At 42.1% G+C, this 144,179-nt stretch overlaps 5 protein-coding genes and 1 pseudogene across 5 annotated transcripts; all 6 read right to left on the bottom strand.

The window, feature by feature from the left end:
• Positions 1-26,237: 26,237 nt before the first annotated feature.
• On the bottom strand, positions 26,238-33,940 carry LOC115146009 (prolyl hydroxylase EGLN3). The gene is made up of 5 exons (XM_029687746.2): positions 33,138-33,940; positions 28,429-28,548; positions 27,844-27,980; positions 27,663-27,736; positions 26,238-27,487 (listed from the first exon to the last, which is right to left on the bottom strand). Exons 1-5 carry the CDS (start codon positions 33,501-33,503, stop codon positions 27,453-27,455), a joined length of 732 nt encoding a protein of 243 aa, XP_029543606.1. The 5' UTR covers positions 33,504-33,940; the 3' UTR covers positions 26,238-27,452.
• Positions 33,941-50,282: 16,342 nt separating this feature from the next.
• LOC115146008 (E2F-associated phosphoprotein-like) lies at positions 50,283-57,167 on the bottom strand. The gene is made up of 6 exons (XM_029687745.2): positions 56,962-57,167; positions 56,332-56,519; positions 54,644-54,754; positions 54,386-54,503; positions 52,262-52,387; positions 50,283-52,105 (listed from the first exon to the last, which is right to left on the bottom strand). Exons 1-6 carry the CDS (start codon positions 57,030-57,032, stop codon positions 51,799-51,801), a joined length of 921 nt encoding a protein of 306 aa, XP_029543605.1. The 5' UTR covers positions 57,033-57,167; the 3' UTR covers positions 50,283-51,798.
• Positions 57,168-57,368: 201 nt separating this feature from the next.
• Positions 57,369-77,240, bottom strand: LOC115146007 (sorting nexin-6-like). The gene is made up of 14 exons (XM_029687744.2): positions 77,172-77,240; positions 76,967-77,017; positions 69,087-69,191; positions 68,324-68,434; positions 67,911-68,032; positions 67,576-67,699; positions 61,571-61,666; positions 60,920-61,025; positions 59,964-60,039; positions 59,807-59,846; positions 59,508-59,594; positions 59,170-59,329; positions 58,730-58,815; positions 57,369-58,464 (listed from the first exon to the last, which is right to left on the bottom strand). Exons 1-14 carry the CDS (start codon positions 77,175-77,177, stop codon positions 58,411-58,413), a joined length of 1,224 nt encoding a protein of 407 aa, XP_029543604.1. The 5' UTR covers positions 77,178-77,240; the 3' UTR covers positions 57,369-58,410.
• A 3,611-nt stretch (positions 77,241-80,851) lies between these two features.
• On the bottom strand, positions 80,852-86,153 carry LOC115146006 (cofilin-2-like). Its single transcript, XM_029687743.2, has 4 exons — positions 86,012-86,153; positions 84,538-84,845; positions 84,296-84,372; positions 80,852-83,909 (listed from the first exon to the last, which is right to left on the bottom strand). The coding sequence occupies exons 1-4, from the start codon at positions 86,012-86,014 to the stop codon at positions 83,797-83,799; spliced, it is 501 nt and encodes a 166-aa protein (XP_029543603.1). The 5' UTR covers positions 86,015-86,153; the 3' UTR covers positions 80,852-83,796.
• Positions 86,154-86,387: 234 nt separating this feature from the next.
• baz1a (bromodomain adjacent to zinc finger domain, 1A) lies at positions 86,388-130,244 on the bottom strand. The gene is given in 27 exon segments (XM_029687741.2): positions 86,388-87,451; positions 87,630-87,717; positions 89,513-89,694; positions 91,822-92,183; positions 92,306-92,496; positions 101,332-101,579; positions 103,165-103,239; positions 103,704-103,870; positions 106,082-106,227; positions 109,291-109,463; positions 110,138-110,464; positions 110,467-110,718; positions 111,664-112,032; positions 112,155-112,379; positions 113,049-113,144; positions 113,334-113,480; positions 113,674-113,812; positions 116,786-116,881; positions 117,019-117,164; positions 118,925-118,994; positions 119,278-119,412; positions 119,582-119,669; positions 119,796-119,894; positions 120,071-120,211; positions 127,738-128,016; positions 129,660-129,811; positions 130,124-130,244. Coding segments are annotated over 26 exon segments (4,527 nt in total). The 5' UTR covers positions 129,773-129,811; positions 130,124-130,244; the 3' UTR covers positions 86,388-87,278.
• A 1,390-nt stretch (positions 130,245-131,634) lies between these two features.
• On the bottom strand, positions 131,635-137,718 carry LOC115146770 (uncharacterized; annotated as a pseudogene).
• Positions 137,719-144,179: the final 6,461 nt, after the last annotated feature.

The raw sequence follows: 144,179 nt of genomic DNA, 5'->3' as shown, positions 1-144,179 counted from the left end.
TTGGACATTCCTGCAGTCAACATGCCAGTTGCACGCTCCCTCATAACTTCTGTGGCATTGTGTGACAAAACTGCACATTTTAGAGTGGCCTTTTATTGTCTCAAGAAAATGTCATATTTTCGGGTTGTAGGTTATAATTAATGTTGATAGAAGGGTGATACCCATTCAGAGATCTTTTTTTCATTTGGAAAAAAAAGTCCATCCTCTGTCCTCTCTCCTCTGTAAACCTGAAACCAATAAGTGGACGGTCAAATGGTCGAGGAGTGTGTCAATTCGTTAGTAAGTACGAGGAATGTGTCAATTCGTTAGTAAGTACGAGGAGTGTGTAAATTCGTTAGTAAGTAAACGGAAAATGGTCCTCCCCTCCTCGATACCCTCCTTTTAGCGAGAAACCACAAGTGTATCCTACTGCAGAATAGTTTTGATATCTGCCACACCCCTTTGAATCAGCTGTTTTCTCTCTTATTTTGGGATCCACCCCTGTAAACTGATGCGCAAGCTTCTCATTTCATACAAGCTCATTTTCATCCTGTTCAATCTCCCTGCTGCCTCTCCTCGATTACCTTTGACCTTTTTCAAAAGAATGCGAGAGAGGACAGAGGACGCGGGAGTTGAGCAAATCTAATTGAGAACAGGCCACAGTGTCTATAAAATCCTCCAAATCCACCACTGGGTGGCACCAAATTCCAAAAATATAATCTAAGTATAGGGAGGGTAGTTACTTGCCCTTGGGAAAGACAGTATGTGCCCAATGGCCATGTATGTTGGCATATGCAGGTGCAAACCCAAGCTTACCCATCTGAGTACCCGAAACCTGCAAGTAATGTTTGGAATCAAACTCAAAATCATTGTGCATTAATCCCAACTCGAGGAGAGAGGGGATAGCCTCAGCCGGTCTAGGGTCTGGGTATTTTTAGAATACTTTTCTAACTGCTTTCAGGCCTAACTGTATCAATGTTGGCATACAATGAATCTTGTCATGTGAAGAGAAATTATAGATAAAATGTATCGGTCCTCGTCGTGAACATAACACAACAAGTTGTAAATTATAAATTCAACAATGAGCTGAATCAGTGGCTAACTGCAAGTGCTGCAAAGAAATCACTAGCCTGCTATTCAGTGGAGTGGGTGTGTGGTCCAAGTCTGTGTTTAAGGGTCTCTTTTCCAAGCTTAAAGGGATAAATATTCACATGCAACACCATGGGCCAGAAAAGGTTGAATTCAGCATGAGTGAATTAGTTATTTACATCTTTGTTAATTTACCGTAAAAACATTTTTATTCATTGTGGGGAAACTCTTTTGACGCAATGCAGGTGAGCACCACAGCTATTACCTCAGCTCAAGGACAGAGAAGAAGACAGCTGGCTGTTTCAACCCCGGGCTTTTTGTTAAAAGAGGTGAGCTTTGTTTTGCATTGTAGGCTAAGATAATGTTGGCACAAGCATGTTAAGACAACAACGGAGCTCTGATGGTTTGTTTAGCCTAAAAAGTTGAATACATTGTCCATGCTGTCAATCCAGCATGACTTCTGCAACCTTCAAAACAACTGGAAACTCGGAGCTGGGAAATCTCAGACTTCAGTGAGTTAAAAAACTTGCTCCAACAGACCTTGATGACAACATTTTCCCTCAAGAAGGACTGCCGCGCCATCTTCCTGTTCAAATGCACACTGCACAACAAGATGAGTCCAAAAATGTATTGCATACTGTTGCATAAATGATGTAATATGCCAGGGAGATATGTATACTGTAGCTAAGGAAGTAATAGTAAGCTGTTAGTAGCCCATGTGCCTGATGATAATTTGGTCCCTTTCCCCCTCATAACTTAGCCTACTGTTCTGACTTGGTGGTGCACATGTAGCCTATAAACTGTTTTAGAGAAATGTATTCATCGAATATTGTAAGAGCTTTCATTGTCTGCTTATATGCCCCCTTTATTTACAATGCATCCGGAAAGTATACAGACCCCTTGACTTTTTCCACATTTTGTTACATCGCAGCTTTATTAAAGAAAATGGATTGAAATGGATGACATTATTTCCTCATCAATCTACACACAATATCCCATAATGACGCAAAAACAGGTTTGTATCAATTTATTAAAAAATAATAATTTAAATCAAAGAAACTGAAGTATCACATTTGCATATGTATTCAGACCCTTTACTTAGTACTTTGTTGAAGCACCTTCGGCACTGATTACAGTCTTCTTGGGTATGACGCTACAAGCTTGGCACAGCTGTATTTGGGGAGTTCTCCTATAATTCTCTGCAGAACCTCTTAAGCTCTGTCAGGTTGGATGGGGAGCCACTCTGTCAGGTTGGATGGGGAGCCACTCTGTCAGGTTGGCTGGGCCACTCAAGGACTTTGAGAGACTTGTCCCGAAGACACGTTGTCTTGGCTGTGTGGTTAGGATCATTGTCCTATTGGAAGGTGAACCATCGCCCCACCTGGAGGTCCTGAGCGCTCTGGAGCAGGTTTTCATCAAGGATCTCTCTGTACTTTGCTCCGTTCATCTTTCCCTCAATCCTGACTGGTTTCCTAGTCCCTGCCGCTGAAAAAGATCCCCACAGCATGATGATGCCACCACCATGCTTCACAGTAGGGATGGTGCCAGGTTTCCTCAAGATGTGACGCTTGGCATTTAGGCCAAACAGTTCAATCTTGGTTTCATCAGACCAGAGAATCTTGTTTCTCATGGTCTGATTCCTTTAGGTGCCTTTTGTCAAACTCCTAGCAGGCTGTCATGTGCCTTTTACTGAGGAGTGGCTTCCGTCTGGCCACTCTACCATAAAGGCTTGATTGTTGGAGTGCTGCAGAGATGGTTGTCCTTCTGGAAGGTTCTATCATCTCCACAGAGGAACTCTGGAGCTCGGTAAAAGTGATCATTGAGTTCTTGGTCACCTCCCTGACCAAGGCCATCCCCCCCCGATTGCTCAGTTTGGCCGGGTGGCCAGCTCTACGAAGAATCTTGGTGGTTCCAAACTTCTTCCATTTACGAATGATGGAGGCCACTGTGTTCTTGGGAACTTCAATGCTGCAGAAATGCTTTGGTACACTTCCCCAGATCGGTGCCTTGACACAATCCTGTCTCTGAGCTCTACGGACATTTCCTTTGACCTCATGGCTTGGTTTTTGCTCTGACATGCACTGTTAACTGTGGCACCTTATATAGAAAGGTGTGTGCCTTTCCAAATCATGTCCAATCAATTGAATTTACCACAGGTGGACTCCGGGTTGGAGCGAGCGGTCGCATCTGCACTCGGTCCGCAGGTAGTATTACATTTCATTACATTTCATTTTAGTACAACGGTTTGATTTGTCTAATCTTAGCAATTTCTTCTTAGCTAGCTACATAGCCGTCTTTGTATCATAGATAATTGCGTAATTATCGTATTTCGTCGTCCTAACGCAGTCTACACTGCCCTGCAGCTAGCCAGCTAGCTAACGTCCACCGTTAGCTAGTCCACCGTCTATCAACTGAACGACTTGATTAGTGTAGTGTTAGCTAGCTACATAGTTGTCTTTGCTGTCTTCGTATCCAAGATAATTGTGTAGTTTAGAGTGTGTAGTTTTAGAGTGATTATCTTAATTTACCGAGGTTAGCTAGCCAGCCATTTGTCGTCCTTAACGTAGGAGACACTGCTAGCTAGCCAACAGCTAGCCAACGTCTACCGAACAGAACTTCCGCACTCAACAATCCGGTCGCATTTCGCTTCGTTCCACAGGTAGTATCACATTTTTCATTTCTTTTCATTACAGTACAACGGCTTGATTTGTTTGATCGTAGCTAGCTACATAGCTAGCTACATAGCCGTCTTTGTATCAAAGATAATTGTGTAGTCTTGAGCGATTTCCTAGGTTAGCTAGCCAGCTATTGTCGTTCTTTTAACGCAACGTAATGTAATCAACACTGCTAGCTAGCCAGCTAGCCCCGATTAGCAGCACAGTAGCACAGTAGAAACTATTACACTCAACGGAACGACTTGATTAGTGTAGTGTCAACAACGCAGACACTGCCAGCTAGCCTACATAGTCAACAACGCAGCCTCTGCCAGCTAGCCTACTTCAGCAGTACTGTATCATTTTAATCATTTTAGTCAATAAGATTCTTGCTACGTAAGCTTAACTTTCTGAACACTCGAGACGTGTGAGAATGACCACTTGGGAGAGATGAGGATCCCGGTGCCACCACCCCGCTGACCAGAAGCTCTCGGGGTGTGCGAGAACACGTGGGCAGACGAAGAGAGAGCAGTAGGAGTAGCAGTGTTGTCTGTGGTGATCCATTAAACCCCTACAACTCATCCAGAACGCCGCAGCCCGTCTGGTGTTCAACCTTCCCAAGTTCTCTCACGTCACCCCGCTCCTCCGCTCTCTCCACTGGCTTCCAGTTGAAGCTCGCATCCGCTACAAGACCATGGTGCTTGCCTACGGAGCTGTGAGGGGAACGGCACCTCAGTACCTCCAGGCTCTGATCAGGCCCTACACCCAAACAAGGGCACTGCGTTCATCCACCTCTGGCCTGCTCGCCTCCCTACCACTGAGGAAGTACAGTTCCCGCTCAGCCCAGTCAAAACTGTTCGCTGCTCTGGCCCCCCAATGGTGGAACAAACTCCCTCACGACGCCAGGACAGCGGAGTCAATCACCACCTTCCGGAGACACCTGAAACCCCACCTCTTTAAGGAATACCTAGGATAGGATAAAGTAATCCCTCTCACCCCCTTAAAAGATTTAGATGCACTACTGTTCCACTGGATATCATAAGGTGAATGCACCAATTTGTAAGTCGCTCTGGATAAGAGCGTCTGCTAAATGACTTAAATGTAAATGTAAATGTAAATCAAGTTGTAGAAACATCTTATTTTAAGGATGATCACCTGAGATCAATGTTGAGTCTCATAGCAAAGAGTCTGAATACTTATGTAAATAAGGTATTTCTGTTTTCTAAAAACCTGTTTTCGCTTTGTCATTATGGGGTATTGTGTGTAGATTGATAGGGCAAAAATATATTTAATCCATTTAGAATAAGGCTGTAACATAACAAATGTGGAAAAAGTGATGGGGTATACTTTTCAAATGCAATGTATCCTATGGTCCTGACTTGGTGTACAGGGAGAATACTGTAAGAATGGCCCATGTTCTGAATTCTGTAGCTGTATATTTCAAAAGTGCTAAATAGTTTTATTCACTATGTCCGTCCTAGCTCGCTCATTAATGTCTTAATAGAAATTATGGATTGCCTCTTATCCGCTCGTCGTCCCTTTATACCATAGTTTGTACATCTCAATTGTCAGTTGAAACCCCATTTGTTTAAGCAAGTCAGCCATATCAGTTATGTTTTTTCTAAAGGCAGTAAGTGAGGCTGATGATCTGTTTCGCTGCCAGACAAGGTTCCGCTGATAGCCAGGTGTAGCAGTGGTAAGGATCCACTCCAGTTGGGACAGCTTTGTATAGGCCCTAACTGTTTATGGGCACCGTTTGTCATCATTATAGTGCAATTAATGTATTGTTTAGTGTTGTGTAGAGGCTTTGTTGGCATTCATCTAAAAATATATCTACATTTTTTTGCCCCACCAAGATTTACATGCTAAAATCGCCACTGTCTACACCAATAGAGAAAGCATTGCTCCAGGGGTAACTCTAACTCTTTAAAATTAAGGGCCCAAGCCTTTCGTACGCACTTCTCATTAGTTGGTTTTCAGACTTACACTGCTGTTCAAAAGTTTGGGGTCACTTAGAGATGTCCTTGTTTTTGAAAGAAAAGCACATTTTTTGTCCATTAAAATAACATCGCATTGATCAGAAATACAGTGTAGACATCGTTGATGGTGTAAATGACTATTGTAGCTGGAAACGGCAGATTTTTCATGGAATATCTACATAGGCGTACAGAGGCCCATTATCAGCAACCATCACTCCTGTGTTCCAATGGCACATTGTGTTAGCTAATCCCAGTTTATCATTTTAAAAGGCTAACTGATCATTAGAAAACCCTTTTGCAATTATGTTAGCACAGCTGAAAACTGTTGTTTTTATTAAAGAAGCAATAAAACTGGCCTTCTTTAGAGTAGTTGAGTATCTGGAGCATCAGCATTTGTGGATTCGATTATAGGCTCAAAATGGCCAGAAACAAAGCTCGTCAGTCTATTCTTGTTCTGAGAAATGAAGGCTATTCCATGCGAGAAATTGCCAAGAAACTGAAGCTCTCGTACAACGCTGTGTACTACTCCCTTCACAGAACAGCACAAACTGGCTCTATCCAGAATAGAAATAGGAGTGGGAGGCCCCAACACACAACTGAGCAAGAGGACAAGTACATTAAAGGGTCTAGTTTGAGAAACAGACCCCTCACATGTCCTCAACTGGCAGCTTCATTAAATAGTACCCACAAAACACCAGTTTTGAGCAAGACCAACCCGAAGAGAACTGCTACGACTAACACATAATTGAAGGCCGAAACAACTACTCAAACAACGAAAAAATGGCTGCCGCAACCAGCCCTGCTGCAGAGTCAGAGGCCTTGTCTATGACCACGCTTGTAGCTGAGATAGCTAAACAAAGAAGTAGCCTAAAAGAGGATATGGTTCCTCTCATCAGCACTTCGCTGGCACCTCTCCAAACTTCCACTGACGCTTTTCGAGAAACAGTCAAAACTTTTGGGCGACGCCTCACTACACTAGAAGGTTTCTCCACTGACAACACAGAGTGGATTGCCGAGCTAGAGGCAGCTGTCTCACATATGAAAACGGCCAACACAGCTCTTACTTTCCAAGGTAGATTTGTTGGAGAATTATACCAGAAGGGAAAACATCCGGAACGTTGTCGTCATAGAGGGAATTGAGACTGGTGTCAAATTTGTCTCCGACATGCTGGTGGAAGTGATGGGTAACGGTGTCTTTGACAAGCCGCCGGAGCACGACTGAGCACACAGATCCCTCGCCCCCCAAACCAAACTCAGGGGAGCGGCCTAGGGCGATCATAGCGTGCTTTCATCCTTACTAAGACAAGGAAAGTGCAATGTGCAGGGCGAGGGAGCATCAACCAAAAATTCTGTGGCAAAGATATACAATTCTACCCAGACCTGAGTGCCAATCTTGTGAAGAAAATAGCTGAATTCAAGGACATCAAAACCTGTCTCTACAAAAAGGGGATAAAGTTACAGCTCCTATATCTTCATGTCTTTTATGAGGGAGATTTTTGAAACACTGGCCAAGGCTAAAGCATTCTTTGTCCGGCGCATAGAGTAAAGTTGATAGAGGAAGCGGCCTGGCTGGCTAGCCATGGTGGGAGGAATATGTGACTGGCTACTTTGCTAGCTGGCAACGGACTGATTTTCATGACATCCACTTGAATATTACTTTTCACATGAAAGCAATGTTGTTGTTTTTCTCATTCCGGGAGCACATCTTTATTTTATTTTGTTTTATTTGACTGAGATTAGTGGCAACGTTAGGTAATACATCACAATCAACTTGGCTGGATAGCGGGAGCTGGCTGGACACACTTGACGGTTTACTATCTGGCTGGCTAGCTAATGCCACATTTTTTAAAAATATATATATTTTTACATGGCAACAAGATGAATGCTTAACTCCAGGAGCACACAGGGATATCTGTATTACATCTATACTTGGCTGAGAAGATTTTCAGAACATTGGCCTGACTTGCTAGCTTAGCTAGCTACGCACATCAAAAACCAGAGTGCTCAAGCACTGACTGGGCTACTTGAATATGGATTTAGCTAAGCACTTCTCCACCATTACTAGCGGCTAGCTAGCTGAGATATAGCTTGACATTTGGACAACGAACTAGATAGCTACATTTAGAATCGACTGTAAGTAACATTGGCTGGCTGACTACCTTAGCTGGTACTAGTAACACATGTTAAATATCCAATGTGAGTTTGTTTTTGTTTGAACTAAGTTGGCATTAGCTAGTCATTTAACTTTACCTCTCTAAAGACTATTTGCTAATGCTACAATCTCAGGGTTTGACTCTGGTTACTTTCTTGTTTGCATTTGCTTTCATGTGACTGTAATGCCTCTGTTTGATACCGAGATACATTGACGTTGAAATATTTTGGCGTTTGTGAGGTGCGTTCCCTGCTGTAGTCTTGTGGTCATGCTGTGCCTGAGTATCATATTTACTCCCTGTGGTTGTGGACACAGTTGCGCGGTGAGGCTGCGGGAGCATGGCGTGGAGCACGCCCCTAACACAACCCATGGGCCGAAGTCTTGACCAACAAAAGCATATTATTTGGCTATTTGCGTTTGTTAAAGCCAATGGAGGATGTAACTGATTGACAGGGACACTGTTAATATTTGAGTTTAAACAATTTAAAACTGACGTTCTAAATAATTCTGTTAATAATTGAGAGCCCTCTTGTGTAGGCTAAGTTAGTAACAGATGGTTAATCGGGAGTTTGACCCTATTTGGGGAAGCCTTAGAGGCGAGCATAGGACAGTAAATCAGAACAGTAAGCTAAATTATGAGAGGGAAAGGGACCAAATTATTAGGGTGAGGCACATGGCCTACTAAAAGCTTACTACACAACATACACTTAGTATTACTTTCTTAGCTACAGTACACATATCTCCCTGGCATATTACATCATTTATGCAGCAGCATACAATACATTTTTGGACTCACCTTGTTGTGCGACGCTCACTTGAACAGGAACTTGGTCCTTCTTGAGGGCAAATTTGTCATTGTCTGGATTGATGGTGCTTTCAAGATAACTGGGAACTTGGAAAAAAACAAGGTCGAATCAGGACATCAGTCATCTTCAGTTCGGAGCTTCTAGGAAGAGGCTTGAGATCCTGACTTGGAATTCTGAGTTGGATGACCGTTCAAAACATATTTTCCCAGTCGGAGCTTGTTGAAGTATGAGATTTCCCAGTTCCGAGTTTCATTGACGGCATGGCCAATGTATTCAAGCTTTTAGGCTAATAGTAGCCTTAACAAACCGTTATAGCTCCGTTATGGTCTTTACATGCTTGCGCCAACATTATCTTAGCCTATATTGTTGAGCATTTGACACAAAAGTGCAAAACCCAACCCAAATAAATTTGATCAACATCAACCCCGGCCGCAGTGCTGACCTCCTTTGTCCTGCATTTTCCACGGTGTTGAAACGGCCAGCTGTCTTTTTCCCTGTCCTCGAGCTGACTTAATAACTGCGACACGCATTGGCGGGACATCAGAAAAGTTTCCCCTTTCAAACAGAGAGAGCACGTCCATACTGAATAAAAACGGGTTTACGGTAAATTAACAATGATGTAAACAACTCATTCACTCGTGTTGTATTCAACCTTTTCTGGCCCATGGTGTTGCATGTAAATGTTTATCGGTGGGACGGTTGAGCTAACATAGGCTAATGTGATTAGCATGAGGTTGTAAGTAACAAAACCAATTCCCAGGACATAGACATATCTGATATTGGCTGAAAGCTTAAATTCTTGTTAATCTAACTGCACTGTCCAATTTACAGTAGCTATTACGGTGAAAGAATACCGTGCTATTGTTTGAGGAGAGTGCACAGTTCTGAAATTGAAAATGTATTAATAAAGCAGTTAGGCACATTTGGGCAGACTTGATACAAACGTTTGAACAGAAACGCAATGGTTCATTGGATCAGTCTAAAACTTTGCACATAACTGATGTCATCTAGTGGCCAAAGTCTAAATTGCGCCTTGGCTGGCATAATACATTATGGCCTTTCTATTGCATTTCAAAGATGATGGTACAAAAAAAAAACGCATGTTTTTTTCTTTGTATTATATTTTACCAGATTTAATGTGTTATATTCTCCCACATTAATTTGACATTTAAAAAAAAATCAAACTTCATATTGTTTCCTTTCAAATGGTATCAAGAATATGCATATCCTTGCTTCAGGTCCTGAGCTACAGGCAGTTAGATTTGGACATGTCATTTTAGGCAAAAATGGGGGGGGGAAGCGGCATATCCTTTTTAAGCTTGGAAAGAGACCCTTAAACCCAGACTTGGATCACACACCCACTCCACTGAATAGCAGGCTAGTGATTGCTTTGCAACACTTGCAGCTAGCCACTGATTCCTTCCAAACCACTAATTTTTTAATTTGTGATTTCCAAATTGTTGTGTAATGTTTATGTCCAATGGCCGATGAGCACCCATATGTTTTATCTACAATTGATCTTCACATGACAAGGATTGAAAAGGATTTGCCAGTAGATTGTCAACTTGATTCATGATGATGACTGCTTGTCTAGCTTTCTAGCTAAGATTTTGAAATGATGTTGACATGATTAGTCCAGTCAAAGCTACAGTAGATACAGTATAACGTGATTTGACATAATTTTATCTGTGGCCAATAACCTTGAGCCTTCTTGGATGGGCACATTTAATGTAACTCCATGGCTGCACCCAAGGGGCTTGATTTTTTTTAGCTCTATCCGTAGATTTTCCATGAGTGACAGAACAATGAGCCAATCATGGCATAACTACAGAACATTACCAACCCCTACGCTCCGTATTTTCGTCTGGCTTCCCTACAACCGTAGAAAGCACTGAGCTACTGTAGGCTGAAACAGCATTTTGGTGCTGCCTTAATCATTTTTGTATGCGGTTTTATTAACTGAATTATATATTTTTTTACATTCTTTGCAAACTGATATGTGACACGTATTAATGCCAAAATAACATGCAAAACAGGCAAAAACAGTATGCAGTACCAGTCAAAAGTTCGGACACACTTACTCATTCAAGGGTTTTTCTTTATTTTTTACATTGTAGAATAATAGTGAAGACATCAAAACTATGAAATAACACATATGGAATCATATGTCTTCAGCAATCTACACACAATACACCATAATGACAAAGTCAAAACAGGTTTTTATACATTTTTGCAAATGTATTAAACCAAAAAACAGAAATACCCTATCTAACATACAGTGAGGGAAAAAAGTATTTGATCCCCTGCTGATTTTGTATGTTTGCCCACTGACAAAGAAATGATCCGTCTATAGTTTTAATGGTAGGTTTATTTGAACAGTGAGAGACAGAATAACAACAACAAAATCCAGAAAAACGCATGTCAAAAATGTTATAAATTGATTTGCAGTTTAATGAGGGAAATAAGTATTTGACCCCCTCTCAATCAGAAAGATTTCTGTCTCCCAAGTTGTCTTTTATACAGGTAACGAGTTGAGATTAGGAGCACACTCTTAAAGGGAGGGCTCCTAATCTCAGTTTGTTACCTGTATAAAAAGGCACCTGTCCACAGAAGCAATCAATCAATCAGATTCCAATCTCTCCACCATGGCCAAGACCAAAGAGCTCTCCAAGGATGTCAGGGACAAGATTGTAGACCTACACAAGGCTGGAATGGGCTACAAGACCATCGCCAAGCAGCTTGGTGAAAAGGTGACAACAGTTGGTGCAATTATTAGCAAATGGAAGAAACACAAAAGAACTGTCAATCAAAAAATTATAGACTGATAATTTCTTTGTCAGTGGGCAAACGCACAAAATCAGCAGGGGATCAAATACTTTTTTCCCTCACTGTAAGTATTCAGACCCTTTGCTTTGAGATTTGAAATTGAGCTCAGGTGCATCCTGTTCCCATTAATCATCCTTGAGATGTTTCTACAACTTGATTGGAGTCCACCTGTGTTAAATTCAATAGATTGGACATGATTTGGAAAGGCACACACCTGTCTATATAAGGTGCCACAGTTAACAGTGCATGTCAGAGCAAAAGCCAAGCCATGAGGTCAAGGGAATTGTCCGTAGAGCTCCAAGATCAGATTGTGTAGAGGCACAGATCTGGAGAAGGGTACCAAAAATGTCTACTGCATTGAAGCTCCCCAAGAACACAGTGGCCTCCTTCATTCATAAATGGAAGAAGTTTGGAATCACCAAGACTCTTCCTAGAGCTGGCCCCCAGGCCAAACTGAGCAATCGGAGGAGAAGGACCTTGGTCAGGGAGGTGACCAAGAACCCGATGGTCACTCTGACAGAGCTCTAGAGTTCCTCTGTGGAGATGGGAGAACCTTGCAGAAGGACAACCATCTCTGCAGCACTCCATCAATCAGGCCTTTATGGTAGAGTGGCCAGATGGAAGCCACTCCTCAGTAAAAGGCACATGACAGCCCGCTTGAAAGTCACCTAAAGACTTTCTCTGGTCTGATTGAACTCTTTGGCCTGAATGCCAAGCGTCACGTCTGGCACCATCCCTTCGAGGAAACATGGTGGTGGCAGCATCATCTGTGGGAATGTTTTTCAGCTGCAGGGACTGGGAGACTAGTCAGGATTGAGACAAAGATGAACGGAGCAAAGAACAGAGAGATCCTTGATGAAAACCTGCTCCAGAGCACTCAGGACCTCAGACTGGGGCGAAGGTTCACCTTCCAACAGTACAACGACACTAAGCATACAGCCAAGAAAGTGCAGGAGTGGCTTCGGGACAAGTCTTTGAATGTCCTTGAGTGGCCCAGCCAGAGCCCATACTTGAACCCGATCTAAAATCTCTTAGCTATGCAGCCATGCTCCCCATCCAACCTGAAAGAGCTTGAGAGGATCTGTACAGAAAAATGGGAGAAACTCTCCAAATACAGGTGTGCAAAGCTTGTAGCGTCATACCCAATAATACTTGAGGCTGTAATCGCAGCTAAAGGTGCTTCAGCAAAGTACCGAGTAAAGGGTCTGAATACTTATGTAAATGTGATATCAGTTTTTTATTTTTAATACATTTGCAAAACAATTTGAAGCACAGCGAAGAGCTGCTGGCAAACGCACGAAGTGCTGTTTGAATGAATGCTTACTAGCCTGCTGCTGCCTACCACCGCTCAGTCAGACTGCTCTATCAAATCATAGACTTAATTATAACATAATAACACACAGAAATACGAGCCTTAGGTCATTAATATGGTCAAATCCGGAAACTATCATTTAGAAAACAAAATGTTTATCTTTCAGTGAAATACGGAACCGTTCCGTATTTTATCTAACGGGTGGCATCCATAAGTCTAAATATTCCTGTTACATTGCACAACCTTTAATGTTATGTCATAATTATGTAAAATTCTGGCAAATTAGTTCGCAATGAGCCAGGCGGCCCAAACTGTTGCATATAACGTTACCCTGACTCTGCGTGCAATGAACGCAAGAGAAGTGACACAATTTCCCTAGTTCAATATCGCCTGGTAACCTGGATTTCTTTTAACTAAATATGTAGGTTTAAAAAAATGTACTTCTGTGTATTGATTTTAAGAAAGGCATTGATGTTTATGGTTAGGTACATTCGTGCAACGATTGTGCTTTTTTCGCAAATGCGCTTTTGTTAAATCATCCCCCATTTGGCGAAGTTACATGTCTTTGTTAGGAAGAAATAGTCTTCACACAGTTCGCAACGAGCCAGGCGGCCCAAACTGCTGCATATACCCTGACTCAAGAGAAGAATGCAAGAGAAGTGACACAATTTCCCTAGTTAAAAGAAATTCATGTTAGCAGGCAATATTAACTAAATATGTAGGTTTAAAAATATATACTTGTGTATTGATTTTAAGAAAGGTGTTGATGTTTTTTATTTTTATTTTACCTTTATTTTACTAGGCAAGTCAATTAAGAACAAATTCTTATTTTCAATGACGGCCTAGGAACAGTGGGTTAACTGCCTGTTCAGGGGCAGAACGACAGATTTGTACCTTGTCAGCTCGGGGATTTGAACTTGCAACCTTTCGGTTACTAGTCCAACGCAGGCTACCCTGCCGCCCCAAACCACCTAACCATGTTTATGGTTAGGTACACATTGGTGCAACGATGGTGCTTTTTTTGCGAATGCACTTATTAAATCACCCGTTTGGCGAGGAGGCTATGATTCAATGATAAATTAACTGGCACCACATCAATTACATGCAATGCAGGACAAGCTAGATAAATTAGTAATATCATCAACCATGTGTAGTTAACCAGTGATTATGTTAAGATTGATTGTTTTTTATAAGATACGTTTAATGCTAGCTAGCACCTTACCTTGGCTCCTTGCTGCACTATCATAACAGCTGGTCAGCCTGCCACGCAGTCTCCTCGTGGAGTGCAAATCGGCCATGATCGGTGTCCAAAAATGCCGATTACTGATTGTTATGAAAACTTGAAATCGGCTCTAATTAATCAGGCATTCCGATTAATCGGTCGACCTCTAGTATTCTGACCTTGACTTAATCTGTTGGCCAGCAAGTAGAAGGGTTTTCATTAGTTGAATTATATTTATTAAGCAAGCGCAAAGGAACCACAAACCTGTTATGCTCCTTCATAAGGTACGTCTGATGACCAACTACTGAGAAGTGCATAGGAAAGGTGTGTATAAGAAAGGCGTAATGTCCTAAGCCGGAATCGGGCCCATTGTTAAATTATAGGTCAGAATAGGCATAGAGAGAAAAGTGCACAAAACAGGAATAACATTTCATTTAGGCGTGCTTCCGTCTTCGTCGGGTCAGAATCGGGGCCTAAATTTGTTTACAAACTCAAAGGTGTCTGACATAATTCTGAGATTGGGATTTAGAAAGGAGTCAATATACTCTGCTTCTCAACATGACTCACTTCCACAATCTGAAACAATTGGTCGACTGGTGGGAACGTCAAGAGGGACCATCCGTATACTGTATTTTACTTAACAGATCAATCTTTCTGGCTCTGGGAGGGTCAGGACCATAAATATACATTTTTTGTTTAGAGGATATGTACTTTTCTTCATATAATTTCTCGGTATCCTTCTCTGGGTTTTCAGCTGTAAGGAATGTGGCAAAGGCATATAGGGGCCGATTCCGACTTAGAAATTAACGCCTTTCCTACACACTCTTTCCTCCTCATTTCTCAGTATTTGGTATTCAGACTAACCTTAATCAGTCGTTAGCTCTGCTGCTGAAAACTCTCCCACTTGCTGGCCGACAGATTTTCTCATGGAGTTTTCATCATTCAATATGGTTTTCAGTAAAGACATCTTCAGCCATACCTTTAAATACGGTGTACCTTTTAGTTTGAATTTTGGCGACAGACTCGAGAGAACGGGTTCAGAATGTTAGGGAACAATGAAAGAAAAATAAATACATGCATATTCATCGCTGTTACAGCACCAAAAATATTCCGATTTTGTAGATTATTTAGGTTTAGGAAAGTATTTATGAACCACAAAAACTAGTTTGGAGAGCCTTTACACACGAAAGAAAGAAAACGTTGGATTCATTCTGAAATGTGCCACATTCAGTTCTTCAACCCATGGTAATGTTGGAATATTAGTGTACATAGAATTGTAATAGGGAGGATAGTCTATTCGCCTATTCCCGGCATTAACCATCTCCATTAGTTCCTGCCAAGGCAGCAGCTACTCTTCCTGGGGTCCAGCAAAATTAAGGCAGTTTATACTATTTTTAAAAAAGATTTCCCAACACACTGTGTGCCCTCAGGCCCCTGCTCCACCACTACCACATATCTACAGTACAAAATCCATGTGTACGTGTGTGTATAGTGCGTGTGTTATCGTGCATGTGTCTGTGCCCATGTGTGTGTTGCCTCACAGTCCCTGCTGTTCCATAAGGTGTATTTGTATCTGGGTTTTTTTTGTCTAATTTTACTGCTGGCATGAGTTACTTGACGTGGAATAGAGTTCCATGTAGTCGTGGCTCTGTGTAGTGCTGTGCACCTCCCATAGTCTGTTCTGGACTTAGGTACTGTGAAGAGACCTCTTGTGGCATGTGGGGTATGCATGGCTGTCCGAGCTGTGCGCCAGTAGATCAAACAGACAGCTAGGTGCATTCAACATGTCATAAATACAAGTAGTGATGAAGTTAATCTCTCCTCTATTTTGAGCCAGGAGAGATTGCCATGCATATTATTAATATTAGCTCTCTGTGTACATCCTATTTTTGCCATTTTTGTGGCACCTGACCACACGACTGAACATTAGTCCAGGTTCGACAAAACTAGGGCCTGTAGGACCTGCCTTGTTGATAGAGTTGTTAAGAAGGTAGAAACTAGGGCCTGTAGGACCTGCCTTGTTGATAGTGCTGTTAAGAAGGTAGAAACTAGGGCCTGTAGGACCTGCCTTGTTGATAGTGCTGTTAAGAAGGTAGAAACTAGGGCCTGTAGGACCTGCCTTGTTGACAGTGCTGTTAAGAAGGTAGAGCAGCGCTTTACTATGGACAGACTTTTCCCCATCATAGCTACTGTTGTATCAAAATATTTTGACCATGACAGTTTACAATCCAGGGTTACTCCAAGCAGTTTAGTCACCTCAACTTGCTCAATTTCCAGATGATTTATTACAAGATTTTGTTCAGGTTTAGGGTTTAGTGAATGATTTGTCCCAAATACAATGCTTTTAGTTTTAGAAATATTTAGGACTAACTTATTCCTTGCCACCCACTCTGAAACTAACTGCAGCTCAACTGTGTGATGACACGGCTAAGTATTACACCATGTGTGAGGTTCAAACTGTTACGGCTTGGTCTGTGCTCCGCTCTATAACCATTTAATTAGCCTACATGTCTTTTTTTATATTATCAACTGTTACTAATGATCCTCAGCAACAACCACACGGCCGTGACAGCGTTTACAGGGGAAGCAAATGAAGGTAAACTAAACAATGTAATTAAATGGAATGATCATGTAGGCTATACCAACCGAAGGAGACTGACAGTAAATCGGCAATTGAATATGTGTGGTTATTAGGATTACTGAGGGTTGATACTGATAGTGTCTAATATTTAACGTGATAGAAATAGGAGACAGAGAAAGTCGGGGGTAGCCTATAATTGAGACATTCGAGAGTGCCCATCCCTGCAAATGAAAAGGCCGTGCAATTTAAATTCTGCATAATGGCACAGCATTTTATATACTTTACTGTGGGAAAGTTGATATGTTGATACGTTTCAGTTTGCTGCCATATGACTGGTTTCACATTTGTCTGTAGTGATTATGAGGTAAAATATAGCTTTAAAGGTCCTGCTCTTTCTCAAGACTCCTCCTCTTTCTCAATTTCCAAACAGCAGTGGACTGGTTTCACATTCGTTTCCAGGGATCATAAGGAAAAACCATCTAAAACTATTTCTATTTACAATTTCCTTTTCCAAACGGATTACTAATTTACCTAGCTCCTATCAATTTATAGATTTCAGCGCATGGAAAATTGTGTTATTTCTATCGGAAATAGACGTTTTTCCACTTGAAACCGACAGGTGCTATGTGTATTTACAATCCCGATCTCATTTATATAGGTTTTATCAATAGCTATCAATTTATAAATTACAGTGCATGGAGATTCTATCTGAAAAAATAAAGTTGATGCTTTTACCTCTTGGAACCGGCAGTTGTTTAGCACCATAACCCGTGGTGTAAAGTACTTAAGTAAAATACTTTTAAGTATTACTTAATACTTATCTGTACTTTTCCTTATTACTTATATTTTTGACTACTTTTACTTCACTACATTCCTGTCACGCCCTGATCAGTTTCACCTGTCCCTGTGATTGTCTCCACCCCCTCCAGGTGTCGCTTATTTTCCCCAGTGTATTTATCCCTGTGTTTGCTGTCTCTCTGTGCCAGTTTGTCTTGTATGTTTAGTCAAGTCAACCAGCGTGGTTTTCCTCAAACTCCTTTTCGACTCTCTTTTGCTAGTCCTCCTGGTTTTGACCACTGCCTGACCCTGGACTACTTTCCCACCTGCCTGATCATCCTGCCTGCGCTGACATTGAATCTGCCTGCCCTTCGGTACCTATTGACTCTGAACTGGTTTTTACTTTTTGCCTGTACACAACCATTCTCTTGCCTACCCATTTTGGATTAATAAACATGGTAAGACTCCAACCATATGCCTCCTGTGTCTGCATCTGGGTCTTGCCTTGTGCCTTGATACATTCCTTAAGAAAAGAATGTACTTTACTCTATACATTTTCCCTGTCACCCAAAAGTCCTTGATACATTTTGAATGCTTAGCAGGACTGGAAAATTGTCCAATTCACGCACTTATCAATTGAACATCCCTGGTAATCCCTACTGCCTCTGATCTGGGGGACTCACTAAACACAAATGCTTAGTTTATAAATTGTTTCAGTGTCCCCCTGGCCATCGATAGCTAAAACAAATACTAAAATTGTTCCGTCTGGTTGGATTAATAAGTAATATATTTAAAACCAAGTACTTTTGGGCCTCCCGGGTGGCGCAGTGGTTAAGGGCACTGTACTGCAGCGCCAGCTGTGCCATCAGAGACTCTGGGTTCGTGCTCTGTCGCGATCGGGAGGTCCGTGGGGCGACGCACAATTGGCCTAGTGTGCGCTAACCAAGGTTGCCAGGTACACGGTGTTTCCTCTGACACATTGGCTGGCTTCCAGGTTGGATGCGCGTTGTGTTAAGTATTGCGGCATGGTTGTGTATCGGAGGACGCGTGACTTTCAACCTTCGTTTCTCCCGAGCCCGTACGGGAGTTGTAGCAATGAGAATTGGGAAAAAATATATTTAGACTTTTACTGGGTGACTAACTTTTAATTGGGTCATTTTTTATTACGGTATCTTTACTTTTACTCAAGTATGACTATTGGGAACTTTTTTCCACCACTGACCACACACAATATTCCAAATGAAATCGTAGTGGAAATTTCCTGTATTACCGAATCACAAGAGAGCAAAACCCACACAAGTCCATCTTTAATTATATGAGCTCCATCACAACCCTGTGACTCTCAGATCAATTCAGTGTCTATAAAATAATTCTGAGAGTGCTTACACATTGCAACTGAGATCCTTTATAGCAAAGACACACCCCCCTAGTCGACATGACAAATAACAGATCTTAAGAACATTATACAGAGAAAGATTTTACTTGAGAGAGGAGTATCCCATCGCCAGACAGTATTTAGCTATAAATTATCGTTCAGTTTGGTCTCCTAAACTAAGCTTATCTCATTCTTGGTACAAAATAGTACCAAGACATTACCTCACCCAATGGTATATATCAATTGGCATTTTAGACACTCCCATCCCAAATACAACTCATCCTGGACAAGCTCACGGAGAGGAGAGTGAGCCTCTAGGTCAAGATAAGGGCAACCTCAGAGGGAACATAGAATGGTTCCAGACACTGCCATCCTCCTCTCCCCGATGGGAAAAGTAGGGAGTGACTGGCACAGACATTGTGAAGCCAAGAGATAATTGGTTCCCCCTCAATCGTCCCTTCACATGGTTTAAAAGATACGTTTACATATGAAGACAAGCTTGACCTCTCCCCTTTCCGTGGCCCAAGTAACTGAACCCTGAGAGAACCGAACTGCAAACGGCCAACACTATAGTACACCAAAATACATTCTAAATGACAAGTATCTCACAAGCATATTATGAAAATATAACATCTTATCTATGTTACCCAACTAATTCTGATTCTGCCACGACAGTCCACAGCTACAGTTGAAGTTTACATACTGTCACGACTATCTTCCTGGAAATGACTGGACCAAAGCTCAGCGTGATGAGCGTACATCTCTTTTTATTTGTAATAAATGTCGCCAACAAAACAAGGAAACGACCGTGAAGCTTAACTTGGGCAATCATGTCACTAACAAAGTCACCTACCCACAAATGCGAAAGGAAAAAAGGCTGCCTCCCAATCAGACTCCCGGACTGGGGACCATCGCTGGAGGCCCCCCGACTGGCCTGTGGAGCAGGCACAGGACTCACCAGGCTGGAGAGACTTACTGGAGGCCTGGTCCTTGGAGGAGGCACAGGATGAACCAGGCTGGGGAGACCTACTGGAGGCCTGGTCCTTGGAGGAGGCACAAGACTCCACCAATCTCCCCATGTGCCTGCTTCGATGACTTGCCTCCTCATACCGTCGCCCCTGCTCCTTTGCTGCCTTTAATTCCTCCTTTGGACGGCGATATTCCCCAGCCTGCCTCCAGGTTCCTTTACCATCCAGGATTTCCTCCCAAGTCCATGAGTCCAGAAAACGCTGGTCCTCCTTCCCATGCTGCTTGGTCTGTTTGTGATGGGTAGTTCTGTCACGACCATCTTCCTGGAAATGACTGGACCAAAGGGCAGCGTGGTTAGCGTACATTTTCCTTTATTTTTAAATGCCAACAAAACCAACAAACGCCAACAAAACAATAAACAAATATGACGCTTACTAGGGCTATACAGTCAGCTAAGTCAGCTACCCACAAAGTCAGCTACCCACAAATGCGAAAGGAAAAAAGGCTGCCTAAGTATGACTCCCAATCAGAGACAACGATAGACAGCTGCCTCTGATTGAGAACCACACCAGGCCAAACACAAAAAATAGAAAACATAGAAATAAAGAAACTAGAATGCCCACCCTAGTCACATCCTGGCCTAACCAACATAGAGAATAAAAGCCTCTCTATGGCCAGGGCGTGACACATACACTTAGGTTGGAGTCATTAAAACTTGTTTTTGACCACTCCACAATTTTTTGGTTAACAAACTATAGTTTTGGCAAGTCGGTTAGGACATCTACTTTGTACATGACACAAGTAATTTTTTCCAACAACTTGTTACAGACAGATTATTTCACTTATAATTCACTGTATCACAATTCCAGTGTGTCAGAAATGTACATACACTAAAATTACAGTGCCTTTAAACCGCTTGGAAAATAACAGAAAATTATTTCATGGCTTTAGAAGCTTCTGATAGAGTAATTGACATAATTTGAGTCAAACATTACTTGACATCATGGGAAAATCAAATGAAATCAGCCAAGACCTCAGAAAATAATTGTAAACCTCCACAAGTCTGGTTCATCCTTGGGAGCAATTTCCAAACGCCTGAAGGTACCACGTTCATCTGTACAAACAATAGTATGCAACTGTAAACACCATGGAACCACGCAGCCGTCATACCTGTACATCAAGGCTGAGAAATGTCTGTTCTTCCAACAGTCCGTCTCCTTCCTAGGGTACCGCATTTCCACTTCAGGGGTGGAGATGGAGAGTGACCGGATTTCAGCCGTGCGTAATTGGCCAACTCCCACCATGGTAAAGGAAGTGCAGCGGTTTCTAGGGTTTGCCAACTTCTACCGGAGGTTTATCCAGGGTTTTGGTCAGGTAGCAGTTCCCATTACCTCACTGCTGAAGGGGGGACCGGTGTGGCTGCAGAAAGCTCCCTGTGCTTTCTTTTCGAAGAAGCTCAGCCCAGTGGAGCGAAACTATGATGTGGGGGACCGGGAGCTGTTGGCTGTTGTCAAGGCTCTGAAGGCGTGGAGACATTGGCTTGAGGGGGCTAAACACCCTTTTCTCATCTGGACTGACCACCGCAATCTGGAGTACATCCGGGCACTGAGGAGACTGAAAGCCAGGCAAGGTGGGCCATGTTCTTTACCCATTTTGTTTTCACTCTGTCCTACAGACCAGGTTCCCAGAATGCTAAGGCAGACGCACTGTCCCGGATATATGACACCGAGGAGCTGTCCATGGATCACACTCCCATACTTCCGGCCTCCTGCCTGGTGGCACCGGGGGTGTGGGAGCTGGATGCAGACATCGAGTGGGCGTTACGCACAGAGCCCACTCCCCCCCCAGTGTCCAGCTGGGCGCCTGTACGTTTCGTCTGCTGTCCGCGACCGTTTGATCTATTGGGCCCACACGTCACCCTCCTCTGGTCATCCTGGCATCGGTCGGACGGTGCGTTGCCTTAGTGGGAAGTACTGGTGGTCCACCTTGGCCAAGGACGTGAGGGTTTATGTTTCCTCCTGTTTGGTGTGCGCCCAGTGCAAGGCTCCCAGGCACCTGCCCAGAGGGAAGTTACAACCCGACCCGTTCCACAACGGCCATTGTCGCACCTGTCGGTGGACTTCCTGATGGATCTTCCTCCCTCACAGGGCAACACCCCGATCCTGGTTGTTGTGGATCGGTTTTCTAAGTCCTGCCGTCTCCTTCCTTTGCCCAGTCTGCCTACAGCCATACAGACTGTGGAGGCCCTGTTCACTCACGTCTTCTGGCACTATGGGGTGCCTGTGGACATAGTCTCTGATCGGGGGCCCCAGTGCACGTCCAGGGTCTGGAGAGCATTCATGGAACATCTGGGGTTCTCGGTAAGCCTCACCTCAGGTTTTCACCCCAAGAGTAACGGGGGCAGGTGGAGAGAGTAAACCAGGATGTGGGTAGGTTTCTGCGGTCATATTGCCAGGCCCGACCGGGGGAGTGTGCGGTGTTCATCTCCTAGGCAGAGATGGCCCAAAACTCACTCCGCCACTCCTCCACTAACCTCTCCTCCTTCCAGTGCGTACTGGGGTATCTGGCACCTTGGTATCAGAGCCAGGTCGAAGCTCCTGTGGTGGACGAATGGTTCAGGCATGCGGAGGAGACATGGGAAGCTGCCCGTGTTCACCTTCAGCGGGTCGTGCTGCATCAGAAAGAGAGCGCATACCGTCGCTGCAGTGAGGCCCTGGTGTTCGCACCGGGGGACCAGGTCTGGCTCTCGACCAGAAACCTCTCCCTCCGCCTGTCCTGCTGGAAGCTGGGTCCGCGGTGTGTGTGGCCATTCACGACTTCCGCCAAAGTCGGTCCCTCTCCTTGTTCGGGCGGCGTTCGGCGGTTGACTTCACCGGCCTTCTAGCCATCGCCGATCCACTTTTAATTTTCCATTTGTTTTGTCTTTGTCTTGCACACCTGGTTTCAGTCCCCCAATTACTTATTCATTATTTAACCCTCTGTTCCCCCATGTTTGTTTGTGAGTAATTATTTGTATGAAATACGGTCCGTTATGTGGGCTTGCTTTATTGTATTGTATTTGTCTATGTTTGAGTAAATTATTTTTATTTATCTGCTGTCCTGAGCCTGATTCCTTTACACAAGCTACACACAGACCTCATTACAGTTCAATGTTCTCTACATACGGTATATAGTACTTTGTGGCTGCCTATATAGTCCCAAGCTCTCGATTTAATCACAGGTGGTATGGGTACTAAATGGATCTGGTCTAAACCCTACATTGGGGGTCGAGCTTTACATGGGGTCGAGTGAGGTGGGGTGTCTTCCAAGATTCCCAGTTCAAAGTCAACATTTTCCAATGAGCCGATGGCTGGAGCGCAAGGAGTTGTTAAGAGGCTAGGGCCAAGGCTAGAGTTAGAGTCAACATACTTGCTGCGACTATCTGGAGGGTTAGGGTTAGCATTAAGGGTCTGGAGTGAGCTAGTTTCCCCTGAGTGGTAAAAGCTATGATTAGGGTGAAGTGATGGCGCCGTAGGGGAAGATTTCTGTTTTATCGGCTCTTAACCAACCATGCTATTTTATTTGTTTTTTCATGTTGTTTGTAACTTGTTTTGTACATAATGTTGCTGCTACCGTCTCTTATGACCGAAAAGAGCTTCTGGACATCAGAACTACGATTGCTCACATCAAATTGGACAAGGAGTTCTTCTTCAATGAGACGGGAGATGGGAGGGATATAATACAGACACCCGACCAGGACTGTTATTCGCTGGAGAAGGAAACAGAGATTTCGCGGAAAGAGATCAGGGAGAATCAGGCGACGAATGGCTAATCTGCCCTTGCCTTCGGTCCTGCTAGCTAACATTCAATCGCTGTAAAATAAATGGAACAAACTGAAAGCACGTTTATCCTACCAACGGGACATTATAAACTGTAGTATCTTATGCTTCACGGAATCATGGCTGAACGACAACATTAGGAACATATAGCTGGCAGGTTATACACTCTATCGGCCTGACAGAACAGCAGCCTCTGGTAAGACACGGGGCGGGGGGCCTATGCATTTATGTAAACAACATCTGGTGCACGATATCTAAGGAGTCTCAAGCTATTGCTCACCTGAGGTAGAGTATCTCATGATAACCTGTAGACCACACTATCTACCTAGAGATTTTTCATCTGTATTTTTCATAGCTGTCTACATACCACCACAGGCCGATGCTGGCACTAAAACCACACTCAATGAGCTGTATACCGCCATAAGCAAACAGGAAAACTCTCATCCAGAGGCGGCGCTCCTAGTGGCCGGGGAGTTTAATGCAGGGAAACTTAAATCAGTTTTACCTAACTTCTATCAGCATGTTAAATGTGCAACCAGAGGGAAAAAAACTCTGGACCAAATTTCTCACCCTCCATTTGGTAAATCTGACCATAATTCTATCCTCCTGATTCCTGTTTACAAGCTAAAATTAAAGCAGGAGGCACCAGTGACTCGGCCTATAAAAAAGTGGTCAGATGAAGCAGATGCTAAACTATAGGACTGTTTTGCTTGCACAGACTAGAATATTTTCTGGGATTCTTCCGATGGCATTGAGGAGTACACCACATCAGCCATTGGCTTTATCAATAAGTGCATTGAGGCCGTCGTCCCCACAGTGATTGTACATACCCCAACCAGAAGCCATGGATTACAGGCAACATTCGCACTGAGCTAAAGGGTAGAGCTACCGCTTTCAAGTAGCGGGACTCTAACCCGGAAGCTTATGTGAAATCTTGCTATGCCCTCCGATGAACCATCAAACAGGCAAATCGTCAATACAGGACTAAGATCGAATCATACTACACCGGCTCCAACGCTCGTTGAATGTGGCAGGGTCTGCAAACTATTACAGACTACAAAGGGAAGCACAGCCAAGAGCTGACCAGTGACATGAGCCTACTAGACAAGCGAAATAACTTCTATGTTCGCTTCGAGGCAAGTAACACTGAAACATGCATGAGAGCATCAGCTGTTCCGGACGACTGTGTGATCACGCTCTCCGCAGCCGATGTGAGTAAGACCTTTAAACAGGCCGCAGGGCCAGACGGATTACCAGGACGTGTACTCCGAGCATGTGCTGACCAATTGGCAAGTGTCTTCACTGACATTTTCAACCTCTCCCTGTCTGAGTCTGTAATACCAACATGTTTCAAGCAGCCCACCATAGTCCCTGTGCCCAAGAACATTAAGGTATCCTGCCTAAATTAATACCGACCCATAGCACTCACGTCTGTAGACATGAAATGCTTTGAAAAGCTGGTCATGGCTCACATCAACACCATTATCCCATTAACCCACTCCAATTTGCATACCGCCCCAACAAATCCACAGATGATGCAATCTCCATTGCACTCCACACTGCCCTTTCACACCTGGACAAAAGGAACACCTATGTGAGAATGCTATTCATTGAATACAGCTCAGCGTTCAACATAGTGCACTCAAAGCTTATCACTAAGCTAAGGACCCTGGGACTAAACACCTCCCTCTACAACTGGATCCTGGACTTCCTGACGGGCCGCCCCCAGGTGGTAAGGGTAGGTAACAACACATCCGCAACACGGGGGCCCCTCAGGGGTGCGTGCTCAGTCCCCTCTTGTACTCTCTGTTCACTCATGACTGCATGGCCAGGCACGACTCCAACACCATCATTAAATTTGCTGATGGCATAAGTGGTAGGCCTGATCACCTACAACGATGAGACAGCCTATAGGTAGGAGGTCAGAGACCTGACTGTGTGGTGCAAGGACAACAACCTCTCCCTCAATGTGATCAAGACAAAGGAGATGATTGTGGACTAAAGGAAAAAAAGGACTGAGCACGCCCTTATTCTCATCGACGAGGCTGCAGTGGAGAAGGTTGAGAGCTTCAAGTTCCTTGGTGCACACCATGACAGTCGTGAAGAGGGCACGACAAAACCTATTCCCACTCAGGAGACTGAAAATATTTGGCATGGGTCCTCAGATCAGCTGCATCACTGCCTGGTATGGCAACTGCTCGGCCTCCGACCGCAAGGCACTACAGAGGATAGTGCGAACGGCAGTACATCACTGGAGCCAAGCTTCCTGCCATCCAGGACCTCTATACCAGGCGGTGTCAGAGGAAGGCCCTAAAAATTGTCAAAGACTCCAGCCACCTTAGTCAGACCGTTCTCTCTGCTACCACACGGTAAGTGGTACCGGAGTGCCACCAAGTCTAGGTCCAAGAGGCTTCTAAACAGCCTCTACCCCCAAGCCATAAGACTCCTGAACATCTAGTCAAATGGCTACCCAGACTATTCACATTGCCCCACCCCCCTCATCTCTTTAATTACTTGTTTCTTTTATTGCTGATTCTTATCTGTGGTTTTTGAAACTGCACTGTCAGTTAGGGGCTCGTAAAGTAAGCATTTCACCTGTTGTATTCAGGGCATGTGACTAATCAAATTTGACTTGAAAGCACCTTTTTTTCTAGGAGTGTAACCTTAAGAAACAAATATAGAACAAACAGTGACAATATTCAGGTGAAAAAATATTTTATTTTGTTTGAAACAAACATTTTACAAAACCACTTATTCACCATACTGTAGAATATATCAACCAGCATACAAGCCGATTTTCCGCACTAAAATAGTTTACAGCCAACAATACAGGTGCTGTATATCTGTGAAGCTTTGAAAGTTGCATCAATCATTGATTTCTTCTCACAAGGTGTATACAGAAGCTTCTCAAACAACCTGCAGTTATTGTCAAAGACATCTGTTCAGAGCGATCAATAATGACAGAAGTGCTGGGAGTCACTCATAACTACTCAACTAGTTATAACGATTGTTGACATGTAATAAATTCGTAAGGACTTGGATGATCTAAAACTCTGTCAAAAGGGCCTGTGGTCAAAAGTAGTGTACCACATAGGAAGTAGGTCACCGTTTGAGATGCACCCTTGAGTACTCCAGATGTTATTACCAACTTAAAACAAGATATACGATGTGACAATGTCTTTGAGCCACAACAGGTGTCCATTTTGGTTTTGTGCTTTTCAACATGACATTGTCAGCTCAATTAATCTTTATATGCACACATTTTAATTACAGCTTAGCCAAATTGTACAATAAAAACTTGTGTAACACATTTGATTTGATTTGCAACAAGAACCATAACTAATCTAGGGGGAGAATGCATTAGAACCGTGCCTGTAAAAGAAGTGGCCTATTTTAGAATGTTGGGCGTTGTCTAAAGCCTCTACAGTAGGTAAAAAAAAACATTTTGAAAATACAACAAGAAAACGTTAAAAAGTCCCACCCCCAAACATGTGATATCATTGAAAAGCCCAGAATGTCCTCTCAAAGTTACAACAGGACTTAACACGGTGGCATGTACGGCCTCAGAGATACGGATCAACAATTACTGTCCATTAGAGTGGACAAAAATTAATTGCTGGGTCTCAGGAGGATGAAGACATTTCAAGAAGTAGTACAGTGTTATTTGGGTTGATCCAGGACACTTGGGTTTTAAAACAGTAATGAGTACCCTGGTTATTGAAAGAGCAGCAAATAATTTAATAGAAAAAGTATGTACAAAGCCATCAAAGCACACATCTTTGTAGCTTTTAGAAGAGATACCAAAATCCAAACAGTGATTAGATCAAAGTGTGAAAACTCTCAGTCAGCACGAAGGATTTGGGATTCATTGTTCTATTGTGTCACACAAGATGGAGTCTCTAAAGGTCACAGTTCACAGGGTTCTTCTGTCCTGGTCCTGAGTGGAGGCTGAAACAGACAGATGAATGCCATTAATGATTAGGATACAGGTTGTAACCGAATGTCAGTACTATATAACTGCAATTTATTACTGCGCAGGAATAAGAGCAACTTAATGTAAAGCGTTAGCGGAGGTTTTTGTTTCAACACAGATGTACTTAATTGATCCAGTGGAGAAATGTACCTGTTAAGTCTCTGAACCGTCTCTTCGCCTCTGCTCTTTCTTCTGAATCAAAATACCACACTGTTACAGCATATCTGGAACAAAGCAACATTCTAAATGATTAATACATAATTACACTGCATCTTTATCACATTATTATTATACAGATTTTCATAACAACAGTGTGATGCATCATACAGACCTTGTTGCATATGACGGCAGCACCTCGTGTGGATTCCTTCTATCTGACCAGAAGAACAACAGTCTGTCAAACAGGGGCTCAACATCTGCAACGTAGGATTTGCCCTCAGGAAAAATCCTAAGAATTCCTCCATGCTCCTGCAACATAACAAATACATATTGTTGACTTCAGCTTCACAGAATAAGAAGTTAAGCTAGAAGAGGCTTGGTATGCATTTGACAAAGATCAGAAGCCAAAGGGGTTTTTCCAACAAGCGGTGGGCGTACTATTTTTATGGCAATATCTCACATTTTCATAGTCTAAAAATAAACCACGCTTAAATATAATGACCATCGTTCATTATGTTATAGCGGGAAATAAACAATGAGTGACTTTCTTGGAAATGTACCTGTAATTTAAAAGGATTGGCGTTGATTGCACCTAAATAATGTTATAATAGGTGACAATAAATATATGTAATAAGAATGTATACATGTAATAATGTTTAATATATATTCAATAAATATGTAAAAAAATATAATAATAATACTTGTGTAGTTAATTTAATGATTATGGAATGCATGTGTAATGAATCTACCACTCCACCTCTGCGTTCCAGTTCTTGTTCAGGTAGTAGATACAGGTGACACAGCGACCGTCAGCGTTGGGATTGTCCACATGCTTAACATATCCCGTCCCATTTCCTGGATAGCACGCCACCATCGCCTGAAATAGACAAACACAAAACATCAATTCTGAGTCCATTCCACATTATATTTAGTATACTCGCTAATAATCATTAGATAATATGTAACAAACAACAGACTGTAGTGTACCCAATTACAGAAGCCTTCGTGTGGGAAAGTATTTGTGTATTTTTCAGTGGCCTTGGAATATTCTAAGAATACAGAAATAGCTTCTGCATTTCAGAGACAAAAATAGAACAAGACCAGATTTATGGGTAAATACCTTGGTTGCAAAAAATTCCTGTAAGCATTGCGTGGAGAGGGTGCATTGTGGTTTCAGAAGGACTGGCCTACGTGCATTCAGTTAGCAGTCCAAGGAAACACAATTAACCAAACTCGTCATTTATCTTGTGATAAGAAAGCCAAGAAAAGCCATCAAAGCCATGCTAATGAAAACGCTTGTGGTCAAGGGGCCAAGAGTAGACACATTGGATCAGATAGGTTTGCTAGAGGCCCAGTCAAGACAACATTTTGTCAAATAATATTTGATTTTGGCAACTTGCGATATTTTGCATGTGTGATACAGTGCAGATGCAAAGGAACAGGATTGGATCCAAATATTTTGTTGAAACATGATCAGATAATGAGATTCCACAATATGTGGCAGGTAGCTTAGCGGTTAGAGCATTGGGCCAGTAACCGAAAGGTTGCTAGTTTGAATCCCCGAGGTAAAAAATAAATAAATCTGTCGATCTCTCCTTGAGGATGGAACTCAACCCTAACATTTCACCAAACACTTGTACAGAATGTGTGCAACAGGACAAATATAAGCAACTCCTATTTGACCTTGTGGTTGTACAGCCCTATTCCTTCAGCCTAACAAAACAGCTGTACCTTCCTAACCCTTAGGAAACAGGAGGTCCTGTTCGTGCCTATAGAGGTTTGACCTTCGACCCTCACATTACAGAAAAAGGTCACTGGACTCAGACTGCCTACACATTGAATTCAGCCACTGCGTTGCCTAATAAGTGACTTCCCTGAAGGTAGTGTGACAAGCACAGCGGTGGCTAAAAAAACTATGCATTTCCTTTCCAGTTGCTAGGATACAATGCAAAGGGACAAATCTGTGGTCTTATGTCAGGGAAAATTACATTTACAATTTAACAGCAACCTTTAGACATGCATCATATAAATCAAACTTTTCTCTCTCCTTTGATTACTGATCGATTGATGCATGCATACACCTACATAATAAATCTGCAATAAAATCACTCTTCAGAAGCAACATCACAAGGGCCTTATCTGGTCAAGTGATCCTTTAGTTCATTTGCACAGCATCATATCTCAGCACGTGCTGAGGAAAGGAGTATTATGACACACCCAGTGTTTACGGTCTACAGTCGGGGAACATATGCATGTACGCACAGTGTTGTCAAAGAACAGTGAAAACACGTGAAACAAGAGAGAAAGGAAGACAGCGAGGAAGGGGAAGTCCACACACAGAGCAAAGCTGGCAGGCTGCCAGGATGTTGAAGGTTTAATGACAGAGCTACGTGTGGAGCGTGAGCCAGCAGACTCCACATGTACTACTGCTAGGTCTACCTACCTCTCCCCCTCCCCCCGCTCTCTCACTCTATACATCCATTGACTTAGATCTGTAAAACCTTTGAGAGATAACGTCAGATTTTTTTTGTGCTCTTCTTCTTAATTTCAAATCAAGGTAAACAACAGCTAGCTTTTGTTGTTACTTTTTATAATCAGTCCATCTGATCAATGAGTTGTCTACATAAGGTTGGGAGCAGGATCCAGGCATGTGCAAAAGAGAGAAGGGCGTGGTGGGATGTAAAGTGTGTGTGTGTGTGTGTGTGTCCCAGCATCTATGCTGCAATAGTCTATGTGCTGGGGGGCTAGGGTCAGTCTGTCCTATCTGGTGTAATTATCTTGTATTATATGTGGGGTCATGTGTGAACTTAGAAATTAGAGGTAACATACCTCTCTCTGTGTCTGTCTGATTGGCTAGGTCCGCTACGCTATGAAACCACACACTACTGGCCGCAATTGATATGGTGAAAACAATGTGTGGGGAATCAGAGGCACAGACACTCACATTAATATCTTTATCAGATAACACGGTTAAACAAATAATGCATGATATTGCTAGAAATCAAGAGGAAACAGACTGAACACCTCAAACTCCCCAGCTTATGCTCTCCAAATGGACGTTAAGCTGTGAGGACCGAGATTGCCATGCATTGACTTTTGTTCGCTATACATGTCAGGGGATGCTATTCACAAGGACATATTGTTATTTCTCACAATTCCCAAGATTGAAACGGCCTAGTGAAACGGTTCAGTGTGTTCAGTGTGTTGCGTGGCTATATTGTCGAAAAACTGATTCCATATGGGATCGAACGGTGGGCTTTTGCACAGATGGGCTCCGTCATGGGGACGGTGTGTAGGCCAAAGGGACTAAAAGAGAATACCCTGCAGTCTCCCTCTGAGCATTAATGCCTGCGTTCAAAACAGCTGGAAACTCTGACATGGGAACTCTGAAATCTCCGACTTCTGACTTCAGTGCGTTCAATACAACTGGGAGCTCAGAAAGAAAAGAGCTCCGACTGGGAAAGATCGGTATGAACCGTCATCTAACTCAGAATTCCAACTTGGGAACTCAGGCCTCTTTCTGGAGCTCTGATTTTCCGACCTAAAGATCACTGACAGAAAAATAAGATATCAAATCACGACATCTTATTTTTCCAAGTTCCCAGTTGTCTTGAAAGCACCATAAAACTTATGGCAGGCTACCCTTCGCCAGCTCATATCTGTGTGAAACTGGATTCAGTACGCTCGTCTGCATTAAAACCAAATATCAATCCAGGTTGGGTGTGACAGCTGAGATGAGGTGCGCACTGTGGACCACGCCCCCTGACTGAGAAGCTTTGACGTGAGCTTTGATGAATCAAGCACACCCATCTCATTAGTGGTGGTGAGATAAGATCCATTATGTCAGACTAATTAGCAATTGACTGCCCCCACATTAAAAGTATGTGATTGTGAGTTGAGAAGACAATCAGAAACTGTTGGAATGTTTTTCAATTCACTGCCATAGCCCCAAATAAAAAAAACTATTTTCACATGGGTGGGGTTGCGAGAATTTTCAAATATCAAAATGGGGTCTTGGCCCAAATTGTTTTGCGAACTCTGTCTTGGAGACACACAATTATTATAAATGCATGAGGATAAAAAGGGGAGTAATAAATACACAAAATGGTGGTTATCCAAAGTTCACTGACATTTAAATCAAAGACAGTACAGTATGAAGAGGGGCTAAAACTGCTTCTCCAATAGAAATCCTCGATCACACTTGTAGGGGATGTCAGCTAAGCTCATGCGTAGTAGAAACACATCGGGTCGAATGGTCGTCTCATGCAGCACTGCGCAGGCCGTAAAAATCAAAAGGGCCTCCATCGATATAGTTATTTTTGTACTATTTTTTTTTTTTAAGTGTCAATTTGTCACTTTCACAAGTTTGGAGTAATAAGATGTTCATTGGCTCAAATCTAGGTTTTGCCTTTAGATTTAAAAAATGAATAACTAAGGAAGAATTTCTCAGTTCTCTCATTTACTTCTCAAAGCCAGGCCTGGCCTGTTTTATAAAAGTTCCTGGAAGTCTTGCGATGTTGTGCCTCTGAGTTTAGAAACTCTGATAACGTTCTAGCCAGCCAACTTCAGCTAACTCAGACACATCAAACATTCATTTTTGTCAAAAACAACTAATATATGTATAAAATATTTAATTAATTGTTATTTTAAAATGTAGATAACAGTTTTATAAAAGCAGCAAGACATAAGGTAGTGCTGTATCATTAATACAGTCACAGGTAAATGGGTTGACTGGCCCATCGCCTCCGGCCACACAACGCCATTTACCTGCGACTGTATTCGTGATACAGCACTACCTTATGTCTTGCTGCTTAATTATACCATGGCATTGTTGAATACCCGTTTCTGATTGGCTTGAAGGGCATTCTAGAGCGTGCATTATTTCCCTATAATGCATAGTAATATTCAAATGGTTATGAAGTTCATTCTTACATGTTCTTTGTTTGAGCCACTTTTGAAAGCAAAAGTCAAATTGAAAACATTATTGGGGTTGTTGAATTCGACTTTCATAATAACAAGCTATGAGGATGGTTTCTTAGCTAGCAAGTCTGGTCAATGGTTATGTCCAGAGCAACTAACGTTACTGTTGCTATCTAGTAAACTTGCTAACTAGCTACTTCAGTTGGTGTTAAACACATTTCTAGCAGCAAATGTGTTCAATCATAGCCGTGTTAAAAGTGGGATAGTCTCGGTGCTCCATGCGTTCTCTGTTAAACAAAGCAATTCGGACGAAGGTTAGTGCCACTCCGCTACTCGTCGTGGGACACACCTTCCACAGTGTGCATTATTTTCCATTTAATGCATAGCCCCTCGATGATTATCCCTTAAATATCGTTCAACATTCATAGCTCTAGATACAATATTAACATAATCAAATAAAATATAAGGACAAAGTGATCACATTTTTTTTCCACCTTCAAACCAAGGAAATACACGCAATTTATGCACAATTGTCGCACAACTTACCTTTGATCTTTCTCGAATAATACTTTTCCCAAGTCGGCCGATGCAATGAGAAACCAATTTATCGATTAAAGTAAGGAGGATGTTAATAGCCTCGCACCCCCTTTCAACTCCACTGACCCAGGCTATCTTATCACCCCGAATGTTCCTTTTGGAAATCCCACAACTCCGGTCAGGACCAGCTAGCTGTCCGTCCTGCAGAACTCCAGAGCTGTGCAGCTCTTTCACTTGGTCCAAAACGAAGTGTCCAACCAATTCTCCTAGGAAGTTATCCACGTAAAAGAATCCTTGGTCAAGTAGGGACGGGACAATCAGGTCCAGGGCTAACCGCTCCAAATCTGTGTCCAATGCATGTTGCAGAAGAGGCATAATCGCGATTTATGAAGAATTGAACTAAACTTCTAAAGTTATGTTACTGAAACTGCCACGATAGTGTCAGTGCGTTAGGCTCACTGATACATATGTTTCAGCCCTTCTCGCTCTGCAGAAACGAGTACAATATATTCAATATATTCTTAAGAGACGCAATTTCACAAGAGTTCTGTTCTGCAGCAAAGTGTAAAGAAGCAGCGAATGAGAGGCACCTGCATATAAATACGGAACGTGCTGGATGTGTTGTAGCATTAGAGGGGCGGAGGCAAGGACTTTCATTAATTGAAATAACTTTCTGCATAGTTCACGCTTTCAATTTGTCGTTTTCGTTAGGGATGATAAAATACAGATATTTATAAGTATTTTGGGGCTAATTGGCCTATGCAATTTACTTTAAAAATAATACATGTTTATTTCTGTGCAAGTGTGATGCCGCCATTGACGATTCCACCAGGCGCATGTAGCCCTCGAAGCCGCTTGATCGCTGCACTTTCTCTCCGCAGACAAAGATTTTTCTAACTAATCCAAGATAGACCACAGCCTGTAGCTTCCAAGATGAGCAAATTAAATCATAGCCGGCAGAACAAGCAAAGAGATGGCAGAGCCATGCACGAGCTAGCGAGATCCTATTGGCGAGTTCTAATTGCAATTTGCATATTTACGTTAGGGAACGCCTACTCTGTGAAGTGCGTGCAATAACTCAATTCGCCCTTGTACTCCTTTTAAACAACGCATTTAAAAAAAAACTTTGTCAAAGGGTAAAGTCTACAAAACTTTGTCCTGTTCCTAATAGATTCTAGTTTTGGGAACAGGAAAATGTATTGAGTGCAAATGTTGGGCTTCCTCTCATCACCATATATGGTAGTGGGTAGAAACGCCAAGAGGATGCTTCAGATTTATACATCCTGTGAAACATCAACATCTGACTGATTGTTCTAGCTGTGCTACAGAAGTTAAATTAACATGACCATAGATCATGAGCCAGGGGGGTCAGACGGGCTCACTCGGGTGGACGATGTCTCATGGTAACTTATTTAAATGTTTATGTCCCTAGAGTTGGAAAATGTGTGATAGCAGTGCAGCAATAGTAACTTTCTGTGTATAACTCTTCTTTCATCCCTCCATCCATAAAATGTTATATGACAAACAATATCAGTATACAACAAGTTATTGCTTACTTATGCCCTTTAATCAAATATCATTGGAAAGCTTAGATTCACAGCTATCCATTAGACACATTTTCAGAATGTTCAGGTCAACAGAATTCTGACCTCTAGGGTAGGCTACATATCAGAATAATCTGTATTAATTGCTTTAAAACGGACACCCTGATATATTTTAAACTTTGTTTGACAAGTGGTTCTAAAAGGTAATTAAATTAGCTTTCAAATTATATTTAATATAACCAACTTTGAAAGCACCAGCTACAAACATTGTTTAAAAATCTCAAATGTTGTGCCTTGACATTAGAATGTTGGAAGTTTAGCCATAGAATTCCATGTAATGGGGCAGCTATGTTTTTGGAATGTAACTTTGGTGATAGAGGCACCAATTTGCACACACACAGCTAGAACAGGGTTTTAAAAAGATTTGTAGATACAGGGCCATAACAGAATTCACGCATTAACCCCACAGAATACTTTTTCCAATATGGCCACCAAACAACTCAATAGGGTCTTATTGGACAATTTCACATTGTAATGGACTGTAGGCTACGGGCAAGTTTATAGTCCTCATAATGAAAACAGCTATTAGGATAACATTATATATCATTTTAATCGGCTCACATCCATGACTATTCACCTGTCCATTTGACATGTTTGAAGATTAATATTGCAATTATTGATCATACATCTTTAGAAATCAGAAAAAACTGGCTGCTTTTTTTGGCACATTCTTACCACAATTTGGTGATAATTTAACACCTGTATATATCTGGCTCATGTGGATGTGTATTCTACATTACTATGAACGTTTCAAGATATTTTGGGGCATGCTACAATTCAGAGCTGGGATGATAAACCAAAAATGACTGACTACAACATTGCCTTCCTCTAACCGAGGCATTTTGCTTATGTTGGTCATTTCCGGGTGATTTGGTCCCTTTTGTTCCTGGAGATTGTTCTAAAATCATTATTTGGTCAACAGTAACAGCCTATGCATTATGTTGATTCCTGCTATGAAAGTATCTGCATGTCCCTGTTTCGCTAACTGCTACTGACACTCTCTCTCTCCCCACTGTGTGCAAGGAGGAGGGAGAGATGCATTCTGAGAAGCACAAGCATGACCATTGCTCAAAATGCTATTGAGGGAAAAATACAGTTTTAAAAGCAAATACTGTCGTTCTAGTTACAGAGAGGAGAGTCACAGCTTTAAGTGAGTACAGTTGAAGTCGGAAGTTTATATACACTTAGGTTGGAGTCATTAAAACACGTTTTTCAACCACTTCACACATTTCTTGTTAGGACATCTACTTTGTGCATGACACAAGTAATTTTTCCAACAATTGTTTACAGACAAATTATTTCACTTATAATTCACTGTATCACAATTCCAGTGGGTCAGAAGTTTACATACACTAAGTTGACTGTCTTTTAAACAGTTTGGAAAATTCCAGAAAATGATGTCATGGCTTTCAAACCTTCTGATAGGCTAATTGACATAATTTGAGTCATTTGGAGGTGTACCTGTGGATGTATTTCAAGGTCTACCTTCAAACCCAGTGCCTCTTTATTGACATCATGGGAAAATCTAAAGAAATCAGCCAAGACCTCAGAATTTTTTTTGTAGACCTCCACAAGTCTGGTTCATCCTTGGGAGCAATTTCCAAATAGCTGAAGGTACCATGTTCAACTGTACAAACACCATGGGACCACACAGGCGTCATACCGCTCAGGAAGGAGATGCGTTCTGTCTCCTAGAGATGAATGTACTTTGGTGTCGAAAAGTGCAAATCAATCCCAGAACAACAGCAAAGGACCATGTGAAGATGCTGGAGGAAACGGGTACAAAAGTATCTATATCCACAGTAAAATGAGTCCTATATCGACATAACCTGAAAGGCCACTCAGCAAGGAAGAAGCCACTGCTCCAAAACCGCCATAAAAAAGCCAGACTACGGTTTGCAACTGCACATGGGGACAAAGATTGTACTTTTTTAGAGAAATGTCCTCTGGTCTGATGAAAAAAAAAATAGAACTATTTGGCCATAATGACCATCGTTATGTTTGGAGGAAAAAGGGGGAGGCTTGCATGCTGAAGAACACCATCCGAACCGTGAAGCACTGGGGTTGCAGCATCATGTTGTGGGGGTGCTTTGCTGCAAGAGGGACTGGTGCACTTCACAAAATAGATGTCATCATGGGGAAAGAAAATTATGTGGATATATTAAAGCAACATCCCAAGACATCAGTCAGGAAGTTAAAGCTTGGTTGCAAATGAGTCTTCCAAATGGACAATGGCCCAAGCATACTTCCAAAGTTGTGGCAAACTGGCTTAAAAGTCAAGGTATTGGACTGGCCATCAAAAAACCCTGACCTCAATCCTATAGAAAAATTGTGGGCAGAACTGAAAAGCGTGTACGAGCAAGGAGGCCCACAAACCTGACTCAGTTACACCAGCTCTGTCAGGAGGAATGGGCCAAAATTCACCCAACTTATTGTGGGAAGCTTGTGGAAGGCTACCTGAAACATTTGACCCAAGTTAAACAATTTAAAGGCAATGCTACCAAATACTAATTGAGTGTATGTAAACTTCTGACCCACTGGGACTGTGATGAAAGAAAGAAAAGCTGAAATAAATCATTCTCTCTACAATTATTCTGACATTTCAAATTCTTAAAATAAAGTGGTGATCCTAACTGACCTAAGACAGGGATTTTTTACTAGGATTAAATGTCAGGAACTGTGAAAAACTGTGTTTAAATGTATTTGGTTAAGGTGTATGTAAACCTCCGACTTCAACTATATATAATGTATTTCTCACCTCTTAATATTGAGTTCATGGCACCACTTTACAACCGGAGTAGTTGTAGCCTAGGCCCATCACTGGAATGTTTGTGTAGGACATTAGCTGACATTTACTGATACATTTACAAATTAGCCTACATGGCTATCTAGCAACAATATCATATTTGGAGTTAGCAATCTAGCTAAATGTTTTGAGTTTCCACTTCCTCAGGTGATGAATAGCCTATAGGCCAATATGCATAAAGGTGCCTGCAAATTCTCTGAAGAGTCACAAATACATCTGATAATTCTGGATCCTATTTTGACAGATTGCACATCAAAATATCAACCATACATTTCCTGGATATGATACAGTAGATTAAATAACTTACTTTTTTGAATCATAGGCTACCATCTCAGTTGTCTTACTTGGCACTGGAGAAAATGTGTCTAGAGCCCTGCCGCTAATGTAAGGTGGTCCATTCATTTTTTTTTTAATATCGAACAAAATAGTTACATTTATCGCAATATGACCATAACCCTGAGCTGCACACTTCACCCATCACCCACGACCTGAGCCTGAGAGTCTAGGGAGTACCATAAACCTGTCTCTCAAACTCTCTCTGACCTGCGTGACCTGCCGGACATCTGCCAAACCTCTTGACTATACAGGTCACCCAATACTTGCAGTCTCCCTCAGGCAGTGGCAGAGAGCAACATCTCTGTCTCTGCCCATCAACAACTGATCTCATTTATATCTCTGGACTTGTGGGATGGTGTGCATGCCCAAAAACCACTACCTTTCCAACTTTTATGGACTGCTTTATTCCCCTCTAACCAGGGGCGGTGTCAGTGGGTCAAAAACCAGTAAAATACGTTGAGCTGGGTTGCTCTCTTTCAACCTCCCCCAAAATTATTTATTGTAATTTGTTGCTGATTTATCTTTATCGCAATAAAATGGGTCAATTTATCGCAATATGCATTTTTGTCCATATCACCCATTTCTACTACAATGTGTTTCATACTGTATTAGCCATGCGAAATTGCCCAATATGGAGACCATATATGGGCATATGGATATATGGAGACCATATAATGGCATATATGTATCTACACATAAAACCCTGCTCTGGCTAGGTGTGCAATTTCCCAGGAAGTACAAAGAAATTCCAATTCTAATTCAATTAATTTTCAATACTTTTGAATACCGGAAAATTACGAAGTGGAATTTGGTTTACTTTCTGAATTGACTAGAATTTAAATGAAATTGACCTCCACAGTGGTTAGCACACTTGGGACACAACCACACCTGGGATTTGAACTCACCACAGGAGGTTGGTGGCACTTTAATTGGGGAGGACAGGCTCCTGGTAATGGCTAAAGTCCGGTTGATAATGCATCATAGATTATCCATTATATTGACCAGATACCCCAGTAGCCGCTCTAACAATGAAAATAAATGTCTTCAAAAATTAAAGTCTGTCGGGAGGAGGCAAGATCAGGTGGGATCATTCTAGCCAATGTTAGGGCAGCTTAAAGCTTTGAAGGCCAGACGTACATTGGGTTAGGGCCGAGTAGGGCCTGTTTTTTCACCAATAACTAGGTTACGGGTAGGGCTTATTGATCACAAATATTTTGAAGCTGAGCCATTTACTTGTGCTCTACTGCGCAGCTCAGTCATATCTGTCTATGATCATAACATGGTGTCAGAAGTGCTTCAACCTCGTCAAATATAAAACAGGAGAGATTATTTCACAGTTTGTGCACTCAGCACAAGTTTGTTGGAGTTTAAAGTGATGAAAAGTATAACAGCTCACTGCTTTCTCATGCCTTTTCATTGAGCAGAGCAGCCCAAGCAGAGCCATTGATATGAATACTCACCAATTCAGAGCTGCCATGACCAGAGTGCATGCAGAGCGAGCTCCCTGCACACAGGGAGTGAGTGACTGACAGAGGAGCAATTTATGGATTTACTAGTGGAGGAAGTGGTTTCGGGCAGGGCTGGGCTTTCATTTGGGCAGAAGCAATCGGGTCTGGATAGGGTAGGGACTGGATGTTGTGGGCATGTGTAGGGCTCGGGTTTAAAATTCATCCCAGTGAAGAGAAATTGTAGAAAATGGCAGAGTTTATTATTTTGTGGCTGTGGTAACTAGTGATGACCAGGCACAATTCCGGTATCAAGTGTTTTTTCTCAAAGTTGCAGGGATGTCACGTGTCCTACTTATATCAGTACACTCGTAACACAGGCATTTGATTTCCATAGGGGGGCAATTTCTTTCACCGGAATCATATGTTGGGCTCCCGAGTGGCTCAGCGGTCTAAAGCACTGCATCTCAGTGCTAGAGGCGTCACTACAGACACCCTGGTACAAATCCAGATTGTATCACAGCCAGCTGTGATTGGGAGTCCAATTGGGCAGTGCACAATTGGCTCAGTGTTGTCTGGGTTTGGCTGGTGTAGGCTGTCATTGTAAATAAGAATTTGTTCTTAACTGACTTGCCTACTGACTTGCCTAAAAATGTATATATCATGCAAATTTGTAACACAAAATGGATGATGGACATCCACAAATTAATATGTAACATATCATACTAATTTGCATTTCACAGATTTACATTTACTATGTTATGTTTACCCCTGAGTCCAGGTTGGCCTAATGTGCATGACTAAGAAAGTCCCAGCACAACCTTACAGGTTACAATCACATTTGAAGGCTCTGGCCAACAGTTGTGTCAGTGAAGCGTGTAGGTATGGATTCTGCTGAGAAGCAACAGAACAGGGTTGTGTTCAGTAGGACACCCCGTGGCAAAAGGTTTTGCAACAAAAACTGTGTTCCATTGAATAACAGTAACTGTGTTAAAAAAATGGGTTTCTTCTGCCTACTGAACATGACCTTACACGACCCAAGACAGGGATGTAATGTGAAGGGTGAACAGGTTTTTGTTTTACATCAGCCTCCCTCCCTGTCCCTCCCTCGCCAACAGCTGAACTGCTGCTTTAGCTCAGAGGGAGCTTCATTCTAATTGCAACACTGGCGGGCTGAGCACTCTCTTTACACTAGACCTGAGAGTTATAGTACAAACTCCATGTACCGTGCAGAGTGTGTACGTGAGAACATCCTCATCCCCCAAGTTTAAAAAGTAACCAGCTGCTATTTTCATTTGGAGCCTGTGTCAGTGTTGAATGTGGTCATTGGTTATTCATTATTTTAGCCACTCCCACCAACCTTTTGATTGATGGCTGAGTGGACAACACAATATGCTGTAGGCATAGAAGACAGAAACGAAATACTGTTATCTCATTGCCTTCAAATCATTTATGAGGAATTATCTTTCGCATAAACCAAATGACAGAGACACAGGTAAATGCTCAATGGAATCGTGAATGAATGCCATGAACTGTATTCATTCTCCTAACTTCACTAATTTCATACTCCAGACTTTTCTAGATGTACAGGAAATGACTAAACAAAAATTCCCCACACTAAATACAGATTTATTTTAGAGTATGTGTCCGCCGAAATGAGACTTCTGAAACATTAACGTTAAAAAGAAATAGTTTATGAGATTTAGGACTCAGAACACAGACATTTGGTCATTTTCGTTACATATATTACAGGGAAGAGAATATCACAGTAAGCTTCAGTAGTGCTCCCAAAATGTGGTTTTCCAGTCTGAGACTGCTCAGTTGCAAAACAAATATAACATTTTCGCTACCCAACATATCAACTCTCAAACTCTACAGATATGTATACAATCTCATACAATCTTATATACACATACGTGAGAAAATATGCCATCTGGGGCACAATTTCAGGAGAGAATAGATTTATAAAAAGGTACAGTTAATAATAAGGATATCTGTGCAATAGGAGAAAAAAAAACGTTACATTTGCTGGGCAAACCCGCAAGGCAACTCAGAAGACAACAATGGTTTAATGTCCTAGAACATCAGATGTGCCACTGCACTCCTCTCTGTACTCCCCTCACCCCCTTCTGTCCAAGAACACTGTTCATGATGACCAGCACAGAATAAATAGTGCCAGGGAATGGATTGAGATCCTCTCTCTCTCTCTCTCTCGGTCTGTCCTCCAGGTCCACATGACATCCATAGAATTGGAATGATCATTCATTATAATTCCATGGGGACAGCAGTCACAGGCGCACTCAGGCGTGGCTACGGCTTGTGTCATTGAACCATCTCAAAGTAATGTAGTATAGCCATGATGTGCTGAGGCATGAACACGTACGTAACCCGCGTTCACCGCCATCCCTGCCGCAGATATCAGGATGGAGTCTGAGAAACAAGTAAAGGAAACTGACCAATACTTATAACTATTATAGGCTAATCCTATGGAATGAATAGGACAAGCAGGCTACAGTTTAGCACATTCAAATAGAAGGTAAATGTTATTAAACATTATACCGTCTATTCACGAAGCAGTCTGCCTCCCGAGGGGATTTTGCCCATGCTCCGACGCTGGCCAAATGCTTTGTCTAAAACCCAAATACACCTCGGACGTGATACAGTTTTATAAACATTTGGAACGTCCTGCAGTCATTTTTGAAAATTTCCTGTTAAAAAGTGACATCCCAAGTAGCCTATAAATACAGTAAATTACACACACTAAAAGGTAGACAAATATGTTTGAGCCATATGTTTTGGGGGATTTTATGGCCCATAGATATTGCTGTAATTTTTTTGTCATTCAAATATCACATGAATACACATTAGATGAAAATTTGCTTTAAAACTGCAAAACTTTCTTTGCAGCCTATGGCAAAATGTTTAGAATTGCAGGAAATAAGCTTTAAGCCTGCTAAATTCTCTCCACCAATAAGAGGGGTGTGAACAATTTGTCATGAACAGTGCTTGCGCCCATAGAAGCAGATGTTGCTTGCTCGGTGGGGGGTTTCTGCTGCTCCAAATGAAATCAATAGTTGGTTATTTTGTTCATTAAACAGACAAGACACACCCCATCAGTCAACACCACAGGAGGTTGGTGGCCCCTTAATTGGGGAGGATGGGCTCATGGTAATATCTGGAGTGGAAATAGTGGAATGGTATCAAATACATCAAACACCTGGTGCATGCGCAGACCATCTGGCTGGTGTGTTTGCGGACATATTCAATCTCTCCCTATCCCAGTCTGCCGTCCCCACTTGCTTCAAAATGTCCAGGATTGTTCCTGTACCCAAAAAAGCTAAGATAACTGAACTAAATGACTATCGCCCAGTAGCACTCACGTCTGTCATCATGAAGTGCATTGAGAGGCTAGTTGAGGATCATATCACCTCTACCTTACCTGACACCCTAGACCCATTTCAATTTGCTTTCCGCCTCAATTTTCAATTTGCTTTCCACAGACAATGCAATCACCATCGCACTGCCCTATCCCATCTGGACAAGAGGAATATCTATGTAAGAATGCTGTTCATTAACTATAGCTCAGCATTCAACACCATATTACCCTCCAAGCTCATCATTAAGCTTGAGGCCCAGGGTCTGAACCCCACCCTGGGTCTGAACCCCGCCCTGGGTCTGATCCCCACCCGGGTCTGAACCCCGCCCTGTGCAACTGGGTCCTGGACCTCCTGAAACAACACCTCCACTTCGTTGATCCTCAACACTGGGGCCCCACAAGGATGCGTGCTCAGCCCCTTCCTGTACTCCCTGTTCACCTGTGACTGCATGGTCATGCACGCCTCCAACTCAATCATCAAGTTTGCAGACGACACAACAGTAGTAGGCCTGATTACCAACAATGAAGAGACAGCCTACAGGGAGGAAGTGAGGGCCCTGGGAGTGTGGTGCCTGGAAAATAACCTCTCACTCATCATCAACAAAACAAAGGATCTGATCGTGGACTTCAGGAAACAGCAGAGGGAGCACCCCTCTATCTATTTCGACGGGACCGCAATAGAGAAGGTGAAAAACCTCAAGGCACAACAGCGCCTCTTCAACATCAGGAGACTGAAGAAATTTGGCTTGGCACCTAAAACACTCACAAACTTTTACAGATGCACAATTGAGAGCATCCTGTTGGGCTGTATCACCGCCTGTAATGGCAACTGCACCGACCTCAACCACAGGGCTCTCCAGAGGGTGATGCGTTCTGCCAAACACATCACCGGGGGCAAACTACCTGCCCTCCAGGACACCTACAGCACCTGATGTCACAGGAAGGCCAAAAAGATCATCAAGGACAACAACCACCCAAGCCACTGCCTGTTCTCCCCCCTATCATCCAGAAGGCAAATTCAGTACAGGTGCATCAAATATGGGACAGAGAGACTGAAAAACAGCTTCTATCTAAAGGCCATCAGACTGTTAATTAGCCACCACTAGCACATTAGAGGCTGCTACCCTATATACATAGACTTGAAATCACTGGCCACTTTAATAATGTTTACATATTTTGCATTACTCCTCTCATGGTATCTTAGTCTATGCAGCTCTGACATTGCTCGTCCAAATATTTATATTTTCTTAATTCCAAATCAAATGTTCTTAATTCGCTACACACACAATAACATCTGCTGAACTCGTGTATGTGACCAATAACATTTGATTTGAAATACATGCTTGTACACAATGTGATTTTTTTTTTTTAAATCACTGCCCTGTAAACCCATTCTTATAAATTGGAGCTACTGTACATGATTGTCTGGGGCTGCTGTACAGAGAAGTCGGTCAGCTCACGGTCAGCTCCTCCAAGCTCATGTAATCTTTCTGGGGGTTTATCCCTAAGGCCCGGGTTCGAGCATTTGACAAGACGTTGACATTTCTGGGTATGTCTCGTCTGTAACATGATAATAATACAAATCTGTCAATCAACCAAATGTATTTCTTAAAACCCATTTTTGCATCAGCAGTTGTCACAAAGTGTTTTACAGATACCCAGTCTAAAAACCTAAGAACAATCAATGCATTTGCCGAAGCACAGCATCTAGGAAACACTCCCTAAATGCCATGAAACTAGGATTAAAATGAGAGAGGAACCATATTCCGAGGGCTGTGCAGAGTGCACATTTAAGAGTGCATGTGCCCCTTATTGTTATTCAAGATGTTCCGACCAGCAGGGTGGCTATAGAGTGGGCAAAAGTTCAACACTCAGGGGTCAATGTCATGTCATAGGTTCAGCGAGAGAGAGAAGATCTATTACATAAAGTTATGTAACACATTACAGTGGGAAGGTAAATAATGTGAACCCTTTAGAATTATCTGGATTTCTGCATAAAATTTGATCTGATCTTCATCTAAGTTACAACAATAGACAAATACAGTCTGCTTAAACTAATAATACGCAAACAATTATACGTTTTCATCTCTCTTTCATCTCTTTATTGATCACACTGTGTAAACATTCACAGTGCAGGTCGGGAAAAGTATGTGAACCCTTGGATTTAATAACAGGTTGACCCTCCTTTGGCAGCAATAACCTCAAACAAACGTTTTCTGTAGTTGCAGATCAGACTGGCACGACGGTCAGGAGGAATTTTGGACCATTCCTCTTTAGAAAACTGTTTCAGTTCCACAATATTCTTGGGATGTCTGGTGTGAACTGCTCTCGAGGTCATGCCACAGCATCTCAATCGGGTTGAGGTCAGGACTGACTGGGCCACTCCAGAAGGCGCATTTTCTTCTGTTCAAGCCATTCTCTTGATTTACATCTAAATAATGGGTTGTTTTCCTGATGCATCACCTAACTTCTGTTGAGCTTCAATTGGTGGACAGATACATTATCCTGCAAAATGTCTTGATAAACTTGGGAATTCATTTTTGCGTCGATGATAGCAAGCTGTTCAGGCCCTGAGGCAGCAAAGCCGCCCCAAACCATGACGCTACCTCCACCATAGTTTACAGTTGGGATGAGGTGTTGATGTTGGTGTGTTGTGCCTTTTTTTCTCCACATAGTGTTGTGTGTTCCTTCCAAACAACACAACTTTAGTTTCATCTGTCACAGAATATTTTGCCAGTAGCGCTGTGGAACATCCACATGCTCTTTTGCGAACTTCAGACATGCAGCAACGTTGGACAGCAGTGGCTTCTTCCATGGTGTCCTCCCATGAGCACCAATTTTGTGTAGTGTTTTACGTATAGTAGACTCGTCAACAAAGATGTTAGCATCTTCCAGAGATTTCTGTACGTCTGTAGCTGACACTCTAGGATTCTTCTTAACCTCATAGAGCATTCTGCGCTGTGCTCTTGCAGTCATCTTTGCAGGACGACCACTCCTAAGGAGAGTAGCAACAGTGCTAAACTTTCTCCATTTAGGGTGCCTTACAAAAGTATTCATCCCCGTTGGCGTTTTTCCTATTTAGTTGCATTGCAACCTGTAATTTAAATAGATTTTTATTTGGATTTCATGTAATGGACATACACAAAATAGTCCAAATTGATGAAGTGAAATGAAGAAAATAATAATAATTAATAATTTATTAAAAAAAATTAAATGGAAAAGTGGTGCGTGCATATGTATTCATCCCCGTTGCTATGAAGCCCCTAAATAAGATATGGTGCAACCAATTACCATCAGAAGTCATATAATTTGTTAAATAAAGTCCACCTGTGTGCAATCTAAGTGTCACATGTTCTGTCACATGATCTCAGTTGGGTTATAAAAAAATATCCGAAACTTTGAACATCTCACGGAGTACCATTAAATCCATTATTTAAAAAATGGAAGAAGTGGCCTCCCGGGTGGTGCAGTGGTCTAAGGCCACTCCACAGAGCTGGGCTTTACGTCCAGAAAAAAAGCAATTGCTTAAAGAAATGAATAAGCAAACATGTTTGGTGTTCGCCAAAAGGCATGTGGGAGACTACCCAAACATATGGAAGAAGGTACTCTGGTCAGATGAGACTAAAAGGAAAATCTGATCCATTTTTGGGGCACATGTTGACAAGGTGTTGGGGAATCGCTGGAGGGGAATATTGACCAGCTGAGCATCTCAGTGTACAGCTCAATAAACACAATAGGCGTTTTGTTATATTTCAGTCTTCTGTGATGTATTTAAAGTGTCATATTGGGATGCAAACTCAAAAATGAATACATTTAAACTATATCTGACATGTTAATGGTGTCTTCTTTTTTAAGTCCAAACCATGTGTGGTGTATACAGTTGAAGTCAGAAGTTTACATACACTTAGGTTGGAGTCATTAAAACTCGTTTTTCAACCACTCAACAAATGTGTTGTTAACAAACTATAGTTTTGGAAAGTCAGTTAGGACATCTACTTTGTGCATGACACAAGTCATTTTTCCAACAATTGTTTACAGACAGATTATTTCACTGTATCACAATTCCAGTGGGTCAGAAGTTTACATACACTAAGTTGACTGTGCCTTTTAACAGCTTGGAAAATTACAGAAAATTATGTCATGGCTTTAGAAGCCTCTGATAGGCTAATTGACATAATTTAAGTCAATTGGAGGTATACATTTGGATGTATTTCAAGGCCTACCTTCAAACTCATTACCTCTTTGCTTGACATCACAGGAAAATCAAAAGAAATCAGCCAAGACCTCAGAAAAACAATTGTCGACCTCCACAAGTCTGGTTCATCCTTGGGAGCAATTTCCAAATGCCTGCAGGTACCACGTTCATCTATACAAACAATAGTACTCAAGTATTAAAACCATGGGACCACTGGCATCCCCCGACATCCACTGGCATCCCAAAACCACCATAAAAAGGCCACACCCACTGGCATCCTCGACACCCACTGGCATCCCCGGACACCCACTGGCATCCCCCCGGACATCCACTGGCATCCCCCATCTGGACACCCACTGGCATCCCCCGACACCCACTGGCATCCCCCGGACACCCACTGGCATCCCCCGACATCCACTGGCATCCCCCGGACACCCACTGGCATCCCCGGACACCCACTGGCATCCCCGGACACCCAATGGCATCCCCCGGACACCCACTGGCATCCCCCGGACACCCACTGGCATCCCCCGGACACCCACTGGCATCCCCGGACATCCACTGGCATCCCCCCACTGGACACCCACTGGCATCCCCCGACATCCACTGGCATCCCCCGACATCCACTGGCATCCCCCCGGACGCCCCTCTGGGAACTATTTTTAAAAGGGTAAAGGTGAAACAGTTGTAAAGCAGTTGTTTCAAAGACACCTGGGGATACACTTGTGTACATATAGGTCCCTTGTGTGTAAGGGACCCCCTAGATTAGCAGCCTATTGACCATTAAATCTGGATAAACAAGGTGCATGAAAGACTTTCCACACCCAAACACGCACACACACACATCCCAAGAACCCAATGGCTCTTGTGTAGAGAGAGAGAGAGAGAAGCAAATCGGGGAGACAGACAGAGACAGAGATTTCATTAAAGGTAAATTACATTTTCTTTAAAACTACAGATACCCTGGTTTGAATCCAGGCTGTATCACAACTGGCCGTGATTTGAGTTCCATAGGGCGGTTCACTATTGGCCCCGCATCATCTGGGTTTGGCTGGTGTAGGCCGACATTGTAAATAAGAATTTGTTCTTAACTGACTTGCCTAGTTAAATAAAGGTTAAATGTACTTAAAAAATGTAAACCCATAGCTTGTAACTTGACACCACGCCTGCAACCAAGCCCCACACACTAACATGCAAGAGGAAAGATGGAGAGAGAGATTTATGTAATTGAAGGTAAATGCAAAATTCCTTCAAACCTTTTCATTTTCTTCTAAAACTTTAGTACAGACATTTAAACATACATATTACAATGATTACAGTTTATTAAAAGTTACTATGCAATATTTAACTATATCACATTTAAACAAATCTAAACCTTTATATAAATCATATATATTATTATTACACAATACTACACTTTAATACCCTATAAATGTTTGTATAATACTTTTTTGTAGGAAAGACTGTTCTTTTTCTAAATGTATTTTTGTTCGAAAATAATGCCTTGAGCTCGGCCCTCGTCTACTTGTAACACCCACAGCTTGACATCACCCCATGCTACCAGGCCCCACAAACACCCACCCAACGGGAAAGACTGTAATTCATTGAAGGTAAATAACATTTTCTTCAAAACCTTTAGTACAGACATTTAAACATCCATATTACAATGATTAAAGTTTACTATGCAATATTAAATAATAAACTATGACACTAATGTGTATTACTCAACCTTTATATAGACCATACATGTTATTATTACACATTACATGTTCATTTTGGTGAAAAAAAAAAGGGGGGTTAAAGTAGAATGAGCATTTTCCTCCTTTTCAGGGGCCTATCGTAACCTGACACCAACCCCATCAGTCTCCAAATCCCTGTCTTCAAGCGGTGAGGACATCAGACATCGTCTCGTCCATGCAGGCTCTCCATGGTCTCCTAGGCTTCGAATGTTCTATTTTTGGTGATAGATCAACCTTCTTGCCTTTAAACCCAAGTTTTGTCTTGATGACAGAAGGGACCATCTTCGTAAATGTTCACGATGGTAGAAAAATTGTTGCACTCATTTAATCATATCAAGCACTTTAAACCAATCTTGCCACCTGAAGCTAAAGACAGGCACAGAGTAGTGCAAGCATTTGAAAATACATACGAACTAACAGATTTGGTGGCATATGCGCTATTGAATTCAGAACAACCTAAAACTGTAACTTTGGAGTCTGGACTATACGCTACTGAAGAGATCAATATTGCCTTCACTCATATCAATCACACCATTAAAACAACCAGGTGCATCACAAAGAATGTCATCAATAGTTTTGTTATTGTGGCCCAGACATGAAGGACACAATACACCTGTTTTCTGTAGTTTTCTGTGGTTTATCTCTCTTGAGGCTTCTTCTCTGTCATAGTGTTCACAGGACAAGTCGAAGACTTACTTATAACTCAGGCAGACCTACCGGGAAATGACTTTTTCCTGTTCATTCTACAAGGGGTCACAAGATAACTACACAGCAGCGCCGTAAATTCACTACAACAATTCCCAACTTTTTCAAATGTTCAAACACATTTTCTTTTAAGTTCAACAAGGTCACTACACATCAATCACCAAGCCATTACTTTTTCTTTCAAACATGTGCTTTACTTCAAAGAAACAGCTGCACTATCAAGTTATATAAGCACACACTAAATGTCGTGAGAACATCCGGACAGGATGTAATAAACAGCCCAAACACAGGAACAACTCACTCACTTTTTGACAGCAACCATCTACTATAGTCTCTCTGACACCGTTAGCTAGTTAACATTAGCCTTTTACATCTAGCTACATATTGAACTTCCATCCTGTCAGGCCAGGTGCACAACAATGTATGAATGAATGGTTGGATCAGAATCGCCGTTATAATTATTGGCCAGTACGCATGATTAAGTGAAACCACAATTCCAAATCCTTATCTCCATCCATGGCTAATTTAGCTAGCTGGCTAGCTAGCCACCGGAGGACAACACAACAAGAGTTTTTCTGTCAATGACATATCCTCTCAAGGGGATTTGATAGGATTGACACCAAAATCCAAGGTGGTTTCCCTTTTTTTGGTGCGCCAGGACCATTCACAGTTGAGCTCGCTCAGTTCACCTCAATGCTGGTTGGCAAATTTGTTATACTTTTTATTTATTTTTTTAAATCAAGGGAGGCCAGATGCTCACTGGCTTTGCTTGCCTTCAATGCTACGGGTGGCAACAATGTCAGACAGCATCATATAGATGGCCTACAGATACAGAGGGGCGCTGTTTCGCACGCGCTGATGTTTTCGCCTGTGAGATACATTCAGCCTCGGGAATTAAAGGAAAATTATGAAACACATTATGAAAGATTATGAACATTATGAAAGATATTGTTTTATGTTTTGAATTTTTATTGGTACATTTTTTTGGGGAGCCTGGCTTCCCTTGGCATCCATGAATACACACCACTGCTAAAAAAGAAAAGAAAAAAAAGACACCACTGCTTATCAGGCCTATGAAAGGGATAAAATCATTCTTCAGTCATAATTGTTCAGTGTTGTGATCAACAGTAGCCTAATTTGATAGTCATATCTTCCTCACCTCATTTTGAACAGTTTCCAACTTACTTGAGTAGCCTAACATATCAAATCAGTCTACACCAATGACTGCAATAATCTTTGAAATCCATGAGATCGGAGTTCTAAAATTCTCAATAGTTGCGCATGCACACGTTTATGCCTGCAGGTGAGACAAATGCCGCATTCAAAACAACTGGGAACTCGGAAAAAACGAGCTACGACTGAAAATTTAAAAAAATGTTTGGAAAGGTCATCCAACTTGGCATCTTTCTAGAGCTCCCCCTTTACAACCTGATCACTGACATCGGGATTTGACCAAGTGGAAAACCCTGGCCTCATCTTTCAGACAAATTTTTATGTCGGATATTACCGAGTTGTCTTGAATGCACCAACAGTAGGCTACACTGTGACCACCTAAGCTAGTAGCTATAGCCTACTGTTATCGTTTCATAGTCTACTATTCAGCAATAAAATGTTAACCAACAAATAGGCTACTTGCTAACTATTCGAAATTACAAGGCAAGGGGTTGTAGTTAGTTATCTATCCGGCTAAAATACCTAGTAGCCTAGTTATTTTCAAACTATTCTGGAACCAAAAAGGATACTGAAGATGGTTCTCACCCAAGGCTTCAACATGTATAAAGCCGTTACGAGAATATACTGGTAACACAACCAGGATATTTTCTTCCAGATAACTTCAAAACGCCATAACTTGAAGTTGTATTTATTCTGTCTTTTTTGTGATTGCCGATTATTTCTTGGTAGATAAAGCGTTTATCAAAAGCAATCACTTTTGCATGTGAAATCACAGAATCGACTCTACCCTCAACATGCCAATTACATCCCTTTTGTTTTGAGCCAAATATCCCTGTGGGCTTCAAACAGGGCACCTAGCTCACATCCAGGAGGCAGCCCGGATCCAAAACGAATGCAAACAACCGTCAACCGGTGCAGATGAATCCCCCCAGTGATGTTTAACGGCTTTCTTTCTCAACCAATCTCGAATCACATGAAAAAGCGACGCTCAAAGGGCGGTTTCCACTTCCTGTCCCGACTCTAATCAGATTTACAAACGGTTATTGCGATCCGGAATCCTTGGTACGTCCATACCCTAACCAAAGACAGTACAGTGTGAAGATATACAAATCTTTGGTTCTACCTATAAAAAAAACAGAATAAATACCATAGGGGTAAACTTAATAAAATGTTGGAGGCCAATGCTTGTACATCAAATCTTTACATGATCTTTACACCCCTGTCTAATACCATAAAAAGATGTACATTCAGACACCAAAAGTCTTATCAGGGATATCGCAACAGTGCATCTTCAGCAGTGGCTGGCGAGGATGTTAAAAAAGTGGTAGACCTCGTCCTTATCGAGCACTGCCACCTCAGTGGAGCACTCCGTACATTGAACAGGATGGTAGATCTCCTCTCCGCCCATCCCCAACACTGCTCCTGAATCTGTGGCTTCCATTGTGGTTGACACTGTTGGCTCTGGTTGACGCCCTTTCCTCCTCTTTCTGCTCCTCAGATTCTTCTCATTGAGCGTTTTGTACCGTAAAATCTCCTCTTTGTTTACTGTACAATTCATGACAAACATGGCTCTGTATTGGGTCCTGTATTTGTCATGCCTGTAGACAAAAACAAACAAGAGGTCAATTGAGACAAATCCTTTCCAGAATCGTTCAACCTTTACAATTGTAGTGGGTGTAATGTTTGGCTGTGTAAAATGCTGTGAGTTCAGTTCAAGATGATATTCACAGCCAAATAAACTCTTTATTTCCTACCTTTGACAGTCGAGGCACAGCGTGGTCATGCATGCTGGGCAGTTAAGGACAGCATCGCTGCTTGGAAGCCCCTGGGACTGCCCTCTTCTGTTTCGTGAAGATTGCAATCTTCTCTTTTCGTTGTACCTGATCAAATAGGCAATAGGGGAACATAATTGACATACAGTGCATTCAGTATTCAGACCCCTTGACTTTTTCCACATTTTGTTAGGTTAGACATTCTAAAATTGATTAAACTGTTTTTTTTCACCAATCTACACACAATACCCCATAATGACAAAGCAAAAACAGTTTTGTATAAATTTTTGCAAATGTATAAAAAATGAAATGAAATGCACATTTACATAAGTATTTAGACCCAGCACTTTACTCAGTACTTTGTTGAAGTACCTTTGGCAGCGATTATAGCTTTGAGTCTTCTTGGATATGACGCTACAAGCTTGGCACAAGTGTATTTGGGAAGTTTCTCCCATTCTTCTCTGAAGATCCTCCCAAGCTCTGTAAGGTTGCTACACAGATATTTTCAGGTCCGTCCAGGGATGTTTAAGTCCAGGCTCTGGCTGGGCAACTCAAGGACATTCAGAAACTTGTCCCGAAGCCACTCCTGCGTTGTTTTGGCTGTGTGCCTAGGGTTGTTGTCCTGTTGGAAGGTGAACCGTTGCCTCAGTCGGAGGTCCTGAGCACTCTGGAGCAGGTTTTCATCAAGGATCTCTCTGTACTTTGCTCCGTTCATCTTTGCCTCGATCTTGACTAGTCTCCCAGTCCCTGCCGCTGAAAAACATCCCCACAGCATGCTGCCACCCCCATGCTTCACCGTAGGGATGGTGCCAGGTTTCCTCCAGACGTGACGCTTGGCATTCAGACCAAAGAGTTCAATCTTGGTTTCATCAGACAAGAGAATATTGTTTCTCATGGTCTGAGAGTCTTTAGGTGCCTTTTGGCAAACTCTAAGAGGCCTGTCATGTGCCTTTTACTGAGGAGTGACTTTCGTCTGACCACTCCACCATAAAGGCTTGATTGGTGGAGTGCTGCAGAGATGGTTGTCCTTCTGGAAGGTTCTCCCATCTCAACAGAGGAACTCTAGAGCTCTGTTTGAGTTTATTTTTTACAGGGACAGTGCACATTAATCAACGTTTCAGTAAAAGTGCCGGTTTTAGCCAGCCGGCTCATTTTCAACTGCAGTTATAGCATACAGACATAGCATACAGATAGAACAAAAAGCAACAAGACAAAAATCCATTAAAGCAACTAAGTGTTTCCACACCTCACAAGCTACAGACAACAGACATCATGGAAAGCAGCAATGTCAGAGTGACCATCAGGTTCTTGCTCACGTCCCTGACCAAGGTCCTTCTCCCCCGATTTCTCAGTTTGCCCAGCTCTAGGAAGAGTTTTGATGGTTCCAAACTTCTTCCATTCAAGAACAATGGAGGACACTGTTCTTGGGGACCTTCAACGCTGCCAAAATGTTTTGGTACCCTTCCCCAGATCTGTGCCTCAACAAATCCTGTCTCGGAGCTCTACAGACAATTCCTTCGATTTCATGGCTTGGTTTTTGCTCTGACATGCATTGTCAACTGTGGGACCTTATATTAACAGGTAAGTAAGTGCCTTTCCAAATCATGTCCAATCAATAGAATTTTCCACAGTTGGACTCCAATTAAGTTGTAGAAACATCAAGTAAAATCAATGGAAACAGTTCAATTTCGAGTCTCATAGCAAAGGGTCTGAATACTTACGTTAATAAGGTGTTTCTGTTTTTGGTTTTAATAAATCTGGTAAAATTTCTATGAACCTGTTTTCGTTTTTGTCATTATGGGGTATTGTGTGTAGATTGCTGAGGAAATTGTTTTATTTATTCAATTTTAGAATAAGGCTGTAACGTAACAAAATTTAGAAAAACTCAAGGGGTCTGAATACTTTCCGAAGGCACTGTATGTGGCTACAACCAACCCTACTCATGGACTAAAAAGCACGATCAATGCAAATTCTCCACTGAGCATGCTTTACTAATCTGTGTCCGAGAAACCGACCTTAAATATTTGGATATTCTTTCAAACTTCACCCTGTTATTACACACAAAAATACTTTTGTAACATTTTGTATGATGGATGCATCGCTTACCTCCTCCTCTTGGCGTCCACCCATGCCTGATCCCGGTCATCCTCATCCGGGTCGTACAGCAGTTCATCGTTGGTGGGGATGGATCGCTGTTTCCTGTGTCTCTGACCCGAGGAACTGCCTGCAGAAGAGGATCAAACAATTGTATCGCATCATCTGTACAACAATAGGACTCTGTCCTTTTAAGTCCAAGGTTAGGGCTTAATCTGTACCCTCAGAGTCTATGTTTGGTTTACAGATGAATTCTAGCTACACACTTACTTGGAGCAGTTTCCTCCTCGTCGGAATCAGAGTCAAAATAAACATTGTCATAAAGCTCTGGCTGTGGTAACCCAGGTGTTGCAGCATTGTCATTGGTACCCAAAGCCTCTCCTGGGATGGACAAATGGACACTGTTATTAACGAGTACAGCAGTACAATATTATTATTATTAATTAATTATTTTTGTGAATTTTACCCCTTTTTCTCCCCAATTTCGTGGGATCCAATTGTTTAGTAGCTACTATCTTGTCTCATCACTACAACTCCCGTATGGGCTCGGGAGAGACGAAGGTTGAAAGTCATGCGTCCTCCGAAACACAACCCAACCAAGCCGCACTGCTTCTTAACACAGCGCCATCCAATGTGTCGGAGGAAACACTGTGCACCTGGCAACCTTGGTTAGCGCGCATTGGATGGCGCTCGGCCCGCCACAGGAGTCGCTGGTGCGCGATGAGACAAGGATTTCCCTAGCGGCCAAACCCTCCCTAACCTGGACGACGCTAGGCCAATTGTGCGTCACCCCACGGACCTCCCGGGTCGAGGCCGGTTACGACAGAGCCTGGGCGCAAACCCAGAGTCTCTGGTGGCGCAGCTGGCGCTGAAGTACAGCGCCCTTAAACACTGCGCCACACGGGAGGCCCTAGCAGTACAATATTATTGATAGACAGGGGCGCAACTTTCACTGGGAAGGTTTTTGTCCCTCCCAGTTTTTGTCCCTCCCAGTTTTATCATTGCATTGTGATACAAAAACAGGCATTGGTGTGCTGTGCTTTAAGACCATGAGGGGGGCCTCAGCGCGGTAGGTTGTTTGGTGGTTTCAGCCGGTTTGATTTAGGAATGCGTGGACACCACAGTGTGCGCGAACAGAGGCAGCTATTGTCTGTGTGTGTGTGTTGTGCTCCCCCCCGAATTGTAAAAGCAAGCTGAGCAGAAACTGGCTACTCTTTATTTGACTGAATGAGCTGGAAAGGTAACTGCTCTTTGACTTAACAGAAAAATAGTTATTTATTCCCAGTGCTGAGCTAGTAGTGTAACTGACATGTAACATTAGCTAATGTTCCATCTCGAATCGACTGACGTTCTGTCTGAAGTGAATGAACTGACAGCCAGTTCAGCTCTAGCCTCTAGCAAATCTGTCAGGTAGCAGTATCTAACAGATGTTGTGTTTATGGAAATGTTCTGTAACCTTTGTTTCTTCCCGTTTCAACGGAAGTACATTAACTTGGCTCGTTTTCGCCAGTTGATGTACTGTTATGGCTGCCAAAAGTTGGCTAATGTTAGATATTATTTCCACCCCAATCATAGTCAGCATAGCAATGTAACATTATAGATCTGTCATGGTGCACTGTATCTATATAACACTATGCTCATGATATTTGTGCGTCTATAACTTTCTCACTCATCGTTATTCACGATTCATTCATGATTATCCATAATCTTGGTGGCATCCACATTCATGTAGAAGTATTTAGAAACATATTCTATTCTTATGTACAATACAAGTGACCCCCAAAGGGTCATAGATTGTGTAGAAATGCAGGAAATTAGCTTTAGATGCTCCCAGACCCCCGGCCAGTAATTGCAACTGAAGTGTTCTCTCTATTCACAACAGAACAACAGTGTGCATTGCTGCCGCCGCCAGCCAAAAAGACACAAAAAAACTATTGATGCTAGAAGAAAACTCCCACCTGCTGGTGCTGTAGGTGGCGCCCATTTGCACTCCATAGTCTTGATGGTGGTGCTGAGCTCTGCCTCCATCTCTTTCTCAAACTCATCCCCACTGGAGGACTCACTCTCCCCAGTCAAGTATTCTCGGATGAGCTTCCTCTTCTGATCCGGGGTCCCGTTCAAGAGCACATCCAGCTCATCCTCAGAGCTGGAAATACAGCAACAAATTAGGAGGGTCTTGATGTCATACAGTTTTCATATTGAACAGTCATTGGTCAGATCCTGTTTGAACAACACTCACAACTTTGCGCCCTAATAATAAAATACTTCTTTATAACAGGACTGGGTTCAATTACATTTAAATCCAGTCAATTGTTGAAATGGAATTGACCCCAACCCTGCTTCACAGTGCCCAAGTAACGTTAATATTGAACGTTATGGGCCTTCAAGCGAATCAAGCTATAGAATATGGAAACAATACTGTACCCAAACATTTAACATTGAAATCGGTTTGCATGTTACTGTTCGGCTACTAACGTTAAGTAGATAGCATCACCAGCAACCATGCTTGCATTGGACGACCCGCTTGCGTTCTTAGTGTGCTAGCTTGCCAAACGCTACCTAACGTCAAACCATGCAACCACAATTACCTGTCCTCAGCTCTTTCTTCATCACTTGGCTCCTCTATCTCATATGAATCATACTCTACTTGTCTGTTCATTTTGTATTTGATGAATTCTAGCTAGCAAATGAAGTTACGAGAACGGTCGAAGTAAAGGTAAACAAAGGTGGAAACTTTATAAAGCTTCGTCGCCAGGACCTTGTAGCTTACTTCCTGATATTTCACATTACTTCCGATTTACGCTTTTCAAAGTAAAAGTCCCAGGCGTTCAAAACTAGCAGGCAACTGTAGATTTGAGAAAAGGGGATTGCTCAAATACAGAGGCTTGTGTAAGTATTCACCCCCTTCCATTTATGAAATGTAGATCCCCCCCACACTGATCTACACAACATAATCCACACATTCAAGATGAAAGAAACAACCTAGTACAAGCAGTTTAAAAAGTGGCAATCGTATTTTTATTCAACCTTAATATGAACAGTCGAAATGGAGTTTAATATGATATTGAAGGTACTTTTCCATTGGCTTCCCCTGGCTTTTCTTCCATGTTTCTCGGAGTCATAAAAGATACAAAATTTAAAATGTTTACAACTAGATAGATGGACAAAAAATAGCCTAGTCAAAACATTTCATGAAATATGTTCAGGACGGTTCTAAGGTAAACAGTATAATTTATTATTAATATTTTCACAATCATTTTAATCATCATTATCAGTACAACCATTTGTTTCAGCATTTCTCCATCTAAATAAATGGAAGCTTTGGTCACAGAAGGAAAAAAACATTCATATACAGTGCACTTAAAAAAAAAAAAATGGGGAAAAACAAAAAACGTATTAATTTTTATTTTTATTTTTTATTTTTTAACAATACTTGATAGGCTTACTCTACATTAAGGCAAACATACTGAAGCATTACTTGTCTGTAATGGAAAAAAGAACATAGAACATAACTATGAAATTACTGAAAAACAAAAGTATTAGTAAAAATTTTAACAATCATTAGCAGTACAGTGAGAACTAATACAACATGTACAAGGCTTTTAGTGACAATACACTTCAATAATAGTATGAATGAAAAAGTAACTGAGCAGCATCACAGAAAAAAGTTTTACTGAAACTATTGGCCTCAAAGATTACACTAAGCAAAATAATAACAAATCATCAATCTGGACAGACATGACGTGATATAGATTGAGAGAAGATTCCCATGGAAAATATGATTGCTGTTAACAATGAAAAAGTTGACGTGATTTACCAAAGTTATAGGTTCTTGTGCTGTGTGGATATTGCAGGTATTCCACTGCGGCTTCCTCACGTTTTAGGGGGGTTGTGGGTGGAGTTCGGTGTCTCTGGTGATGACTACGAACAGACATCCTGAAAACAAACGGACCCCAGATATGCTCTCTCTTCCATCTTCTCAGTGAAGACCAGACCAAAGCGGGGAAAGCTCTGTACAGTGAACCTTCAGTAAAGACCTAAGTGTCTCCTTTGAGGACCCCGACACAGCTTTGCAATAATTGTAAATTACCCTGTGGAGAAGTAGCGAGAAAGAGGATTAGCCTAAACCTGGGGAAAAAAATCAGTTTTGGAAGTCTTAATTATTTTATTTAAAAAAAATGTAACTAGGCAAGTCAGTTAAAAACAAATTCTTATTTAAAATGACGGCCTACACCGGCCAAACCCGGAAGATACTGGGCCAATTGTGCGCCACCCTATGGGACTCCCAATCACGGCTGGTTGTGATACAGACTTGATAGAATCGCTAATAGACAACCATGTATAATAAAAAATGACCTTAGCATGTTTGAGTTCCAGTTCGGCAAGTTCCACCAAGTTCTTTCTGAAGGCTGCTACTCGTCTCGTCTTGAAGTCTAGAAGCTCTATTCCGGAATTGCAGAACATTATCAGGTTCACCCCTCTACATCCCTAATCTGGTTAAGCTTCTCTTACATGCAAAACTTGGGAGTCTGATATAATTTTCAACAGGGAGGGATACTTTTTGGAAAAGTATGAAATGCCTTGAATTATTAATACTGCTAAAAGGTCCAATGCAGCGGTTTTTATCTCAATATCAAATCATTTCAGGGTAACAATTAAGTACCTTACCGTGATGGTTTTAAATTTAAAATTGTAAAAAATAAACAAAAATAGCTTCTTAGCAAAGAGCAATTTCTCAAGCAATAATTTAGCCAGGAAAAAAATTAATATATATATAAAGAAAGTGGATAAAGTACCTTGCTTTGCGGACTCTGAGATTTTCTCAAACTTCTGACAGCACACCTGCTGGCTGGTCTCTGCCTGAAGCACATCTTTGTTCTTTGCCCTGGCTTTGTCCAGAGCTTTGTTTGCATTCTCGTAATCTACCAGGGCCCTCCCTCGCCTATACAATAGATCCTGAAGAACAGCAGATTCCATAGAGCACATTAATACTAACACCACAACACTGTCTGATGAAAATGGTCAGAGAATACCTCTGATAACTGACCAGGGTATCTGACCAGGGTATCTAACTGACCAGGGTATCTGATCATAATTGATTGATGATTAAGAAAAGCAGGGTCATGTTAGGTACCTTAGCAGCTTGTGACTCCCTGAGATAATACTTCAGTAAGTCGGCAAGTTTCAGGTCCTCATCTGCAGCCACTCGAGCCTCTATTTTCTGTAGAGGAAGGGACACCAGCAGAAACTTGTGAACTTTAGACAAGATCTACATTGTGACCAATCACCACCGGTCACCACAGGTCTAGTTTTTGGCTATAATGTATATAGTTATTGATCATAGCCTATGCTTCCGTGTTCATAGCTGGTACACAACAAATTGACAAAATTGCGTCATACATAGAACACAATAGTAAAGAGAAATCCTCGTACCCGTGTTTTCTCAAACAGCTCAGAGACTTTCAAGAAAAATCTGGAAAACAGTAAATTGCATTTGAGTTACTATAGTTTCTAGATTATATTTTTGAGTTATTGTAGATTGTTGGCAGCAGACAATGTATGGAGAGAAAAGGGGAAACTCTTTGCATACTTGCACACATCTGTGGAGTCCTGGGTTCCTAAAGTGTACAGTGTGGATGCGATTCTATTGATATCATCTGCAGCATCTTCAACAGAGGAACTCGCATTAGATCACATTACATTTCAAATAACAGCTCAACCCCCATACTCACACACACACAGATGGTCGGTCAATCATGTACAAAATATATCAATAAAATGCAAGCAAACATCTTTCAGAAAATAACCTACAATGATAAAACATCTGCAGCAGGACAATTTCAAATACGCAGGGAGTCACTTTTCAAACACAGTATCATTTTTTAATGCTGTGGAAATTAGGTTACATACATACATAGTAGTTCCTACACAAAGCTGCGGACATGACAGATGTATTGTCTGATTCTTGGGAATGACAGAGGACTAGATTTCTGAGGGGAATTTGTTTCCTGAAGCTGTCAAAGCAGGATTTAGGTGTGAAAAAACTAGCAGAACATTTTTTTTCTCAAAAGACTAAAAGGGAACCTCATGGCTCTTACCTACTAAGATATAAAAATGTGGACAAAAAATATGGCTACAAAAAACCCAGGTAATTCACAAGTTATTGTGCTCAGCCAAAACATTTTTTAGGAACATGACAAAGTTTAGAATTGAGTCGGCTGTCATCCCCAACATTTTAAGACCGACTGACCCAACTACAAATAACGAAACAACTTACCCATTTCCATATTTGTCAGCGAATTAATATGAAACAGAAAATAGACTTAAAATACAACGCACACCACAAGCACAAACAGGCTGATTTCCACAAACATTAAAACGTGATACCAAAGTGACCCACCAACAGTTCACAGCAAAAACGGCATTTCAATACTTTCAATTGGAATTACTCAAATCAATCTCATTCTCAATAACTGATTCAAATCCATTTATACAGCAGAAAGCTTACCTAGCACGTGGAGATTATGAGACCGTGAGGAGACTTACTTTTGTGAGACCTGATCATTCTATCAGATTTGGAGGAGGCATCTTTGACACGATTATGGTACTCTAAAAGGAATGTCTTCTCATGCTCAAAGAAATCATCTACATCCTGAAATCCAAAAGACAATTTTGTCAAACTTTATACACATACTAACTGTTAAAGACTAAATACAAATCTGAAGATACAGATTTTGACAACTGCATTTATTCAAAATGTGAGCACCATTCATGATGCTAAACAATGTTTTTCAACCAATGCGTAAGTCGCAAAATACTTATGTTGTGATTTCATTCAAATATAAAACTCAAAGCAAGTTCAATCCCCATTTACTTGGCTGAATGGATTTACATAGAAAAGAGTGGAGGGAATGGTTTACACAGAAAAGAGTGGAGGGAATGGTTTACATAGAAAAGAGTGGAGGGAATGGTTTACATAGAAAAGAGTGGAGGGAATGGTTTACACAGAAAAGAGTGGAGGGAATGGATTTACATAGAAAAGAGTGGAGGGAATGGATTTACATAGAAAAGAGTGGAGGGAATGGTTTACATAGAAAAGAGTGGAGGGAATGGTTTACACAGAAAAGAGTGGAGGGAATGGTTTACATAGAAAAGAGTGGAGGGAATGGTTTACACAGAAAAGCAAACCCAACTCACCTTCACCCCTGCCACTAACACACCGTCTGCTGACTTCACCACATTCTTGAAGAAATCTTCCATCTTCTCCCTCTTGTTTTTGCCTCGGACACTCAGCTGTGAACAAAAGAGGTCGAGTAAGGACAAACTGACAATGATAAAACTAAGACATGGTAAGGAAATGGCATATGTTTTCAGGCACATTCGACTAGCCTTTTGAGTTATCTAAAGTTAAAAGAAACGAGAGAGCGAGAGAGAGAGCTTGTCTAATAACATTTCCACAGCTACAATCGTCACCAAAATACAGTCAGGTTAAAAATGATTGGCACCCTTCATAAAGATGAGTAAAAAAGACTGTATTAAATCCCTTGCATGGATAACGGCACTGAGCCTTTTTCGAAAATGTTGTAAGATTAGAGTACATATTGGGAGGTAACTTAGACCATTCCTCCATACAGAATCTTTCCAGATCCTTGATATCCTTCTTCTGAGCGTATGGACTGCCCTCCTCAGTTCAAACCAATGTTTTCAATGGGATTCAAGTCCAGAGACAGATACACAATGCAAAATGTTGATTTGTGAATTTTGCTGTGTGTTTGGGGTTTTTGGCTTGCTGGAAGATCCATTTTCTGCCTACTAGCAGAGACAGACATATTTTTGGCTAAAATGTCCTGGTACTGGGTGTTCTCCAAACGGCTTCTATCTTCAAGGCCATCAGATTGTTAAATAGCCATCACTAGCCGGCTACCACCCGGTTGCTCAACCCTGCATCTTAGAGTCCTGCTTCCCTATATACATAGACATGGAATCACTGGTCACTTTAATAATAGAACACTAGTCACTTTAATAATGTTTACATACTGCTTTACTCATCTCTTATGTACAGTTGAAGTCGGAAGTTTACATACACCTTAGCCAAATACATTTAAACTCAGTTTCACAATTCTGACATTTAATACTAATAAAAATTCCCTGTCTTAGGTTAGTTAGGATCACCACTTTATTTTAAGAATGTGAAATGTCAGAATAATAGTAGAGAGATTTATTTAACCTTTTCTTTCATCACATTTCCAGTGGGTCAGAAGTTTACATACACTCAATTAGTATTTGGTAGCATTGCCTTTAAATTGTTGAACTTGGGTCAAACATTTCATGTAGCCTTCCACAAGCTTCCCACAATAAGTTGGGTGAATTTTGGCCCATTCCTCCTGACAGAGCTGGTGTAACTGAGTCAGGTTTGTAGGCTTCCTTGCTCACACACGCTTTTTCAGTTCTGCCACAAATTTTCTATGGGATTGAGGTCATGGCTTTGTGATGGCCACTCCAATACCTTTACTTCGTTGTCCTTAAGCCATGTTGCCACAACTTTAGAAGTATGCTTGGGTCATTGTCCATTTGGAAGACCCATTTGCGACGTTCCTGACTGATGTCTTGAGATGTTGCTTCAATATATCCACATAATTTTCCGTCTTCGTGATGCCATCTATTTTGTGAAGTGCACCAGTCCTCCTGCAGCAAAGCACCCCCACAACATGATGCTGCCACCCCCGTGTTTCACAGTTGGGATGGTGTTCTTCAGCTTGCAAGCATCCCCCTTTTTCCTCCAAACATAACAATGGTCATTATGGCCAAACAGTTCTATTTTTTTTTCCATCAGACTAGAGGACATTTCTCCAAAAAGTGCAATCTTTGTCCCCATGTGCAGCTGCAAACCGAAGTCTGTCTTTTTTAATGGTGGTTTTGGAGCAGTGGCTTTTTCCTTGCCGAGTGGCCTTTCAGGTTATGCCGATATAGGACTCGTTTTACTGTGGATATAGATACTTTTGTACCCGTTTCCTCCAGCATCTTCACAAGGTCCTTTGCTGTTGTTCTGGGATTGATTTGTACTTTTCGCACCCAAGCACATTCATCTCTAGGAGACAGAACGCATCTCCTTCCTGAGCGGTATGACAGCTGCGTGGTCCCATGGTGTTTATACTTGCGTACTATTGTTTGTACAGATGAACGTGGTACCTTCAGGTGTTTGGAAATTGCTCCCAAGGATGAACCAGACTTGTGGAGGTCTACAATTGTTTTTCTGAGGTCTTGGCTGATTTCTTTTGATTTTCCCATGATGTCAAGTAAAGAAACACTGAGTTTGAAGGTAGGCCTTGAAATACATCCACAGGTACACCTTCAATTGACTCAAATTATGTCAATTACCCGATCAGAAGCTTCTAAAGCCATTACATATTTTTCTGGAATTTTCCAATCTGTTTAAAGGCACAGTCAACTTAGTGTATGTAATCTTCTCACCCACTGGAACTGTGATACAGTAAATTATAAGTGAAGTGTTCTGTCTGTAACAAGTTGTTGGAAAAATTACTTGTGTCATGCACAAAATAGATGTCCTAACCGACTTGCCAAAACTATAGTTAGTTAACAAGACATTTGTGGAGTGGTTGAAACAACGAGTTTTAATGACTCCAACCTAAGTGTATGTAAACTTACGACTTCAACTGTATATACTGTATTCTATTCTACTATATTTTAGTCAATGCCACTCCGACATTGCCCGTCCTAATATTTATAAATTCCACTCCATTATTTTACTTTTAGATGTGTGTATTGTTGTGAACTGTTAAGATACTACTGCACTGTTGGAGCTAGGAACACAAGCATTTCGATACACCCGCAATACCATCCGCTAAATATGTGTATGCGACCAATAAAATTGGATTTGAATTAATGATGATGTCGTTGACCTTAAAAAGCGCTCCATGACCAGTGGAAGCAAAATAGCCCCATAAAATAAAAGATCCACCACCATATTGTGCAGTTGGTATGGATATAATCACTGGAAAATAAACTGGAGGAACTCCGTTCGAGATCATCCTACCAATGGGACATTAAAAACACGAATATGTTTCACCAAGTCGTGGATGAATGACGACACTGATAATATAGAGCTGGCTGGGTTTTCCGTGCATCAGCAGGGCAGAACAGCTAAGTCTGGTAATATAAGGGGTGGAGGTGTATGTCCATTTGTCAATAACACCTGGTGCGCGATGTCTAATATTAAAGAAGTCTCAAGGTATTGCACGCCTGAGGTAGTGTACCTCATGATAAACTGTAGACCACACTATCTACCAAGAGAGTTTTCACCTATATTATTTGTAGCCATCCCTTTTACACCAAACCGATGCTGGCACTGAGACCAAACTCAATGAGCTGTATGGCTTTAAGCAATCAAGAAAATGCTCATCCAGAAGCGGCGCTCCTAGTGGCCGGGGACTTCAATGCAGGTAAACTTTAATCCGTTCTACATCATTTCTACCAGCATGTCACATGTGCAATCAGAGAAAAAAAAAAAAACTCTAGACCACCTTTACTCCACACACGTATACAAAGCTCTCCCTCCATTTGGCAAATCTGACCATAATTCTATTCTCCTGATTCATGCTTACAAGCAAAAACTAAAGCAGGAAGTACCAGTGACCCGCTCAATACAGAAGTGGTCAGATGACGCGGATGCTACACTACAGGACTGTTTTGCAAGCACAGACTGGAATACGTTCTGGGATTCATCCTAAGGCATTGAGGAGTATACCACCTCAATCACCAGCTTTATCAATAAGTGCATCGATGAAGTCTTCCCCACAGTGACCGTGCGTACATCCAGCGGAACACTAATCCGGATGCTTTTAAGAAATCCTGCTATGCCCTCAAACAGGCAAAACGTCAATACAGGACTAAGATTGAATCCTATTACACGGGCTCTGATGCTTGTCAGATGTGACAGGGCTGGCAAACGATTATGGACTAGAAAGGGAAACCCAGCCGCGAGCTGCCCAGTGACGCGAGCCTACCAGATGAGCTAAATGCCTTTTATGTTCGCATCGAGGCAAGCAACACTGAAGCATGCATGAGCACCAGCTGTTCCAGACTACTGTGTGATCACTCTCTCCGATGTGAGCAAGACCTTTAAAACAGGTAACCATCACAAGGCCGCGGGGCCAGACGGATTACTAGGATGTGTACTCAGAGCATGCGCAGACCAACTGGCAAGTGTCTTCACTGACAAACTTTTCAATCTATCCCTGGCCGAGTCTGTAATACCTACATGTTTCAAGCAGACCACCATAGTCACTGTGCCCAAGAAAGTGAAGGTAACCGCCCCGTAGCACTCACATCGGTAGCCATGAAGTGCTTTGAAAGGCTGGTCATCAACACCCTCATCCAGGAAACTCTAGACCCACGCACATACCACCCCAACAGATCCATAGATGACGCAATCTCAATCGAACTCCACACTGCCCTTTCCCACCTGGACAAAAGGAACACCTACAGTACCAGCCAAAAGTTTGGACACGCCTACTCATTCTAGGGTTTTCTTATTTTTTTTTACATTGTAGAATAATAGTGAAGACATCGAAACTCCTTCAAGACGATTGGAAAAACATTCCAGGTGAAGCTGGTTGAGAGAATGCCAAGTGTGCAAAGCTGTCATCAAGGCAAAGGGTGCCTGCTTTGAAGAATCTCAAATATAAAATATATTTTGATTTGTTTAACACTTTTTTTGTTACTACATGATTCCATGTGTTATTTCATAGTTTTGATGTCTTCTCTATTATTCTACAATGTAGGAAAAAAAACTTGAATGAGTAGATGTGTCCAAACTTTAGACTGGTACTGTATGTGAGAATGCTTTTATTGACTACAGCTCAACATTCAACACCATAGTGCCCACAAGGTTCATCACTAAGCTAAGGATCCTGGGACAAAACACCTCCCTCTGAAACTGGATCCTGGACTTCCTGACAGGCTGCCCCTAGGTGGTAAGGGTAGGCAACAACACATCTGCCACGCTGATCCTCAACACTGGGGCCCCTTAGGGGTGCGTGCTTTGTCCCATCCTGTTCAAACACGACTGCGTGGCCAAGCACGACTCCAATACCATCAGTAAGTTTGCTGACAACACAACAGCTCACCACACAACAATCACCGACAACGATAAGACAGCCTATAGGGAGGTCAGACACCTGACAGTGTGGTGAGCAAGCCAAAGGAGCTAATTGTGGACTAGAGGAAAAGGAGGGCTGAACAGGCCCCCATTAACATCGACAAGGCTGTAGTGGAGCGGGTCGGGAGCTTCGAGTTCCTTGGTGTCCACATCACCAACAAACTATCATGGTCCAAACACACCAAGACAGTTGTGAAGTGGGCACGGCAACACCATTTCCCCCTCAGGAGACTGAAAAGATTTGGCATAGGTCCCCAGATCCTTAAAAAGTTCTACATCTGCACCATCAAGAGCATCCTGACCAGTTGCATCACCACCTGGTATGGCAACTGCTCGGCATCCGACCGTAAGGCGCTACACATGGTAGGGCGTACGGCCCAGTACATCACTGGGGCCAAGCTTCCTGTCATCCAGGACCTATATACTAGGCGGTGTCAGAGGAAGGCCAGAAAAATTGTCCAGTCACCCAAGTCATAGTTCTCTCTGCTACTGCATGGTAAGCGGTACCGAAGCTCCAAGTCTAGGTCCAAACAGCTTCTTAACAGCTTCTACCCCCAAGCCATAAGACTGCTGAACAATTAATGAAATGGCCACCGGACTATTTACATTGACACCCCCCCCACCCCTTGTTTTACACTGCTGCTACGTGCTGTTTATTATCTATGCATAGTCACCTTACCCCAGCACATTGACTCGGGACCGGTACCCCCTGTATATAGCCTCGTTATTGTTATTTTATTGTGTTACTTTTTATTTTAAAAATGTACTTTATTTATTAAGTAAATATTTTCTAAACTCATTTCACATTAAGGTTGTATTCGGCTCATGTGACAAATACAATTGAATTTGAATTGTATTAGTTTAAAATAACATAATTTCAAAAACATTGGAGCATACAATATAGCTCAGTATTTGTATTATTTATTTTAAACAGTCTTTTTGACTCATCTTTATCAAGGGAGACAATACTTTTGGACCTGACTGGAAATCTAAATCCTAAATTGGTAATCTCAACCCCACTTACGTCTTGGTTGTACTCTAAAAAGACATGGAAGTTCATGTCTTTCCTTAAGACAGGATGGGCAGCCACACGGCAAAGAAACACTTCATGCATCGCCACGGTCTTCTTGAAGATAGCCAAGTATTCGCTGAAACACAGATATAGCCAAGATATGAACCAATGGCATTCAGTGCATCCAAGTATCCCAACCAAACCACTATACTGAAACACAAAAACAATGTACGAGCAACGTGGGTCGTGTCAAGTAGGCACGGAAGGTTATAAAACACAGAGAGCATGAAATGAGGTTGTACTATCCTAACTTTTTGTTTTATGTGACCTAATGAACATGAACTCACGCTTCAAGTTCCTGTTTCATTTTGGTGAACTCTTCCTTGGTCATGGAACCTTCACCTTCCCCCAGTTTCTGTAACTTCTCTCTAGAGGCATCGAAGTCAGGTCTTGGTGGGGCAGGGGGAATCTACAATTCAACAAATCACAGTTAAATCAGCAGTTTCTTGGAAATGAACATCAAGCTAAGTTCATTACTCCATGACACCAGACAGTTTTAATGAGAAAGGGAAATGACAATGAATCATTTGTTTTCTAAAACCCTGAAGTTTATAAGCCAATCCTAAAAGCCAAAACAGCAATCTCCCAAATCGCACCCTATTCCCATATAGTGCACAACTTGTCAAAAGTAGTGCACTATATAGGTAATAGGGTGCCATTTGGGGGGGGCAGAGTACCCTGGATGGGGCTCAGTACTTACAATGTAGCCTGCATACTCCTCATTCTCCACGAAAGAGTCATGGAGCCAGATGAACTCCTCATGCTGCCTCACCACTGAAAACTCATTCTGCTTGAAGTTAGGAAGAGTGCTCTGGAAGGTAAACAAAATAATAGGAATCAGACGTCAATCATAGAACACATTATACTGAAAAACAGAGCCAAATACAGAATAGAGCATTTCTCTATGGCTCTTCAGAAAATATCTTTCTGCCAATTAGAATGTGCAGCTCAATTTATTTATTTTTTTAAATGGGAAAAAACTTAGATGATCTGGACACAATGATGATCACAACGATCATCTAAAGACAGTGACTAAACCCTTTGAATCATTAATGAATTCCTTCCTTCACAAGAGTCCTTGAAACATTATAAAAGCAGCCGTAAAAACAAATAAACCCATGACATGAGGTTACACTTTGATAGTGACAGGAAATGAATGACTATTTGAATTCTCTCTGCATAGAAAATGAAGTGGAGTGGAATGCCATCATGCAGTTTCTTAACCTTAGATCTTCATTTGCGTTCCGTTCCATGAAATCAACAAAGCTGATTTTGCATACACACTTATTTTCAGAAGACAACATGAATGTGGAGATAAGATGACTGCTGAGGAGGAACATAATTGCAAGTCATGTGACATGAGTCTCGATTCATACAGCCATAAAAATGCACATGATTGGCCTTTCATTTGCCAAGTGCCAGGGCAAACAGGAATAAATAGACAGGTAGCTAAACTCTCTTACCTTAGTATGGACAGTAAACTTAACCTTGTCCCGCTCACTCAACGCATCAGAAATGTCCACTTGAAGTGTTGCATCAGTTTGGAGGTCAACATTGACTGCCCTAGGCTGCAAAATATTGTAACAGATATTGTATTGTATTTAGTGATGAACAAATGACAAAATCACCATTCCCCAATAGCTGGCTCTGTCAAATAACATCTTGGCTAGTTTGATTAATCAGGCTGTAAAACAAAATTATTTGGTATATACAGCCTGACACGAATGCCTGCAAAATCATGCAAATATTCCTTACAAGCCAGAATGTTAAATAAACTTACTCTACGGGTTGTCTGTGCGCCTTGTGTGTAGATCGCTGCTCAACATTTTAGACAGAATATCCACAGGAAAGTATTGTTTACACAACTTTAGAGAGAGCCTGTAGGTATATGGTTCAGAATGCCAAATGAAACCAGGCAACGCTCATCACCTGGCCAATACCATCCCTATAGTGAAGCATGGTGGCGGCAGCATCATGCTGTGGAGATGTTTTTCAGAGGCAGGGACTGGGAGATTAGTCAAGGTCAAGATTACAGAGGGAAAGATCCTTGATGAAATCCTGCTCCAGAGCAGGGCGAAGGTTCACCTTCCAACAGGACAACGACCCTAAGCACACAGCCAAAACAACGCAGGAGTGGCTTCGGGACAAGTCTCAATGTCCTTGAGTGGCCCAGCCAGAGCCCAGACTTGAACCCGATTTAATGTCTCTGGAGAGACCTGAAAATAGCTGTGCAGCAATGCTCCCCATACAACCTGACAGAGCTTGAGACGATCTGCAGAGAAGAATGGGAGAAGCTCCCCAAATACAGGTGTGCCAAGCTCATACCCAAGAAGACTCGAGGCTGTAATCGCTGTCAAAGGTGATTTTACAAAGTACTGAGTAAAGGGTCTGAATACTTATGTAAATGTGATATTTCAAAAAACCTGTTTTTGCTTTGTCATTATGGGGTATTGTGTGTAGACTAGTGAGGTAAAAAAACGATTGAATCCATTTTAGAATAAGGCTGTAACGTAACTAAATGTGAAAAAGATCAAGGGATCTGAATACTTTCCAAATGCACTGTAAAAGGTAGAAATATGCAATATCTTTCTTATGCATATTTTGGTATTATTCTACACATGGGACTATTATTGTAATGAGCTCCGCCTCTAAACAAGACCATATTTGGTTGGTCCGGACCAGACCAAATCTGAAATAATAATCCATGGACGTACGGTGTTGGTCGGTGCTCAGTGGGTCAGGATACCTGTTACAGTAGATGGAAAGAGGGTTGGTGGTAGGTGCAGTTGGAGCAGGGAGAGGTGACATTAACGAGAGAGGGAGGGGTTGTCCAGAATGTTTTCACTGTCCTTCTTTGACCACCAGATTACGGAAAGAGAATGAAAGAAAAAACTTATGTGCTGAACATAACAGGATGCCAGTGGAAGGGAGGACAGCAGCAATTATTTTTCCATTGTAGCCAATTCAATTGCAGCAATTCCGTTCTGTTTAAATCACTTAATAATTCATGATCAAACGTGATATCAGTAAAAACACTAAATTGGTAGATCTAACTTGAATTGTTATTTCTGTGAACTTTCATTATCCTCCCTCATGAGGAAGAGAAATGAGAAAATATCTTAAAGATGTGGGTTTTGGTAACGGAATTACAAAGAAGAAGGCAATTTGTCTTACACTACTGTTCAAAGGTTTGGGGTCGCTTAGAAATGTCCTTGTTTTTTAAAGAAAAACACATTTTTTGTCCATTAAAACAACATCAAATTGATCAGAAATACAGTGTAGACATTGTTAATGTTGTAAATGACTTGTAGCTGGAAACGGCAGATTTTTCACAGAATATCTACATAGGCGTACAGAGGCCCATTATCAGCAACCATCACTCCTGTGTTCTAATGGCACATTGTGTTAGCTAATCCAAGTTTATCATTTTAAAAGGCTAATTGATCATTAGAAAACCCTTTTGCAATTATGTTAGCACAGCTGAAAACTGTTGTCCTGGTTAAAGAAGCAATAAAACTGGCCTTCTTTAGAAAAGTTGAGTATCTGGAGCATCAGCATTTGTGGGTTCGATTACAGGCTCAAAATGGCCAGGAACAAATAACTTTCTTCTGAACCTAGTCAGTCTATTCCTGTTCTGAGAAATGAAGGCTATTCCATGCAAGAAATTGCTGAAGATCTCGTACAACGCTGTGTACTACTCCCTTTACAGAACAGCGCAAACTGGCTCTAACCAGAATAGAAAGAGGAGTGGGAGGTCCCGGTGCACAACTGAGCAAGAGGACAAGTCCATTAGAGTGTCTAGTTTGAGAAACAGACGCCTCACAAGTACTCAACTTGCAGCTTCATTAAATAGTACCCGCAAAGTGAGTTGCAAAGAAAAAGCCATATCTCAGACTGGCCAATAAAAAGAAAAGATTAAAGATGGGCAAAATAACAGACACTGGACAGAGGAACTCTGCCTAGAAGGCCAGCAACCTGGAGTCAACTCTTCACCGTGTTTTAATTTTCTTTCAAAAACAAGGACATTTCTAAGTGACCCCAAACTATTGAACGGTAGTGTACATTAAGAAAAGTAATTATCCAAAACGAAATATAAGTGTTCATATTAGTAGGCAGGGGTCTTAAACGATATTAAAAACACAATCATGTTAAAGTTAAGACTTTCTGTTAGACGTTTTCTAAGACCCTTTCCAATCTGTTTGACCAGAAATCAAAGCCTTTGCTTATTCCTAATTTTTAGGATGGAAAATGTTTTACAGATTTATATATCTTAATATCTCAAAAATATAGTCTCTTGACTTTCATTTGACATCCTCCTATTAACTTAACATGTTGGAGATCACTTTTGTTTAGATGGAAATGACAATTTATATTGGATATTCGGTCTCCTCTTGTCAATAGCTATTGAACCAAGCAAGCCATGACAATATAAATATGCACTGAGTGTAGAAAACATTATGAACACCTACTCTTTCCATGACATAGACTGACCAGGCGAATCCAGGTGAAAGCTATGATCCCTTATTGATGTCACTTGTTAAATCCACTTAAATCAGTGTAGATGAAGGCGAGGAGACAGGTTAAAGAAGGATTTTTAAGCCTTGAGACATGGATTGTGTATGTGTGCCATTTAGAGGGTGAATGGGCAAGAAAATATTTAAGTGCCTTTGAACGGGTTATGGTGGTAGGTGCCAGATGCACTGGTTTGTGTCAAGAAATGTAACGCTGCTGGGTTTCTCACACTCAACAGATTCCTGTGTGTATCAAGAATGGACCACCACTCAAAGGTCATCCAGCCAACTTGACAACTGTGGAAAGCACTGGAGTCAACATGGGCCAGCATCCCTGTTTAACACTTTTGACACCTTGTAGAGTCCATGCCCTGACAACTTGAGGCTGTTCTTCCATATGAATAAGGTGTTCTTAATGATTTGTAGACTCCAAGACAGACCCCTTGACTTTTTCCACATTTTGTTAAGTTAAAGCCTTATTCTAAAATGGATTAAATATGCCATTTTCCTCAGCAATCTACACACAATACCCCATAATGACAAAGTGAAAACAGTTTTTTAGGAATTTTAGCAAATGTATTAAAAACAGAAATAGCTTATTTACACAAGTATCAGACCCTTTGCTGTGAGACTGTGAATTGAGTCCAGGTGTCCTGTTTCCATTGATCATCCTTGAGATGTTTCTACAACTTGATTGGAGTCCACCTGTGGTAAATTCAATTAATTGGACATGATTTGGAAAGGCCCACATCTGTTTATATAAGGTCCTACAGTTGACAGTGCATGTCAGAGCAAAAAGCAAGCCATGAGGTAAAAGGAATTGTTCGTAGAGGTCCGAGACAGGATTGTGTCGAGGCACAGATCTGGGGAAGGGTACCAAAAAATTTCTGCAGCATTGAAGTTCCCGAAAAACACAGTGGCCTCCATCATTCTTAAATTAAAGAAGTTTGGAACCACTAAGACTCTTCCTAGAGCTGGCCGCCTGGCCAAAATGAGCAATCGGAGGAGAAGGGCCTTGGTCAGGGATGTGACCAAGAAACTGATGGTCACTCTGACAGAGCTCTAGAGTTACTCTGTGGAGATGGGAGACACTTTCAGAAGGACAACCATCTCCGCACCACTCCACCAATCAGGCCTTTATGGTAGAGTGGCCAGACGGAAGCCACTCCTCAGTAAAAGGCACATGACAGCCCGCTTGGAGTTTGCCAAAAGAAACAAAGACTCTCAGGCCATGAAAAACAAGATTCTCTGATCTGATGAAACCAAGATTGCCCTCTTCGGCCAGAATGCCAAGTGTCACGTCTGGACGAAACCTGGCACAATCCCTACAGTGAAGCATGGTGGTGGCAGCATCATGCTGTGTGGATGTTTTTCAGCGGCAGGGACTGGGAGACTAGTCAGGATCGAGGCAAAGATGAACGGAGCAAAGTACAGGGGGTCCTGAGCACTCTGGAGCAGGTTCTCAGACTAGGGCGAAGGTTCACCTTCCAGCAGGACAACAACCCTACGCACAAAGCCAAGACAACACAGGAGTTGCTTCGGGACAAGTCTCTGGATGTCCTTGAGTGGCCCAGCCAGAGCCCGGACTTGAACCCGATCTAACATCTATGGAGAGACCTGAAAATAGCTGTGCAGCAACCCTCCCAATCCAACATGACAGAGCTTGTGAGGATCTGTAGAGATGAATGGGAGAAACTCCCCAAATACAGGTGTGCTGAGCTTGTAGCGTCATACCCAAGAAGACTCGATGCTGTAAATCGCTGCCAAAGGTGCTTCAACAAAGTACTGAGCAAAGGGTCTGAATACTTATGTAAATTAGTATTTCGTTTTGTATTTGTAGCTAACGGTAGCTAGCTATTCAAAAAAAATTGACGTCTGTTGTTAGCCACGGATGTCACCTGTCTAACAGCTGATCAGATCATGCAATAAGGAATTACTGCAGAATACCAATAATACAAATAGCTACCAAAGGTGCTTCAACAAAGTACGGAATACTTCCAGTACCAGTCAAAAGTTGACACACCTACTCATTCAAGGGTTTTTCTTTATTTTTACATTGTAGAATAATAGTGAAGACATCAAAACTATGAAATAACACATAGAATCATGTAGTAACCAAAATGTGTTAAATGAAAATATATTTATATTTTAGAATCTTCAAAGTAGCCACCCTTTGCCTTGATGACAGCTTTGTACACTCTTGGCATTCTCTCAACCAACTTCACCTGGAATGCTTGAGATCCCACATATGCTGAGCACTTGTTGGCTGCTTTTCCTTTACTCTGCGGTCCAACACATCCCAAACCATCTCAATTTGGTTGAGGTCAGGTGATTGTGGAGGCCAGGTCACTTGATGCAGCACTCCATCACTGTCCTTCTTGGTCAAATAGCCCTTACACAGCCTGGAGGTGTGTTGGGTTATTGTCCTGTTGAGAAACTAATGCTAGTCCCACTAAGCGCAAACCTTGATGGGATGGCGTATCGCCGCAGAATGATAATGAACTTATCCTCTGCAGCAGAGGTAACTCTGGGTCTTCCTTTCCTGTGGCGGTCCTCATGAAAGCCAGTTGACTGACCTTCATGTCTTAAAGTAATGATGGACTGTCGTTTCTCTTTGCTTTTTTGAGCTGTTCTTGCCATAATATAGACTTGGTCATTTACCAAATATACCTTCTGTATACCACACTTACCTTGTTACAACACAACTGGTTGGCTCAAACGCATTAAGGCACACCTTGTAATTGAAATGCATTCCAGGTGACTACCTCATGAAGCTAGTTGAGAGAATACCAAGAGTGTGCAAAGCTGTCAGAGGCAAAGGTTGGCTACTTTGAAGAAACTCAAATAAAAATCTATTTTGATTTGTTTAACACTTTTTTGGTTACTACATGATTCCATGTGTTATTTCATAGTTTTGATATCTTCACTGTTATTCTACAATGTAGAAAATAGTAAAAATAAAGAAAAACTCAATGAGTAGGTGTGTTCAAACTTTTGACTGGTACTGTATGTAAATGTGATATTTCAGTTTTGCATTTGTAATAAATGTTCAAACATTTTTTTTTTAACTATTATTGTTTTTTCATTATGGGGTATTGTGTGTAGATTGATGAGGGGGAAAACAATTCAATACATTTTTAGAATAAGCCTATAACGTAACAAAAAGTGGAAAAAGTCCAGGGGTCTGAATACTTTTCGAAGGCACTGTATATGAATTGGATTTCAATCTTACCTTAAAAAAAGGTATCGCTTGTTCTTCATCCTCCCCTGGTTAAGAACAAAAAATGTTCATGTCATGGCACGCTTGGGGCAATAGCTATTGACGAGAGAAAACCGAATATCCAATAAAACGAACTTTACCTCCGTGCCAAACCAAACCATATACCTACCGGCTCTCTACGGAGTTGGGTACACAATAGTTTATTCGTCTTAACTTTTGAGCAGCTGAAGGACAAACCGCACAGACAACCGGTAAGTTTCAATGTGATTTTATTCAACATTCTGGCTTATAAGGAACATTTACATGATTTTCTAGGCATTAGTGTCGAGCTGTATACAAATTAATTGTGTATTACAGCATGATTAATCAGACTATGTATTGGCTTACTAGCCAACTCAGAAGCTGTGCACGTCCTAACCCATTCATAGATGCTAACTACCTTTAGTGCCTATGGATGAAGGTATCTTCTTCCCGGGGACTTTTGTTAAGAGCCCCCGAGGCATGCTCTAAACATGAACACGTATCGCTTGCGGTATGGTTTTGGAAACATATCTTTCATATCAGCAAGAACTAATCATTTAAAAAAAATAAACGAAAAGTTCAATTACTACACACCTTTAATAGGGTTGGGATTAGTGTTCCCACACGGCCATATCTCCATGTTACAGCGCATGTTTAAGGAAAGACAAGCGGGAGCAGGCGACCACCTCTTCTAGTTAGCTATCTAGCATGCTCCGAACACCTGTGTGAAACGGAAGAAGGCCGCCAGAAACTTGTTGTAGCTGAAAAATACTGTCGGCTGCAACTGTGATAAAGCCGGCTAAAACAGTGTACACAGTTAGTGTAGATTTTGCATGTGTGAAAATACCATTATGGAAAAGATTGCAGTCAGTATAACGGCACTATGCTTCAATTAGTGCATCCAAAATACCACAGTTGACTGCACTTTCAAAACGGCAATATGTTTTGGTTAGGGTTTGATGTGATATGAAAGTAAAGGGCTTTATGTTTCTAGAACCGTATCGCAATTGATAATCGATTCACGTTTAGATGGAGTTTTTAGCTGTTTTGGCTGCCAGAGCCGGTCTACCTTTGAAAATAACATAAGGTGTGACACTAACAAAGTATGAGTAACTTTACATTATTGGGCTATGCACTTCCTAGCTTAGCTAGCAAGCTAGCCTGCAAAACAATAACAGAAATCTAATAAATGTGCATAGGTATATGGGTCTGTTACTAGTTAGCAATGGCAATATAGTTATTCATACAGTGAGCAGTTAAAATAAGCTTATGTTCATTGTTAACAAACGGTAACTAACGTTAGTTAGCTAGCTAATGGATTGTAACAGTTGCCAGCTAGCTGGCCAGCTAGTAGGAAGTCAACTGACTCCTGATGTGGTCAAGCTGGCTAGCTTAGCTAACAGTAGCTAGCTAATCAACAAATTTGACGTCTGTTAGCCACGGCTTTCACTTGTCTAACAGCTGATCAAATCGTGCAATAAGGAATTACTGCAGAATACAAATAATATAAATAGCTGATCGAACTGTTAAGATCAAAATACAAATAAAATAAATATTTTTTGTATTTTAAATCAAAGAAAAAAAAACTTACTCCTCTGTCCTCCTCGGAGAGGAAATCGGGACCATCGTCCAGCCCTTCTTGCTAGGTAAACAAAATACGGCGTCACAGGACATGCATTAGCTACATTAACTTTCAATGGGCAAATCATCGTTTATTGATGAATGTGTCAGCTGATTGCACATATAAAACAATGAGGTGCGCTAGCTAGCTAGAGTAAATTGTGTATAACACCTACCATCATGGCTGCTGCGGGTGGAATAGTGAGGAAGTCGTGTGACCGTGGGATCTGAGAAGGTGGAGCCAAAGTCAGTAAATAGTGTGGAGGAGCTTTCAATTCAAACTTTCAAGTGGGGCCAAGAGTAGTCACTTCACTAGTACTACTAGGCTCTTCCAAATATTTTTACTCTCACAATTTCATCCCAACACATTCACAAAACTATTAAAAAGGTTTAAACATTGTCTATACCCTTCATGGATAGATCCATCGAAGTGGGTTATTTGTCCTTTGGGGATTAGATTTGCATTTGCAGCACAAACCACCAGTTTGTGACCTTGGTTAACTCTCTGAATCTGTAGGTAAGGTATCATGTGATCTAGATGAGCCCATTGATTAAGAATCAACAGCAAAAGGCTTTCCATAATTATTTGAATTGCATTACTTTTTCCCTAATTCTCCTCCATTCAACCAGGTCGTCAGGTGTATTAAGAGGGTTTATTACATTTACATTTAAGTCATTTAGCAGACGCTCTTATCCAGAGCGACTTACAAATTGGTGCGTTCACCTTAAGACATCCAGTGGAACAGCCACTTTACAATAGTGCATCTAAATCTTTTAAGGGGGGTGAGAAGGATTACTTTATCCTATCCTAGGTATTCCTTATTGTAGTCTTTCGTCAGTATGGTACATTACCATAGCTCATATATATCAATTGACCTAATATACTGTACTGTATTTTGTAAAAATAGAATTGAATAGACATAAATCTTCTGGCTACTGATCTACCTCTCTACCTACCACCCCGCAGAATATGAACTGAACAATGTGTGTTGGTTAGAAACATCAATCTGACAGTCCAGAACAGCTGACCCCAAATTATATCAGTTCTGTTGTGTTTGTTATAGAAGAAGCTGGGTGTGGGAAGGGGGAAAACAGAATCAAAGAGCTATACTCTGTCTTAAGCGTAGGGGGAAAGAGGCTTGTACTGGACCCTGTCCACACACTTGAAGGCCGCGTTGAGACAATGAATTATCCGTGACCCAAGCCCTGCTCAGATAGTCCCTACCATTGTGTCGCTGAGTTGTCGTAGTGCTGCTGCAAATGTACATTGTCCCAGGGGTGTCAGCAGTCAATGTAAGTAACCTAATTTATGTTCCTCGAATTCCCTTGAATGCCTCTTTCAATCCAACATTCATATACTGACTATCTCTGAAACGCACTTATATAATACCTTTGATGATACACTGGTAGCAGTACATGGTTATACCATATCTAGAAGAGACAGGAATGCCAATGGAGGAAGTGTTTCTGTTTATATTCAGAGTCATAGAGTATCTCATACCAAATGCTGTTGAAGTAATATGGCTACAGGTTCAACTGCCTCACCTAAAGCCTATTCTTGTGGGAAGTTGCTATAGACTAACAATCAGTATCTGGATAATATGTGTGAAATGCTTCATAAGGTATCTGATATCAAGAGCAAGGTATATTTGTGGGTGACCAAAATATTGATTGGCTTTCATCAAGCTGTTCACTCAAGAAAAAGCTTCAAACTATAATCGGTGCCTGCAACCTGGTTCAGGTTATCAGTCAACCTGAACGCACCAATTTGTAAGTCGCTCTGGATAAGAGCGTCTGCTAAATGACTTAAATGTAAATGTATTTACGAACAGCACAGGAATGAAATAGAGGTCTACCGATTATGATTTTTAAACTCCGATACCGATTATTGGAGGACCAAAAAAGCCGATACCTATTAATTGGCCGATTTATTTGTAATAATGACAATAACAATACTGAATGAACACTTATTTTAACTTAATATAATACATCAATAAAATCAATTTAGCCTCAAATAAATAATGAAACATGTTCAAATTTGGTTTAAATAAAGCAAAAACAAAGTTTTGGAGAAGAAAGTAATAGTGCAATATGTGCAATGTAAGAAAGCTAACGTTGCAGTTCCTTGCTCAGAACATGAGAACATATGAAAGCTGGTGGTTCCTTTTAACATGAGTCTTCAATATTCCCAGGTAGGAAGTTTTAGGTTGTATTTATTATAGGACTATTTCCCTCTATAAAATTTGTATTTCATTAACCTTTGACTATTGGATGTTCTTATAGGCACTTTAGTATTGCCAGTGTAACAGTATAGCTTCCGTCCCTCTCCTCGCTCCTCCCTGGGATCGAACCAGCAACACAACGACAACAGCCACCATCGAAGCAGGTTACCCATGCAGAGCAAGGGGAACAACTACTAGAAGGCTCAGAGCGGGTGACGTTTGAAACGCTATTAGCGTGCGCTAACTAGCTAGCCATTTCACTTCGGTTACACCAGCCTCATCTCGGGAGTTGATAGGCTTGAAGTCATAAACAGCGCAATGCTTGACGCACAACGAAGAGCTGCTGGCAAAAGTCCCGAAAGTGCTGTTTGAATGAATATTTACGTGCCTGCTTCTGCAGGTAAAAGGTAAAATAATGTAGTTTTATTACATTTTTGCCTTATTTGTTTGGACTCAAGGATGATTGATGGGAATCCTTAATTAATAAATACAAAAACTCCTCGTATATCGTTGTGGTATGATCTTTGGTCTGTGTGCTGTTTACAATTGGATTTAAATACATAAAGCCTGGTTTATATATAACGAACACTAGACGGCACTAAACTCACACAATTATAATAATCTTTGATCAACAGTCTGTGTGCAAATGGTTTGGTGACGCCATGGTATTAACATGTAATAAACTACAAAAATATTTTTTCTTTCTTACCTTAAAAGTAATATTTTAAATATTCATTATATTAAAGGGGCAATCAGCAGTTTCTACATCCATTGATTCTTAAAGAAAATAACTTCTAAATGCCTCATCAGCTTAGTTTAACTGTCGTATTCCATCTGAGTCCAAAGTATGAGCTTGTTTTACTCCAATCGTTCAAAATAAAGTTAATGTAAACAAACACTGTTTAGCCTTAAAAAAAATATTAAACTATAATATGTATATCATGGATGGTTAGTCCTTGCATCCATAGCTCTATGAATTTGAGAGTGATTACATTTCTCCCGCCCCGTCCCTCAGCTTTTTACTTAAACAGTGGCGGGGAAACGCTTTGTTATTGTTTCAAGTGCTGATTGACCCTTTAACTTTCTGTGATGCGATGCAATTATACAAAACAACCCCAATGTAATATATTAAATCAATTCTAGACTTGAGTGTAACTTAATCACAGCATCAACATGGCTTGTTTTATTTTGCCATTTCAAATTGAGAAATATGTTTTGACATAGTGCAGAACTGTGACAACACTAATTGTTGCTTCATAACAGTTTGATCTCCACAACTAGTTTTATATTATTATTATTACTACTTTTTATTACTTGGTCATATTTAGATTTTGTCATCTGACTTTGATATTTGTCATTTAGATTGTACACATGTACTGCACTGTTAAGGAGAGCTTGCAAGTAAGCATGTCACTGTACTGTTTACACCTGCAAGATCCTTTGCAGGTGACAAATGCACTTTGATTTGATCCACACACCTAGATACTGTAGGCCCTTTCATCATTACATCCCTGATGTTGTTTGACTATAATGATGTATGACTGTATCATATGATGATAACTCTGAATGACAAGCTACATGCGCTGGCTGGCTGTGCTCATCTTGTTAGCATGGAGAATCTTGTGGAGAGCAAGGAGAGGTCACTTGTTTATTTTCATCTTTCTTGTCCAGACACATATTCTGAGTTGACATGAATAACAGGCACTTTGTTTAACATATGCATGAGGGTATAAGGGCTTACATGTACTGTAGGTGTCTACATGAAGTGCTCTGAGAGAGACCACATTCTAAATTCAACACAGTATCTTTCATAGAAACACAGTAGGGAAAAGTTCATGGAATTTTCCACTGAAGAGGAAAATAGTTATGATTTAATCTTTAATTGTCTCGTTGACAAATTTATTGGATATATTGATTAGACTATTTAAAACTATTTTTAGACTAGTTAAGACCAACATAAATGATATGCCTGAGCAAAGGATGCAGGGCTGGTTCCACCAGGCTATAGGATGCACTTGATGTGACAGTGTCTAGAAGATGAAAGTTCAACAACAAAAAAGTCACAAAGTATGAAAATTAATAACCTGTATTGACCTTCCTAATAATATCCTCATACATTTTTATTTTATCAATCGGCCCATCCACCACCCTCCCTCTTCGGAGGACAAAAGTAACTTCCTTACTCAATAGGCATGTTTGTGTGACTAGCCCGTATAAGATAAGTTATACAGCAGTAGCCTTCAGACCAGTTTCATAACATTATTAAATGTTTAGTCCTTTAGCAGACGCTCTAATCCAGAGCGACTTACAGAAGCAATTAGGGTTGCCTTGCTCAAGGGCATATGGACAGATTTAACCTAGTCGGCTCGGGGATTCAAACCGGCGACCTTTTGGTTTACTGGCCCAACGCTCTTAACCACTAGGTTACCTAACCATGACTAGTAGACTACAACGTTCTAGACACTGGGGACACCATTGGATAATACTTGTTGCTCACGAAGTTGTAGCATAGTCAGTCCAGACAGAGATACAATCAAGAGTTTGTTTGAAGTCTATTTGGTGTGACACCAACACCAACCTACACCATATATTTCAGCTGTCACAGGACTGGGCCATCTGTTGCGTTAGATACTTCCCATAAGCAGGGGTTTACAACATCTTATATTAATACACCAAGGATTTTTTCCCTATGTGATTTTTCCATCCCCTTCTTTCCTATTCTGTTCCTTCAGTGTGAAAAGCATTCTTGGTAGCGGGCGGCAAGCGTGTGTACTTTAACGTGCTACTCTTCTCCTCTACCAGGGCTTCCCTTTCGCTGCTCTTTGGAAGCTTGTCCAGTTTTGCCATTTGTGGACAACGATGACAAGACACAAAAGCATGTGTTGGCCATAAATAGCTCTGACCAGCAGAGGATTGCTCACTGCCTGCAGATCAAGTTCTCTACAGGCAGAAGGCAGCAGGCCTGGCCCCCAGCCCAGTTGCAGTAAAAGACGCACCACTCGCTCTTTCCTAGAAGCATTTGGCCCTGTTCAAATGAAGGGACAGGGGCAGACTGGCCTGGCTGTTCATTGAAACTTAGATGGAGAGTATAAAAAAGGTGCTTTGATTAATTTGGGAAACTGCAGTTCTCTAAGGTTGAAAGAGCATTACATAAAAATATGATTCAATCTATAAATATTTCAATGACATAAGTTGACAGTTCTCCTATTCACAATGACATACAGTATGATCGGAGGTTAGTAATGATTTGCTGTACTACAACAGAAATAGCCTTACTAGCTTGGCTTCACACACAACAGTGTAGAAATTAGATATAAGAAGCATCAAGGAAACCACCTTATTTCCATTTGGAGTTTCACACAGAAAATATAATGTATAGAGCTGAAATTATTCCCAATTATACACAATATATTTATACCAGAATGTTCCGTTAAGTTGTAGCTGCCCTCCTGAACAGAGCCCATTAGATTGTCACTCACTTACTGCATCTGGTTTAATTGAATAAAAAACTAACCAAGGCAATATAGCATAGCATATAGACCAGATCTTTCTATTTCCTGTTAGAGGAAATCATTATTATCTCTTTATTGCTTCTCAGGCCTCCTAATGAACAGATACACTCAGAGACAACCCAGAACAGAAGACACTTCTTTCTGTTATCTGCCACAAGGTTTTATTGCAAAGTGGCAACCTCCTCGCCTGATCTCAAAAACAATGTTCCACTTAATGCTCCAAATGCACATATTGCCATCTTTACTGATATATTTGAATTATTTTGTTTAGTGTTATAAAAAAAAACTGCAACCACAACCCCTCCTTTTTACGGTGGTGTACTGTACATTCAAATGAAAGTAAGGTGGCAATTGAACAGTCAAATACTCATCTGTTCTTGTCCATATGCATAACAGGAATGAAAACTGAGGTAACATCTCTAGTTGACATAAATATAGATATTCTTTATAGTTATTCGAAACTTTTTTGTCTCAACTTGTAGTGTATAAACAAAAAAGTGCTTTATATATGCATAGTCTATTACGTGTTTTGCCAGGTTGAATAACATATTGGATACGATAGAACACTTCAAATAAATACGTCAGTCATATGAAAAACCTAATTAGTGCAAAATACTTGCTTTTAGCTGTAACCTGGGCAGTGAATATGACTGTCAAGGCATTATAGAAAGCGTTCACATTTTCCTACTCTACTGAGCATTCACTGTTTAGGCGGCAAAGAATGCAAAAACAGTGCTAAACTTTTCGTTTTGGGAGTGTTATTAATCTCAGGTAGTGTGGTGCTGCTGTACATATTTGTTTGGCAAAACACCTGATGAGTGAACATTCCTCGAAGGTAAAAAAAAATAAAATAAAAAAAATACCAGGATTTTTTTTTTTTTTTTAAGTCAGCTGGCAAAATAACATGTAGGCTTTTGCATATGTTAATGAGATCTCCTTTGTGCGAAAAAAGATAATAAAACTGAACAAAATAAAAGCCTACAGCTATTCCTTTAGGACCAAATTATATAGACACAACTGCTAAGGTGAAAGCGTCTGGAATCCAGATGGCACGTAGTATTTTCCGTTTACAATGGTAACCCTTCGAGTGACACAACCACGTTTCCTCCCAACTTGTCTGCCAGGGTGGCGCGGTCCTGGATGTCGTCTAATCCGTTGACTTGCCATTCGTGTTTGATACCTGAAAGAAAGGGATGTATAGAGCTGATTGCCATCTATTTTATACTGTCACGTTGAATACTAACAAGGCCCTTTCAATCATTTGCAGAGGTGTCGGAGGGAATTTTGTTTGACACCACATTTTAAAAACTTTCTTTGGGGTTCAAATTGAATGGTGTTTTGAATAACTTCAATAGCTGCAGCCATGAAACTTTTATAGAACATAGATCGGGAAAGAAAAAAACTTATGTCGGTAAAAAAAACTTCTAAATTGTTCTAACAAGATAGTTAACTAGAAGTGAACCGTTTAGACTATGCAAATTCACCTGAACAAATTACTGAGCATGATCATACGATATCAGGTCAAACATACAGGAATAGCAGTTTGATATAGCCATTGTCACTCACCTGTGAACTTCTTTTTAATGGCATCTTTAGAGCTAGCATAGATCATCTTGCTTTTCAAGGGAGCACCCTCAGGTGCCCTGGAATGAGAGAAACAATTTAATAAGACTAACGTCCTTATTCCATACCACACTAATGAAAGTATCAGTTATTTTACCCAAAGTCAAAGACCGTGTTTCTCAAACATTTTTATACCTGGGGCCACCAAGCTATGGTTCTCCTTACATTACAACACCCAAACGTACCAAAATATAAATACCAGGTCTTCTTTCTTGGATTCTTTTGTTTCGTATGTGGCATCATATAAGCCGTATCTGCAATCGTTGAGAGGTAGAAGTTTGACGAAGCAGGCGTATGGGTCGTCCACAGACTCCCCAATGTCACCAACCAGAATCCACTTGCCCTCTTCCACAACAATCTTCTTCTTGTCATCGCTGAGGCAAAACAGCACAGCCTTTTTACGCTTTTTTACATCTTCGGTAGAGGATGACTTCCTGACTTTCATGTCATTGAAGACCTTGATGACTTCATCGTTGACAGTGACACCAGAGGCCTGCAGAAAGAGGGGGGAATGAAATGGCAGCCTTCAATATGGTTGTGCCCTGTTCAATAGCTAGTAAACACAGGGAACAATGCTGCTAAGACACTATAGTTATTATCATGTCCCTTTATTATGTGGACATTGAATCTAGACCCATAGCTAAACAGCATGGAAATGGGAAATGCTTTCCCTGGGGTCACTATTAGAAGGCATAAGAAACGCAAACATTTACACATACAGTATGTAGCTATAGAATTAGCTACCGATACGAGTGATGCAGACTGAATAACAAGTGACTGCAGCATTGATCATAACCTTCCTTTCCTTTGACACTCATTTACAATGAATCAACACTTTCACTCTGACACTACCTGCCAGCACACCTGCTGAGTCATTTTGCATGCCACATAGGCTACGTCAGCTGGCCAAAGTGTTCCATCAATAGCGATGACAATTCGAACAGGAATCCGTGGCAATTGGACATTCCAACACCGTGGTGTACTGGCTAACAACCCTCTATCAAAAAAGTAGTCGCTGACCACTGAGTGACCACCACCCTAGCAACTGTCAGAGAATAGGACCGGAAACTAGCTAGCACTGTGTCCAGCAACCTTTTGCATGTGTCAAGGACCACTGCAGCAAACTAGCTAGTATGGGAACAAGCGTGGAAATCCGCATGGGCGCGTTATTAGCTTGACCCGAGTGCAATCAAACGGCACAGGAGACCTGTAAGACCATTTCAAGTAATCTAGTCTATCATCTATAACCAGCTAGCTACAGAAGCTTATAGCGTAGAAAATGTGATTGCCAGCAGGATTGGTTTTAACGTTAGCGAGAAGCCAACTTGTCTTCATGAGCTGAAAGTTTAGCGATTACCGTTAGACAGAGGACTGCGCTATAATTAAATTAAAATGGCCGCCTTAGGCTGCAGGCCTTGCAGCAATCCTAAACTGGAACTGATTTTATAAATTTACAACGGTATATTATTTAACTTGAAACAAACTTCGTAGCTACAGCTAATCACTATGGAATGTCCAACTAAACCCAGCAATCAAACATTGGTATGCAAGCAAGCAACGTTTTTCGAAAACAGCCCAGTGTAACAAAGTTACAAAAAGTTCCATCTACACCGAACTAGAAACTACCTAACATCTAGCTAGAAAAGTAAAGCCGTTTACCATGATGTCCGATCGTCGGTCCTGTGTGATTTGCGATTATGTGGGTAAAATAGATATGGTAATGTTTGGACGAGCCGACCGGGTGTGTGGGACTGGGAGAGAGCGGGGGAGAAAGGTGGTGGTAAGGGGCGCGCCAGTATGAGCCACTGCACTTGCAGCGGGCGGGATCAGGAATGGGATAGGAGGAATTTATCCTATGACATACTGATGACAATAAAGCTAAGCAAGGACTTCCACTTCTACATTCAACTCAGGCATGCAGGCAGCGGCAAGTTATTTTCTAACCCTACTAAAAATGGACACCCACCCTAAAAACAATTACGCCTCACAATTATTTAGAGGACATTGGCAACAAAAGTGAGAGATGACCAAGAAATATTAAACAAAGTCTATTTATTTTTATATATAGGAAAATGTACACGATAGCAAATACAAAGCAAAGGTGACAGTTAGGGGGACAACACTCAGTATTTAGACCCTATCCCAAACAGTTTCTAAAGACTGAACTCAAAAACTAGGCCAATAATTCTTTACAAAAACATGTTCTATAGAAATATAAATAAAGTTATTGCATTCAAAACGAAATAAATAACCAATGAATGATAGGAAATAAGGGACATAAGAAATAATATCGGTTTCCAGTGTAGTGTTTCACTGAAAGATGGGAACCTGAAACAGTTGATGTAAAATATGTTCAATATTATGAAACTAAAATTAAACTGTCCATATTAAGTTCCAATACTTAATTCAGCTAAATCAACTGAAGTACAAAAAGTATGTGCACAAAAATAGTAGTCTAGGAATGCTGCCAATATACAAAATATAAATGCACTGTTGAAACCTGGTTTCAAACAACAATTTGTTTACCCTGAGTGAATACGATTAGAAAGGCTTTTTGAAATATTCAGTGCAAATACTTTCACAACGATATAGTTGTTCCTGCCTTATCTTGAGAGGGTATGATATTTACACTTCCAAAATGGTTTGGGAATGTTCAGACTTTACAATGCACGGTCATATTCACTAGAAACAAAAAGGAAAAAAACAGAACGAAACAGAGGGACTACCTGAATTATGACCGTGTGTATTTTCTGTCATTCAGGGCTCATCTGTAAAAGAGACATCGGTCTCAGCATGACTCCCTGATAAAATAAAGGTAAAAAACAAAAAAAAGTATACAAAAACAAACGTTGTTTTTGTCGCAAAATCAATTAAATTCTTGCAACGGTGTGCATGAATACGACCCAGTAGTTTCAGTCAGTCAGCTTTACATCCGGGGCCGCTTCTGTGGAGGAGTGGTCCGGTCTGCCAGCCCCAGATTAGAGACTTCTGAGTTGAAGAAGGCTTGGAGCCTTGCTCCTGCTTTAGCTTCATTCGTGTGCCGAGGGTTGTATTGTAAACAGTTGGCAAACATGAGCTCCACGTCCTCAATGTACTCCGCTGTGAGATAGGAGGCGGAAAAAGATGATCAGAAATAATTTCAAATCTGGTGTGCAGAACCATGAACGCATAAAACTCGTTTTTCATGCTGATAAAAAATGTAATCAATATACAAGGAAATGGTTCAAGTCTTAATTTGTGTTGGTTTAGGTAAAAGCAAAAAAAAAAATCAACTTACTAGCTGTTTTATATTCACAGTTGTTGACCTTTTCTCTGATAGTGCTCAGAGCTATGGGTCTTTTGATAATGTCGAAGTAGTCTGGAACCTGCAGAAGTGAGGACAGATAAATCAGAGGGTATACAAGTAACCGCACGACTAATCAAATAAACATTTATTTGTCACATGCCCGCAAACATAGAAAATGCACTGTAGTTAATTTGTGTGTGTGTCTTTTTTGCCTCAGTAGATCAACGTGAACTTTTTCTGTCCAAGTTACCAAAAGCATTTGGAGATTGATGTGCATTTGCTGCCCGTACAGTTAATTCCAGTGTCTACCTTCCAGTGGAAAATCTTGGCCACTGTGTGCACGCGCGTAGGCTACCTGCCTCTCCCGAAGCATAGTCTACTAGCCTACTACTGACATTAAACGCGATTCATTTTTAATTAAACAATGGATTAACTTTTTCAACACTAGTTAAGGATACTATAGTTATGTTTCACATAAGATGTATTAACTACAAAAAAGGTAAGACATGTTTAAAAGGTGTACTGTGTAGGAATCGCCCTGCCATTTCCTGGCTGATAAAATTCTAATTACAGTTTGTGACAAAACAAAAAAGTATAATGTAGAGTAATTGTACCATAACCAAAAATATTATTTTCTGCTGTTTGAAGCTGGTGTAGAAAACCGTGTCACCAAAAAAAAAAGTGTTTGCAGCTTTAGTTCTGGTACCGCTCTACACACACAAGCCTGTTAGCTTTCTAGTTTTGGTCCAACATTGAACCAACTCTAAAGACATTCAAAGTTCCTTCATAGAATTATACCTACGGAGGACCAGCTTCTATGGGCCTAGTTCAGATAATGCATGTCATAACAATAAGATGCCCAGTGCTTCAAAGCAGGCCTTCCTCAGCCCTCTCTCACTTTCTCCCCACCTGCTTTATTGTCAGTCACCTCTTCTGCCCCATACTAGCAGGTAAACTAACTTTTGCCCACTGCATAACAAAACTGCTCTATTCACAGTCCTTGGTGAAGTAATTTAATGTCAAGCTAAATGTGGTTTAAAAAGGAACTTCATAAACCATTACTTTATTTTGCTGGTTGGAAAAGTGGAATGAAAAAATAGAATATATATATGTTCCGAACGAAACGAATGGAAAATACATTTGGTTCCAACACCTGTTACATAGTAAGATCAATGCCAGCCAGCTAACTTCCAAAAATATAGTGAAATAACTAAATGTTTTTTAGGACCTTCCCTGATTTGAGGGCAAAAAAAAACAAAAACACAACACTTAAAAAAAATATAGATAAATTTGCGATTATTTATACAGATCTATAATGATACATAAATAAAAACATGAGGTAAGATGCCAGAAGACGCAACTGATGCATATGGGGATATTTTTTATTTCTCTCACATTCAGAAGCTGAGCTACGACCTATAGTCGAGGAGTCAAATAAATTGGACTTTGCTGAGGAAGTAGTCTTACACAATGTGTGACTCTCGCCATCAATTGAACTATTCACTTTTAGTAAAAGACAATATGAATCATTAAATTGAGGGGTCTTGATTTATTTTCCTTATCCATTACTACATATCATTGAATAGCCTACATATAAGATGTCATGATTCTTGTTAAACTACATAGAATTGTAGGAATTCAGTTTAAAAACAAAAAATTACAATGTGAAAAAAGGGGGGCCCTGGGAAAAAAGATGGGAAACCCTTGAGTTAGATAGTAGGCGTCCATAGTGAGGTAGCTAGTTGTATTCAAAGTGTATTCATAGGAGTGCTGCCTGTGTGTGTGTGTCTTTAAGTGCATGCGAGCATATGTGTTTCTCTCTGAGCCAGGCTGGAACAGAAAGAAATGTACCTTTAAAAAAAGTAATGTATTACCTGTATCCTGGACACGAGCTTCATGAAGGGCCAGCTGTCTTCATGTCTGACAAGCTCTACGGTCAGGTGCTCGCAGGCAGACAGTTCATGGACTCCCAGGTTCCTCCCTGAGCTGCGGCGACTGGACGAAGAACCTGAGACTGAGGGAGTCAGGACCAGCTTGGGCTTGGGGGAGACCTCTGCTGGAGGAACAGAGAAGATGTAGCCGATTGTGAATATCAAAGTGAACTGTCTGAGAAAAACAAAAAATGACTCAACTAGAAGGAAGTTGTGTAACTGAAGACACCTCCCTGAGGATTTTCAAGCCCTACAGAGCCTTCAGAAAGTATTCACACCCCTCAACTTTCACATTTTGTGTTAATCTCCATTTAACAAATTCAGGCTGTGTGTAAGCATAAGGCCAGGGAGGTTTTCCAACGCCTCGCAAAGAGCACCTATTGGTAGATTGGATAAGATAAAATAGCAGACATTGAGCATGGTGAAATTATTAGTTACACTTTGGACGGTGCATTAATACACCCAGTCACAATGATGCAGGTGTCCTTCCTAACTCCATTGCTGGAGAGGAGGCATTTCAGGGATTTCACCACAAGGCAAATGGTGACTTTAAAACAGTGTGTTTATTGGCTGTGATAGAAAAAAAAAAAAGACTACGTTGAACGTTCGAGTGGCCTAGTTACAGTTTTCATTTAAAATCGTCTGGAAGATCAATGGCGGCATAAATTGCTGTCTAGCAATTATCATCAACCAACTTGAAGAATTTCTTTAAGAATAATGGATATTATTAATAAATATTGTACAATCCAGGTGTGCAAAAAGCACTTAGACTTAACCAGAAAGACTCACAGTTATCGCTGCCAAATGTGATTCTAACATGTATTGACCCAGGGGTGTGAATTACGGTGATATATTGAATTAATTCAAATGTATGTTTTTGTGCGATATTCCAAATGCCTGTATCGGAATAATCAAGTTTTTAATTTTGTTTTTATGTCCGCTAGTTCGTATGTCTTTTTGGTCTTCTCATTTACACCAGATATCTGTATATAATGACAAGATGCGCATGTCTCTACCATAACAATGGGAGCCATTGTTCCAGAGGCGGGAAGGTAGGTGGACAAGCTTAGGGCCAAAATAAACCTATAGAAACACATTGGGATTTTGGCTAGTCAACTACTTCGCTTCTTGCTCTCCGTACACACAGTGATAGAGAAGTAAAACCTTTCTAACAAAAGCCTTTGTCTGAATTGCTCAAATTGCATGCAGCAGACACTACTAAAACAGGAGTATATTAATGAACATTGATTCTGGAAAATGTATGCTCAATTGGTGGTGCGCCACACTGTGGTACCACATACCGCTAGCATTTTAGCCAAAGACTTAAACTAGCTGTGTTTTATAAATGTGCAAAAAGCATAAAACAAATCTCATTCTGAGAAATAGAGTAGGCTGCTTGATTTAAACATCTAAACAAAGTGGACAGGCTAGCATGCTGTTCAAATAATTTATGACAGAAGGGTGTGTTCATTACAATTAAACTGTAAATAGCTAACAAATTGATCCAAGTTGGCTAAACATGAAATAAAGATTCCTATAAAGATTAGCTGGATATTCACTAGCACGTTGGCTTGTTCTTAAGAGACTGTTTATGAGACCTGTGTTCATTTTCTATGATGCCTGCTACAAGAAGTGAATGTGCATTATGCATGGTTCTGGTTAAATCTGTAACAAAAAGGACATTTTCATAGATATGAAAGCCTGATTGATCAGTGATTGCAAAAAAGCAGGTTAAACTATTTTGATAAAATAATTAGTTAGTCTTGACTGTGGAAGGCTTATTTATATTAAGCACAAGTATAATTTCACAAGCCCTGTATTCTTTACACTGCATTTCAATCAGAAATAATGTATCTGACCTTTAACTGTACAACAAAGCTTACTCTGAGAAAAAAAACTATAAAGTGAAAATCGACCGTAAGTAAAAAAAAATTTTTTAAAAAAAAAAAATCAATTAATATGATTTTTAGGCCACTTCGGCAGCCCCATTGTGAATACTTATGTAACAGATTTCTGAACTTCATTTTAATACATTTTGCAATTATTTCTAAAAACACATTCACTTAGTCAATGTGGGGTAATTTGTGTAGAGGTGAGACATTTTTTATATTTAATCAATTTGGAATGCAGGCTGTAAAACCACAAAATATGGAATAAGTCAAGGGGTATGAATACTTTCAGAAGGCACTTATATATGACAAAATTAACATTCAACACTTCTGTACAGCAACATTTCCCGGAACTGGTCTTACCGGAGATGGGTCTTCTACGGGAGTCTGCCTGAGAAGGAGATGGAGTAGGCTGGCTGCTTGACCTGCTGGAGGTACCGCTGGAGGCCAGTATCTCGTGACTGATCCGAGAGCTGACTCTGCTGCCTGGCCGTGGTGGGCGTCTGCCGTTGGAGACTGGGGTGGGCTTGTTGGAGATTGGGGTGGGCTTCTTCCCCGAGGACTTCGCGGAGGCTCCCTTCCCGGCTGAGAGGGCCTGTTTGGGGGTAGTGTGCTGGATCCGGGGAGTGGAATGACTTGAGCTGCTGGTGGTCCTGCTATTTGACCGACTGCCTTTGGTAGTAGGCACAGGAGGTTTCACAGCAGTCCGGCCCTTTTTAGTGACACTATAGGAGAAGAGGGAGGCTGAATTGAGGAAGGGAAACTTTGGATATATGAATACAATGTTTTGGTTTTAAGATGATAGTAAATTAACACAATTACAAGTATAGTGACGGTCAAAACACACCTCTTCTCTTCATCCTCGGTCTCCTCCTCTGATTCCTCTTCCTCCGATTCTTCTTCCACTTCATCCTCTGACGACTCCTCTTCCTCCACTTCTTCCTCAGAGTCGACAGAGGAGCGTTGGCGGGAGGTGAGGCGGTTGGCTCGCCGTTTGGGACGGCACTCTGGGCAGAACCAGTCCCCTTCTGGGACAGCCTGGACAAAACATGGATAGAGCAAGGGAGAGGTTTAGATAGTTTCATATCAGGACATATATTGACAATATATCGTATAGACAATGTCGCAATATTATTTTGGCGCTAGTTGGCTGTACCTGCACCAAAACTCAACTATTTTTACTTCATAGCTTGTTTTCCATCTTTTTAAATAGAGACAATTTGTTTGGCACTTATTTCCATGATGACTGACCAAAATGTAACGTTATGACTATTGTTGCCTTTCAGTCATTCAACTTCGGTAAAACATACTATGGGGAGCCGAACTCACGCGACTTCGGTTGAAGGCTCTACAATCACGCCTGACAAGGCCGATGAAACCCGTGCCTCACTGGAAGTGCCGCCTTCCACGGGCGAAAAGCGCTCGGCTTCATTCCTTAAATTAAAAGGCCCCTCTTCACCGAGCCCAGGAATGGGTGGTGCGGGACCTTGTTTCCCTCCTTCAGGGAACCGTAGTTATAGTCATAACATCACATTGTCTCTCAGTCAGTCAACTTCAGTACCATATTCTATGGGGAAATAATAGTCACCCCCCAAGCCAACCCCAATTGATATTAAATTAAACGGCCCATGGCAGACAACCCAGACCTGACCACGCGAGATGCGGGTATTGTGATTATGGAGCGCTGCCTTGTGACTTCCCCTGACCCAGCTGTAAGCACACTGTGCTTTACTGGGAGCAGTGACATTCAAGCGACAAAACCTCACAAAATTGTGCAGTGATGCTCAAAAATATATCCAATAGTCAACCCTTTAAACAACGACCATGACGTTGCCAGACCCATGGTGGAGTGGGCGCGTACACCGCTAGTTAACGTTTTCCTATATATGCCATCGAGATAGTTGCCACAATCCAGCTGGAGAGACACTGCTTAGAGAACGCCCTTCCACAAGCGGAGTACAGGAAGGGTGTACGGATAAGAGGTTCCCAATATTTTTGGCAGAGGCCAAAGCCATGAGCAGGTAGGTTTTGTTGTAGAGGATCTTCAGATCCACCGACTCCGGAGGCTCAAAGGGGGCCGCACAATGCTTCAAACCAGCGCCAAGTCCCATGTGGGCGCAATAGGTTTAGAGACAGGTTTGAGACCGCACACCTTTCAGGAACCGCACCGCCAGGAAGTGAGCGCCCGTGAGGTTCCGTCAATTCCCACATGACACTCAGACAGCAGTCATGTACACTTAAAGCAGAGAATGCTTGAAAAGCTCATGTAGAAACATAAGGATGCCCCTTATAAAGCACCGAAAAGGAACAAGTCCTTGATCTTGGCAAAAGTGGTCAAATGCAGGCCACTTATACCCATACAGTCCTCTCGTGGAGGGTGCCCTTGTAGATGGAATGGTAGCAATAATCTTCGGGTGTAAACCTCTAGCCCATAGGAACAAAATCTATGGCCTCGCTTGCCAATTCTGCCCGGGCGCCTGGGACAACAGGCGGGAGAGCATTAAACAAGGGCTGCCATGAGACTATGGCCTGCATGAAGCCCGGCCCCTTTACGGGCACAGGGGGCTCTGGCAATGGTTGATGTAGCATCCCATTGGCCAAACGTGGGGGAACTTGTCACAGTAGTGTTTTTGCGGAGGGTCAATCAGATATGTGCCACGGTAATAGCTAACTCGCCTCGGCAAATTAGCCAACCTGGATAGCATGCTTTGCGGCGCTCGTTTAGCTAGCCCGATCTCGCAAGTCAACGTAGGACCAGATCACCGAGGTGGGAACGGACCCTTCAACAAGTCTGGGAAGAGAAACAAGTTGTGCTTGACCGAGGCAGACAGGCGGCGGGGGTTACCCATCGAACCTGGCCGCTCCCGCTGTTCAAAAAGCCTCCCGTAGCTAAATAATTGAAGGAATGAATCTGAGCCTCACGCTTATCATCTGTGGAAGGCTTCCAACAAGAAGTGGATTTTATTGTCCTTGCCAGGCGTAATTGTAAGATCCTTCAACCGAGGTCTCGAGAGTGCAACTCCCCATAGCATGTTGTACCGAAGTTGACTGAGTTAAAGAGAACTTGTTTTCTCAAGGCTCGCTTGTCTCTCCGCACCAGACATTTGATGCTACTGTTCATTATCTATCCTGTTACCTAGTAATTTTATCCCTACCTACAGTGGGGAGAACAAGTATTTGATAACCTGCAAAATAGGCAGTGTTTCCTAACTTACAAAGCATGCAGAGGTCTGTAATTTCTATCATAGGCACACTTCAACTGTGAGAGACAGAAACTAAAACAAAAATCCAGAAAATCACATTGTATGATTTAAGTAATTAATTTGCATTTTATTGCATGACATCAGAAAAGCAGAGCTTAATATTTGGTACAGAAACCTTTTTTGCAATTGCAGAGATCATACGTTTCCTGTAGTTCTTGACCAGGTTTGCACACACTGCAGCAGGGATTTTGGCCCACTCCTCCATACAGACCTTCACCAGATCCTTCAGGTTTCGGGGCTGTCTCTGGGCAATACGGACTTTCAGCTCCCTCCAAAGATTTTCTATGGGGTTCAGGTCTGGAGACTGGCTAGGCTACTCTAGGACGTTGAGATGCTTCTTACAGAGCCACTCCTTAGTTGCTCTGGCTGTGTGTTTCGGGTCGTTGTCATGCTGGAAGACCCAGTCACGACCCATCTTCAATGCTCTTACTGAGAGGAGGAGGATGTTGGCCAAGATCTCACGATACATGGCCCCATCCATCCTCCCCTCAATACGGTGCAGTCGTCCTGTCCCCTTTGCAGAAAAGCATCCCCAAAGAATGATGTTTCCACCTACATGCTTCACGGTTGGGATGGTGCTCTTGGAGTTGTAACTCATCCATCTTCCTCCAAACACGGCGAGTGGAGTTTAGACCAAAAAGCTCTATTTTTGTCTCAGACCACATGACCTTCTCCCATTCCTCCTCTGGATCATCCAGATGGTCATTGGCAAACTTCAGACGGGCCTGGACATGCGCTGGCTGGAGCAGATGGACCTTGCGTGCGCTGCAAGATTTTAATCCATGACGGCGTAGTGTGTTAATGGTTTTCTTTGAGACTGTGGTCCCAGCTCTCTTCAGGTCATTGACCAGTTCCTGCCGTGTAGTTCTGGGCTGATCCCTCACCTTCCTCATGATCATTGATGCCCCACGAGGTGAGATCTTGCATGGAGCCCCAGACAGAGGGTGATTGACCGTCATCTTGAACTTCTTCCATTTTCTAATAATAACACCACAGACTGATGGAACTCCAGGGCAACGGAAAGCTACTTGACTGACTGCTCACTACACCAGAGGAGTGGACCTCCAGGGTAACAGAAAGCTACATGACTGACTGCTCACTACACCAGAGGAGTGGACCTCCAGGGTAACAGAAAGCTACATGACTGTGACTACTCACTACACCACAGAGGAGTGGGAGATGCGAAGTCCGGTGCTACAGACACGCCCCCTCTATGAGAGTGACAAATCTGGCGCAGGTACTGCTAGGAGCAGTAGCAGAGTGGAAGCTAGAGGCCCAATAGCAATAACCCAACCACCACAGATAATGCCAAGAACCAAGTAAATGCAGTGATAAGAGGCTGGGGCCACAGATAGCTTGCTTTGCACTTGTGATCAATTTAGCGTCTCAAAGGGGAATCTCAGGTAACCAGATGGACCGCCTCCTTGGGAGGATCAGGAAGGTGGTTTCCTTTTTCCACCGAAGCACAACAGCCACTCATGTGCTTAAGACCAAGAAAGAAATGTTACAGCTACCGACCCACAAGCTCATACACCATGTCACAACAACATGGAACTCCACTTATGACATGTTGGAGAGCTATCTTGAGCAGCAGGCAGCTGAATACTCTGCACTGACAGACAAGACCCTGAAAAAATTAAGACATCGTCACCTTGTCTGATGATAACGTGAAAAGTGACAGAGGAGGTCCTCCAGGTGCTCAAACGCCTCAACAGTTAAACAGTAAATTGCAAGATGGCGCCGACAGAGATGGTCGCTTCGAGTTCTTAGGAAACTGTGCAGTATTTTGTTTTTTTAATGTATTATTTCTTACATTGTTATCCCAGGAAATCTTAAGTCTTATTACATACAGCCCGGAAGAGCTATTGGATATAAGAGTAATGTTAACTTACCAACATTACGACCAGGAATATTACTTTCCCGAAGCGGATCCTCTGTTCGGACCAGCACCCAGAACAATGGAGCGGATCCCAGTAGGCGAACCAAAACCACGGCGCCGCAGGCGTGCACATCGCTCACCACTCCCGAGTATACTACTCGCCAATGTCCAGTCTCTTGACAACAAGGTAGACAAAATTCGGGCAAGGGTTGTCTTTCAGAGAGACATCAGCGATTGTAACACTGTTTCATGGAAACATGGCTCACACGGGATACGTTAGAGTCGGTACAGCCACTCGGTTTCTTCACACATTGCGCCAACAGAAACAAACATCTTTCTGGTAAGAAGAAGGGTGTATGCCTTATGATCAACGCATCGTGGTGTGATCATAACAGAGGAACTCAAGTCCTTTTGTTCACTTGAACTAGAATTCCGTACAATCAAATGCCGACCGCATTATCTACCAAGAGAATTCTCTTCGATTATAATCACAGCCGTGTATATCCCCCCCAAGCAAACACCGACCATCCTGAAAGAACTTCATTCGATTCTATGTAAACCATATATCCTGAGGCTGTTTTATTGTAGCTGGGGATTTTAACAAAGCTAATCTGAAAACAAGGCTCCCTAAATTTTATCAGCATATCGAATGTGCGACCTGGGCTGGCAGCATTCTGGATCATTGCTACTCTAACTTCTATGACGCATAGGGAAAAAAAAACCTTGCCCTCCATTCGGTAAATCTGACCACGACTCCATTTTGTTGCTCCCAGCCTAGACAGAAAGTAAAACAGGAAACGCCCTGCTTAGGTCGGTTCAACGCTTGTCCGACCAATCGGATTCCACGCTTCAAGATTGCTTCGATCACGTGGACTGAGAAATGTTCCGGAAAGCCTCAGACAACAACATTGATGTATACGCTGATTCGGTGAGCGAGTTTATTAGCAAGTACATCGGTGATGTTGTTCCCACGGTGACTATTATAACCTTTCCCAACCAGAAACCGTGGATTGATGGCAGCATTCGCGCAAAACTGAAAGCGCGAACCACTGATTTTAATCATGACAAGATGACCGGAAACATGACAATACAAACAGTGTAGCTATTCCCTCTGCAAGGCAATCAAACAAGCTAAGCGTCAGTATAGGGACAAAGTAGAGTCGCAATTCAACGGCTCAGACATGAGACGTATGTGGCAGGTTCTACAGTCAATCACGGATTACTCAAAGAAAACCAGCGCCGTCGAGGACACCGACGTCTTGCAGACCTGAGCTTATAACTTCAAATTATTTTTCAAAAAGATGTCTACATTGTTTGGGGAGAGGGTAGACCTCTTTGCAGTCACTATGCCCCCTGCCATGGATAACACCCTCTCGCTAGGAACTGAAGTGCCAGACAAATTAAACTTCTTTGCTCGCTTTGATGACAATACAGTGCCACTGACCAAAACCTGCGGGCTCTCCTCCTCTGTGGCCAATGTGAGTGAAACATTTAAACATGTTAACCCTCACAAGGCTGCCGGCCCATACAGAATCCCTAGCATGCGCAGACCAGCTGGCTGGTGTGTTTACGGACATATTCAATCAATCCCTATCCCAGTCTGCTGTTCCCACATGCTTCAGGAGGGCCACCATTGTTCCTGTTCCCAAAAAAGCTAAAGTAATTGTTACAGGAATTAAATTCCTCTATGTTTTAATACCCAATTAAAATTAAACACTGTCAATTCATAAGAATTTGTAAGGCTCTTATTTGTATAAAATGGACAGAGACCAGTCTTTAAAATCAACCAGCAGCGTTTATTCTCGAGAGTACTGCCCATTGATACATTTTACCACAGGTTATAAACTGAAAATGACGTCCACGTTTTCTAACTGTTCCCTCTCTTCTTGACACTGGTACAAAGGCTGTATAGTTCAAGCCTTCCCACATCGTCTATCCTAATTTAGATAATTTACGACCGAGCCAAGGTCTGCCTGTGTAGATAAGCCTTCTAGCCAGTCTGGCTATAAGTTCATTCATTTCTACCAAGGAACAGACAGTCATTGTTCTAATTCTTGATTATATTTACACACATTATATTCAGTACTAGGATTATAAAGAAAATTCATACATATTCAGTAATATAATAGTATTCTGATTAGTCAGTCCTGATTGAAATGTATACATAGTCATTATTGATAAAAATTCCATTAACAGTAACGGAGCTAAACGACTATCATCCCGTAGCCCTCACTTCCCTCATCATGAAGTGCTTTGAGAGACTAGTCAAAGATCATATCTTCTCCACCCTACCTGACACCCTAGACCCACCCCAATAGGTCCACAGACAGCGCAATCACACTGCCCTAACCCACCTGGACCCTGGGTCTCGACCCCTCCCCGTGCAACTGGGTCCTGGACTTCCTGACGGGCTGCCCCTAGGTGGTAAGGGTAGGAAACAACATCTCCACCCCGCTGATCCTCAACACTTGGGCGACACAAGGGTGTGTGCTCAGCCCCCTCCTGTACTCCCTGTTCCCCCACGACTGCGTGGCCATGCACGCCTCCAACTCAATCATCAAGTTAGCAGACGACACTACAGTGGTAGGCTTGATTACCAACAACGACGAGACAGCCTACAGGGAGGAGGTAAGGGCCCTCGGAGTGTGGTGTCAGGAAAATAACCTCACACTCAACGTCAACAAAACGAGATGATCGTGGACTTCAGGAAACAGCAGAGGGAGCACCCCCCTATCCACATCGATGGGACAGTAGTGGAGAGGGTAGTAAGTTTTAAGTTCCTCGACGTACACATCACAGACAAACTGAAATGGTCCACCCACACAGACAGCGTGGTGAAGGAGCAACAGCGCCTCTTCAACCTCAGGAGGCTGAAGAAATTTGTCTTGTCCCCGAATACAAACTTTTACAGATGCACAATCGAGAGTATCCAGGGGGCTGGATGGCAACTGGATGGCAACTGCTCCGCCCACAACCGTAAGGCTCTCCAGAGGGGAGTGAGGTCTGCACAACGCATCACCGGGGGCAAACTACCTGCCCTCCAGGACACCTACACCACCCGATGTAACAGGAAGGCCAAAAAGATCAAGGACAACAACCATACCGAGCCACTGCCTGTTCACCCCGCTATCATCCAGAAGGCAAGGTCAGTACAGGTGCATCAAAGATGGGACCGAGAGACTGAAAAACAGCTTATCTCAAGGCCATCAGACTGTTAAAAACAGCCATCACTAACATTGAGTGGCTACTGCCAACATACTGACTCAACTCTCTAGCCACTTAATATTAAAAATGGGATGTAATAAATGTATCACTAGTCATTTTAAACAATGCCACTTGATATGTTTACATACATATGAGATGAGTAATTTAGGGTATATACTGTACTCTATACCATCTACTGCATCTTGCCTATGCCGCACGGCCACCGCTCATCTATATATTTATATGTACATATTCTTATTCATTCCTTCACACTTGTGTGTGCAAGGTAGTTGTGAAATTGTTAGACATTACTGCACGGTCGGAACTAGAAGCACAAGCATTTCGCTACACTCGAATTAACATCTGCTAACCATGTGGAAGTGACCAATAAAATGTGATTTTGATCCTACCTCTGAAAACAAGGATTCTACAATCCATGGCCCCAAGTGAGGAAGACAGCACCATCACTTGAGATGTCAAGGCTGCCATTAGAGAGGACCTGAACACCAGATAACCCCCTAATTTACAGGACTACCTTCGTAGATCTACTGCACTGGATCCAAGGTTCCAAGTCCCTGTCTCACCTAGACCCTGCCCTACACCGGCAGACATACAGTGAGCTCACCTCTGAGATTGTGGCCACTGAAGTGAATTACTTAATAAATATCCTGATGTCTAATGTTAGTCTAAGCTATTGTTATTAGAATCATCCATTTTTTATTTGGAATAATGTTATTGCCACAATTCTAGTTCTACGAAATATGAAAATAAATAAGTTAGTTAGCCTTCCAATGCATTAAGACAAGTTAAAGTTATGAAGAGTATTTCCCAAATAGGCTATTCTAATAAAGTGTTTAATGTCCCAAAGTTGCAGCTTTCAAAATGGAACAATTGTGAAAGTCTTTCTATAGGCGATTCTCTAGCACAGCTTGATTTTGAATGACATTTCAGGCAACAAGTGAAATTAACTAAACAATATCGAAATGGAAAAATCTAATTAGAAAAAAATGACAATAAGTACACCTGAGCCAATCTTAAGAAATGTGTAGAGTAGGGCCCTTTCCATAGCTTATCATTAGCAATGTAGGCTTCAACCCACCTACAATATATAGCCTAGGCCAAATAAGAGAGAAAGATGCAAACCATTGAGTATTATCTAGTTCTGGGGACAGCAGAGTTGTATGCTCTGCAGCCGGCCCCGTCATAACTGTACAACCCATCACGCTACAGTCAGACACCAACCTCATTCATGCCACAGCTCCAACAGAGGTAAATGCTACAAAAAAAAATAAAAGGATCCAAAATATATTTAGCCATGAATCCCCTCGTCCTTCCTGTAGCATGCTAGTTCACACTAGCTGTCCATTTCAAATCATAATTTTTTTTTTAAAAGGCAGAACTGGTTGACCAATGGGGCGATACCATCGTATATCAAAATGCTTTATGGGTACCTAAGCACCATAGCACTAAGGTTGACGTCATCCAACCCTTTAGGCCATGTGTGAAGAAAAGCATCATCCAGCCTACCTTGAGTTTGGGGCGGACACAGTGGATGTGGTGTCCTCTGTCGCAACTGTCACACAGCAGCATGTTTTCTGCATCTCCCTTCCTGCGACAGACCTTACAACGGGCGTTGAGCAGAGACTTGGCCCAGATGACACTGCGCTCCAAGGTGGAGAGGTGGAGGAAGACCTGAGACAGGCTGGAACAGCCCAGCAGAGACTCCCTCCAACGCTCCTGGACAGTCTTCACCACCCGACCACTGTCACTACCTCCTGAGAGGCAGAAACATACAGTCAGACATATCATAGGATGGAGCAGTCCTCCATTCCTCACCATCATCTACAACACAAGTCAACAGTCTTCACCAACCCACCCCTGTCAAAGCCACCCGAGGGGAGACAAACATACTGTCAGAACAACAGCATGCAATTATACACCAACCCACACTGAGTGTACAAAACATTAGGAACACCGGCTCTTTCCATGACAGACTGTCCAGGTGAAAGCCATGATCCCTTATTGATGTCACTTGTTAAATCCTCTTCAAACTCAGTGAAGATGACAGGGAGGAGACAGGTAAAAAGAAGGATTTAAGCCTTTAGACAATTGACACATGGGTTGTGTACGTGCTCCATTCAGAAGGTGAATAAGCAAGACAAACGGAGTATGGTAGTAGATGCCAGGCACACCGGTTTGAGTGCGTCAAGAACTACAACGCTGCTGGGTTTTTTCATTTCCAACAGTTTCCCTTGTGTATCAAGAATGGTCCACCATCCACAGGAAGCATAAAAAAAATATATATACGTTTAACCTTTATTTAACTAGGCAAGTCAGTTAAAAACAAATTCTTATTTACAATGATGGCCTATACCAGCCAAACCCGGACGACGCTCAGCCAATTGTGAGCCGCCCTATGGGATAACCAATCACGGCCGGTTGTGATCGAGCCTGGATTGGAGTCAACATGGGCCAGCATCCCTGTGGAACGCTTTCGCCACCTTGTAGAGTCCATGCCCTGACAAATTTAGGCTTTTCTGAGGGCAAAATGGGATGCAACTCAATATTAGAAAGGTGTTCCTAATGTTTTGTACACAGTGTACATATTTTATTGTTATCTTATTTCAGATTGGTATCAAGATATTTTTTACAGTACCAAAAGTTGAAATACTCATTCAAGGTTTTCATTTTTACTATTTTCTACATTGTAGAATAGTGAAGACATCAAAACCATGAAATAACACACATGGAATCATACAGTAACCAAAAAACAAATATTTTATGTTTGAGATTCTGCAAAGTAGCCACCCTTTGCCTTGATTGCAGCTTTGCACTCTTGGCATTCTCTCAATCAGCTTCACCTGTAATGCTTTCCCTACAGTCTTCATGTCTAAAAGTAATGATGGACTGTTGTTTCTCTTTGCTTATTTGAGCTGTTCTTGCCATAATATGGACTTGGTCTTTTAAACAAATAGGGCTCTTCTGTATACCACCCCTACCTTGTCACAACACAACTGATTGGCTCAAACGCAGTAAAAGGTAAGACATTCCACAAATGGACTTTTAACCAGGCACACCTGTTAAATGAAATGCATTCCAGATGACTACCTCATGAAGCTAGTTTAGAGAATGCTAAGAGTATGCAAAGCTGTCAAGGCAAACGGTGGCAACTTTGAAGAACCTCAAATATATTTTGATTTGTTTAACACTTTTTTGGTTACCACGTGTTATTTCATAGTTTTGATATCATCACTATTACTCTACAATGTAGAAAATAGTAAAAATAAACCTTGGTACTGGGTGTGTATAGATATAATCCATAGTGCTGATTTTGCCTTCCTTGCTTGCCATCAGCCTTACCTTCACTGTTTTGATCCTCATCTTTCTTCTTGTCTCTCTTCTTTGCCTTCTGGTCCTTCTTAGAGTCTTCATCTCCTGTTGAGGGGACAACATAAGATGAGGCACTGGTTTGCCATGACCGTCCACAAGATACATTTGAACATCATATCATTAACAGCTCTAAACACTAAAATGTAATAAGCATGGACCTTTCTAATGACCAGTTTAGTGTGTGAAAAATACAGGTCTGAGCAGACATTAAATCACAGGTGGCACTTATTCCCTGCCAGTCTGGCAGTTACGGTCTGTTATGAGATGCTCTGATTAAAGGTTTCGGTGACCAAAAGTTTGACCTAAACAGCATTTTAATAGAGATTCTCAATTTACATTTTTGAATGCCTTAATCTGCAGCTCAAAGTTAATACAATGCACACTGTGTCCAAAATGGCACCCTATTCTCTATGGGCTCCGGTCAAAAGTAGTGCACTTTAAAGGGAATAGGGTGCAATAAGGACAATACCGCTTCTCTACAGAAAGTTCTGTGAGTTTTGCTGGCCTACCCAGTGGAGCCTTGAGGAACTTCCTCTCGATGCCCTGTTGGATGTGGGCCAGGGCCTGAGCCAGGTAGTGGACTGTGTTGTTGACCAGCTGAGGGGTACTGGGGCTGGAGGCAGCGTTCATACTCTCCCCCTTTAGCTCCTGTATCCTGAACAATGACACCTGTAAACTGGAACATGGAGCAGACAAAGAGACTGTGTTCAACTGTGGGTGTCCTCTGGGTGTCAACAAAGATCTTCCTCTGGGTGTCAAAGATACAGTGGGGATGAAATAATGAGTAAAGAAAATACAGAAAGCTATGTGGAATATGGAACTCTTATTGAACCAGCTGTTGCCATTTGAGGACATGAGCTTCTCTATTCAAACCATATGAAAAACAAGTTCAATATCAAATTTTTACTTGTCTGGTACCTATGCCTTTTCTTAATTAACTCACTGTAACCATATTTCTATCTAGCTAACCTGTTGGTCTCTCCCATCAGCTCCTGGAACCTGACCAACGAAATATTCAACCTGCACATGCTTTTTTACTGATCCTATGCTTTCTCGTCTCTGGGAGTCAATAAAATATATACACTACATGAAGAAAAGTACGTGGACACCTGCTCGTGGAACATCTCATTCCAAAATCATGGGCATTAATATGGAGTTGGTCTCCCCCTTTGCTGCTATAACAGCCTCCACTCTTCTGGGAAGGCTTTCCACTAGATTTCGGAACATTGGAAGCAAGTCCACGCAGCATTCAGTCACAAGAAATTAGTGAGGTTGGGCACTGATGTTGGGCGATTAGGCTGGCTCGCAGTCTGCTTTCCAATTCATCCCAAGGTGTTCGATGGGGTTGAGGTCAGGGCTTTGTGCAGGCCAGCAAGTTCTTCCACACCAATCTTGACAAACCATATCTCTATGGGCCTTGTGTTGTGCGTAGGGGAATTGTCATGCTGCAACAGGAAAGGTCCTTTCCTAAACTGTTGCCACAAAGTTGGAAGCACAGAATTGTCTATAATGTCATTGCATGCTGTAGCATTAAGATTTCCCTTCACAGGAACAAAGGAACCTAGCCCAAACCATGAAAAACAGCCCTGGGCAAGTATTCCTCCTCCAAAGTCTACAGTTGGCACTACGCATTGGGGCAAGTAGCGTTCTGCTGGCATCCGCCAAACCCAGATTAGTCCATATAACTGCCAGATTGTTAAGCGTGAGCCACAATAACAGCACTTACAGTTGACAGGGGCAGCTCTAGGAGGGCAGAAATTTGACTTGTTGGAAAGATGGAATCCTATGATGGTGCCACGTTGAAAGTCGTTGAGCTCAGTAAGACCATTCTACTGCCAGTGTTTGTCTATGGAGATTGCATGGCGGTGTGCTTGATTTTACACACCTTTCAGCAACAAGTGTGGCTAAAACTGCCAAATCCACCAATTTGAAGGGGTGTCCACATACTTTTTTTAATACAGTGCATTTGGATAGAATTCAGACACTTAGACCTTTTCTACATTGTGTTACCTTACAGCCTGTTAAATGTTTTTTCCCTCAATCTACACAATACCCCATAATGACAAAGCGAAAACCAGTTCAGACATTTTTGTTAATTTATTAAAAATAAAAAAACAAGCCTCCCAAGTGGTACATCGGTGTCACAACAGCCTGGTGTTCGATCCCAAGCTGTGTCACAACCGGCCAATCCCAAAGGGCGGCGCACAATTGGCACAGCATCGTCTGGGTTAGGGGAGGGTTTTGCCAGGGGGGCTTTAATTCGCTCATTGTGCTCTAGTGACTCATTGTGATGGGCCGGGAGCCTGCAGGCTGAATTCAGCAGTCAGTTGAACGGTGTTTGGTGCAGCTGGATTTCGGGATAAGCGAGCGGGTGTTAAGAAGCACGGCGGGTCATGTTTCGGGGGACGTATGTCTCAACCTTTGCCTCTCTTGTTGAGCCCGTTGGGGAGTTGCGACAAGATTGTAATCACGAAATTTGGAAGAAAAAGGGGGATAAAAAATATAAATACCTAATTTACGTAATTATTCAGACCCTTCACTATCAGACTCGACAGAGCTTGAGAGGATCTGCAGATAAGAATGGGAGAACCCCCTCCAACATAGGTGTGACAAGCTTGTTGCGTCATACCCAAGAAGACTCTAGGTTGTAATTGCTGCCCAAGGTGCATCAACAAAGTACTGAGTAAAGGGTCTGAATACTAATGCAAATGTGATATTTCAGTGCATTTATAAAATTGCAAAAATGTCTAAAAATCTTTTTTTGCTTTGTCATTATTGGGTATTGTGTATTATTGGGTATTTATTATATCTAGTTAACCTCTTGGTGCACAATTTGAGACAGTAGTACAAAATTCAGACCATAATGTGGTGGATGTACAGCATTTACCCGTCTTTTTTCACGTTAAAATTGATGTCCATTTTCTCCACGTCACCGTTCTCTCCTTTCCCAAAACCATTCTCCTTCAACTCGGGGCTCAGTAGTTCATAGTGGCCTTCCTCCAGTGCTTTCCTCCACTCACTCCTCTCCATCACCTACAATACATGACCAAACCAGAGATGTCATCAAATAGTCACCAATGTTCTCATTTCCTGAAAATTACATGTTCATTTCTCAAGTTTGGGAGGAAAATTGGAAAGCATTCAGATTCAATTCATAACTCTGCCTACCACTGTATATAAATCCCTCATAACAGCTCATTCATTTTGTCGTCAAATACCTAATCATTACTAACAATGAAGAACTGATTTTTTACTGCATCTCATATCAAATTTGGTGTAGACCTTACCGTGAAATGCTTACTTACAAGCCCTTAACCAACAATGCAGTCCAATAAAGTAAAAAATAATAAAAAGTAACAATAACGAGGCTATATACAAGAGGTACCGGTACCGAGTCAATGTGCAGGGGTACAGGTTAGTCGAGGTCATTTGTACATGTAGGTATGGGTAAAGTGACTATGGATAGATAATAAACAGCGAGTAGCAGCAGTGTAAATGTAAATAGTCCGGTGGCCATTTCATTAATTGTTCAGCAGTCTTCTGGCTTGGGGGTAGAAGCTGTTAAAAATGCCTTTGGTACCTAGATTATACACAGAGGGTTTTACAGTTCATTAAGAGGATAGGAAGAGGGCTCTCTGGCCAACAAAGCAGTAGCAGAGAGAACTAGGACTTGGGTGACTTGACAATTTTTCTGGCCTTCCTCTGACACACCAAAAATATATAAAAATATCTTAATTGGACCCTGAACAAGCTGGAGACTACATACCCGGGAGGCAGCATTCATTGTTATGGGGGACTTCAACAAAAGTATAAACGCAACATAAAACAATTACAAAAGTTACACTTCATATAAGGATATCAGTCAACTTAAATAAATTCATTAGAATTTAATCTATGGATTTCACATGACTGGGAAAAAGATATGCATCTGTTGGTCACAGATACCTTAAAACAAAATCGGCCTCAGGATCTCGTCATAGTATTTCTGTGCATTCAAATTACCATCGATAAAATGCAATTTTGTTGTTTGTCTGTAGCTTATGCATGCCCCTACCATTACCCCACCACCGCCATAGGGCACGCTCTTCACAACGTTGACATCAGCAAACAGCTCACCCACACAACACCATACATGTGGTCTGCAGTTGTGAGGTCAGATGGACATACTATCGAATTCTCTCAAGCGATGTTGAGGCTTATGGTAGAGAAATAATTAATATGCAATACTCTGACCAACAGCTCTGGTAGACATTCCGGCAGGCTCCCTCAAAACTTGAGACATCAGTGGCATTGTGTTAAGTGACAAATTGCACATTTTAGAGTGGCCTTTTATTCTCCCCAGCACAAGGTGCTTCCTTCCGGTTTGGCCCTGTCCGGGGGTGTCCTCGGATGGGGCCACAGTGTCTCCTGACCCCTCCTGTCTCAGCCTCCAGTATTTATGCTGCAGTAGTTTATGTGTCGGGGGGCTAGGGTCAGTTTGTTATATCTGGAGTACTTCTCCTGTCCTATTCGGTGTCCTGTGTGAATTTAAGTGTGCTCTCTCTAATTCTCTTTCTTTCTCTCGGAGGACCTGAGCCCTAGGACCATGCCTCAGGACTACCTGACATGATGACTCCTTGCTGTCCCCAGTCCACCTGGCCGTGCTGCTGCTCCAGTTTCAACTGTTCTGCCTTATTATTATTGGACCATGCTGGTCATTTATGAACATTTGAACATCTTGGCCATGTTCTGTTATAATCTCCACCCGGCACAGCCAGAAGAGGACTGGCCACCCCACATAGCCTGGTTCCTCTCTAGGTTTCTTCCTAGGTTTTTGCCTTTCTAGGGAGTTTTTCCTAGCCACCGTGCTTCTACACCTGCATTGCTTGCTGTTTGGGGTTTTAGGCTGGGTTTCTGTACAGCACTTTGAGATATCAGCTGATGTATGAAGGGCTATATAGAATTAATTTGATTCGAAGGTGCACCTGTGTAATGATCATGCTGTTTCATCAGCTTCTTGATATACCACACCAGTCAGGTGGATGGATTATCTTGGCAAAGGAGAAATGCTCACTAACAGGGATGTAAACAAATTTGTCCACAAAGAGAAAAATAATCTTTGTGTGTGTATGCAAGATTTCTGAGATCTTTTATTTCAGCTCATGAAACATGGGACCAACACTTCACGTTTATACACAAAAGTATGTGTTCACCCCTTCAAATTACTGGATTTGGTTATTTCAGCCACACCCGTTGCTTACAGGTGTAGAGAATAGAGCACAGCCATGCAATCTCCATAGACAAACATTGGCAGTAGAATGGCCTTACTGAAGAGGTCAGTAACTTTGAACGTAGAAGTACTGTTATTGTGAAGTGGAAACACCTAGGAGCAACAACGGCTCAGCCGCAAAGTGGTAGGCCACACAAGCTCAGAACAGAAACGCCAAGTTCTGAAATGCATAAAAGTGGTCTGTCATCTGTTGCAACACTCACTACCAAGTTCCAAACTGCCTGAAAACAACGTCAGTACAAGAACTGTTCATTGGGAGCTTCATGAAACGGGTTTCCATGGCAGAGCAGCCGCACACAAGCCTAATATCACCATGCGCAATGCCAAGCGTCGGCTGTAGTGGTGTAAAGCTTGCCTCAATTAGACTCTGGAGCAGTGGAAACGGGTTCTCTGGAGTGATGAATCACGCTTCACCGTCTGGCAGTCCGAAAGACAAATGTGGGTTTGGAGGATGCCAGGAGAACACTACCTGCCCAAACACATAGTGCCAACTGTAAAGTTTGGTGGAAGAGGAATAATGGTCTGGGGCTGTTTTTCATGGTTTGTGCTGGGCCCCTTAGTTCCAGTGAAGGGAAATCTTAACGCTACAGCATACATAGCCTGTTCTCCCTGCTTCCATCACTCAGACACAGCAGTAAAGGCGCATCATGGCTAAAAGGAACAGATTGACCAATAGCTTCTAACCCCAGACCATCAGCCTGCTGAATAGCCACCACAAGTTCAGTACCTGCCCCCCACCCCCCTGACATTTTCACCCCCTCAGACATCTACCCTGCCACCACCCTATTGGACATTTATCATGCCGAATAGCCACCACTACTCCTAACCTTGATTTGACCCAGTGTACCCTGGTAGATGCGGTCCTCTATATCTAGCAGCAGGTCTCTCAGCCTGTTGCCCATGAACTTCTCAGCAGGAGCCGCTGTGCCTTCTAGTAGAGCAGGGGCAGCCTTGGACCTGGCCGAGACCACTTTGCTACCAGCAGCCTCTGCTTTAATATCTGCAAACAAAAAAAACATATAGGCAAAACAGTGAATATACCAAACATACAGTAGGAACACTTGAATTGAAAACCATCACTCACTCATTCAGTCAATCAATCATTCAGTGATTCTCTGCTGAAGTGCAGTAAGGCAAGCCAGTGGACCTGAGTCCACATGGAGTCAGTGACAACTGGGCTGTGTTTACACAGGCAGCCCAATTCTGATATTTTTCCAACTAAAGCCTTGTTCACATTGGCAGTTTGAAGTGACTCAAATCCCAATTTCTTGCATATCCGATTCGAAACCGTTCTTTTGTCATTCAGTCTGAACAGCAAAAAGGACATGGAATCTGATATTTCAAGCTACATTTATAGTGGTTTAAAAATCAGATATACATCTGATTCCTGGGAACGCGACTGGCCTTGCTAGCTACTCTGTTGACAATTTGAGAAGAACATGGGGTAGCTAACTAGCTTACTAATTGCCAGAAAGCTAAACAGCTACCTAGCTATCTACTTGATCTTTCGCAGATCTGAATGGTCAAAAGAAACATTAGGGGGGGGGGGGGATATCAGAATTGGGCTGCCTGTGTAAACACAGCCTGTTGATAGAAAGAGATTGGCCATTTGGATCAAGTTGCTATAGCCAGAGGCCTCTCCTCTATAGTCTGGTGGACTGTAGTAGTCAGTACCTGTGCGGTGGTAGCGATCAGCTGCTGCAGCGGTACCGAGGAGCTGCGCAATACGTTCTTTCTCCTGCACCAGGGCCTCCTTCAAGCTGCTCTCCCTGTGGCCCCGTGGGTTCAGGGCCTCAAGCAGCATTTCCACCTCCTGGGGACTGCTGTAGAAGGCCCACCGGTTAGGACGGTTCACTGGGGGAGCAGAGCTGCTCTGGACAAGGGCTGGGAGGACAGGTTTGGAGACAGGGCCTGGGGTACAGCCTGTCTGGGAGAGGTCCTCTGGTTCTCTGGCCTTGTTCGGAGACTCCTCCATCCCCTCAGCCTTGGCTGGCTCCTGGGGGGTTCCAACATGTCCTCTGTCAGGCCGAAGTAGTCGTCCTCCACGAAGAGGGCTGGTGTGGAGGGGAAGAGCCAGTAGCGGCGGTAGAGGCGGTCGCGCCCCAGGGGGAGGATATAGGTGCAGGCTGCAGCCTTCTGAATCTTCTCCTGGAGCTCCTTCTCCCTCTGCTGCTGCTGAGCAAGCTCCTCTGGGCTCACCTCTTTAGGCTCGTCTTTAGGCTGCTTCTCCTTGGGATTACATTCTTTCTCTATGGCTGAAATCAAATGTCTATGTTAGAATGGCAATAATGAGACTAACCAAAGGGGAAAATAGTTTACAGCATTTAGACCTGGACCACAGAACTGTTTAACATTCCAGTTCCAAAACATTTGCATTAATTTTACTGTTCACCACAACAATTGATCGAGTCACACTACATGAAAGCCTTCTAGGATTGCTAGTAGAGGTTGATCGATTAATCGGAATGGCCGATTAATTAGGGCTTAATTAATGAACTAGGTAAGTCAGTTAAGAACACATTCTTATTTTCAATGACGGCCTAGGGGCAGAACGACAGATTTTCATCTTGTCAGCTCGGGGGATCCAGTCTTGCAACCATACAGTTAACTAGTCCAACGCAATAAAGACCTGCCTCTCTCTCTCGTTGCACTCCACAAGGAGGCTGCCTGTTACGCAAATGCTGTAAGCCAAGGTAAGTTGCTAGCTAGCATTAAACTTATAAAAAACAATCAATCATCACTAGTTAACTACACATGGTTGATAATATTACTAGATATTATCTAACGTGTCCTGCTTTGCATATAATCTGACTGAGCATACAAGCATCTCACTGAGTGGTGGTAGGCAGAAGCAGGCGCGTAAACATTCATTCAAACAGCACTTTTGTGCTAGCACATAGCACATATTGCACTTTTACGTTCTTCTCCAACACTGTTTTTGCATTATTTAAAACAAATTGAACATGTTTCATTATCTACTTGAGGCTAAATTGATTTTATTGATGTATTATATGATGTTAAAATAAGTGTTAATTCAGTTTTGTTGTAATTGTCATTATTACAAATACATTTAATTTTTTTTATTTTAAATTTTTGGTCCTCCAATAATCGGTATCGGCGTTGAAAAATCATAATCAGTCGACCTCTAATTGCTAGTAGTATGTACATCTAGGGTAAGAGGACTGAAGGCTATTACTTACGCTTCTTAGTCTTGCTGTTGGTTGTCTGCTCCTCTTCATCCTCGGTCTTCACTTCCCCATGGCTCTCAGTACTGGTGTTCATCTCTTCCGTCTTCATGTAGCCATTTCTTCCTTCGTCTTCCATCAGCTTCTCATGTTTGTCTTTCAGCTCTTTCAGTTTCATCTCCTGTTCTTTCAACTTCTCCTCCTTCCTCTTGCGGACTCTGAAGGCAGCCTCCTCCCTCTCTCTGCGGTGCTGCTCAGCCTTCAGTTCCCTGAGCTCCTGCTTGGCCTGTCTCTGCTCGTCAGCGCTGTCCTCTATGAAGTCCCTGGTAGACACCAGAGTCAGCAGCTTACCACACAACGCATGGAGGATCTTCAGCTTCTCACCTGGGACAGAACACCACAGATCCATTAAACTCATGCTACACTCAAGGCGTTAACCCTGTACGATCACTGCAGTGTTACCCAAAGTCATGTGGCTTCAATCGGTGTGTGTCTCTCAGTCTCACCTGGCAGCAGGTCATAGACAGCAGTGCAGGAAAGCCTCTTGATCAGAGCCGGGTTAGCCAGTCTCAGCTCAACACAGGGGTCGTCTGTAGAGCCGAAGCCTCCCTGTTTCTGGTAGCGGAACTTGGAGTTTGCGGAGTTACAGTCGGCCCCCGATGCCAGGATGTGCAGCCTCAGGATCTCGGACAGAGTACAGCTGTCCAGGTCCAACTGCTTCAGACTGCAGCCTACAGACACCGACAGAGTCATGCACTGTATAGTTATTGTTTATACTACTGTATATAGTTAAAGACTGCATCCTATGGAGACCCGAGTCATGTGCAGTAGAGCAGGGGTTCCCAAACGTCATCACTCGGGGCCCCCCCTCATAGCATTGGGGAACATCCTGCGCGTGCCATGTCTATTTCTATGGGAACAAACACGGTTCATAAACTGTTCACACCCCTCTTGTTGGTGGAGAGAATCTTGCAGGTTTCAAGCTTATTTTCATGCAATACATTTGCAATGTCTAATGTGTATTCACGTGATATTTGAGAATTAAAAATTACATTATCTATGGGCAAAAAAAAAATCTAAAACAGAGGCTGACATGGGCTAGTTGATCTGGACATTTCTGACAAGTTATAAATAGCTCTAAGACAAGAGGAACTGATACACTACCCAATTGAGAAATTGCACTTTCTGCATTCTACTATTACAACTTCCAAGAGTAAGTTTAAAGCCAGACAGTTATCGTTGTCCCCCCCCCCCGTACCGTCCCCTCATCTCCCCCCAGGGAGCGCCCCCCCATTTTGGGAGCCACTGCAGTAGAGTCAGGCTCTCAGTACAAAATAAAAAAAAATCAAATAGTTGTATATGAACATTGACTATATTAAAGACTGTTGTCCTTCTCTCACCTTGATGCAGCTGAGGCCAGGCAGCAGCCAGAGAAGCCACAGCACTGATGGCTGACTGGGTGGGGTCCGCATCATCATCCAGGGCCTCACTCAGATCTGCCAACAAGGAAGACGATTTACCTCAATGAAAACTAAGATTTCACCATGATGCTAAAAGTCAGTCAATCCTATATCCTGGATGAAATGTCACCATTGATAACATCCAAAGTCTATTTGGTGAACAATCACAATGGGTTTACTAGTTGATACTAAACAAGTGTTGTGGAGGTCCGTTTCTATCCCTACCTTTGGCGTCCGCCTCAGCCACCTGGTCGCGGGCCACCTCCTCCTGCTCCTCAGCCAGGGCCTGGAATATGGCCGACAGGAAGAAGAAGAGCAGCTCACACAGCGGCCCCTCAGGGTCCGACCCCACTAGGGCCTCCTCCAGCACCTCTGGAACACAGAGACAAGGGCCCCACAGTCAGAAAACTCTTCACACACGCCAACACCCACAACCAGACGGTCACTGTACCAGCGTACTTTCACACAAGCATTGACAAACTATACTCAAAAAGCAAACATGGGTGATAAAACTAAAAAGGTGCAGGACCGGTGACTAAAAATACGTTTTGCCAGTGTTTCTCACCGAGTGTGATGCCTTCTGGAAACTCATCCTTCAGGTCAAAGAGCTCTCCAAAAGCTTTGAGGAATTCCAGTACCATGAGGGCGTCGCCAAATAGCTCTGCATGCAGACGGGTCTTCACTGGGACTGGGGCTGGGAGATTCTAGACATGAAGCCATAAAGGAGAGTGAGTCAGGAGCCTAAATATTCTTTACATAACTAGTAATTCATTGAGAACAAGTCATTTAACAATAATGGTTATACCATTCAGTCAATCCCACATACCAATTTAGAGAACATTTAGGACAATGTTTCCCAAACTTGATCGTGTCCCAACCCCCTAATAACTAGCATGGTCCCAGACAATGTTCCCTCTAAGCAGTGTGCGTGCGCATAGCTCCTCAGGACTGTCATGCAGAATAAATATCGGCCCGCGCAGAAAAGCACGAGATTGATAGTGTTAACTAACGGGGGAAACCCAGTCTCTTTACTGTGGGAATTGTGATCAAATCGATGCAATATTAGCCACTTTTTATGCAACGTACAGTACTTAGTACGCAATACATTATTGTAGGCAGAACGAGTCAGAGCAGGATTCTATTGCAATGACATGCAAGACTCAGCCTGTACTCTACACAGACCGGTACGGCATAACCAATCAGAGCTGTAGTAGGCCTATATGCAAATAGACTATTGCCATTTGGTATTGGCATTTTATTAGGATCCCATTAGCTATTGCAAAAGCAGCAGCTACTCTTCCTGGGGTCCACACAAAACAGGTGTTGCTTTATCTGTTTTTTGAAACCAGGTTTGCTGTTTATTTGAGCAATATGAGATGGAAGGAAGCTCCATGCAAGAAGGGCTCTAAAAAAATACCTTACACCCTCTTGAATTGGTTCTGGATTTGGGGACTGTAAAAAAGACCCCTGGTGGAATGTAAGGTGGGATAAGTGTGTGTGTCAGAGCTGTGTGTAAGTTGCCTACGCAAACAATTTGGGATTGTCAACACATTGTTTCTTATAAAAAGTAGTGATGCAGTCACTCTCTCCTCAACTCTTAGCCAAGAGAGATTGGCATGTGTAGTATTTATATCAGCCCTCGGATTACAATGAAGAGCAAAACGTGCCGCTCTGTTCTGGGTCTGCTGCAGCTTAACTATGTCTTTCCTTGCAGCACTGGACCAAACGCCTGGACAATAATCAAGATTAGACTAAAGTAGAGCCTGCAGCAATTGTTTTTTGGAGCAGAGAAAAAAAGAAGCTGAGAATCTCTTTATTACAGCCAGATCTCTCAGTGAAGAGATGACTCTGGGATGCTGCCCTTCAAGGCAGAGTTGCAAAGAAAAAGCCATATCTCAGACTGGCCAATAAAAATAAAAGATTAAGATGGGCAAAAGGACACACACACTGGACAGAGGAACTCTGCCTAGAAGGCCAGCATCCCAGAGTGGCCTCTTCACTGTTGATGTTGAGACTGGTGTTTTGCAGATGTTATTTAATGAAGCTGCCAGTTGAGGACTTGTGAGGTGTCTGTTTCTCAAACTAGACTAATGTTGATGGTAGGCCACTGGTCCTCTTGCTCAGTTGTGCACCGGGGCCTCCCACTCTTTCTATTCTGGTTAGAGACAGTTTGAGCTGTTCTGTGAAGGGAGTAGTACACAGCGTTGTACGAGATCTTCAGCAATTTCTTGCATGGAATAGCCTTCATTTCTCAGAACAAGAATAGACTAACGAATTTCAGAAGAAAGGTCTTGTTTCTGGCCATTTTGAGCTTGAAATCAAACCCACAAATGCTGATGCTCCAGATACTCAACTAGTCTAAAGGCCAGTTTTATGGCTTCTTTAATCAGAACAATAATTTTCAGCTGTGCTAACAATTGCAAAAGGGTTTTCTAATGATCAATTAGCCTTTTAAAATTATAAACTTATTAGCTAACAAAGTGCCACTGGAACATAGGAGTGATGGTTGCTGATAATGGGCCTCTGTACGCCTATGTAGATATTCCATTAGAAATCAGCTGTTCCCAGCTACAATAGTCATTTACAACATTAACAATGTCTACACTGTATTTCTGATCATTGATGTTATTGTAAATGGAAAAAAATGTGCTTTTCTTAAAAAAAAAAAAAAACATTTCTAAGTGACCCCAAACTTTTGAACGGTAGTGCGCATTCAGCAGTCCATTAATCAATTGGTGTTTGTGGGTGTGCACGCTACGGGGATGAAGCTACGAACCCATACGTTTCTAACAAGCCATTTCAACTTGCGAGAGTAGTCATACGCGCACATTTGTTCATATCCTTTGCTAGTTAGTGACTTCTTAGCCCAGTTATATATGTTTTGTAGTCAGCAATGGGGGGAGAGATTGCTTCCAACAAGAGCACAAAACATGTACATTTCTAGCAGTCTTGGAAAAGCAAGTGAGGTTAAGAGTTTTTTTGTCTTAAAGGGGCAGTATTGTATTTTGAGACAGGCTTGAATAAGCCAAGTGACCAATATGCAAAGAGTAGCATAATTAGTCTGATTCTCTGTAATAATGCATTTTATTTTGTAAAGTAGTTTCATACATAAAACATTGTCACCTGCTTGTCTGAAGGACAAGTGGATAAACAGGTCAAGCTCTGCATGTTTTGTTCAAAAGTCTCATGGAATGTAGGCCTACATTGAACATCACACATTGACAGCTACTGTAGGCTGAATGATAGAACAGCTATTTCCATGTTAAAATGTTACGGGATGCATTTTCTAAATTGTTTTTTATGGTAGGCCACTGGTAGGCCTACATTACAATCAAATTGCCACAGTAGCCTACTGGACCACTGTCTGAAACTAACTTAAAACGGGTACAGCCTCAGTATTCACAGTAACGGCACGCTGGCAGTTGCACCAAAATCTGAATTTGCGCTCAGCAGAGCTGAAATTTGCTCAGTGCTGAAAAATTGAGGGAACATTGGTCCCAGGTGCGTTTGTGCTGTATAGCTAACTCATACTGCCGATATGAACTGGATATACAGCACAAACAGCTCTGGGCCCAGGAAAACAAAACTATTGTATTTAATAGAAAATGTAAACATGTTTCAACTATAGAGGATGAGGCCAAATAAAGACAAGCTAAGGATGTTCTGGGGCTGCTCACCTTCAGGTCTTCACACTCCAAGTCTTCTCTGGGTTTGCTCCATATCTTCAGTCGCTCTGCATATTGCTTCTTTTCCTCCTTCAGCTTCTCCCTCTCCTGCAATACAGTATAATGATATAGACAGTATAACCTATATTAAGTAAAATGAGACATAAGAAGTTGTATGGTGTACAAATCAAATGTAAATTAAACAATGAAATTGATCCAAAGAAAAGTTCCTCATAACAACTCACTTTTTCCTTCTCCACTTTCCTCCTCTGCTTCTCCTCTTCAAACATCTTCTTCATCTCTTCCCTCTTCTTTTCTTTGTCCTCCTTCTCTTTCTTTTTGGCTTCCAGATTATCTTCTTTCTCCCTCTTCAGCTTGGCCTTCTCAAGTGCTGAGCAAAATAGATATTGTTGTAACTAAAACATATGGATTTAAATGTGACTGTTCTGGACTATTCTGGATATATAGATACAGTGCATTCGGAAAGTATTCAGAACCCAGTATTCATTGTTACATTAGCCTTATTCTAAAACAGATTACATCTGTTTCACCCCTAATCAAGCTACACACAACACCCCAAAATGACAAAGCAAAAACAGGTTGATGTTTTTGTAAATGTATTAAAAAAATAAAAGGAAATATCACATTTACATAAGTATTCAGACCCTTTACTCAGTACTTTGTTGAAGCACCTTTGACAGCGACTACAGCCTCAAGTCTTCTTTGGTATGACGCTATAAGCTTAGCAAACATGTATTTGGGGAGTTTCTCCCATTCTTCTCTGCAGATCCTGTCAAGCTCTGTCAGGTTGGATGGGGAGTGTCGCTGCACAGCTATTTTCAGATCTCTCCAGAGATGTTCAAGTCTGGGCTCTGGCTGGGCCACTCAAGGACATTGAGACTTCTCAAAGCCACTCCTGCGTTGTTTTGGCTGTGTGCTTAGGGTCGTTGTCCTGTTGGAAGGTTAACCTTCACCCCAGTCTGAGGTCCTGAGTGCTCTCGAGCAGGTTTTCATCAAGGACCTCAAATTTGCTCCATTTATCTTTCCCTCGATGCTGACTAGTTTCCTAGTCCCTGTCGCTGAAAAACATCACCACAGCATGAGGCTACCACCACAATGCTTAACCGTAGGGATGGTGCCAGGTTACCTCCAGATGTGAAGCTTGGCATTCAGGCAAAATACTTCAATCTTGGTTTCATCAGACCAGAGAATATTGTTTCTCATTGTTTGAGAGTCCTTCAGGTACCTTTCAGTAAAATCCAAGCAGGCTTTCATGTGCCTTTTAATGAGGAGTGGCTTCCAGCTGGCCATTAGCATAAAGGCCTAATTGGTGGAGTGCTGCAGAGATGGTTGTCCTTCTGGAAGGTTCTCCCATCTCCACAGAGAAACACTGGAGCTCTGTCAGAGTGACCATCGGGTTCTTGGCCAAGGACCTTCTCCCCGATTGCTGAGTTTGGCTGAGCAGCCAGCTCTAGAAAGAGTCTTGGTGGTTCCAAACTTGTTCCATTTAAGAAAAATAGAGGCTACTGTGTTCTTGGGGACCCTTAATGCGGCAGAAATGTTTTGGTACCCTTCCCCAGATCTGTGCCGCGACACAAAACTGTCTCGGAGCTCTATGGACAATTCTTTCGACCTTGTGGCTTGGTTGTGCTTTGCCATGCACTGTCAACTGCGGGATCTTAAAAACACAGGTGTGCCTTTCCATATCATGTCGAATCAATTGAATTTACCACAGGTGGACTACAATCAAGTTGTAGAAACATCTCAATGATGATCAATAGAAACAGCATGCACCTGAGTTCAAGTTTGAGCAAAGGGTCTGAATACTTAAATAAGGTCTTTTTAAAAAGAAACATTAAATACATTACCAAAAATGTCTAAAAACCTGTCTTTGCTTTGTCATTATGGGTTATTGTGAGTAGATTGGTGAGGTGGAAAAATATTTAATACATTTTAGAACAAGGCTGTAACAAAATGTGGAAAAAGGCAAGGGGTCTGAATACTTTCCGAATGCACTCTACACATGGCAGCCAAATTGTGGGATCATACATACATATCTTGGGACAGTCTCATTAGAACTTACATGACAACTGTGCACCAGTTTTTGCACTTACATGCTAACTATTATCTACTATAATATACTGGACTCACCCGTAGCCATCTCCTCTTTCTGCTGCATCAGACGAAGCTTCTCTGCTGCTTTCAGTAAGTTGTATCCCATCTAAAGGAAATTATGAAAATGCTATTGAGTCTTGAGAAGCTTTACAAATCATAGAGGTCTTTACGAACAAGTCTACTGGAGAAAACCATTATGGAAGTCCAAAAATTATAACAGTTATCATTACAATGTAATAAAATGGTTATATCTTCACTGAGTAATGCTTGACAACAGTTCTACATATGGCATGTGTCCCAAACGCCACCCTATTCCCTATACGGTGCAGAACTTTTGACCAAGGCCTGCCCATAGGGCCATTTGGGATGAAGACATTGCCAATCCTCACCTCTCCAGGAGAAGAAACATTCTTGGGTTTGCCCCGCCCTTTAGGAGGGGGACTAAAGACAAACACAGGGGGCTCGTCAGGGAAGAACTGGGAGAAGTGCTGTTCTGACAACTTGTACTTAGAAACAGTTGATGCCTAAGGGTGAAACAAACAAGAAACAGTAAGCAACACTATAGAGAAAAATGACAGTTACTGGATTCAAATGAACGTGACAAGACAATCCTGTTTTCCACATTTTAAATGGTTTTTGCTTAAAAAGGAACACCAACTAGCATTTCATTAAAACTCTAGAGTTAAATCATACCTTGAGCACGATGACTCCATTCTGTGGTTCACAGTGCTGTTTGAGCAGCAACTTTAATCTGTCCCGTGAAAACGTGTTCTTCTTACGGCTAAAATAAGTGCGAAAGAGAGAAGGTATAAGGCTTAGTTATATTTAAAAAGAACGGGGGGATTGACTGTCGAATAACAACATATGCTGCTTGGCAGAAAGGCAAATGTATCGTCTCACGACTCACCTCATCTGACCAGCCTTTGTGAATATGGCCTCACTGCCTTCCTTGATGGGCTGCACTTTGTACTTGAACACAGAAGGGTTGACAGATTTCTTCTTCTTCCTTTAGACATAAGGGGAGAAGAGCCAAAAAGGTTTTTATCAAAGCCAAAATGGACATGGATAAAGACTGTGTGCATTCACAACGGCGCCCTAATCCCTACATAGTGCACTACTTTTGACCAGGGTTGGGGGTGACATTTCAGAGGCAGCTTTGAATTGCGAATCTTACGGACTGACCCATTGGCCTTTGATTTGGGGATATCCTCATCACTGTCACTGATGACTATGGAGTCCCCGTCCATCTTAAGTTTGGAGTGCCCATTGACCGGCTTGTTGGAATGGTGGGGAGACTGTACATCCAGGATTTCACACGGCTGCCTGTAGGAAAGATCCCAAACACATTTAATGGAATGAAAAACACTAGAGCCGAACCAATATGGGATTTGATAACAGCTTTTGGGGAGACAAAAGTCACTGATTACCAATATACAGCACATATGCAGACCCAGACTTATCCACAGTCTAATTCTAAAATAGATAGTTCCCCCCCCAATCTACACACAACACCCCACAATGACAAAGCAAAACCAGTTTGGAATTTAACATTTATTCAAAATATAACACTGATATACATTTACATAAGTATTCAGACCCTTCACTCAGTACTTCGTTGAAGCACCTTTGACAGCGATTACAGCCTCAAATCAAATTTTATTAGTCACATGCACCAAATACAACAGTGAAATGCTTACTTACAAGCCCCTAACCAACAATGCAGTTTTCAAAAATACAGATAAGAAGAGGTAAAAGTAACAAGTAATTAAGGAGCAGCAGTAAAATAACAATAGCGAGACTATATACAGTGGGGGTACCGATACAGTCAATGTGAGGGGAAACCGGTTATTTGAGGTAGTATGTACATGTAGGTAGAGTTATTACAGTGACTATGTATAGAATAAAAGAGAGAAGCAGTGGTGTAAAGAGGGGGTGAGGGGGCACTGCAAATAGTCTGGGTATCCATTTGACTAGATGTTCAGGAATCTTATGGCTTTGGGGTACTAGCTGTTTAGAAGTCTCTTGGACCTTGACTTAGCGCTACTGTAGCGCTTGCCGCGCGGTAGCAGAGAGAACACTATGGCTGGGGGCAGCTAGAGTCTTCGATAACTTTTAGAGCCTTCCTCTGAAATCGCCTGGTATAGAGGACCTGGATGGCAGGAAGCTTGGCCACAGTGATTACAGAGGGTCGTGCGAACAGTCCAGTACGAGTCTTGCGGTCGGAGGCCGAGCAGTTGCCATACCAGGCAGCGACGCAACCAGTTAGGATGCTCTCGATGGTGCAGCTGAAAAACCTTTTGAGGATCTGAGGACCCATGCCAAATCTTTTCAGTCTCCTGAGGGGGAAAGGTGTTTGAGGCCTCTTCACAACTGTCTTGGTGTGCTTGGACCATGTTAGTTTGTTGGTGATGTGGACACCAAGGAACTTGAAGCTCTCAACCTGCTCCACTGCAGCCCCGTCGATGAGAATGAGGCATGCTCAGTCCTCTTTTTCCTTTAGACCACAATCACCTCCTTTGTCTTGATCACCTCCTTTGTCTTGATCACGTTGAGGAAGAGGTTGTTGTCCTGGCACCACATGGTCAGGTCTCTGACCTCCCTACAGGCAGTCTTGTCATTGTCGGTGATCCGGCCTACCAATTGTGAAATCTGCAAAATTAATGGTGTTGGAGTCATGCAGACATGAGTGAACAGGGAGTACAGTAGGGGACTGATCACGCACCCCTGAGGGGCCCCTGCGTTGAGGATCAGTGTGGCGGATGTGTTGTTACCTACCCTTAACACCTGGGGGAAGCCCTTCAGGAAGTCCAGGATCCAGTTTTCATTGGGAGGTGTTAGGTCTCAGGGTCCTTAGCTTAGTGATGAGCTTAGAGGGCACTATGGTGTCGAACGCTGAGCTGTAGTCAATGAACAGCATTCTCATATAGGTGTTCCTTTTGTCCAGATGGGAAAGGGCAGTGTGGAGTGCAATGGAGATTGCATCATCTGTGGATCTGCTGGGGAGGCAAAAAAATTGGAGTAGGTCTAGGGTTTCTGGGATGATGATGTTGATGTGAGCCATGACCAGCCTTTCAAAGCACTTCATGGCTACAGACGTGAGTGCTACGTGTCGGTAGTCATTTAGGCAGGTTACATTAGTGTTCTTGGGCACAGGGACTATGGTGGTCTGCCTAAAACATGTTGGTATTACAAACTCGGACAGGATGAAAACATCAGTGAAGACACTTCCAGTTGTGTACTGCGAGCATGCCCTGACCGTCCTGGTAATCCGTCTGGCCCTGCGGCAGTGTGAATGCTGATGTCTTATTCACATCGGCTGCGGAGATCGTGATCACACAGTCGTCCGGAACAGCTGGTGCTCTCATGCATGTTTCAGTGTTATTTGCCTCAAAGCGAGCATAGAAGTAGTAATTAATGGCTTCTGTTTGGGGTATGTACATCCGGTCACTGTGGGGACGACGTCGTCAACGCACTTATTGATGAGGCCAATGACTGATTTGGTCTACTCCTCAAAGCCATTGGAGGAATCCCAGAACATATTCCAGTCTGTGCTTGCAAAACAGTCCAGTAGCTTAGCATCTGCTTCATCTGACCACTTTTTTATTGATCACTTGTTTCCTGCTTTAATTTTTTGCTTGTAAGCAGGAAGATAGAATTATGGTCAGACTTGACAAATTTAAGAGCTTTGTCTCTGTGTGTGGAGCATATGTGGTCTGGAGTTTTTTCCCCCTCTGGTTACACGCATAACATGCTAGAAATGAGGTAAAACAGATTTAAGTTTTCCTGCATTAAAGTCCCCATCTACTAGGAGCGCTGCCTCTGGGTGAGCGTTTTCTTGTTTGCTTATGGCGGAATACAGCTCATTCAATGCTGTCTTAGTGCCAGCCTCTGACTGTGGTGGTATGTAAACAGCTACGAAGAAAACAGATAAACTCTTAGCAGGTAGTGTGGTCTATAGTTTATCATGAGTTACTCTACCTCAGGCGAACAATAGCCTGAGACTTCCTTAGATATCGTGCATAAGCTGCTATTTACAAAAATACATAGAACACCACCCCTTGTGTTACCAGCAGGATAAAACAGCAGCGTCTGGTACATCGTATAACCAGCCAGCTGTATGTTGATATTGTCGTCATCCAGCCACAACTCCGTGAAGCATAAGATGTTAAGGTTTTTAGTGTCCCGATGGTAGTTCAATCTTCCGCATAACTTGTTTATTTTATTGTCCAAAGATTGCACATTTGCTAGCAGAATGGAGTGAAGTAGGAGTTTATTTGATCACCTGTGAATTCTCAGAAGGCAGCCAGACCTTCGGCCCCTCTTTCTCCGCAGATCACAGGGACCGGGGCTTGTTCCCGAGGAAGCAGCGTATCCTTCGCGTCAAAAATGAGGATTCTGCTAGTCCGTGGTGAGTAATTGCAGTCCTAATGTCTAGAAGTTATTTTCGGTCATAAGAGACGGTAGTGGCAACATCATGTACAAAATAAGTTTAATGCAAATAAGCCAACATAAAAAAATTAAGATCTGGGAGCAAGTAAAACATCTGCCATCTTCTCCGGCACCATTTTATTCAGTCTTTGCCCCAGTCTGAGGTTTTCATCTAGGATCTCTCTGAACTTTGCCCTGTTTATCTTTCCCTTAATCCTGACTAGTCTCCCAGTCTCTGAAAAACATCCCCACAGCATGATGCTGCCACCACCATGCGTCAACATAGGGGTGGTGCCAGGTTTCTTCCAGATGAGACACTTGGCATTCAGGCCAAAGAGTTCAATCTTGGTTTCATCGGACCAGAGAATCTGGTTTCTTTCGGTCTGATAGTCTTTTATGTGCCTTTAAGCAAACTTCAAGCGTGCTGAGGAGTGGCTTCCCTCCTAACAAGTCTACCATCAAGGCCTGATTGGTGGCATGCTGCAGAGATGAGAGAACCTTCCAGAAGAACAACCATCTCCACAGAGGAACTCTAGAGCTCTGACAGAGTGACCATCGGGATTCCCTGACCAAGGCCCTTCTCCCATGACTGCTCAGTTTGGCCAGATGGCCAGGTCTAGGAAGAGTCTTCGTGTTTCCAATCTTATTTCATTTAAGAATGATGGAGGCCACTGTGTTCTTTGGGACCTTCAATGCTGCAAAACATTTTTGGTACCCATCCCCAGATATGTGCCTTGACAATCCTGTCTGGGAGATCTACGGACATCTCCTATGCCCTCACGGCTTGGTTTTGCTCTGACATGCACGGTCAACTGTGGGACCTTATATAGACAGGTGCGTGCCTTTCCAAATCATGTCCAATCAATTGAATTCACAGGAGAACTAGAAACGTCTCAAGGATGATCAATGGAAACCGGATGCACCTGAAGTCTGAGTCTGATAGCAAAGGGTCTGAATACTTAGTTTTTTGCAAAAAATGTTTAACTTTGTCATTATGGGGTATTGTGTGTAGATTGACGATGAAAACTTTTAATCTAATCCATTTTAGAGTAAGGCTGTAACATAACAAAATGCAGAAAAACACAATAAATGTTTGTTTTGTTCGATAAAGTCCCTCTTTATATCCCAAAAACTCTTGTTGGCTCATTTTTTCAGTAATCCACTGGCTCAAAGGCGGTCAAAACATGCAGACGAATACATCGTAATAGTACCGGTAAAGTTCGTCGAAACATGTTAAACGATGTTTATAATTAATCTTCAGGTTGTCATCGTCTAAATAATTTAAGCGTATTCAATAGAAAGGGAAAACAACGAAGGGCACGCACTCGGTCACGCACGCAAACCAGTACTGCATTATTCTACAGTCCACTGACAGAAAGGTCTAATTCTTCAGAAAATAAGCCAGAAACAATATCTGAAACAATGTCTAAAGACTGTTGACATCTAGTGGAAGCCAGAGGAACTGCAATCTGGGTCATAACCCATTAGATACTCGAGGCATTCAATTGAAAACTACCCACATCAAGAAAATCCCACTTCCTGGATGGATTTTCCTCAGGTTTTCGCCTGCCATATCAGTTATGTTATACTCAGAGACATTATTTTAACAGTTTTGGAAAAGTTTGAGTGTTTTCTAACCAAATCTAACAATTATATGCATATCCTTGCTTCTGGGCCTGAGTAACAGGCAGTTTACTTTGGGCACGCTTCTCATCCAGACGTCGAAATACTGCCCCCAAGCCATAAGAAGTTATTAAGAACCAGTTCTTATTTTCAATGATGGCCTAGCAACAGAGGGTTAACTGCCTTGTTCAGGGACAGAACGACAGATTTTTACTTTGTCAGCTCGGGGATTCGATCTCGCAACCTTTCGGTTACTGGACCAACGCTCTAACCACTAGGCTACCATAGAAACACTATAGTAATCTCGCAAGGAGAGGTTGTTCAGAGATACTTTTGAGGAGATGGGGAAACGTCATTGGAATCGTATTAACACCCATTGTGTACGTTTCTAATGCATCGTCAATGGACCATGCAGTGCATTCTGGGCAACTCTGACAAGGAGAGCTCTTCTTCACAGAGTGTATGGGTGTCAATGGGGCACTAGCTCAAAAACACAACATTACCATGAATTTCATTAACAAGTACAACTTTACAAATATTTTCAGAAATGTCAGATAATTAGCTTGTTCTGTCATATTGTATAGCTCTGGAATCGCGACAGAGGAAAATGGCCAGGTTTTGACTCACCCACGACTTCAAGAAGAGATTGCATGACAATTACCGTAGCAACTGCATGACGCAACATGATAATGTGAACACGATTGGTCAACCGTCTGCGGCATTACACGGTCCTCCATTCATTTCCCAATGGGATTTCCATCTCTTCTCTCTGACTTGTGATCACAATGCACTGTCTGATATGACAAGCACACGCTAGCTGTTAATTACGAAAATGTTCTTACTTAAACCATAATGTAAATTACACGTACTCAATACAAAACATATCGGCTATACATTTCAACTGCAAATGGCATGCGCTGATGACAAAACATTAAAGAAATGCTCGCCGCACTGGTTTTAGTCACACTTTCCAATTTAGCTAATCTTCTCATCATGAATAAAACAAATGGCCCGAACGGTAATATCTGTGTCAACTAAATAAGCCCACTAACATAATACTGTTACTGTCTGGGCCTATTGTCTGTATGAAGGATGAGTCAATGTTGACTTTGGCGCCAGTCCAGGGTCACACATAAGTAGCACAGATTGCTTGCTAGCTAGCTACGCTAACTACCTTGCTGGCTAAATAGAGCCTAACTACGGTTATCTAGCCTGCTAACGTTAACCAATTGAGCATGTGTTGAGGACAGGGCTGCTTGCTTGAGCGTACTTTTGATGACTTACTTATTCAAATATAATGTCGCTGGCAAGCTGCTCACAGTCAAATCACTATGCCCACTGACTCTCACGTTGTGACTTACAGAATGAATGATGTTCAATGAGGAGCTCGTTGAGCACAGTCTTCAGGCAACCATTGACAAATGACAAATTAGCACACGTATTTGTTCATTCTATGTACATAATATTGGTGCTTTACCGGTGAAATAAAGCCCGATACAAATATTTCTGTTAGATTTATTATCGGCCGATAATAAATCTGTCAACCGATTTATCAGTGGGGCTAAAAAAAAATATATAATCCAATCTTGAATGAAATAAGTATAGTAACTGTACTTGTAACAATAATCATGGTATTAGAATTGAAAGAATAGTCATTGGTAGATGCCCAGACTTTAACAAGAGTATTTGTAACTTGAGACATGCCCTCACTAATACCTAATCCACTGGCCTAACTGAAAAACAAGGCCAGAAACACTGAACCTGCTTACAGGCATTTAACTTAAGCACATCAGGCTAAGCACACAAGTCAGAAACAACTGACAAGAGCATGTTGGCTGAGTAAATCCCTCAGAGCCCAGCCCAGTCAGAAGCCACATGGCAATTGTCCCTGCATGCGCCTGCTTCCCCTACGCCTTCTCCCTCCCTCCTCCCCTGCTGTGGGTCCATGTTTCTTCTAGTCTGGCTGGCTCTCTGCGCTGCCTACAGCCAAGCCGTGATGAGGTGATGTCTGGGACAACTCCTTGTGCTGGCTTAGCCAACCACAGCACTCGCCTTAACACCACGGTAGTGAGTGGGTGGAGCTATCTCCAAATAGCAAGGTCAGCTCACGATGGCTGACTGATCTCCTCTCAGAATACAGAAGAGGGCCCTTTATAGTGATTTAATCCATATGCTCAGTAGAGTCTATAACCTAACAGCCAAAGGATTACAGACTGGTGGTATGAGGGTTAATGGTTAGAGTTTTGGGATCCTTGCTAAATAAGCATGACCTGTGGGTATTGTACAGACAACGCTGGCAGATATGACTGAGGGACACAGAAGTCATTGGACCACACCCAGTCATCAGTTCTCCTCTGGTGCCCATCTCCAAACAGCTCATGGCCAACTCAACCATGTTGACAAAACAATGTATCTGTTTATTACAGAGCACACGATTCCACTGTCAAAGAGCTGGAATCTACTGTCACAAAGGTAATGCTAGTGAACATAAAACATTTAGTTAATACTCCTTCGGCTAAATAGGGAAATCATCAGTGGCTTGTAAGGAGAAACAGTAAAAGGCATTGAACACTTTCAAGAAGATGATTTAAAACCAAATGGAGAAAAGTGAAACTGATGACACTGGATGAGGTCATATGTGTAAAATAAAGTAAAACTGAAGATGCTAGGTGAGGTCATATGGATAAAACCAACAACACTTGTGATGAGGGTAGGTAAGATCATCAGAGTACAGTAAATTAAAGCTGATGATGTTGGGTGAGGTCAACACTTTACACATGGATAAATCAACACTTTACCTGGTACCGGAGCGGTTCACAACATCCACGATCTCCCCTGGAAAAAACCTCTCCCTGGCATAAGAATACACATCATCACAGATCTCGTGGAGCCGGGTACGGTATGTGAGTGCTGTGAGGTGCAGCAAGGGGACCACCAGGGCTGAGGGGAAGCTCTGCAGGCTACGACGGCCCCTCTTCTCACTCTCCAAGGCTTCCAGGTAGGTCAGGCCAGGCTTGCCTGTCACCGCACAGCTCCACACCAAGCTGTTGCACAAGATGGTCCTCTCAAAGAACTCACTGTGGGGAGACAGGGTGGTTCAGGTCATTGCATATTCCCTAATGTGTACTACTGTGGAGGCTGGTGGGAGGAGCTATAGGAGGACAGGCTCACTGTAATTGTATTAATGGAACAGAGTCAAACATGTGGTTTCCTTCAGTGCAATGTGTTTGATACCGTTCCATTGATTCCATTCCAGCCATTACAATGAGCCTGTCCTCTTATAGCTCCTCCCACCAGCCTCCACTGGTGTACTACTTTCAACCAGGGCCCTAATGTGTGACAGCATGAAATGAAAGTGTTCAGCAATTTTGCAAGTTTTCTGGACAGAGGCAAAATATTGTTGCCCACACAATCACTGGAGGCCAGGAAAACCCATGCTCCCCAGATCACTGTTGAAAACATTGTTGCATACAATTTATGCCTCGCTTATCTCTGTAATACTGTAAACTTGAGGCTTTTCCAAGGTCTCTGCACAAAGATAGGATCTTGAAAAACCTGAAGTTTCTTTAGTCATGTTGATAAATCTGTCACATGAGTAAAGACACCATACCTCAAAAATACTTTAAACAAAAACAAATATAAAATACTCCATCTTCTAAATAGTTTTTAAATAATAAACAAAACTAAGATGTCCATCACTGTACTAAATTTGCAATAAAAACCACCATGGCCAATATATGGATCTGGGTGCCATTGTTTACCTTTTTTTGTCTGAGTTTGTTATTCGTTGGTAAGTCAAAAATGTGTCGTCGTCAATGGGTAACAATTTGCCCCCCAAAATATTCACTAAAAACTATATAACACAGTTAGCATTTTGATTCCTAGTTAGCTAGCTACAATAAACAATCACACAACAATAGCCCCGACCACGTTTCTCACGCTAACTGAGACAGAAAAGTTGCGAGGAGCAGATTTGCTCTCATCCTTCGACTTATGTGAGAAGAGAACCGTCCCATAACTTTCAACAAGATTGGTTAACTACATCAACATGTTATTCGACAGATATTACAATACATTGTGGCAATAACAACCTGAACTCAAATTAAAGTCGACTCAAGTTTAATAGTTTGCAGCGCTAGCTTCCAGCCGGCTAGCAGGCCCAACTAAATACTTGGTTAGCTCGGCTGGTAGAGGTAACGTTAGCTACTCGCTTCAACACTAGTAGCCGCTTGGCTAGCTAGCTAACTAGCTAGCCAAGCGGCTACTAGTGTTGAAGCGAGTAGCTAACGTTACCTCTACCAGCCGAGCTAACCAAGTATTTAGTTGGGCCTGCTAGCCGGCTGAAGCTAGCGCTGCAAACTATTAAACTTGAGTCGACTTTAATTTGAGCTAGTTAGCTAGCTAACTAAATCATTGCTAACGTTACGCTTAATAAATAACCGAACCGGATATAAATTGCAGTTCTGACCCATTTCATCTGATGGCTAGTTGAGTAGGTGCCAGTCAGACAATACATTAAAGATATTCAAACTAGTTATTAATAGTATGTACTTTGTCGCGCTTCCAACATTGCAGTTGACTTTATAGCTAAGTAACGTTACCTAACGTTTGCTGTCACTTCGGTGTAACTTTTCTCACTCGAGTTGAGACAATATTTGATAGTGCTTTTCTATAATGATTCTGAAATTGTAATTAAGTTATTCGTTTGGACTTCACGTACTCATAAGTCCTGAAGATTTCATGCGTGACTTTGCAAAGGAATACTTCTTCATCTGGTTTTAGGTCCGCTGGGGACTTCTGTCTGACGAAAGGCTTTCTGTGGAGAAGCGGCATCTTTCTTTATCTTCGTCTTCTCTTGATCGGTCCTCTTGACTTTCAAAAAAAGAGGGTAAAAGGCCCGAAAGACTTATTACATAAAAGTTTTAACAGCAAACATAGCCAATAAACAAAGGGCAATGACCCGAATATTGTAAAAATTGACGACAATTTAAGAGGAACTCCAGCCTTTGTTAATGACACATGCTTCCCAGTCAGTCTCACACACAAAAGTGAAGCTATTCCAACCACATGAAAATGTGCTCAATGACTGACAATCTATTTCTGATATTATCAATAAAAACGCCGATGTTCAAACCACCGGATAACAATGTTGCAAACAAGAGGAAGAATCCAAGAGAGGTTTACCGGTTCAGTTGTGTATCGTTGAAACGATAATACGCGGGAGAAATATACAAAAAGTCCGCGGACTGCCCCACTTCTCCGGCGGACCGACACGGTGTTGACGACAAGTTTGATCAGCTCTAGTTGTTCACAGACAAGGAAGCGTTTGGGGTGGGGGTGGGGGGTGGCCTGAGTGAAGAATCTTTTATTGGTTGTTTGTCCCGTCACTCGCTTCATCACCACCAATCACGTTTATGTTCATTGAACATATTTTGTACAACTGAACTAGAGCATACATCATTTTTACAGATCTAAGTGAAAGTCATCATAATCAGTTCCAACATTATAGCAGATAAACAGAATATTGAGGGTTATTGAAGGCCTATATTCAAGGTGGTGTCGATTGCTTGTTTTGCACAACATGGTGACTGCATGATGCCTGTCTGATGTAGGTACAGAGCTTTATAACCAAGGTGCCAAATCCTCCAAAGTTGTTGTAATTACAATGGCCACAGAGTCCAAATTAACCACTATTAAATCGCTGCAAAAATAATGGGTTTCAGTGATTGAGAGGCAAGGCCATGCTGTTGGAAGGCAAAACAGAATTTCCTTACAGCTGGTGCCAGTTACTAGCCAATTTCTGCACAATTATGCTACCCTCCCATGAATTCACTGAATTGTAAAGTACATGACATTATCCCAGTGATAGTTTGGATAGCCTGTCACAGATCACTTGGTCATCTTGATAGATTGTTATTCCTTGAACATGATATGATAAGGCACAGTCCTATACGAAAGCGTATCTGCATTGCAGCAGAAAGTCAATTTCCAAGGGACAGAAAGTCTGAAGGGATGTTTGTTCTTCACTCGGGGGTCACAGATCCTATAAAGGTGTATCTCTTTGAATGCGTCCGGGCCACCGTCCTTCCCCAGATAGACGTGGTAATCCAGAGGTACTTTATCTACTCACTGGCTAAGGTTGATCCCTCCCTGAAGGACGAGCACAGGACAGCATTATAAGTGTGCATTATGCTTGACGTGACACATCATAGAAACATTACATTCTCAAAGTGTGGAAAACAGACAGCATACTGACTTAAGGTTTTTTATTAACCTTTATTTAACTAGGCAAGTCAGTAAAGAACAAATTCTTATTTTCAATCCCAGCCTAGGAACAAACAGTGGGTTAACTGCCTTGTTCAGGGGCAGAACGACGGATTTTTACCTTGTCAGCTCAGGGATTTGATCTTGCAACCTTTCAGTTACTAGTCCAACACTCTAACCACTAGGATACCTGCCGCCCCAACTAAGTAATGAAGTAACGAAAGTGCTTCCTGGAGGCTTGAAACTATAATCAATAGAGCACAAGTGGAGTACTTTCATGGTGGTCTGGGTCGTCACATTTTTTTTTTTTTATGAACTGAAAGAATGAGGGACTACTTAGACTTGTCCAATAAGAAACACTAATTTCTGTTATCAGTTGCAAACAATGTGCCCAAATGAATACACCCCGGGTAATGGTGTCCAATGTTTACCTACTTCATTTGATCATTGGGCTGTAGAAAGTACTCAAACACATTGTTCATGATGAGAAAATCTGAATTCTGTAACAGGGAATCCTGAGTCATGTTATTTGCATGGATGACCTGGGGAAATGTGAGACAAAGAGAGACACCTGTGGCACTTATATTCTTCAAAAATATAAGACAAAGATAAGTTCAAGAGACAAACTCAAATCAAATTGTATTTGTCAAATGCACAGAATACAACAGGTGTAGACCTCACAGTGAAATGCTTACTGAAAAGCCCTTAACCAACAATGTCGTTTTAAGAAAAAAAGTGTTAAGTATTTACTAAAATAAAAAATAATTTAAAAAAAAACGTTGTTGTTGAAAAATAACAAATAATTAAGGAGCAACAATAAAGTAACAGTTGCGAGGCAATATACAGGGGGTACTAATGATCACTTTATCTGTATTCGGTCACTGAAGCCATACTTCTCCACAGCCATATTTTGAAGCCTGATAAACTCTGCACTGATCTCTACCCCAACAAGCTGAGCTGCAGAGCTGTACAGGTACCCCTGAAGCACAAACAGATGACTGGAAGAGTAAATACTTTTGTGCCAAAGCATTCATGAAACTGATGTTCCTGCAATATTGTCCACCACTAGTCTCCCCAGTCACTGGTAGGACACGCTGGAACAGGAACTGGAGCTCCAGTATGGAAGAGTGAGAGATGAACTCAGAATAGAAACATCAAAAATAGACATTCATTTTGACACAATGCTGCTATATGAGGTTTATAACCTGACCCTCATCTTACACATATACTAATTATTGATAGGCCAGTGTAACTCAAGTAAGTACAATAGTTGGCCATGCAAGGCAACAAACCTGCCCATGGGAGCTGTTCTGTGAGAGCCACATTTCAGGCAGTGGTTATGGCTCATCTTGCCCTCCTCACAGAGTGTATCTACTGTCTCCTCGACATACAGGAAAGCATCCTCATGCAGTGTGGGTTGAGGGTTCTGCTGGGACTGAGTAATCAATTAATGATACACAGAATTAGGCCTATGTTTTGTTGAAGCCTTTAAGCAGGAAGTCATCCCGCTGTAGTTTGTTTTATTTGATTCCTCACTGAAAATAAAAAGGTATACACACCTTGCACCAAATACAAGAACCCCAGCTAGTAAATCTGGTGTAAAAGTGATTGTTGTATCATGAAAGCAATTACTGTTACACACCTTCTGAATAGCCAATGACTCCAAAAGAAGACTTATCCTGAGATCCTATGAAGTACTTTGAAGTATAACCTTTTGATTGTCAACCAACCCATCATCCACTTTATCTGCAAAAAAACAAAACAGAGTAGCTAAATTTATACAGTTGAGTCAATATTATCATACATGAACATGATCATTCAGTGCAGGTGTTTTGAGTCTCACCTGTTATGCTTAAAATAAAAATTAAATAGAATTCAGACTGTTTTTTAAGTATCTATATATCCTTGAGTAAATAAAGCTGCATACAAACATGGTCTCTTTCTTGAGTGAGTCAGCCTAGCTCAATGCTTTCAGTGTTGGAAGGGCAGCCAGCGAAAGCACAGAACATAGGCGTTGGTAATGTTCTCTAGTTGCACCGTGATTTGCTCAGTGTTTTGTCACTCATGGGGACACTACATCACCACAGAATCTACAGGGAGAGCCAGGCAGTTCAAGCCCCTTTGGGTTCTGCCATATATTTACAGCAGAAGTACCAATCAAAGAAGGCTCAAGGTCCATGGCATGATATTTTGATATCCATGTAAGTCTCTTTCGGACACGGTGACCTTTATCAATATATTCACCTGTATTTATCCCCCCCCCCTTCAAAAAAAATGAAACGCTAATTAGCTGGTAATGTGGCTATCATAAAGAACTACAAATGCCATGTTGATCTGGACGAGACTGCTGAATCAAGGCAAAGGTAAGAATCTCTGGATTAACGACAAAATGTTCGCTAAATATAGTAATTAATAAATTGGCAACATTTCTTTAAATTGACAATTCTGTGAACTGTCTTGTGCAATTTTTAAATTGACACAATACCTGTTAGCAAATGTGTCAGCAATATAGATGACGTGCTGGAGCTTGCAGGGATTTGCAGTTTTGTATGATATCTATTTTGATGTTAATTAGCATTTTGGAATCCGAATCCGTCGCGCCAGGGTAAGTTACACAAAACACAACAGACTCTATGACCTTGAGAGCCTTCTTGGACAGGCACTTCTGCTGTAATTCTATTTCTAAAATCTGTTTATAAAATATTCAATGGGAAAAATAAATGGTGGGAAAACCAATAGAACCATTTCCCTTTTTGACCGCTAGGATTTATGGTTATTATTATGACAGTTGGGCTCTACTGGCCACAGATAAAATATTGTCAAATCACGTTATGTCTACCATAGCTTTGATTGGACTGATCATGTCAACTTCATATGTTCAAAATCTTAAAATCAAAAGCTAGCTAGACAAGAAGTCATCACTACGAATCACGTTGTCGATCGACAGTAAAATCCTTTTCAATCCTTGCCATATGAAGAGAAATGATAGATAAATCATCTCGGGGGCTCATCTGCCATTGGACATAAACATTACACTACAAGTCGGAAATCGCTAATTCAACAATGAGTGGTATGGAAGGAATCATTGGCAAAGCGATCACTATTTTGCTCCCCCTACCTGCTATTAGATGGAGAGGGTTCGTGGTAATGACTGAAGCAGAATAAGTGGAATCAGAGTCTGGGTTTAAGCATTTAAAATATCTGTCTGAAAGGGTCTATTTTCCAGGCTTCAAAACATTCACACGCAACATCTTGGGCTGGAAAATGTATAATAGATTGGCCATGCTGTCAATCCAGCATGACTCCATCCAGAGAATGCCAGGCTTTGATGACATAGTTTGATGACAAAGTTTACCCACAAGAAGGACCGCTGGTCACTTGTTCAAGTGAGCACAACAACTGTGAGTCCAAAAATATTTATTTTATGCTGCTGCATAAATGCTGTAATATGCCAGGGATACTGTAGCTAAGAAAGTAATACTAAGTGTATGTTGTGTAGTAAGCTGTTAGTTGCCCATGTGTGTCACCCAGGGTTGCCAGATCTAGTTAAAATGTATAGCCCAGTGACCTCTCAAATCCTGCAACAAGGCCTGAAAAGTATGCCAAAATGTTTTTTTCAACCGCAAGAGAGGAGTTGACACATTTATCCATTAAAACCTTTTTCCATAACGTTATTGAGTGAATTATGAAGGAATATATTAACATAATTTGAGTGATGACAGAGGATCTCGAAATCTGCCAGAAACACTTTGACGAAATTTAAAAAACGAATGTTAGGCTATTTTCTGGCAACTGTGCCGTTATTATGTGCCAGACTACAAACCGTTATAAATGGCCAATTTGAGAGATTGACTAATTATTTCAATAGCCTTAGGCTACTGACAAAAATCTGGGTTTATAATCGCAATTCAACTTTGTCATGGTTTGCTGAGCTATAGTCTAAAGCCCCTGATAGGCCAACAATTCATTTCAGGGAAAAGTCCACAATGAAACTGAAATTCGCCTAAATTATACATTTGCTATAGAGCTGTGACCATGACCGCAATTGATAACGTCCAATTTAATTAACTAAACATGGATATTAATAATTGCCTAATAACACAAGTCTACAACAACAAACTGAAGTTAGCTATTTATTAAATATATTTGCCATATCCAGGAAGTGGCACAAATTGATTTGGGATTTGGAAAATGGGTTGGAAATAGGTGTCTCCACGACCAATCTGAATAGCCTTCCTACCTACAACTGGAACAAAGTTGTCACGATGTAAGCCGGTGCTGCCCTGTCTCCATGACTCAGCTGCCTGCTGCAGCGCTCTCTCAACCAGTGCTCAACACACATACACCCCTCCGGCCCTCCCCACAACTCACTCCCTGATAGTCAGCAGTAGCAGGTCACAGTGAAAAATATCCTGAACAAAAATATAAACGCAACATGCAACAATTGCAAAGATTTTACTGAGTTACAGTACATTAATTAGGCCCTAATCTATGGATTTCACATGACTGGGAATACAGATATGCATCTGTTGGTCACAGATACCTTAAAAATAATGGCCTCACAATGGTCCTCAGTATCCCATCACAGTATTTCTTTGCATTCAAATTTCCATCAATAAAAGAACTGTGTTCGTTGTCCGTGGGTTATGCCTGTCCATACCATAACCCCACCACCACCATGGGGCACTCTGTTCACAAAATTGACATCAGGAAACCGCTCGCCCACACAACGCCATACACGTGGTCTGCGGTTGTGAGGCCAGTTGGACGTACTGCCAAATTCTATAAAACGAAGTTGGTCGCTTATGGTAGAGAAATGAACATTAAATTCTCTGGCAACAGCTCTGGTGGAACATTCCTGCAGTCAGCATACCAATTACACACTCCCTCAAAACCTGAGACATTGTGGCATTGTGTTGTGTGACAAAACCCCACATTTTAGAGTGGCCTTTTATTGTCCCCGGCCCAAGGTGCAACTGTGTAATGATCAGACTGTTTAATCAGCTTCTTGATATGCCACAACTGTCAGGTGGATGGATTATCTTGGCAATAAGAGATGCTCACTAACAGGACTGTAAACAAATTTTGTTTACAAAATTTGAGAGAAATAAGCTTTCCGTGCGTATAGAACATTTCTGGGACTAACACTTTACATGTTGCGTTTATATTTTTGTTCAGAATACAGTTGAAGTCAGAAGTTAACATACACTTTAGCCAAAAACATGTAAACTCAGTTTCACAATTCCTGACATTTAATCCTAGTAAAAGTTCCCTGTTTTAGGTCAGTTAGGATCACCACTTTATTCTTAGAACGTGAAATGTCAGAATAATTGTAACAAAATTTGTCTTCATCTGACGAGGGGTATGACAGATCGGACCAATGTGCAGCGTGGTAAGTGTTCGTCATGTTAAATGAAAAGACACTGAACACGAAAACACAAAACAACAAAGTGAAAGACAGTTCTGTATGGTGAAGACACAGTAAACAATTACCCACAACTCAAGTGGGAAAAACAGGCTGCCTAAGTATGGTTCTCAATCAGAGACAAGGAACGACACCTGCCTCTGATTGAGAACCATACCAGGCCAAACACATAAATACTACATAGAAAAAAGAACATAGACTACCCACCCCAACTCACGCCCTGACCAAACTAACACAAAGACATAATAAAAGAACTAAGGTCAGAACGTGACAATAATAGCAGAGAGAATGATTTATTTCAGCTTTTATTTCTTTCATCACATTCCCAGTGGGTCAGAAGTTTGCATACACTCAATTAGTATTTAGTAGCTTGCCTTTACATTGTTTAACTTGGGTCAAATGTTTCAGTTAGCCTCCACAAGCTTCCCACAATAAGTTGGGTGAATCCTCCTGACAGAGCTGGTGTAACTGAGTCAGGTTTGTAGGCCTCCTTGCTCGCACATACTTTTTCAGTTCTTCCCACAAATTTTCTATGGGATTGAGGTCAGGGCTTTGTGATGGCCACTCCAATACCTTGACTTTGTTGTCCTTACGGCATTTTGCCAATACTGGGGAAGTATGCTTTGGGTCATTGTCCATTTGGAAGACCCATTTGCGACCAAGCTTTAACTGATGTCTTGAGATGTTGCTTCAATATAGCCACATAATTTTCCGTCCTCATGATGCCATCTATTTTGTGAAGTGCACCAGTCCTTCCTGCAGCAAAGCACACCCACAACATGATGCTGCCACCCCCATGCTTCACGGTTGGGATGGTGTTCTTCGGCTTGCAAGCCTCCCCCTTTTTCCTCCAAACACAACAATGGTCATTATTGACAAACAGTTCTATGTTTGTTTCATTAGACCAGAGGACATTTCTCCAAAAAGTACGATCTTTGTCCCCATGTGCAGTTGCAAACCATAGTCTGGCTTTTTTATGGCGGTTTTGAAGCAGTAGATTCTTCCTTGCTGAGCGGCCTTTCAGGTTATATTGATATAGGACTCATTTTACTGTGGATATAGATATTTTTGTACCTGTTTCCTCCAGCATCCTCACAACGTCCTTTGCTGTTGTTCTGGGATTGATTTGCACTTTTTGCACAAAAGTACAAAAAATCTCTAAGAGACAAAACGCGTCTCCTTCCTGAGCGGTATGACGGCTGTGTGGGTGCATGGTGTTTATACTTGCGTATTATTGTCTGTACAGATGAACGTGGTACCTTCAGTCGTTTGGAAATTGCTCCCAAGGATAAACCAGACTTGTGTAGTTCTACAATTTTTTTTCTGAGGTCTTGGCTGATTTCTTTTGATTTTCCTGTGATGTCAAGCAAAGAGGCACTGAGTTTGAAGGTAGGCCTTGAAATACATCCACAGGTACACCTCCAACGGACTCAAATGACGTTAGTTAGCCGATCAGAAACTTCAAAAGCCATGACATTTTCTGGAATTATCCAAGCTGTTTAAAGGCACAATCAACGTAGTGTATGTAAACTTCAGACCCACTTGAGTTGTGATATAGTGAATAAGTGAAATAATCTCTCTGTAAACAACTGTTGGAACAATTATTTGTGTCATGCACAAAGTAGATATCCTAACCGACTTGCCAAAACTATAGTTTGTAAACAAGAAATTTGTGAAGTGGTTGATAAACGAGTTTCAATGACTCCAACCTAAGTGTATGTAAACTTCTGACTTCAACTGTATATATATATATACACACACACAGAGTACCAATCAAAAGTTTGGACAGACCTACTCATTCAAGGGTTTCTCTTTATTTTTACTCATTTCTACATCGTAGAATAATAGTGAAGACATCAAAACTATGAAATAACACATATGGATTCATGTAGTAACCAAAAAAGTTTACACATTTTATATTTGAGATTCTTCAAAGTAGCCACCCTTTGCATTGATGACAGCTTTGCACTCTAGGCATTTGTCCGACCAACTTCACCAGGAATGCTTTTCCAACAGTCTTTGCGTTCCCACATATGCTGAGCACTTGTTGGCTGCTTTTCCTTCGCTTTGCGGTCCAACAAATCCCAAACCATCTCAATTGCGTTGAGGTCAGGTGATTGTGGAGGCCAGGTCACTTCATCACTCTCCTTTTTGGTCAAATACACAGCCTGAAAGTGTGTTGGATCATAGTCCTGTTGAAAACAAATGATAGTCCCTTTAAAAGAAAACCTGATGGGATGGCATATCGCTGCAGAATGCTGTGGTAGCCATGCTGATTAAGTGTGCCTTGAATTCTAAATAAATGACAATGTCACCAGCAAAGCACCCCGAAACCATCCATGCTTCTGTTAAGGTTTTCTTCTGGTGAAAGAGAGGAGGACCAAAATGCAGCGTGGTTATCTTTATACATCTTTAATGAAAGATAAAAACAATTTACAAAACAAGAAATGTGAAAAACTGAAACAGCTCTATCTGGTGCAACAAACACAAAGACAGGAAACAATCACCCACGAAATACCCAAAGAATATGGCTGCCTAAATATGGTTCCCAATCAGAGACAACGATAAACACCTGCCTCTGATTGAGAACCACTCTAGGCAACCATAGACTTTCCTAGACAACTCTACTAAACACAACCCCATAAATCTAATAAACCCCTAGACAAGACAAGACACATTAATCACCCATGTCACACCCTGGCCTGACCAAAATAATAAAGAAAACACAACTAAGGCCAGGGCTAAACACAACTAAGGCCAGGGCATGACAGCTTCAAGGTGGGAGCCACACGTAGAGATCATACATTCACCTACTCTGCGTCTCACAAAGACACGGCGGTTGGAACCAAAAATCTCAAATTTGAACTCATTAGACCGGTCCATTGCTCGTGTTTCTTGGCCCAAGCAAGTCTCTTATTTTTATTGGTGTCCTTTAGTAGTGGTTTCTTAGCAGCAAATCGACCATGAAGGCCTGATTTACACAGTCTCCTCTGAACAGTTGATGTTGAGATGTGTCTGTTACTTGAACTCCGTGAAGCATTTATTTGGGCTGCATTTTCTGAGGCTGGTAACTCTAATGAACTTATCCTCTGCAGCAGAGGTAACTCTTGGTCTTCCTTTCCTGTGGTGGTCCTCACGAGAGCCAGATTCATCATAGCGCTTGATGGTTTTTGTGACTGCACTTGAAGAAACTTTCAAAGTTTTTGAAATATTCCAGATTGACTGACCTTCATGTCTAAAAGTAATGATGGACTGTCGTTTCTCTTTGCTTATTTGAGCTGTTTTTGCCATAATATGGACTTGGTCTTTTACCAAATAGAGCTATCTTCTCTATACCACCCCTACCTTGTCACAACACAACTGATTGGCTCTAACACATTAAGAAGGAAATAAATTCCACAAATTAACTTTTAACAAGGCACACCTGTTAATTTAAATGCATTCCAGGTGACTACCTCATGCAGCTGGTTGAGAGAATGCCAAAAGTGTGCAAAGCTGTCAAGGGAAAGGGTGGCTACTTTGAAGAATCTCAAATATATTTGGATTTTATAAACACTTTTTTGTTTTTTTTGTTGTTGTTTTTTTATTTATCCCTTATTTTACCAGGTAAGTTGACTGAGAACACTTTCTCATTTGCAGCAACGACCTGGGGAATAGTTACAGGGGAGAGGAGGGGGATGAATGAGCCAATTGTAAACTGGGGACTATTAGGTGACCGTGATGGTTTGAGGGCCAGATTGGGAATTTAGCCAGGACACCGAGGTTAACACCCCTACTCTTACGATAAGTGCCATAGGATCTTTAATGACCTCAGAGAGTCAGGACACCCGTTTAACATCCCATCTGAAAGACGGCACCCTACACAGGGCAGCCGGAGGCTGCATTCATTGTAGCTGGGGATTTTAACAAAGCTAATCTGAAAACAAGACTCCCTAAATTTTATCAGCATATCGATTGCGCAACCAGGGGTGGTAAAACCTTGGATCATTGTTACTCTAACTTCCGCGACGCATATAAGGCCCTGCCCCGCCCCCCTTTCGGAAAAGCTGACCACGACTCCATTTTGTTGATCCCTGCCTACAGGCAGAAACTTAAACAAGAGGCTCCCACGCTGAGGTCTGTCCAACGCTGGTCAGACCAAGCTGACTCCACACTCCAAGACTGCTTCCATCAGGTGGACTGGGACATGTTTCGTATTGCGTCAGATGAAAATATTGACGAATACGCTGATTCGGTGTGCGAGTTCATTAGAACGTGCGTCGAAGATGTCGTTCCCATAGCAACGATAAAAACATTCCCAAACCAGAAACCGTGGATTGATGGCAGCATTCGCGTGAAACTGAAAGCGCGAACCACTGCTTTTAATCAGGGCAAGGTGTCTGGTAACATGTCCGAATATAAACAATGCAGCTATTCCCTCCGCAAGGCTATTAAACAAGCTAAGCGTCAGTACAGAGACAAAGTGGAATCTCAATTCAATGGCTCAGACACAAGAGGCATGTGGCAGGGTCTACAGTCAATCACGGACTACAAGAAGAAACCCAGCCCAGTCACGGACCAGGATGTCTTGCTCCCAGGCAGACTAAATAACTTTTTGCCCGCTTTGAGGACAATACAGTGCCACTGACACGGCCTGCAACGAAAACATGCGGTCTCTCCTTCACTGCAGCCGAGGTGAGTAAGACATTTAAACGTGTTAACCCTCGCAAGGCTGCAGGCCCAGACGGCATCCCCAGCCGCGCCCCTCAGAGCATGCGCAGACCAGCTGGCCGGTGTGTTTACGGACATATTCAATCAATCCCTATACCAGTCTGCTGTTCCCACATGCTTCAAGAGGGCCACCATTGTTCCTGTTCCCAAGAAAGCTAAGGTAACTGAGCTAAACGACTACCGCCCCGTAGCACTCACTTCCGTCATCATGAAGTGCTTTGAGAGACTAGTCAAGGACCATATCACCTCCACCCTACCTGACACCCTAGACCCACTCCAATTTGCTTACCGCCCAAATAGGTCCACAGACGATGCAATCTCAACCACACTGCACACTGCCCTAACCCACCTGGACAAGAGGAATACCTATGTGAGAATGCTGTTCATCGACTACAGCTCGGCATTCAACACCATAGTACCCTCCAAGCTCGTCATCAAGCTCGAGACCCTGGGTCTCGACCCCGCCCTGTGCAACTGGGTACTGGACTTCCTGACGGGCCGCCCCAGGTGGTGAGGGTAGGCAACAACATCTCCTCCTCGCTGATCCTCAACACGGGGGGCCCCACAAGGGTGCGTTCTGAGCCCTCTCCTGTACTCCCTGTTCACCCACGACTGCGTGGCCACGCACGCCTCCAACTCAATCATCAAGTTTGCGGACGACACAACAGTGGTAGGCTTGATTACCAACAACGACGAGACGGCCTACAGGGAGGAGGTGAGGGCCCTCGGAGTGTGGTGTCAGGAAAATAACCTCACACTCAACGTCAACAAAACTAAGGAGATGATTGTGGACTTCAGGAAAAAGCAGAGGGAACACCCCCTATCCACATCGATGGAACAGTAGTGGAGAGGGTAGCAAGTTTTAAGTTCCTCGGCATACACATCACAGACAAACTGAATTGGTCCACTCACACTGACAGCGTCGTGAAGAAGGCGCAGCAGCGCCTCTTCAACCTCAGGAGGCTGAAGAAATTCGGCTTGTCACCAAAAGCACTCACAAACTTCTACAGATGCACAATCGAGAGCATCCTGGCGGGCTGTATCACCGCCTGGTACGGCAACTGCTCCGCCCTCAACCGTAAGGCTCTCCAGAGGGTAGTGAGGTCTGCACAACGCATCACCGGGGGCAAACTACCTGCCCTCCAGGACACCTACACCACCCGATGTTACAGGAAGGCCATAAAGATCATCAAGGACATCAACCACCCGAACCACTGCCTGTTCACCCCGCTATCATCCAGAAGGCGAGGTCAGTACAGGTGCATCAAAGCTGGGACTGAGAGACTGAAAAACAGCTTCTATCTCAAGGCTATCAGACTGTTAAACAGCCACCATTGAGTGGCTGCTGCCAACACACTGTCATTGACACTGACCCAACTCCAGCCACTTTAATAATGGGAATTGATGGGAAATGATGTAAATATATCACTAGCCACTTTAAACAATGCTACCTTATATAATGTTACTTACCCTACATTATTCATCTCATATGCATACGTATATACTGTACTCTACATCATCGACTGCATCCTTATGTAATACATGTATCACTAGCCACTTTAACTATGCCACTTTGTTTACTTTGTCTACATACTCATCTCATATGTATATACTGTACTCGATACCATCTACTGTATGCTGCTCTGTACCATCACTCACTCATATATCCTTATGTACATATTCTTTATCCCCTTACACTGTGTATAAGACAGTAGTTTTAGAATTGTTAGTTAGATTACTTGTTGGTTATCACTGCATTGTCGGAACTAGAAGCACAAGCATTTCGCTACACTTGCATTAACATCTGCTAACCATGTGTATGTGACAAATAAAATTTGATTTGATTTGGCAGTGTCCCAATCACTGCCCTGGGGCATTGGGATATTTTTTTTAGACCAGAGGAAAGAGTGCCTCCTACTGGCCCTCCAACACAATCCAGCAGTGGTATGCAGGGTGGTATGGTTGGTCACTATTTCACAGTTTGTCTTCACTATCATTCTACAATGTAGAAAAAAAGAAAGAAAACCCCTTGGTGTGAGTTGGTGTGTCCAAACTTTTGACTGGTACTGTATGTAGAAGGCCTTCAGTATACTCAGTTGAACTGTAGTTGCCCTCCAGTGGGTGGAGCACGTACAACCTGTTAGAGTTATAGTATGCTCAGATTCTATGTCTATATTAAATAGTTTATCTGGTAAATCTAATAGGAGTGATATACTATTGGAGTTATGGAGAATTTAGAGGTAGAGGCTGGGTGTAGCAGTGAGATTCTGCTGGGTCCCAGCACATTCAGGTGTGGAAGGGAATGAAATTGTAGACCAGTTAGCCAAAATATCTTAAAAACGAGAGATAATTGATGTTCCACTGGGTGGAGGTGAGGCCAAATGTAAGATCAGAGCCATTTTGATAGATGTGTGGCAGTAGAGATGAGACTCTGAGCCCAAAGACCGGCATTTATATGCCCTCCAAAGAAAGGTCAGTGGACCAAGATTCAAAGAACAGATTAGGAAGGAAGAGGTGGCGTTTGGTCGATTGCGTTAAGGACATTGAACTCATTACACCTGGTTGGCAAGCAAGTGAATGGTTTGTGTCTGCAGTGTACGGTTGAGGAAACGGTGGCGCATGTGTTGTATGTTGAAGGGAGGGAAGGACTGAAGCGTAGGGTCATTTTAGTTAGGAAGGATTTGGGGGAGGGGGGTATACTACTAGTTAATAGGGCTCTTTTTCCCCCTCAGTAGTACGTAGGATTTAGAAAACCGTAGGATTTAGAAAACCGTGAGTGCCCACACTCCAGCACAGTTGGCAGCGGCATGCACCTTTAACATTTGCGGACCACCATCATGT

The sequence above is a fragment of the Oncorhynchus nerka genome, linkage group LG18 (genome assembly GCF_034236695.1).
Source record: "Oncorhynchus nerka isolate Pitt River linkage group LG18, Oner_Uvic_2.0, whole genome shotgun sequence".
NCBI classification, from domain to species: Eukaryota; Metazoa; Chordata; class Actinopteri; order Salmoniformes; family Salmonidae; genus Oncorhynchus; species Oncorhynchus nerka.
Note: the sequence above shows the minus strand (reverse complement) of the source record. Positions and strands in the feature narration are given on the sequence as shown.

Excerpts from the sequence above, each read along its gene's own strand:
- LOC115146007 (XM_029687744.2), bottom strand. Across the intron at positions 68,435-69,086 it reads AGTTTACTGTCCATACTAAG|AGCACTCTTCCTAACTTCAA; the intron begins GTAAGAGAGTTT and ends TTTACCTTCCAG. Across the intron at positions 58,816-59,169 it reads CTCAGAGTCCGCAAAGCAAG|AGCTTCTAGACTTCAAGACG; the intron begins GTACTTTATCCA and ends ATTCCGGAATAG.
- LOC115146006 (XM_029687743.2), bottom strand. Across the intron at positions 84,373-84,537 it reads GACCTGGTATTTATATTTTG|GGCACCTGAGGGTGCTCCCT; the intron begins GTACGTTTGGGT and ends CTCTCATTCCAG. Across the intron at positions 83,910-84,295 it reads CATTAAAAAGAAGTTCACAG|GTATCAAACACGAATGGCAA; the intron begins GTGAGTGACAAT and ends CCTTTCTTTCAG.
- LOC115146009 (XM_029687746.2), bottom strand. The coding sequence starts at position 33,503 with ATGCCTCTTCTGCAACATGCATTGGACACAGATTTGGAGCGGTTAGCC. Across the intron at positions 27,737-27,843 it reads CTGCCGTCATATGCAACAAG|ATATGCTGTAACAGTGTGGT; the intron begins GTCTGTATGATG and ends GCTTTGTTCCAG. Across the intron at positions 27,488-27,662 it reads ACGGTTCAGAGACTTAACAG|CCTCCACTCAGGACCAGGAC; the intron begins GTACATTTCTCC and ends TGTCTGTTTCAG.
- LOC115146008 (XM_029687745.2), bottom strand. The coding sequence starts at position 57,032 with ATGAACAGACAAGTAGAGTATGATTCATATGAGATAGAGGAGCCAAGT. Across the intron at positions 56,520-56,961 it reads GAAGAAAGAGCTGAGGACAG|CTCTGAGGATGAGCTGGATG; the intron begins GTAATTGTGGTT and ends CTGTATTTCCAG. Across the intron at positions 54,755-56,331 it reads GCCACCTACAGCACCAGCAG|GAGAGGCTTTGGGTACCAAT; the intron begins GTGGGAGTTTTC and ends TGTCCATCCCAG.